Genomic DNA, 144,179 nt, shown 5'->3' on the forward strand with positions numbered 1-144,179 from the left:
CAAACCCAACCAGTTTATTTTAAAACTGTAATACTCTAATTCAAGTCAAAATAAAGACTTGGAAATCCCAAATTCATAAATAAGGAGCAGTGCATTTTGGTAGTACAATCCTAACTTTTGTATGACCCAAGGACAGCAAGAAAATGTTTCTTTTTATTTATATATTTTTTCCTTTTGTGACAATTTGGTGTTTCTGAACGCTAGGGGCTCCCGGATTCTCTGGTTTGAGAGTAACTTTTCCTTTTAGGACTTTTTTTTTTTTTTTTTTTTTGAAGGGGGTGGGGGAAAATGTGGCCTTAATTATCCTACGTTTTAGGCAGCTTAGGAAGGGGCTGTGCTTTCGGAGTCCCATCAGAGCCAAGTAAGGAGGGCCCTCTCTCTCTCTCCCTCCCTCTCTCTCTCTCCCTCCCTCTTTTTTAAAGGAGCTCGTGAAATAAAAGTGCAGAAAACAAACCGAGCGATCACAGCAGCAGCCGCAGCGACAGCAGCAGCAGCAGGAGGAGGAGGAGGAGGAGGAGGAGAAAGAGGAGGAGGAGGAGGCAAAGTTGGAGTGGGGCAGGCGCTGCGGAGTTGCAGGGCTCCGCGCAGCTCCCATTCATTAAGTAGCCAGCTGCGGAGGAAGGTGGCCGGGCGCCCGCGCTGCCCACTCGCTACCTCGCGCGCGCACACACACACACACACACACACACACACACACGCCAGACCCGCGCTCTCCAAGCAGCGCCGCTCTGCTAAAGTTCCTGCTCGGGATTTGGCTCTCTTCCCCTTGGACTTTCGAACGACTTGGGAGTTGAGAGAGGAAAGCAGAGGCGCCCAGGGGGAGCAGAAAACACCACCGTGTGCAGCTGGAAACAGGCAGCCGGGCTGCACTCTTTGCCGCCGCTCCCCGAACCCGGCCGATCCGCCACTCTCCGGAGCAGCCCGGCCAGAAAGGCGACCAGGGCGTCTGAGTGTGTGGCTGAAGTCGTGGGGTGTCTTCGCGGGGCTGGAGGCTCGCGCCGCAGCCAGCGCCATGCAAAACTACAAGTACGACAAGGCGATCGTCCCGGAGAGCAAGAACGGCGGCAGCCCGGCGCTCAACAACAGCCCGAGGAAGAGCGGCAGCAAGCGGGTGCTGCTCATCTGCCTCGACCTCTTCTGCCTCTTCATGGGTGAGCTCAGCCCCGGTGCCCCTCGGCCCTCGGCGCGCGTCCTAGTCCCGCCCGCGGCCGCGTCCCAGGGCCGCGCCGCGCTGTCAGCAGTGGGGCCCCGCAGCCCTCCTGGGCGCCGGGGCAGCTCTGGCCCACGGTCCCGCCCTCCGCGATCCCACCAACCTCCCGGCCTGTGGATTAGTGTGTTTGGGCATGCTGTGCGCTCCCGGGCCACGGTAAACCGGCCCCTTAGGAGCTCCTTCTGGAGCCCGGGCACAACCCCACCGGAGGGGTGGGCTCCATCTCTAGCAGAGGGGAAGGTGGTTGAACCATGATCCAGAGCCAGCATATACTTGTCGCCCTTCATCCAAGTCAAATGGATCTCTGGGCGAGCCGGGCTCCTGCCTGGAGCCGTGCTGCCTGGCCCCGGCTGTATGTAAACATCCAGCCCTTCCGCCGCCGCTGCCTCGCCAGGCCAGATTTGCAAGCTCAACTTTTCACTTGCTGTTCTCTTGAATGCCCCAGGGTTGGGACAGTGCTCTCCCCGGGCTTGTTGCTGGGTTCCATTCAGTAAGCACCTCTTGTGTGCCTACTGTGTGCCAGGTGGCAGGCAGTTTCGCTGGCATCCGTGTTAACTAACCCTTTCTCTGACTTGGTGCAATAGGGGCCAGGAACCCCATTTGGGACCACAGTTTAATTGCACTCCCGGAAAGTAGAAGAGATGCTCCATTTTTGTTGGGAGTCCTTGGAAGCTACCGCTTAAAGGGCGGTGGGAGTTAAAGGAATTGGGAGTGGGAGGGGTTGGAGGATTTATGGACTCTGCTGGGGGAGGGAAAAGCTCTTGACGCGAATCTATAGGAGTTCCAAGGTTGAAGTCAGCGTAGGATTCTTTATTTTTTTTTTTTTTAAGCGAATTATAGTGTAATGGAAAGTGCATAGGACTTGTCATCAGAACACTGCCACTCTGCCACTTGCTGGGTGTGCCACCTAACTGCCCCTTTGGCCTCAGTTTCCTCCTCAGTTGGATGAGTGAGTTGAAGTAGATGCTCTCCCAGGCCCCTTCTTGCATTAAGAACTCGGATTTGGTCCAGGAGCTGTTCTGCCAGCTCTGCTAACTGAAGAAACATCTGTGTTCCCAGTTCAGTTCCCTTAAAATAGAACTCCTGCATGGAGACTTAAGTCCCCTTTGAAATGGATTTGTCCAGGCAGATGGTGCAGACCAGAGACTTCTTAGGCAGGAGTTCTACTCCCTTGTGTTCAGGACTCTCCTGTAGCAGTGTAGGGAGTATACAGTGTCCTCTAATCCTTGGCTTGGCTGCCTGTATCAAATCTGAGAACCAAAGAAAGATGGGATTCTTTTAAAAATAAGAATAGCCCTCTTCAGATAGGGGAGACCTTAGAAAGTAAAACTGTGCTCTGCAGGCAGGGAGAAAGGTCATCACAGTTCAGATGGCATATCTCATTTCCAGCTCTCTTAGTATCAATTCAACATTAGAATGCTATGTAAAGGAATTGTCACTGGGGGGCCTACCTTCCTGGTGGCAGTTGTCTTATTATCATGCACAGTGGGACAGATTAGTACTTACCATCTTGTAACCAAGCTATTGAATTTTTAAAAGACCTTCCCAGGTCCTGGGGGAGTGCACTGGCCCTAAACAGGTTGAAGCTGTTCCCTGTAAACTTGCCTGGGGCTTCCCAGTGTTCACTCTGGCTCTCGCTGGTGGTAGGGTAAAATCTAGGCTGCTTGTGCAGGGTCCCCCTCCTGCCTCCCACTTGGTGATAAGGAAAGCCCAGCTAGAACATGCCTGACAGCCTTCCTACAGTTTAATTGTTCTCCTCCCTTCCGCTCTTCCGATTTCAGAAGGCTATCCCAAGACATGGCATATTCTTGTTAAAGGAAAAAGAAAAAAGTATGAAGGATTTTGGGAAAAGACATACCCTCCAGCTATAGTTTAGCCGGGGGAACATAGAGGTATTCTGTTGTTAAGCATTCAAGGTGCAGGTAAAGGGTGTGTAGGTGTTTTAGTTCTTCATTGGCTACAACGCTCCCCACCCGTGTGCCCAAGCTAATATTGTAGACCTGTTTGTTGTGTTTATTCACAGTTGGCCTTATGTTTGAATAGATGATTTCGTTTACTTAAAAAATGCAGCCAGATGTCAGGACCTTGGGTTTTATTATAAAAGACACATATCTACCTTTTCAAGGTCTATGTGTCTTATCATTAAAATCATGGCAATAAAGTCATTATTGTTTTTCCACCTAAGTAGAAACCAAATTACATTTTTCACTAATTCAATGTCTTCGTAATACCTTTAATAGAAAAACTGTAAGATAAACAAATATCTCGAGATACTTATGCAAGAGAAATCTATTTGGTTTCCAAAGAAAAATGAATAACACAACATGTGATTTTAATATTCCACATACTACAGTCCTAAAAAAATTGTTTCTACTTAGTTGCCTTTCTGCCTAAGACTGTCAATATGATTTAATTTTTATGTAGTTTACTGATCATATGGTCTGGATTACAGGGCACTAATATATTAAGAAGAGAGACAGTTTTCTGTTTATTCTCCCATAGGATTATATACCAAGCTTCATCTCCTAGTATCTGGAAAAAATAAAAGCTGATGTGCTATGTAAATGTTATGTAAGTGAAAATATGCAAGTAATTTAACTTGTTTCACATACCTTTTGGAATACTAAATTCTGGGTGATAAAACAAAAATCGCCCTCTTATTTGAAGGCTGAAAGAAAGAATTTGGTGTTAGAAAACCCAATGGGAGTTTACTTGCTATTTAACAGCTATCTTTGCCAATTGAGTACTTTTAAATATAATTATGAATCTTTGCATGGTGGCTTTTCTGAAATTCATTTTTTTTGTTGTTGTTGTTGTTGTTGTTATTTGTTTGTTTGTGTGTGTGTGGGGGTGTGTGTTGGTTCTTGTGTATAAGGTTCCATGAGAGTGGCAAAGAAGATTCCCAGGCAAAAAAATGGAGACCACCTACTTTTTTTCTAGGCTCTATCATTAGTCTCTTTTCAAAATATAGATTAATTTATATACTCTTAAGTGTGACTCCTATGACAACATTATCTCCATTTTATAGAACAGAAAACCAAGTCTCAAGGATGGGGAAGACAGATTCACACTGAGGTTCATTTCTAATTCTCAGCTTAGCACAAGTGGAGTCTTTTCCTCATCTGGACCCCGAAGCTCAGATTGCAGGAAGTCCTGTCTGTTTGTCCACATTTCTTGGTTTCCTATTTGCACCACAACAGATGGATAAAAGAGGTTGATTCTCCTGAACACTGGATACAGAATTTAGGTGGACAGCAACCATGATATTTAATTTGGTTGGAATGTTTTTTGGACACTTTTTAAATTTGCAATGAAATGGTTGAGATAAACATTCAGAGCTGGTTCCATATGTGGGATATATAGAGTCATCATGAATAATATTAGATTACTTAATAACGAGAGAGGGGCAGTGTATAGAGGAGTGAATAGATGACTTGGAATCAGGAGTTAGGTTCCAGGCTGGCCAGCGGCCAGGAGCTAGTTGTGTGATTATGGACAAGTTGGTTTTCTGTGGGTTTCAAATTTTTCTATCAGCTAAATGGCTAGTTGAGTGGGATTATGTCTAATGTCTCAGGCCCCCATGAAGCATGCTAATAGAAAGGAAGGATGCAGCGTCTGAAGTCTACCTTATATATATATGCATGCTCTTCAAGGACATTAGCTCTGGGAACCATCACAACAAGGAGGCGTCCAGGGGCCTGGGTTCCAGTCTTGTCCTGACATTACATTGCTATGTGATTTTGGGAAAATTCATTTGAACTTTCTGGGCTTTGATTTCCTGATTATTGTAGTGAAGGGTGGAGCCTGGATCATCTGTCAGTGTTCCAACCCTTTAACAACTTCACCAATCTATGTTAATAGATATGTAGGAACTCAGTCATTGTTTCTTAGGGATCATTTATCATTAATCAAACTGTTATGTGTTTGCCTAAAGAATTAATGTTGGAAATTACCCTATATTGGTGTTAATTCCAGAGGGAAGGTTAAGTATTGCTTTTATGAGTTAATCCAGTCTGCTGAGGAACTGGCTAGATTTTTCTTTGGTCCAATGAGTTCTTTCACCTGCCCCCTGAAATTTATAATAATCACAAGCAAGCAAGTAAGCAAGCACAAGAGGCCTTTCCCCTTTTCTTTTCTCAGTTATCACATTTACTCAGTATGTGTTTTTAATAACACAGTAGGTTTTGATAACTTAATCTACCATTGAATCACAGAACATAGAAACAGATTTTCATTAATCAACTGTTGAGCTGCCTACCCAAATACTTTGCAGGGATTGCAATAAATATGAAGGGAACTTGCACTTAGTTTGTAAGTTCTGCTGGATTTCCTAAGGATGGTGGGAAAAACCTCCATTTTCTTATTGTCCAAAAATTGCTAGTCTCCCCCACCTTTCCTCTTATCTGTTTCCTTTTTCTTTCTTTACATTTTCTTATCTTTGAAGATACACCATCCACCTTCTGTGGGAGACTGCAACAACTCTGCTAGATCCAGAGTTGGTGGCCTTTTTCCACTTTTAGCCCTTTTGAGTGTCAATTTTGGATTCTTTCTTGACCCCTTCCTGTGAGGTTGTTTGGGCTGGCAGGCCCAGTTGGTCACAGCATGATGCTAATGAGACTGTAGTCAAAGGCTTCTTCCCTGTGCAGGCAGTTATATTTATGGAGAGACCGACCTTGTGTGTGGCAGCTCAACTGGATACACATTATTTGAGGAGTAATCGTTAATTTTTTTTTTGGGGCGGGGGGAGGAGATGCTATCTATTATGTCAAGATTTCATAAACTTACCTGATAATAGAACCATATGGTATGAAATACAGATTCTTAGACTCCTTCTCAGGAAATCCCAATTCAGTAAGCTTTGAGCCAGGACTGAGGATTCTATTCTGTATTTTATAAAATCTTTGGCTGATTCTTATCAGTCCAATTTTAGAATCACTACATTGTGTAATAGCTGATGTCTTAAGGGCAACTGAATTATGTAGTGGTTTATTTTTTATTTTTATTTTTTTTTGTCCCTGCACTGAATGTTCTAGCACTTTTTGCATTGTTAGGTTGTCTGTACTTTTTTTTTTTTTTTTTTGGCCAATGCAACTGTCTTTTTCAGTAAGGAAAAATCAAACTTGCTAGAATGATTTCCAAAGGAAATAATCCCTCTGCTGCAGTGCTGGAAGTTTCCTTTGATTTTCAGTGTGAGGACTTGGTGGTGTCTCTGAAGTCTGACAGGCTAGATTCCTTATTTTCTGGTTCTAAACTGAGTTCTGTGTAGTCAAAGTTGCCAGCCAAGTGACTACTTTGGGAAAACGAGATATTAACTCTGATTTTATATGTATGTATGTACGTATGGATGGATAGATAGATAGATAGATATAAATAGATATTGAAGTTTGTGCCTGAGCCAAGAGTGAAGCGGGAATAAACAGAGTCTTTAAGAGATCAAAGTTAGTTTGGCACAGTGTTGTAGGAACAACCCAGGCTTCGGACTTAACCCAGTTCTGGGTTCAAATCCTGCAGTGAATCTATGTAAGGACACATAGAGATCAATCAAGGATCGTGCTGGGCAGTGAAGAAGACAGACTTATGGATAACCGTCAAATAGTTTAAAATGTGATGGATAAGCCTTTCTGTGGACCTAAGAAAGGTGTGACTTGGGCAAAAATTGTTGAGCTTCTCAGGCTTGTCTCCCCATTTATAAACTAGCAAACCTGGAAACACCCTTGTGTTGTGTAGCCAGGGAAGGCCAGGCGATGAGTCTGAAAGCACTCTGAAAATTGGAGGGCACTTGGTCGTAATTCACAGTCATAGTATTTTCAGTTCCTTCCCAGTTTCCTTACTGCTCAACGATTATATGAAATCCTCTTTCATTTTTTGGCAGCAAAGTTTCCTGAAATATATCAAGGGGAAAAATAACATCAGAGGAGAATCCTAAGAAAACCAGGCAGAGTGGACACAAGTGTTTTCCATTAACTGGAGAAACGCAGCAGCAGGTTCCTGACCTGTCTGGGAAGGTCGGAGTGCAGGAACCCAGTCATCTTCGGTGGCTCCTTCTTCCGCTTTGAAAGGGGACGGCCAGATCAGGTCATCCTGTGGGAAGGCACAGACGGAGGCAAACAACACCTTAGGCAAGGGTGGGGAGAATTGGGGCCATCTCTTGTCTGTCATGTGACTGCCCAGGTGGAAGACCTAAACTATAAAGAATGGTAGTAATTGGAAATGACCTAAATGCTCCTTATCCAGGACATTCTTACTCATTAAGGAAGGGTACTGATATGCTCCATGTATTTATTATTCAAGCCAATCATGTGGCTTATTTGTTTTTGTGTGTGGTACGAGGGATTCCACTGAGGGTCTCAGGCACGTTGGGCAAGCCCTCTACCACTGAGCTACACCCTCAGCCCTTTGAATATTTTATTTTGAGATAGGGTCTCACTAAATTGCCCAGGTTGGCCTCAAACTTGGGATCTTCCTGCCTCAGCCTTCCAAGTAGGTGGGATTACAGATGTTCACCACTGTGCCTGGCCAGATGAGGAAACTGCAGCTCAGAGAAGTTAAAATAACTTATGCAAGTGTACTCAGCTTGTAAATAGTCACTGAGTTTTCCACAGCTCTTGTTTACCTTGTTGTCCACTCTTCAGTGTAAATAGTGCAATGAAAACTTACTCTTTTCTATTCCATTCCTTTTCATATATTTCAATTTTATTGAGTCCATGTACATACACTGTGGTCTACAGGGCCCAATGCAGGACATAGACTTAACACAAATACTTGCGAAATGGTTTAAAATGTGTGAATAAACCTTTTTGTAGACATAAGAAAGAAAATACGATTAGAACAGTTCTTTATTGCCTAGATTTATGGAATCTTTAGAATTTCAGTATCAACAATACAAAGTTTTCTTTCTTTTTTTACAATCTCAGTCAAAAAACAGACCATTTTGGGGGTGGTGGTACTGGGGATTGAACTTAGGGGCACTTGGCCTCTGAGCCACATCCCCAGCCCTATTTTGAATTTTATTTAGAGACAGGGTCTCAGTGAGCTGCATAGCACCTCACTTTTGCTGAGGCTGTCTTTGAACTCATGATCCTCCTTGTCTCAGCCTCCTGAGCTGCTGGCATACAACACCAAGCCTGGCAAAAAAAAAAAAAAAAAGAAAAGAAAAACAAACAAACAATAAACAGACCTTTTTGAGTGAGTGGAGGAGGCTGGGAGGTATGAGAGGAAAGGCACAGGCTTTGGAGACATAAGTGCTTACTCATGCTACCTAATCCCACTGAGGGCTCAGTTTTCTCATTTGTAAAATGGGATAATACGCACAGGTGTGTGCAGTTTTGAGAACTTCCCTGGTATGGTGCAGACATAACACCCAGCAGGTGGTGGTTGCTGCCATCATTGATTGCATCCTGGCCAAGGCCCTTGGTGCCCAGATGGGGACCTGAGGCCTAGAGAGAGCAGACCTAGAACCAGGGTCTTCCCTTGCCATTTGGCTTTTCTGGTGTTTACTTGGCAGTTTGGAATCAAATATCACTCACGTGGTACAGCTCTCCTGAGAGCGTCCTCTTTCCTTTCCTTTGGTGGTGTCAATGAGCAGAGGAACAAGACGAACAGGTTTCACTTTTAATCCAAATCAGTGGATTTTAGCTGTGAGACCAGGGATGCATGGGGAAATAGGAAGGACTAGGCAGTCTTTGATATGTTCCTTCAAATGGGTTCTTGTTCTAGAAAGTGCTTATTACTTAAGGTCACTGCAAACTGATTTCAGTTTGAATAGGCGCCACCTTTTTTAAATATATCTATCCTAGGAGAGAAGAAAGAAAACCTTTGTTTTCAAAGGTTTTGCTTTTTTAAAGCCTCTCAACTACTCTTGAGGTAGAAATTATTCTGGTCTGCTGAGAACAAAACCGAATCCCACTTTAAATAATTTCTTAAGGTCATGCATTACTTGGTGGTTCTTACACTCCAAAGAAGGCTAGCCAGGTTCTTGAACATCCTTGTGGAATTATTTCTTCCCGCAGGTCCAGGTTAAACTACAAATTATGTTCTGCTTTAAAATCTCCAAATTTAAACCCAAACCAAATGGAACAACACATGTAGGACTCAGTTGGAAACCTTTAAAAGGAACTTGCTGATTCCTCTGTGCTTTAAAAGTATACATTGCAATCAGGGTATCGGTGGTTACGTGTGTTTTTGAGGTTTGTCACAAATTAACAAAATTATATGCCTAGAGAGTTTTGCAGAGAAATGCAAATCAAATGTAAGCGCCTTGTCATAATAAACAGCATGCTTTGGTTCCTGTTTATGTATCCTTAAAGCACATGATTACATTGACGCGAAGGAAGCTATCCTCATTGATGTTTTCTTTGTATCTGGCCCCCAAATTAGTTTGTGGCATCAGTATAATTTCTAGAGAGTATATTTAATGAAGTCTATGTTTGTATCTGTCTTTCAAGTGTGAGTCTTGTCTTCCTCAGATGTTTCTGGAATACCTACTGTGTGCTGCAGCCCCAGGTTTGCTCTGGAGGAATTCCTAGGCTGGTGGATGGGAGACAGACTTTTGCTGGTGACCTGTGCTCTAAGGGATGACTGGGGAGCCTGCAGGGGGTGGTTAGCCACACAGGGAAGAGTGATGGAGGGACAGGCATGGAGCTGGATCTTGCAAGATAAATAACAGCTCCAGACCCAGGAAAAGGGAGGGTGTTGGAGGCTAGAGCTGAACCTGGGTCCTGGGGATGGAGAGGAGAAGGAGTGTGGGAAAGGCGTCATAGGTCATTCCTGATCTCCTGGTTGGAAGCCCAGGGTCTGTGATGACGCCATTCCTTCCCAAACACTTTAAATGTGGTATTTATGGAAGACTTAGGAAACTCATGTGATAAGATTAATAGATGCTTCTTTATGTGCATAGCCTGATTACAAAGATGAAGTTTAAGTTATCTCTTTTAAAAATGTTTTAATTTAAGTTTTGAAATTCCTCAAATGCCTCCTAAAATAAGTGGACTGGAAACCTTGGTTTAGAGAAAGGGTTGTTCTTGGGTCGTAACAGTATTTTTTTTTTCAACAGCTTTATTGAGATGTAATTCACCTACCATACCATACATCCCTTTAAAGTGTGCGATTCACTGGTTTTGGGTATATTCACAAGATTGGAAAAGTATCACCACAACCAATTTTTAGAATGTTTTTATTACTTCAAAAAGAAGCTGTGCCCTTTGGTACTCACTCTCCTTTCCCATCAACCTCCCCCATCCCAAGACAAGCCACTAATTGACCTTCGTTCTCTACAGATTTGCCTCTGCTGGACATTTCCTATAAATGGAATCATTACATAATGTGTCTTCTGTGACTAGTTTCTTTCACTTAGTACAATATTTTCAAGGTTCGTTCATGTTGTCGGATGTATCAGTACTTCATTTCTTTTTATTGCCAAATAATATTTCACTGTATGGATATACCACATTTAGTTTATACATTTAATACTCAATGAGTCTTTGGGTTATTTGGGGGCTATTATAAAGAGTGCTGCTGTAAACATCCACATAGATATGTTTTCAATTCTCTTAGGTCTGTATATTTCAGATTGGAATGGCTGGATCATATGATAACTGTTTGAGGAGCCTGTAAACTGTTCTCTATGGTGGCTGCACCATTTTAGAAATATCTTGAGATTAAAGTATGTAAGAAAAAATACAGAAGTTTTACTGAAGATCTTTGGAATTAACATATTCATGAAACCACTATGGTGTTACTTTGTTCTTAGAGGTATTTTGCACAAAGAAACAAAATTTTTAATCAGTTTAGTAGTGTCACTGCTTTTAAAAGGAGTGCACAGAGAACAATAAACTAAGAAACATATGCTGGGTGGTCAGTTAGACCCGTGGAGTCACACTGCCACAGAGGGAGGCATGACACAGAAATGAAAAAAGAAAAAGGATCTTCACTGTACCTTAAAAACTGCAAATATATATATAGACACACACACACACACACAATACATATATATAAAAATGTAAATGTTAATACATATACCTCTCCCCCCCCCTCTCTCTCTCTCTATATATATATATACATAAATATATAACCTGTGTTACTTATTCCTAGGATATACTTTAAAATAATTTTTAAGTCCATGCAATAGAAATCTTTCTATTTAGTTCCTGCTAAGATTCATGATTCATCCTTTTCTCTCTCCCAGGATGCATGGCTGTATGTATAATTATCACCTCAGGAGTTAAAATTATTATGTATCTTTTAGACTTCTGTGCTGAATGTCAGGACATTCTAAAGGGTGTAAGACAAGCACACATATTTAGAAATTAGTTTGATCACCAAGCTAAATTGCACTAAAAATCAAGCCTAAGTGTGTACCAAATTAAATGACAAGCACTAAGAGAGAGTGAAGAAAGAGCACTTACTTTTATTATTAGATGTTTTACATAATATCACGCTTAATTTTTCCAATAGCAGAATAAGCCAAATGCTAATAATGGTTTTGCAGCTCAGAGAGGATGAATGATCTGGCCAAGTTCACATAGCTTATATGTTTGGGGCGGGGATTTGGGTTGAAGCCTGCCCATGTAATGACTATTGCTTATGTTTATTGAATGCTACCTCTCATCAGGTTAAGCACTGTGCATACATTCTCTTATTTAATCCTTTAAGAAGCCAATGAAGTGCTGATCACTATTATCTCCACTTTACAGAGTTAAGGTTCAGAGAGGTTAAAAATAACAAAGGTTGTGCAGCAAGTGATTGAGAGCTGGGGTCCCCAGTCTGTCTTGTGAGGTCATTCTTAACCACCAGGCTCCTGCATGTGTTATCAGAGTGTTTCTGAGGCCTAGACATTTCCCTCCTTCCCCATGCTGGTTTTCACAGCGACAGCAAGTGAAGAGTTGTCCCAACTGAGTTAGACTTGCCATTCCCACCTGGGTTCTCTGGACCTAAATAGGTCTATTAGGGTAATCCTGGAGCATCCTCTGCTATTTTCAGTACTTCAAAAATATCTAATGGGCTGGGCTGTAGCTCAGTGGTAGAGGCTTGCCTAGCTAGCATGTGTGAGACACTGGGTTTGATCCTCAGCACCACATAAAAATAAATAAATGTATTATGTCCATCTACAACTAAAAAAATTTTAAAAAACATATCTAATGTTACTTTTACTAGTGATTTTCTTGCCAAGATTAACTCATCTGCCAAAGCATGGGTATTCTGCATTTGTGACTGCATGACATTAGTCATCATCAGATTCTATTGATCTTGCTCACTATTTTTGCTAATCAGGAGATGCGCTTGGCACTTTCTCTCTGTCTTTTTTTGTGTGTGGGGGGGGGTGGGGTGGGAGGTGCTGGGGATTGATCCCAGGGCTTTGTGCATGCAAGGCAAGCACTCTACCAACTGAGCTATATCCCCAGCCCACGCACTTGCCACCTTCTATGCTTTGATTACTAAAAGTGGAGAAGTAATACGGGGTGCAGCGACGCTTGTCTGTAATCTCAGTGGCTCGGGAGGCCGTGGCAGGAGGATCACAAGTTCAAAGCCAGCTTCAGCAGAAGTGAGGTGCTAAGCAACTCAGTGAGACCCCCATCTCTAAATAAAATATTAAAAAAGGGCTGGGGAGGGTGTGCTGGGGATGTGGCTCAGTGGCTAAGTGTCCCTGGGTTCAATCCCTGGTACCAAAAACAAAAACAGAAACAAACCTCAAAACAAGCAAACAAAAAATAGAGGGCTTTCAATCCTAAGGGAAAATAAATTGTCTTGGTTTTAGTTTTAATTTTTCCAAGACCATGAGGAACATTTAATTATGATTTTTGCCTTAACTTGTTTACAGCTGTGCTTGTCTCAGCTGTGAAATCCAAGAATTTATTATTAATTATCCCTTCCATTGAACAATTGTACCAAATGGAAATGTGTGCATTTGAGAATTTGAATTTCAAGTTTCTTTCTTGTCTCAAATAATTTTTCTCATTGTAGATCTTCCTAACCCTAAAAAGCAAACAAAACTGCAAACCCACCACACCCAGAATTAGCACTCTGCAGGCAACTGGGAAAACTGAGAAAAGGCTGGGAAATGAACATTTTTGAACACTTACACTATAGTCAGGCACATTCACGAATCCCATTGAATCTTAGAACCCTGAGGGGGTGGTACCCCTCTAACTGATGTCACAGATGAGGCCATCACCTTTCAGAGAGTTTGGGTGACTGGCAGAAACTGAGGAGCTCCTGGATATGAAACTGAGGAGCTTCTGAATATGAATCAGCCAACACTGGTGCTCTTTCCTCCAAAATGAAGATTACCATTTGAATTTTCACTGATTACCGTTTTTTTTTTTTTTTTTTTTTTTTTTTAACCAAGGATTAAACTCAGGGGCACATAATCACTGAGACAAATCCCCAGCTCTTTTTTGTGTTTTGATAGGCTCTCACTGAGTTGCTTAGCACCTTGCTTTTCCTGAGGCTGGCTTTGAACTCATGATCCTCCTGCCTCAGCCTCCTGAGCTGCTGGGATTACAGGCATGCGCCTGCGCACCCAGCGAATAACCATTTTTAATAATGAGCATATAAAGCAAGCAAGTGAGCTAGAATGTTTTAAAAAGAAATGATCAAGTATTGTAGAGTATTTAAGTTTGATTTGGGGTTTAAAGCCTTTTGACTGTATCAGTATTTCCTGTTTTTCTGTAAATTCTTAGGGGACAGAGGTTAGACTCAAGATCTTTAGGCTGGAAGGGGAGGGCGTGAACTTTGCAGGATACTTCCTACATGCCTGGCAGTGAGCTGAGCATTTCATGCATTATTAACTTACTTGAATTTCACAACAACCCTATGAAAGAGGAGGTTGGAGTTCATTTCAGTTTTCTCAGAAGCTGGTCAGCAATGCCTGTCTCAGTTCTTACAGGTGGGTGGTGACCCATTGCATTAATAATTCAACTAGTTAATCTCCAGCAGAGATCATTTACTATGCTTCCAGGGAAAGTGCTTCTCTAGAATCTGCCGTGAGCAGGTCATTGGACCCTATATCTTCTTTTATTGCAAGTATCTTGGCTTCAATTTTGTACAGCCTTTGAGGAAAAGTACAGAAGCCATGATAGAAGGACACTTTGCCAGTGTCATTCAGGAACGGAATGGCTTTCCTGCAGAGGGATAGCAATTTCAGATTGTATTGTTGATTTTTATCAGTCTTCTCCAAAGGAGTTAAAAAGCCAGGGGGAATGAAATGGCCTGAGCAAGGACCCTGAACTTTGGAAAAGGCTCCATGCATTTCCCAGGCTATTGTAGGGCTCCTATTCAACTGAGATTTCAATGGTGGTGTGATTAGCATGAGACCATGTGTATAAAGTAGGTCTTTTTCCCTTTTCCTAAAAGAAGTTTTGTGGCATTTCTTTTTCTGACAGAGTTGGCATGAAGCTTTGACAAACACAGACTCATGGAAAAGTTAAATAGGACTTAGAGCAAGCCCATTTTGTACAGACCCTTCATGCTTAGAATGCAGAGCAGCGAAGCCACTAGCAGGAGGTGTCTTGGGCCATAGGAATTTTAGCAAGGCTGTTCCTGCACCCAGGCCCCTGGATGAATAGAAAATACCCACAAGGCCACCAGGAAAGTGGATTCCAGGCTGTTGACCATTCCTGTTGTCAGACAACCACAGAGAACATTCCTGAGAGTTGGCTGTCTATCTTCTCTTTCTCTCTCTCTATTTTATTGAGCTAAATACAAAGTGCTGAGGAAGATATAAAGAAATATTCAATACGTGGATCCTGCCCTCAAGGAGCAAGTGAGAAGATGGGCACTTGAACATTTGTTGGAAAAAAACAAAGTCAGATGTCTTGAGCTGATAATTAAATGAGATTATGAAAACATAGAGTCTAAGAGGTAGCTCATTGCTGATCTGGGTTCTGGTCCCAGTTTTTCCTGTGTAAGCTGGGTGACCTTGGGCAAGGATGCCACTTCACGCATTATAAAATCAGAATAATTAGTTCCCTGCCTACCTCACAGAGCTGTTGAGACCCAGTGGTGTGGTATCCCATATGCAGGGGAAAATACTTTGTAACTGTAAACTCTTATTTGCATAATTGAATAGCAGTGTGCTCTCTTCATTCTCCCCAGAAGCTTGCTGTCACTCATGCAGATCTGAGAATTTTCTTTGCAGATTCTTTTTCTAGGGTGATAATCTCTCCCTCTCCCATGTATCCTTTGTGCAATTAGTATACAGGAGTCACTTCTCAAAACTGCAGCTCTGAGCATATAGGCACTTCTTCAGAATAGGACTTTTATGAGCCCTGGTTGACTATGCAACACGTTGTCAGTATATTCAAGAACCTTCAGAATACGGCTCCAGTCAGCACTCTATTTTCCATCTCTTTTTCTCCTATCCCCTTCCTTCCCATCTGTCTTCCCTCAAACCACACCTTTGCCCCAGACATCTCCAGGGCAGCTCTTCTAGATGGTTCCCTGCCATGTTCTTTACCTTTGCTTGGTCTGTGCTGTGCTGCTCAATTCTTGTCGGCCACTCCGGGTGCTACCGGAGCCTCTCTGAAGCCTTTCCTGGTTTCCTCTGTGAGGAATCAGCTCTTCTTTGGGTTCCACGCCATTTTGTGTTGACCTTTCTAATGTCAAAATTTTCAATGTGTTTTATAGTTTTGTACAGTTCTATTTTGCTAGATTTTGTGTTCCTAGTATATTGTAGGTGTTCCAAAAATTTTTTTTGTTGAAAAAATTAGTAAAAAGTCTTTTAGAAATACAGACAAAAAGCAAAAATAATATTAATAATAATTTTTTTGTTGCCTATAATCCCATAATCTTGAGATAGCCACTGGTAGAATATCTCTTCTTTCTATCCATAGCTGAGTAGTAATAACTAGGCATAGTTATGGAGCTAAAAACTAGGTATAGCATTAAGTCAGTGTGATGAAAATGGGAAAAAAAAACTTTACTTGCTAGAGTTTGTGATGTCCCCTAATAAAGTATTAATAAACTTGAGAGAATTGGGAATATGCAACTAACTTAAAGGCAGCTAATTATTTTAAATTCAATTTTGCATTCATCTGGTGTTTTGAACTTGGTCAACAAATTGAATTCATGCTAACATAGATGGCTTCTATTAATTTTTTTTTTAAACTACCTCCCAGGTTGAGGCAGTATTTAGGAGTGATAGTTCTCATCTGAGTCTTACCTCATAGAGGATTCCGAAGGGAGAGAGAGAGAGAGAGAGAGAGAGAGAGAGAGAGAGAGAGAGAGAGAGAGAACTGTGCAAGAAAACTTCCAGTGGAGGGTAGATATCCAAGCTGAGAGGCAAGAAATCTTGTTTTATGTCCTAACTGTTGCTAATTGCTGGGCCACCCTGGCCAAGTAACATTCCCTCTCTGTGACTATTGAATCAGCTGTGAAATGTGACAGTTAAATCTTCCAGAGTGAATAATTCTCTAGTTCTCTTGCCCAAATAGGGGGGCGGTGTGTGTGCTTCCTCCCATAATCCTGTTCCTTAAAATAATGTGAGGGTCACAATAGGAGAGAGGAGGAAGGGGGATAATTTTCTCCTTAACTTTCCTCTGTTGGACTTTATTGTCATGCCTGTCCTTACTTCTGTCACTTTGAAAGGGTTTATTGCTTTTCGGCCATTAGAAAGCCCTTTAAAAATGATCCTGTAGTATAAACCTTTGTTATATTTGCCTTTTTTACTTATTTGGGTCAGCCTTGCTTCCTGAGAGGACTGAGACTAAAATACTCCAGTATCTGACTCAGAAAAGAACTCAGACCGCAGAGCATCTCCTGTGTTCCCAGTGCTTCATGCATTTTATCTGATCCCTGCCGTACCTTGGTGGAATGGGCATATTCCTCTACAGATGACAAAACCGGAGACATGGCAGATTATTAGGAATGACCTTGGGGCTGTATGTATTTCAAAGCTTAGGTTTCATTATTACTTAATCAATACCCACCCCCCATGCAGGGTACAGCTCCACTAAATCATCTTTTCTTCGTTAATATCAAACCCTGCTTTATACTTCTGAGAGGGCATGTTCATTCCTTGCAGGCAGTTCTAATTGTTCCCCCCCAAAAAGGTTATGGTGACCGAAGATCAGCCTTCTATACTTTTAACCCAGTCTCTTGGTAGGGTATCAATTGGTAAAGTAATTATTAGCCTCAATAATATTATCATATCAGTCCATTTATCATTAAAAGGGCCTGAATTAGTGGCAGTGATGAGCCACTTCAATAAACATGCACTGAGAACCCCGAGTCTTCCGGAGCAGATGCTGGACCACTGCAGGTGTAGCAAGACAATGAGCACTCTGTGCAGAAGCAGCATGGGGGGGGGGGGCTGTTGGAGAAAGGCTTCTGAAGGCAGCAGTGGCAGTTAGGCACCGTCGTCAAGGAAGGGGCTGTAGTGAAGGATCCGTTTCAGCAGAGTGATCTTCCTGCCTCTGAACTGCCCCATACCAGTGACCAGTCTTTAGAACAATCTTAGAATGCAGGAGGTGGAGGGCCCAACCATCCAGAATCCTCCCCTCTCCACCTTATTTAACAGACAAGGAAACTAGGCTCAGAGATATTAATTGTCTTAGCAACTGGGTAGAATCCAGAGGAAATACACTCTTACCTTGTACAGGTTCGATTTCAATTCAAGAAAAACATAGCATCCCTTTACACTATGGAGATGGTCATTCTGTAAATCAGATGTAGTCCACAAAAACCTCTTACATCCTAATAAAACATCATAAAGCACAGTAGTATATTGTTGTCAAAAATATTCCAAAAATATTTTAGAAGGGAATCACTCTCGTGCACCATCCTTTCACACCCCTCAATCCCAGGCACATCTATTTTAAGAGTTTTGTGGTTCTGAGTGGGCTCATTTGGAGTAACGGGCATCCTCCTTGACATCCACCTTCGTCCACACTAGGCTCATTACTTCCTGGAGATAGCACATCTGGCCTTTGTTCACATTCTCTCCCCTTCTTCCCCGTGGGAAGACCACCTGTTCTTAAAGTTCCTTTCTGTTCACCCTGCCTCTCACTGTTTCAGTGCAGAGTCCTTTCACCTACTGATCTCAAGCCATTACAACTCTAGTGCTAGTTAGTGACCTTAAACAAGTCACTTGCACTCTGTTGACCTAAGTTTTTTTTCCTAAATAAGGGGCAGTTGAGTAACGTGGTCTTTGATATCTGCAGAGGTTGTTAGGGAGTCACAGCAGCATACTTGGGGGCACTGCCTGTTTCTTGGAGGTCTTGATGTGTTGAATTGCCGAACGCTGTCACTGGGCACTGCCCAGAATAGAGGACAAGGTTGACCATAATCCACTCACACAGTGTTAACCACACTCACAGAGTTCTAAACGATGTGCCCCAATGGAAAGATGGGTCTTAGAAAGTCAGTTCAGTTCTGGGTTCCTTTGATAGCTTATCACTTGAGGCAAATGCTGTGACCTCTCTCAACTTGAGTTTCCTCATCTGTAAAGTGGGGGCAGCAATTCCTATTTTACAGGTTGTCTGGAGATCGGGAGGTGCCTGGCAGACAGCAGGCTCTTTGACATTATTACACCCTGACCCCTAAGTGTTTGGAAACTGTTATCTGTCATAGATAATTGGCAAGCTTCGGGACAAATGAGTGCCTAAGAGAGCTGCTACCTGGATTTACGGCGTGTGTGTGGTATACAAAGTTTGGATTAGACACGGTTTATCTGATCTTTGAAAAGTGACTCTGGAGTCCTTCCAGAGAATCATGCGGTGGCTGCCCAGATGTCGCTACCTTTCCAGCTGCATTTTGCTGAAGGTGTTTTCCAATTGGGAGGGGAACATGTTGGAAATTTGTCTTTAATGCATTCCAGCGTTCTGAGGCAGAACCTGCCTGGGAGATTGAGCAGAGCATATTAACCAATATCATTTAAAGTTGATTAAAACTATCATCTTAATTAAATACAAGAGAACAAGAAGTTCTCAGTCTTCTGGTAGCAATTAAAGACTAAAGAGTCAATTCGAAGTTGTTTTTGCAACTCTTAAAATAATACTCCCTCCCCTCCCTCCCATGAAAAGAGTTTCTTAGCCATAGACGTGCCCTCACATTGAGGCTTGTGAAAGCTGTTAAGGACCACAGACCTGCTGGCAAAGACCTTGCTGCCAAGGCATCTGAATGCTCAAAAGCTAGGGGTTCAAGCTCAGGATACGCTGGTTGGGAAAGAGAACTCAAACAAAGGGCCTTTTGAGGCAGGAAACTGGGCTTTGGCTTCAACACAGAGCAATGTGGGATTGGAAAAGTGCCCTGGGACTTGCTGAGGAGAAGAGGGACTGCGAGATCGATGGAGGAAGTATAAAGTTTCCCCATAGAGTGAAGGGTTATATTTCAAAACCTTCGAAGGTTGGTTTCAGAAGGAGTTATCTCTCGCCTGTCAGCCTAATCAGCATGCCTGTAAAACGTGGGTTTGACAATGTAGGTCTTCCAGCAGAAAAGGGGACTGATCCATGAAGACACAGAGACATGACCTTTCTAATAAGGACGTCTGACCTGAAGAGCAGTGGTTTTGATACAAAGCCCAAAGCAGCTCCCGTAATCCCTGCATTCATCCGCCCACTTTAGCTGCAACGTGTATTGATTGCGTGCTCTCTGCTAGTTTGACGCTGCTGTGGGATTAAAAAGATACAGTTCCTACTCAAGGAGCTCAAAAATCTAGGTGACCAGAAGGTGGGGACTGGAAGGGCAGGAGATGGCCCTGTGGGATGAGCTCTTCACTCTGCAGTCACAAACACACGACCCTCTTCCCTCCACCTCCCTAACTGGTTATTAGAAGTCAAACTTCTAATCCTGGTATTCTAAACAGCAGCAAATTGACCATCTAGAGGAGGCCAGCAGGGAGACAAGGGCTAGCTACAGGGGAAAAGACTCCATTGCACAACTTTTTTTTTTTTTTTTTTTTTTTTTTTTTTTTATTGGCACTGCTGGGGATCAAACCCAGGGCTTGGTGCATGCGACACAAGCACTCTACCAACTGAGCTATATCCCCAGCCCTCCATTACACAACTCAAGGGGGAGAAAATAAATCCTGGTGGATTCTACTTTTCATTTTTAAAATATATTTTAATATAAAAAATTCTATATTTTTATATGTCTAAATTTCACTTCTCAAGCAAAGACTTCCTGCCAACTGCTTGGTAAGATGGGGATGGGGGAACAACAATAGGGATGGCAAGGAGAAGAGTGACTTTGGCAGAACCATTAACAGCATGTGAGAGGGCACAGGTCAACTCAGCATTGTCCCTAAAGAAGAGCAGTGAAGTCGGGTCACACATTTGAAAATTGATCCCTCTGAACAGATGGGGCTCAGGAGATATGAGGCAGGGAGGGACATCTTATCATAAATTAGTGATGTTACACGTTTGTTCTGTGCCTCAAGAATATTTCCTCCAATGAATGCACCTGCATTTCAGGTTCCTGGGCCTTCTGGCTTAACAAGTCTGAGGTTGTCGTGAGAGGTAGGGATGGCTTTTCTCTTAGCTAGGACTCATAAAATGCAGATAGCATTTTTAATGACTGTATCTAATCAGAGAAGACAATGTTGATTGGTTTATTGAACAATATTTGGAAGAAAAGTTTCTAATGTGTTCATATAGATTTAACATAACTTCTTTTGTGGTGCTAAGGGCTTCATCCATCCTAGGCAACTTCTGTATCACTGAGCTACATCCCCAGACCCCACACAGTTGAATTAGAATATTTGTATGATTAAAATTTGGAGAAAATGTTATGTTTGGATATTTGCAGAGACATAGATAATAAGTATGGGTCTATGTAGAACAGTGTAATCTGAAGCAGGGAACTCATTTTTTTACTATATTTGTAGTGCCGAAAATGAGGCCTAGCACATATAAATTTTTCAATGAAAACTGAACCAAATTTAGATATTCAAGTCATTTTGATGCTAGTATATATACATAGTGTGTATGTGTACATATGTGTACGTATGTTTATGTGTACATATATGTGTGTGTACGTGTATATATATGTGTGTGTGTATATATATATGCATATGTATATGACTTTTTTTTCTAAAAGGTAAATTCATTTTCTGTTAATTGGTGCTTTAAACTTAAATTACCCAAGATCTGGAAAAGATGGGGAAAAATCACATAGATCACATTTGATCTACTGCTTATTGCAAACACTATTGCTATTTTATTGTATTCCTTTTTATTATTTTTATTTTATTTCCTTTCAATTATTTAGGTATATATGATTTTCTAGTTGCTAGTAGTCTTCATAATTAAAATTATTTTTACTTGATTAAAAAACTCCTTTTTCCCTTTCTTTGGGACTAGGGATTGAACTTAGGGGCACTTAACCACTAAGCCACATCCTCAGCCCTTTTCATTTTGACAGAAGGTATGCTAAGTTGCTTAGGGCCTTGCTAAATTGCTGAGGCTGGCTTTGAACTTGTGATCCTCCTGCCTCAGCCCCCTGAGTTGCCGGGATTACTGGCGTGTGCCACCACACCTGGTATCTAAACAACTCTTTAACATCATTTAGAATTAAGCATCACCCTTAGTGACACATAGGATCCACCCCCCCCCCCATTTTATTTTACTTCCCTCGCTGTATTCTCCCAAATCAAGTCTTTAAGTGTATACTCTTGCTTCTTATATTAGTTTGCTAGGGCAGCTACAATAAAACAGCATGGCTTAACAGAAATCTGTATCTCCCAGTTCTAGAGGATTAGAAGTTCTAAATCAAGGGGATGTAAGGAGATTCCTTCTGGGGTTTGTGAGGGAAACCTGTGTTGCAGGCTTCTCACCTTGACTTGTAGATGGCTGCCTTCATGCCTACATGGTGTTCTCCCTGTGCCCTTTATATATGCCCTGTGTTCAGTTCCTGATGACATCATACCTGTTCATGAGGACGCCAATCACTTTGGGTTAGGGTCTACCCTAATGACATCGTTTTAACTCTGTAAAGACCGTATCTCAAAATAAGTTCATACTCTGAAGTACTGAGAGTTAGGACTTGGACATATGAATCTGGTGAGGGGACAACACAATTCAACCCATTAACCCCCACCCCCTGCCATTTATATGTGAGGCAATTGAAGCCCAAGCTAAGTTGCTTGAGACTGGAATTTAGGCCGATGATGAAATGCTACATTTTCATCTCATCCTGTTTCCTGCTCATCATTGAAAACACTATGAGCAGGGGAGAGAGAGAGGTCTCCCTTGACCTGAGTTTGCTTAGCGTGAAACAATGTTTGGTGGTTATTAGGTGCTAAATTTAAATGAGTTTGACCAGTTGAGACTTACATTTTGATGTTATTTAAAAAACACATCTTATCTAACTAAACTTCATTGCCATAAAGCTTCTTTTAAGCCAGTTGGACCAATTGTTCCATTTGTATTTGGAAGTTCCAGGGCACACAGTGACCTATAGGCTAATTGGCATCCCAGTAACTCTCTGGATATACAGCCATATTCTGTAGGTAGTCAGTGTTAGATATTGAGCATTAATCTCTTCCTCCTCCTCCTCCTCCTCCTCCTCCTCCTCCTCCTCCTCCTCCTTCTTCTTCTTCTCTCTCTCTCTCTCTCTCTCTCTCTCTCTCTGGCAAATTGCTTATTGTAGCTTTGAGTTTCCTTCTCCTGCTAAGTGACAATAGCTCATTAGCCTTCTCCATTATGGAGGAGTTGGAATGGTGTTATTCTTCATTTTAGCTCTAGCCAGAATTGAAGCCTGGGAGTAACACCTTCCAAGCTGTGCCATGCGAGATCACTGGTGTCCCCTTCCCACTGAATACCCTCAGGCGAATCACCACTCCTCTTTGCTTACATGAATAAAAAAAATGAAGGGTTCGAACTATGATTGCTCCATGTCCCCCATGGAGTCTATGCTCCATTCATTGTAAATGCTTAACAGATACTTATTGGGGAAAAAAAAATGAATGAAGAGAGAGTGAACCAATGCTATGGGACAGAGATGGAAACTGGTGATATGAAGTGGACCAGGGAAGTTCCAGAGGACATTCCATTCAAACCCAGCATGAAGTGCTAAGAAAAGCCCCAGTTATTTCCCTTTGGCTGGAAATAATCCAACATTAAAGAGGCTTTTTCTTTTTAAGTTCCATGTATACTATTGCTTTTGTCTGCTTTAAAGGTTCTGTGTCGCTCTCCCTGGGGGACATCTTTCTTCTTTCTAGTGTATTTTATGTGGAAGACCATGAGCAATAACAGTAGTGCCCATGAACTGCGAGCGCTCTACATATGGCATTGCAACGTTAAGCTTCACAGTTACCCCTCAACATTAGTTGTATTAGCTTTGTTTTCCCTGCAGCCTGGAGACATAAGAAACTTGCTCAATGACACAGGACTAAAGAGAGGCAGATCCAGGCGTCAAGCGTGAATCCCCTTCACCCCCAAACCTGTGCTAGTTCTCATCTCTCTCTGTTCAGTCACTCCCTCAAGACCCACAAAATAGTCAAAGGCTGTGGACTTTCATAAAACATATTCAGTAACTATCTGTGAAATAAAATAATGGATCTCTTTATGGGGCAAGATAACACTTGTGTCTCCTTATCTCCTCATGCCATCCCAGATTCATAAAAGCAACAGTAACCAAGTGTTTTCTGTGGGCCAGGGATTGTTCATAGCCTCTCCACATACTCTTTCTTATTCCTCCCATGTTGGGGTGAGAGGCTGGGTGACTTTTTAGGGTACAGACTAGGACCTAGGTGTGTCTGCAGGGCCCACACACTTGCAGGTACATCATGCTGCGGTTTCTTTTTTCTGCCCCGTTAGCCCCTCAGTTCTACCCTAGACCTAGGTACCCTCTGGCATTGTGCTGTTAGGGTTACCTGGGGAGTGTGCCTAGGGAGATTGCACAGTCAGTTTAGACGGGTGTCTGAAACCCTGAAGGAGTCAGCCCCAGATGCTCCTGGAGAGCAGACATTATTTGAGTTGTGCTGTTCAGGACCTAGTGTGGCGTCACGGCTGGGAGAGGCCCGAACACATCTCATTCAGGGTGGATGGCGCTGTGTCTAGGAATGTAGAAGGCTGCTTGCTCCTCAGTTAGCAGGAACCAGCTGGCTGCTGCAGCCCATCTCTCACAGGACCACCAGAGTGAACTTACTCAACATGACCTGGCTGGGCCACTCCCTTCCCCAGGCATATCCACATTTTGAGTGTCTTCTGTGTACCCAGCACTTTTGAGAGGATAAATATTAAACATTGGCCCTTCCGGCTAGGGAATCGGTCTTGTTTGAAAGCTGCACACACAAAACAGAATTTTAGAACTGATTATAGAGGTTGCCGAGCGTGGCTTTTCTTACAGAATGTTCTGGATAATCCAAGTTCTTCTGGGTTGGTCATCTCCCTGGTGAACTTTGATGGAGGCCTCAGGGGAGATGTTTGTGCTGAACTTGCTCTGGTGTGTGGCCAACTAGTCCAGCCTCCCCTCCTTACTGGACAAGGAGCCTCAGTGAAAAAAAAAGGGACTTTCTTAAATCACCAAAGGGTCCAGTGTTGGGCTCTCAAGCCCCAGCCAGGGCTTTTCCTGCGGTGCAGAGGGCTTTCCAGTGTTTCTCCCCACCCTCGATTTGACTGAAGAGCTGATAGTCCTAAGGCACGTATTTGCTCTCACATCTTGAATTCATGTGATTCCCAGACTTTCCCTCCTGAGACAGGTCTCTGATGTCTGGCATTCGAAGTCATCCGATTTTCTTTCTTCAAGTTGTTCTGACAGAGATGTTGGAAAACTATATTCATGATGAGGCAGAAGAGAAAGAGTGAGGGGAAACGCCGACTCAGGACCTCATGTTCCTTGTGGGCTTTTCCTTGGATGGGGAACTCTTTGAAGGCGGGAACACCCTGCTTTGCTCATCTTAGTATTTCCCCTCCCCGGCACACATCAGGTGCTCAGTAAACATTTGATATTCATTGTGGCTTAAAATTTTGTTGATTTTGTTGTATACCTATGTAATTTCATGATATGCATATTACATATCCGTGTTTTAAATAGGCTTTTCATTCAGAAGTGAAGTTTTTACGTTTTAGAGTAGGGATTCCCAAATCACCTTGAGATAGAATCACTGAAGATTTTACTAAAACCCAGAATTCTTGGGTTGGGGATGTACCTCTTCTTGCCCAGCATGCTCAAAGTCAAGGGTTTGATCTCCAGCACTGCAAAAGAAGAAGAAAAATAATTTCTGGGCCCTCCCTGGAAATTCTAATGGAGGGAACCTGAAAATCAAGGTCCAGAGGAGAAACTCGTTCAATTCGAAATTTTACCCTTTAAGGCTGACATGAAAATAAGCACTAGCCTTCAGGTCTGGAATCTGAACACAAGCAAACAAAATACAGTCTGTATAGAAATATAGCAAAGATCTATCCAGAACAACTGGCCAGTATACCTTGTGTCAGATTGCAAAGGGTGATGGAGAGAAATGATTCGCAAGCCTAATTAGACCTGCTCCCCAGTTCTCAAACCTGCAGCTCTAAGCCTCCTGCTAATTGGCAGTCCCTTAATAGATTAGGACTTGGCATCAGGTTTGCATGTTATTATAAACCACACACAGAAAAACCCAGTGGCTGAGGAACTCCTGCCAAACCCAGGCCTGGGTTTTTGTGAGGCTTTTGAAGTGCACTGGTCTTTCAGTGTTTTGTATAGCCAGTGTACTGAAAGGCATCAAACCATTCCTTTGGATGGGATTTGTGAAGGGCAAGTTTGTTGAATAATTAATTCCCCCAGACCCATTCTGTCATCTTGATGGACAAGCTGCAGCCCACATATGCAGCCTCACTCTCAGCAGTCCCTGGAGTATGACAGAGAGATTATTTCTCACGGATATTGTCCTATTCCTAGGAATCACCCCCTGCCCCTTTGTGCTTTCGGGGAGAGAAGGAAGCAACAGGAGCACGCACCTGCTGTGTGTGTGGCAGGCTGTTGGACACACTGCGTCAGGGAATCTTCAGGCAGCCTTACAAGACTGCAGGATCTGTTTTGTGGATGAGGAAACTGAGGTCCAGAGAATTCACTAGTCGAGAGTCGCACTGCCATGGCTTGGGCAGAGGTGGGAGGGACATGTCTGCTAATTCCACACTGCCACAAAACCAAATCAAACCCAGGAAACCATCCTTGATTTTTTTTCTTGGAGCTCAGTGGAGGAATACAGGCTGTGACACCACTTTGGCAGATTCCCACCTTGCGCTATTTGCATCTGGGATAAGCTGTGTGCCATGCATTCCCGTTTCCTCACCTTGTTAGATAGCAGAGCCCCTATTTCCAAGGTGGGGCTGTCCAGGACTGAGTAGAATATCACGCAGAGGGATAGAGAGGAGTTTGGGGATGTTGATTTGCAAGTGATCGCAAGGCCTTTTGGTTCCCAAAGGCACATCAACTCTTCCTCAGCCTTCGAGCGGTCTCTTCCCTGTTGTCCTTCCAGTTAGGTTCCACTTGGGAATCCTTCCATTTTGTTTCAAGTCCACTTCCAACACAAAGGGAGCTGTAGTGGAGGCTGAGATTTCCATGAAAACCTGCATTTCTCAGGCAAACATACCAGGCAGCTCTCATGGCAATGCCATGGTGAAGGGGAATAATGTTATTTGGCATTTTGCCCTTTAAAAAAGTGTATGTACGGGGGTGGGGTGGAGGAGGAGGATGGGCAGAGGGAACAGTGGGAGCTTTGTAATTGGCTGCAATAGAGGGGTCAGGTGGGCAGGGTCACCAGGGGAAGGAGGGATAGTGAAGGCTTCAACGTCCCCCCGCCCCAGGGCCTCGCTATCCTCTCCCCACCCCTCTGCCTGATTCACATAGTTTGAGAGGTGGTAAAGGGGAGTTAGGGAGATTTTATGTTTTTGATTTGGAAGAAGGGCTCTAGATATTCTGTCCCTCTGGGGGAAGATGGTCTCTTGCTGCCTTGCCAGGATTAAGGGCCTGGCTTCCAGAACCATTGAAGAATGTCCTAGGAACTACCTTTTCTCTCAACAGCTGAAAAATGACCACAGTCCAGTGGCTTCCTGGGGAGCTCTGGCAAGAGAACCTAGCTTTGGAACAATGGGGTTCCTATAGCAAGCCCCCTAGGAGTTATGGACTGCACCAGCTCTCCCTGGTGCATCCTAATGCCTACATTTTGTTGTCCCCATCGTGGTGGGGGAGGGGCCACGTGTCAGAGCAGCTAAGAGTAGCCCCAGAGCATCTGGATTTCCATCTGCAGGAAGAGGGCTGCCCGTTGCTGAGAAGCACCCCTCCCCGTTCCAGTCAGAGCCTCTTAATGGTAGAAAATGTGGAGGTGCCCACTTCTGTGGAAGATCAACTGGGCCCTGCCGCCGCCCCGCACTGCTGCTCTGGGACCTTGCCTCTGCCCCTGTTTGGGCTCTTGTGAAATCAAGCTCCTCCTAATCACCTGAGAAGGATTATTGGGAGAGATAAAGGGACACCAACCACTCCCAAGCACCTGGAACAGTGTCACAGTTGTAGCAGGGGCTCCCTCTGATCCCCCTACCCATTTCTTTTCTGATGCCTCCTACTTTGACAGAGCCCAGTGCTGCAGATTTATTTAAATTTTATCTGGAAGTCTGAAGACGTGGGGTGTTTTCTGGAGCTGTTCTTTAGGAATGAACATCTTTGAACTCTGGAGGTCTCTGCTTGGCATCTGTGTTCGCAAATGGAAAAGAAAACTGTGTTCTGTTACCTCAGCTGGGTCAGGGTGGGTGGTGAAGTCCTCCTGCTTCATAGAAATGCCCTGGGAACTCCACACCTTGAATTAAGATGAAAAACCCCTAAAATAGAAAAGCCCATGAGACACCTGGTGAGACTGGGTACCCCTTTCATTTTACACATGAAGAAAAGGAACCTGAGAGAGCAGAAGTGAAAACACAGTCCTCTTATCACACGGGTGGTTCTCAGGAGAATGAAGACTAAGAGACACAGTTATTTTTTTTATTTTTTATCAATTATTGTTGATGACTATTTATTTATTTTTCAGTCCTGGGGATTGAACCCAAGGATGCCCTCCCACTGAGCCACATCCCTAGCCCTATTTTATTTTGAGATAGTGTCTCACTAAATTGCTCAGGCTGGCCTTAAACTTGGAATCCTCCTGCCTCAGCCTCCTGAATAGATAAGATAACAGGCGTGTACCAGGATGCCTGGTGCCTACTTCTTAAGATCACATTGGCAACAAAAACTTCCCTCCTACTTTCAGACTTACTGTGTAATCTTTTGGATGTCAAGATATTTCTTCTACTCAACCCAAAACTGGTGTTGGGTGATTTTTTTACCCTCTAGAATATGGATTGAGCTGACTCCTTGCTCAGACCCCTAAAGACCCCCTATACTCAGAGGTTGAAAGGCTGACTAATTTTCCAGACCAGACACAACTAAGAATGACTGCAGCACATCAACTTGGCTTCAACTTATTTCACTTTACTGTAATCCTGGTGGTGATTAAAATAGAAACTTAAGAAAGAAAATTCTTCTGGATTTAAGAACATTTTAAACTGCTTTTTTTTTTTTTTTTTTTAAAGTACTGTGCATCTTTTTAGATGTTTCAGATGTTTATGTTTTAGGAACTAGATGAGCTCCCTCAAATTACTACCCCCCCACTCCCCGCTTCAGGGAGAAAAGTTGGGTGGGGGTGATGAGAATGAAATAGCAGTTTGTTAACTTCTTGTGAATAACACCTTTCTGATTCTGAATTTTTCTTTCTTCACTTTATATAGCTTTGAAGCTGAGTGTGGTGGCATTTTTTTATGCTTCCAGCTACTCTGGAGGCTGAACGGGGAGGATCCCAAGTTCAAGGCCAGTCTGGGTGACTTAGGAAGACTGTGTCTCAAAATAAAATAAAAAAGACTGGGGTGTAACTCACTTGCCTAGCATGTACAAGGCCCTGGGTTCAATTCCCAGTACCTCAAAAAAAAAAAAAAAAAAAAAAAAGGATGTGTGGGTGCACCCTGAGTACATCGTTGGTATATCTAATGACAGCAAGAGATTTTTAAAATATATTTATTGGGCTGCTGGTCATTTTCTGATGGGTGTCCTCAAGCTGCCATTTGAGTAATGCCACTGTAGAAGTTCCTCTCTCCTTGCTTATGGGTCTCCGTCCCCAGAGTATGCATTTTTAGAGAGCAGGGCTGAATCTTATTAATGTCTGTACCCCCAATTTTCTCAGTGAGGAGTTTTTCTCCTTCAAAGCAACTCTTTTGCTCTCCCCTCCTTTCTTGCTCACCCAGTGCCATTTGGAAAACTCAGTGAGGCACGGATCAAGACTTAGCTGTCTGGGAAAGAAGTTTGAGTTGTACTTTAATCAGGTGTCTTGTAATGCCATGCACTCCCTGGATACTTCTAAAATGAAAATTTAACCTTTCAGGACAGCACATAGAGAGGAAATCAACTGCAAATTAAAAAGTAATTAGTGAGCATTTAGGCAGAAGGTCAAAGGGATTATTTTGGACTTCAAACTTTTCAGCTTTCAGGCTGTATTCAGTTACAAAATTACATCCCCGAATTATTTGTGCAGGTGGCTGCTGTCAGATTTGAAGAAGGTTTACTGTATTTCACAAAAGGAACATTGACAGGGCTGGGAATGGGAGTGTGCTCCTGGGTGAGGGTTGTCTTCTCCGCAGCACCTTGGAATGGCTCCAGTCTTGCTCAATGCAAGTGGCAGTCCCTGTCCAGGTTAGTCCAGCCACCTTACTGAGGAAACCAGTTAAGCCAGTTGATTGACATCTCGTAAACAGACGGATAGTAGATTTTCAGGACTGGGAGGGAAGCGATCTAACCTTTGTTAAATACCTACCATAAAGTATTTCACCTCATGGTTCTTCGGAGTGGGTATTGGCATTCTTTTTACAGTTGAGGCTCAGAGAGGTTAAGCAACTTGCCGAAGATCACAGAGATTACAAGTGGCAAAACTGGTTTGCAAAAGCAGGTCTAAATTACTTTCTCAACATCTGTGATCTTCCTCTTACTTGGAGCTTTCTTCAGGGTGGTGAGTCCTAAGAGAGTCTTAGCAAATGGGTTTGGGGTGTGCAGGAATGGATCCCTCAGCCCTCGGGGCAGCTGAGTCAGACTCTTCAGTTCGACTCTTAGAGGTTACGAAGCCTTTTTTATGGTGTGAAAGGGACTTGGAAGCTGAAGATGAAGAGTTTCAAAGGTCATCCAATCTGAAACCTGAACCTGGTTAGGTTCCTCACCACTAATCCCTGATTAGTGTGTAGTGTGTTGTTTGCAGGGGTTGAACATTTGAGATGTGAGCGATATCAGATTAAAATTCAGAACAGGAAAGAAAGGATCCACAGATCACAGAATGTATTTTACGGGGAGCCACATTTTCTGAATTTTCAGTTGTTTCCTAAACATTTATTCAACACGTTGGTTGAGCACCTACTAAGTGCTAGAAATTATTCTCTGTGCTGAGGATCCAGATGTGAATAACATGAGTTCTTTTCTGAAGAGAACTTTCAGAGATTTATAGAAAAGGATCACTTACAGTGCTTGGGCGGTGGGTCTCTGTCTTCCCATCTAGTAAATGGAGTAATGACCTCTAAGATCTTTTGTGCTTCCAAAATTTTATCATCATTTTCCTGTTATATATATGCCTAAGTATTTTGAGTAAGATTTGTAATGCTAACAGACATCTGATGGGCTTTCATCCCTTCTCACCTGGCTTTTATTCTCTAGGATTAATGATCTTCTCTTTGGAGGCTGGTTTTTTATTATTTTAGATAACTAGTGCCTTTAAAATAGAGCTCTGTGCTAACACCACTTAGTGTTACATAGAGAGCTATAAGTTGGGTTTGCTCATGTTTTCTGAAGCAGAGCCATGCAATGTATAAAGATGCACAGTGCTTTCCTGGCTAGTAAAGTAGGTGTTCCTGCTGGCCCCATCACCAGGCGCATGGAGTGCACGTTCTAAGGGTTTTATAGTCCTATGAGACTTAACTTTAGATCCTTGTTCATTTTACTAACTGTAGGACCCTTGGCAATTCATTTGGCCTCAGTTTCCCCATATATAAAATGTAAAACTTTAACTGCCTCCCACTGGTGACTAGGCATAATCCTTGGATTTAGAATTGAAAACATAGTTAAGAGGCTCAGTCTTGAGTTACCATCAAGACATAAACACATTGCACATTCATGCCTGTGCACACACTCACACGTCTAATGTGACCATTATTCACTATGGAAGATATTGTTGCATCAAGAGTTACAGTTATTTGTGCCGGGTGTGGTGCCGCAAGCCTGTAATCCCAGTGGCTCCTGAGGCTAAGGCAGGAGGATCATGAGTTCAAAGCCAGCCTCAGCAAAAGTGAGATACTAAGCAACTCAGCCAGACTGTGTCTTTAAATAAAATACAAAATAGGGCTGGGGATATGGCTCAGTGGTTGAGTGTCCCTAAGTTCAATCCCCAGTACCCACCCCACCAAAAGAGATAATTATTTGTATGGTTCATCAAAATACTCCTGTATTTTCTAGTTCAGGGATCAAAAAGTCAAATGTCTATAGAGCCAGGCCCTTAAATGACCAAAGTGGCAGGGTGGGAGAAAATTGACAGTATAGGCTCCATGTGAAAGGCCAGCAAAACACAATCTTAGTGTCAGGGAGACTCTGGGGACTGGTGGCCTTTTCGGGGCATGTGCTTCAGTTGAAAGAAGGTGGCCCCGGTTACCACTGCCCACATCACTACAGTCATTAGAGCTGGTTAAGAAGCCTGGATATAGGGGCTGGGGTTGTGGCTCAGTGGAAGCGCGCTTGCCTAGCATGTGTGAGACACTGGGTTGGATTCTCAGCACCACATATAAATAAATAAAATAAAGGTCCATCAACAACTAAAAAATATTAAAAAAAAAAAAAAGAAGCTGGATAGTCTGTGAGGCTGCTGCTATTAAGTGTTAACTATTAATTAAAAATGTTTAGACCTTGGGTGGGCCAAGCAGAACATCTCTGTAGGCCAGATTTGGCTGTGGGCTGCCTGTTTGTGACCTTGGCCTTGAGCTTGAGTGCGTAGTTGATGGGCACCTTGGAGTGGCCTGACACCTTGGTCTGCCTACTCGCATGGTTTTGTTTCTTCCAATAAGACATCAGCGCTTCATTTTTGGCACCGCATCTGGCTCCAGTCTGGCCTTTGGACTGTCTTGACCTCCGGCCTTTGCAGGTGTCTGATGTCCTGCCAGTCCATGGGCTGTTTGTTCTCCTGTCATGTGACCGGGTGGCTTTGCATACACCTGGGCCGCATGGCTTGGGTGGGAGGCACATGCTGACGGAGGCATATATACCTGTTGGAGAAAAAAAAAAAAATGTTGTTTCTTCACTTCTATTATGGCCTCTCTTAAAGCCTCATCATTTTTTGACAATACATGGCCTGATTCCCGTTAGGATGCTGCTTCCCTGCCTCAGAGGGCGGATCCTGCTAACCACTGTCAAGGGCCCATCTGTTTACCCAATCCTGAGAAGTCCCTAGAATTACAGGATTTTATGATCATGTTTTCCCCTTGGGATCAGATTGCACTTGGGAAGTAACCAGTGGCTCTATGGCTGCTTGAATGAACTTTGGACAAAACTCTGCTCACCTCCTGCCCCAGCTTAAACCTCTCAGTGGTTTTGTCATGTCTAGGAGCAAAAACTTAACACATTTACTAACATTTACTGGCTATTTTATAAACTATCTCAGTCTTCACGATCAGCTGTGTATCCTGAGAACTATTATAGAAAGTCTTGTTGGGTGATAATAAAAATGAAGTTCAGAGCGGTAAAGCAACCTGCCCAAAGTCATACAGCAAACATGACAGGGGAGAGAAATGGGGTATGAAATCCCATTTGCCTGATTCCAAAGTTCATGTTTAAACCAGGAAAAAAATGAGCAACTAACCCTGCCGGAGTGGGTCACGTGGCTAAGTGGATCCTCTATCAAAGAGATACTTAAGGTCTTGAAAGATAAGTAGGAGTTTACCAGCGGTACTTTAATATAAATGTTGGGAACAGTGCAGAGTTGTTAGGAAGACTGAATGTGATTGTTTGTGTGGGAGCTAGGACATGCTGGGCACACATGTGATTCTTGCAGTGTCCTGGCTCTGGGTAGCCATGCTATGAACAAATACCCTTGGTTCCTAAGGGAGGCCAAGGCAGTGAGAGCAAGTGGGCCTGTAGAACTCCATCTCAACATCCGAGGAGGAAGTGTATTATTTGTTCAAGGTTAAATGCACTTGGAAGAGCTCTGTAGTTGACTTTTTAGGTTGGTAAAGCCTGCACAGGCATTGCTCGTGTGTAGTCAGCAAGAAAGGCTAACTGTTTGTCCCCATCTCTGAATGAACTTTAGAGTCAGATGGTTCTATTACATATCCTACCTGTTCCTCTTTTCAGCAGAGTGAACACAGAAATTGCAACTTCTCTGACTCTTTGTTCTTGGATGTGTTCTAGCAATTAAGTTAGAAGATTGTATTGAGAGTTAAATCAGCTAATATAGCCAAAGGTCCTAGCACATAGTAGGTGCTCAATGAATGCAAATTCATGCCCAGCCTTGAAAGAGAAGAAGGAAATCTCAAGAAAAGACTCAGCTTTACTAGAGTGGAGGTGTTACCAATCCTGTTGCCCTGGTAGTTGCATCTTACTAGAAATAAAATATTTTATTTGTGACATCTTTAATGGAAACAAAGAGTTCTGGGGCTCTCTCAATGAGAGGCATGGAGTAGGTCAGTTGCTGATCAGTTCATTCTATTTCCAGGTATATGTGATGATCCTTTTAAAACTCTTAACTGGAAAGGTCCAAACAGCCAAAGCTAGAGGTTTCAAGAAAACTGATATTATTTTAAAGCATAAAATGTTTTCATTGTAATCACTTTCAAATAATAATAAAAAAAGTTCTTCACAACCATGAGAAGACTAAAGGCAAGTTTCTCTTTGTCACGGAACCTGAGGCTTCCTAAAGGTGGGAGACGCAAAAGCATTGTGGGGTCTTGGTCCTCCCTGTCCCCAGCACCTAATGCAGCGTCCTCCTTTTGTAGATTGTCCACGCTTGCTCACCGAATTGAACTAAAGGGGTCAGGAAACCTAAGCACTAGGTTAGCCTGGATCTGCTGGCAGTTCCTTCCTTGGTACCATGTCACTGCTGTTGGTTTTGACAGTCTTCTTTTTGTGAGAAAGGGCCTGGACTTTCTAGCATTGAAGAATGAGCATTTGTCAAGGAAAATCTCTAGCCCCAGAATATTCCTGTTCACACCAGCCAGCAGCAAGTGTTTTTCATGGCAGCCTGTTTCAAAGGTGAAGAAATGCCTTCATAGGAAACTTCATCTTGGCTCCTCTGGATTGTGTCCAGTCTAAAAATCTGGACAAATATTGTAAACCAAAGAAAGTTTGCACTCTTCTAAGACCAGTAGCAATTAATTACTTTAAATAGAAGCGCTGTCACTTACAAGCAACATAAATATTTGTATTTTGAACCTCTAAGTAGTAGCTGGGTTGACCATTCTGACCTTAAGTGATTAAAAAAAAAAAAAAAGGCAATGGGTCATATTTGAACAAGGAATACATTTATAAAGAAAGAGGAAGGTCAGGTCAGGGAGGAAGAAAACATGCACCAAAAGAGAGGCAGACCTGGGTTCAAATCCCAGTGACCCACTTACTCATTTGGGAACTTTGGAGAAATTTATAAAGTTGCTGCCTTCAGTATTCTGTTGGGCACAAATGAAAACAACAGCCTACAACTTCTTGTAGCTATTATAGACATTAAATAAATCAATTCCTAACTAGACTCTGAAGCCCTTGAAAGTAGAACTCTGGTGTCTTCTGTCTGTATTTCTGATTTTGACCTAAATTGGTGCTATTTGCTTGCTCTGCATTTTAGTTGACCTGCTTGATCTTTCTGATCCTCGGTTTTTCCATTTGTTAAATGGGTGGAACCGCACCTTCTCATTACTCTGCGCTGTAGGTAAAACATGTAAAGTTCCAGTCACGGAGTCCGACTAGCTGCCTAATTTGAGCAATTATGCTGTACCAGATGCCTGCACATGTACTCTGTATCCTGTATTATTTTGTGGGTAGGTACGTAGGCTTTCTGCAGATGTTAGTTTAATTATTACTCTTGCAGATCCTAGACTTTGCTCATTTTAAGGTACCTACAGATTGGTTTAAGTGGAAAATTGGAGAACTCTCAGAAAAGGCACTTGAAAGACTGGGTACACAGGAAGGATGGGAAGCCCCCTCTCCGTCGCTCTCTGACTTGGGTCGTGCAAAGACTGGAATCATTTCTCTTCATTCTCTCCCATTCTCCCCTCTCTTTTCGACCTCACCAAGGGCTTTCTAAACAGCACCTCGAGAGAAGGAGACTGTGTTTAATTTTGTGCAAATGTGAAACTGTGGCTGCAGGGAGTAGGGCTCGGGGCTGGGTCACTCTGGTAACACTTCCCACATGACTTTATCAATGGGTGGGCCACGAAAACTTAGCCTGTGTTTTCTTACACCCCACCCCCCAAACCACCCAACCTGCCCAAGTGTTAGTTTTTCAAAGCCAGAGAAGTTTCAAAGGCCTGAACCCAACACAGGGGCCTTTCTTCCTGCTTTGATTTTCTGCCCATTAAGTGTTTGTCAGTGAGTTCGTATTTCGCCTCCTCTGCAGCCTACACATCCCAAGAAGCCCCTGGAGGTATAGGAAGTTAATTGATCTTGATTAAAAGAAGAAGAAAATGCTTGAGTCTGGTTTTAGGATCACCATATTATTATTATCTCTCTCTCTCTCTCTCTCTCTCTCTCTCTCTCTCTTTCTGGTCCTGCTCTGCAAAAAGCTCGTAATGCACAGTTTATTATCAATAAATCTAAAGTCCAGGATATTGGCTTCAGAGTTTTGATTGGATTAGATGTGTGTGTGTCTAATCAGCATGTGTGTGGTGCACGGCAGTGAACGTCAGCACGTGTTGTTGCCTTGATGGTTCCAAAACATTTTCTTTTTATTTTTTTCCTTCACAAGCCAAGAGAGTTAACTGAGCTTCAGTTAATTTATGAACACTCAGGTGCCTCCTGCTCTCTGGTTTAAGTGACTCACTTTAGAAAGTATTCGACATTTAGAGTTGGATCATTTGAACCTCATCCAGCTCCATCGCTTGCTCTGGAAAGTCACTTTAATCTCTTTTTGAACCTTAGGGTAGCTTAATGTATTAGTTTTTATGACAGTTTCTCCTATTATCCTTTGGGCCACTGGAAGGTTGGGACTTGGCATCTTTTCATCTTGGTAGCTCAGCCAGTGCCTAGGACATAGGCATAGCCAGGTTTGTCCAACTGCAGTGGTTTATGTGGGGACCCTCAACACCGTGTAGGCAGAGAATAGTTGTCAAGTAAGTGCTGGCTGTTGGGAGTCTTGGTGCTCTTCTTCCCCGTCTTTCCTTTGTTTTCTACTTGTATTTCTCCTCCACCCCTGGAGCAGAGTCTAAACTTGTATTCTTATAAAAGCCATCCGTTTTGTGGTTGCCAGTATTGGAATCCTTAAACTGCATGGATTCTTTTGAGCATTCTTAGTCCATAGCTCCCAGAAATCTCTCTGATTCACGTCGGGGTAAACTCAAGCCTCCTGTCCCTTGTGGGACACTTTGCTGATCCTGGTAGACTGGACTTAGTGCTCTTGCTGCAGTCTACACAGAGGTCTGTCCTCATACTGGAGAGATTTGAGTGCACTTATTCTGTGATTTTGTCACACCACCACCACTTCTCCAGAGCATCCCCAGTCCAGCACTGGAGATTTTCTTTAGGCAAAATGGCAAACGACTGTAGTAGTGATGGATAATAAAGATGGTACCTGTGTCGGAAATGGAGACTCTGCTTTGGAAAAGGACAACTTGTTTTTCTGTGTCCTCAAAGCAAAGCATGGGCTTGTGTCTCTTGAGGACTGCCCAGTTGGGGACTGTTTATGCACGGCCTGTCAACTGAAGGCAATCTGAGGTTACCCGCTTTCCTGGAGAGGAGTCAAGATTTGACTGGCATCACTCCCCCCACCCCTGGTATTACTGCAAGTTTGGAGGGGAGGCCGAAAAAGCCTTTGGGTTTTCTAAATGCTATCTCCAGGCCTTTCAAGCAAATAAGCAGAATATGTTCAGATCCAGCTTCTTCTCCGTTTGTGGTCATCATCCACATAATCAGAACCGGAACCTCTCCCCAGCCATAGGCAAAGAAAGAAAAGGATTTGGATTGTTCCAAAGAGAAGGCAAAGGAACTGAGAGGACAGACTTTTTTTTTTTTTTTTTTTTTTTCTAGCCATCTCTGCGGGACTTTTTTCTCTTCTCCTTTTTAACATTTATTGACTGTCTTTGTTAGGTTTCAGACTCAGTATTGACATGACCCAGTGTCATTGCCTTGAATTTCTTCCAACTAAAATTTCCTGATTGGTTTTGATGATGTCTTCCAGCCTGGACTGTAAGCTCCCTGAGGCCAGGGTCTGGGTCATGTTTGTATTCCATAACTTAATACACACAGTTAAGGGTCAATGAAAATGTGTTGAGTAAGTAGATCCATGAATAAATGAACACATCAGTTTATCATCTCAATAGTCCTAAAGTTGGATTTCATTCTTCCCATGGAGCACGTGGGAAGGGGAGACTTGAAGGTGGGAAATCACTTGCTCAAGTAATAGGGAACAGAACTGAGACCATTAACTGAGTTCTGTCAACTCCAAAGCTCCTTACACGTGTTTTATTGTCCTTAGAAACATATGTTTTACAGGCCTATCATGTGAACGCTATTAAAAATAGAAGCTGGAGGCCTAGAGCATAACACAAGGGTAAGAAACTCAGAGTCTATTCCCTCCCTGAGTTTATTAGCAACGCTTTGGCTCCCAGGCACCATGGAGGCTGCAGCCGGCTCGGCCTCGAAGCTAAACTTTTTTTTATCATGATGTGTGGAACTTTAAAAGTGGACTATTAATATCATACGGCTGGCTTCTCAGCTACTTTTCAAAGCCAGTTGGGTCACATTTCAAAATGTTTGGGCTGTGGATTGAAGATGGGGTTTGGGCCCATATGTTATCTCTCCCCAGGCCCCCTGGACCCAAAATGGTCCGCTGACTCCTGTCACTTCTGAGCCAGAGCATTCCTCCTTTGCCGCCCCCCTCCTCTGCTCTGCGGCACAGAGTTCCAAGAGCTAATGGTTATTGCCTTTCAGGGCCCCTCTGTGTTTACTTTGAGAAGGTCAGGCACAATACTGTGGTGTGTCGCTGTTCTTTCTTTTCAAAGCACCAGTATGAATTTGATAAAGTAAATTGTTGTTCTAGCAGGAAGCAGTTAGGGGTCACAAAATAAATAGCCGTAGAATTCAAATAAATCCAAAGAATAAAACCAAATAAATCCATGTGCGTATGCATGGTGATACATAAATACACTTTTAAGAAAGTGAGCATTTTTATCACTGCCGGTCTGGACCAAAGTAATTGAAAAATTGTGGAGTTCATGATACTTTTTTTTTTGGAGGCGGTCTGGGGCTTTAGCAACGTGACATGAATTTAGTTCTTTTAAGTAACTTCTTATCTCGAGATTTTTTTTTTCAGCTAATGAATTTCACATTTGGATGAAACCAATTTGCAAAGTTAAATTAGGGATTTAGGCATTTAGTAAGGTGGACTGAGGAACCCTAAATGAGCTAACCATTCTGAGTCTCTGTTCTTTTCACCTGGAGATGGGAGAGACTAGTGCTTAAATGGTGCTTTAAAATGACCTTTCAGGGTTATTGAAAGAGTCAATGTGAAAACACTTATAAAGTGTCTAACACACTATTGGTGATCAGTCAATGATGGTTGTTATCACCAAGATAGTTTTTGTGGTCTTTTTAGTCCTGAGGTTCAGTAAAACCCCTAGTCCTCTTACTTTGTGAGGTGGCGTTAGAACCTGGTGTTGAACTTGGGCAGTAGGAGAGCAAGAAATAGTTCAGTGTAGAGAACAGCAAGAACCAAGACGGTCACTGGGTGTTCTTCTCTGAGGGGTGTGTGTGTGTGTGTGTGTGTGAAGTGGGTGGAAGAGGAGAGGAAAGGAGGGGAGAGGAAACTACGAAGCTGGAGAGGAGGTTCAGGTCATGGGCAACTCCTGAGGTCAGGCTTAGGGAATTTATCTCACCCTGGGCAATGAGGAGCCCTTGAAGATACTCATAGTCAGAGTCCTTCAGGAAGAAAACTAGTGGATATGTAGGAGACATTAGGAGCCAGGAAACCAATTTGGAGACTGCAGTAGTGACCTCAGAGTTATTATGGGCATGTACCTTTTGCTTCAGGGTTTTGAGGGACTTTTCTGGGCTGATATTAGAATCCATTGGCCATGACCTTGGAGAGAATGGCATCTGAGCTGGCCACTGATTATCAGCAGCAGCTGCAAGAGCCACCTGATTTTCCAGTGCCCTTGGGCTCCTCTCCAGGACTGCAGACGATGAGGCTGAGCTAGACTCTGCTGTCTTGTCAATGACTCTGAGCATTGAAAGAAAAGACTTGAAAATAGCATTCATTGCGCAGTTACCCTGTACCCGACACTGTGCTAGAGCTTTTATGTGTGTGATCTCATTTAATCATTGCCACAACTCATTTAATAACTGTGAGGAAACTGAGGCTCATGGAGACGGAGTGAGGGCTAGAGGTTGCACCCACCACAAGGAAGTGGTGGATTTGAGATTCACATCTAGGTGATCTGATTGCAAGGCAATTAGCCTTAGGGTGAGCTGCCCAAGGGGAAGTGGGTAAGAGCAAAGAAATTATGCCTTTGGAGGCATAGTGGGCATCACAAGGTTTGACTGTATTAGTAATTATTGATCCTTAGGCTGGGAATATAGTTCAGTTGGTAGAGTGCTTGCCTCGCATACACAAGGCCCTGGGTTCGATCCCCAGCATTACAAAAAAAAAAAAAAGTAATCATTGATCCTTAATAATTAATGCTGGTCATTATCACCAAGACAATTTTGTGGACTTTTTAGTCCAGAGGTTCAGTAAAACTCCTAGTCCTCTTATTTTATGAGGACCACTAATTAATCCTTAATAATTAATTGACCTTTAACTGTTAGCAGGGTGTTGTGGAGCAGGGTTGTGGAAGAACCTGCCCTGGTTCTTCCAATACCCTCCTCTGAGTTTGGGGGGTAAGAAGAGAGGATGATCCCTATCATGGAATCTTCTTATAGCCCATGGATTGCTACAAATGAAAGGAATTAACATTGCTATCAGTGTCATTTGGAGAGGTTTCTGCTGTCCTTGTTCCTCTTTGCTACCTTGCACTGATTCTTTTTTCCCCCCTTTCCTGTTCTTGTTTTTCCCTGTATGTGCATGGTTGCAGCGGGCCTGCCCTTCATCATCATCGAGACAAGCACCATCCAGCCTTACCACCGAGGGTTTTATTGCAGTGATGAGAGCATCAAGTACCCACTGAAAACCGGAGAGACGATAAATGACGCCGTGCTCTGTGCGGTGGGGATTGTCATTGCCATCCTTGCGGTAAGTGCCGGGTCTCCACCATGTCCACCTTGTCTTGACACTTTCCTGTGTTATGGTATTATAGGACGTCTGCGCCAACAGAGATGTGTATACCAAGCCAAGGGAGACTTCCTCCAAGTACAAGTCAACAAAACCAATAGAGAATTCTCTCAAGTAGAATTTTACTGAATGCTATTTATTGCCTGCCATTGATATTATTACTAAAAGCCCACATTTACTGTGCAATATACACTATGCACCCTTTTAAAATATTTTTCTTCACACATTATCCTCAACAATCCAGTGGAGTCTAAATATTATTCTTATTTTTCTTCTGCAAATTAAGAAACTAAGGTCCACTGAGTAAGACTAATTTGCTCAAGATCACTTGGTTAATAAGTTGTAGAGTTGAGATTTGAACCTAGTTATCTCTTACACAGATCTGAGCTCTGGGCCACTGTGCGGAAAGTACCTTGCCAGCTCTCTTGGATGTTTTCTGTGTTCTTTCCATGCTTTTTCTGCACTTAGCTTCAGTGACTATGCCACTGGTGTGCTCTGGCATAGTGTTTAGTTTTCCTGCCAGTGGCTGTGGCACCAATGTAATAGGATTTGGAGCCCAGACAAATAGCTTCTAAACCTGGTCCCCCGATAACAAGTCATAGACCTCTAAAACCAGCAATGACCATCTTGCATCATGGTGCTGCAATAAGGTATAAAAGGGATTATGAAAATTGAAACACTTTACAAACTCTTAATTGCTGAGCAGTTACTCGCGTGCAGGTGTAAAGTCCAGGCTTACAGGTACAGGGCCTCCAATAAAGGGTGCAGTCCTCATTGAGGACGTTACAGAAATGAGCCGTGGACTTTGACAAGATGCAGAGTTATTTTGAGCCATGGTGACCGCACGAGAATAGGGGTATGGCCCACACGGGCCCTACTTGGAAGGTCACCACCCTGTTTTAGTGTGTCCATTTAAGGCAGAAAAGGAGGAGGGTAATTGAAATCCAGTCTTGTGATTTGCAAGTCCTACATTGTCACAGCTTCCAGAATTTCCTAAGCTTGTTTTCTGCCCTTGAGCCCTGGCCATGTGGGTGAAAGGGATAAGTGACACATCCATTAGGTTTATAAATCCCTTTTGCAGATCTTTCGAATCACGTTACTGTTGAGCATAGTGTGGTAACTCAACTTTGGCCTGTATTAGAAAGCTAAGCATGAAGAGAGATAATATTTAGAACACTAAATGTGAAGTAAAGGCTCTTGTCCTCATTATGGAGATGGAAAATCCAAAGCTTAGAGGGATTCTATGGCTTAAAGTCTGTAGTCAGAAAAAAATCTGGTTCAAGCCTACGCTTGGCTTATTTCAAAGCCTCTTTCCATCATGAAGACTTACATTCAAGATGGCTGCCCAGCCCTAATGAGCTGCTCCAGGGGATAGGCGGTTGGCTTATCTTGCCTACTCTAGATCAGATATACGCTGCTGATATTGCAGGAGCCACATTGCATGAAGTTTTTCTTCGGACTTGCCCACTCTGGGGGTTGGCTGTAAACTTTGAGACCCCTCTTTGTTTTTTAATAACATCGTAAACCAGGCGCACAATCAACAGTTTGAATTTGGGGAGGGAGAAGGGGCCTAGTAGAATTCTTTCCAACCTTTAAAAAGAAAAACAGTCCATTTGGCAACTGTAGTAGTTTCTCAAAGGTGGACTAAAGATCTTTGTTGTGTTCAAAAGCTGAAAAACCGAAAGGTTTAATTTTACCATTTGTTCCAAATTGGTGGCTATGGAGTTGGGCTCTTTAGGAAGAATGGCTGTTTCCGAAAAAGGTGTTTGTGGTGGAAGGCAAATAATTGCACAGTATCTTGGGATCAGTTTGAACAGGTGCTTTTGACAGCTGGAGGATCAGTTAATTGAATGCTTCAAAGGAGCACATTAGACTCCAGGAGTGTCCTGAGGTAAGAGCAGCACCAGGATGGCTCTGTCACATGTCTTCCTATCTCTACCTGGTCATGTTCCCACCTTGCCTAGTGGTCTGCTTCCAGGCCCAGCACAGTGGAGAGGTAAATTAGGAGGGTTTCCTAATCCGAATTAGGTGACTCATTGGTGCCCCTCACCCTCAGTTTTCTCATCTGTGAAGTGGGAGTGGTGTTGGTAGTGGGGAGGGGGGGACTGGGTTGCTGAAAGAATTAATGCAATAATGCCTGGAGACACACAGGTAGCCACTGCTACCTGGAATGTGTGTGGGGAGGTGTGGTTCTGGGTTCTCACCTGGCCCCAGCATGGGCAAAGGAAATGTTAAAGGAGCTCCTTTGAGGGCCATGTCTCTCTTCCCATCTTAATCCCCAAGCAAAGGTCCCAAAGCAGCTTCTCGCCTGGGGCTTGCCAAGACCAGTCTCCACCTCCTCCAGCGACGCCAGTAGGTCTAAGGAAAAAAAAAAAAAATCAGCTTTTCAGAGCTCAGTTGTGCCTGTCCTCTTCCCTCGTGTCATGTTGATGTTTTAATTAAAATGCTGTCTGAATTCTCGGGTTTCCTTGAAGCAGACCTGTGCTCTAGACCTTGGTTTTAGGACAAGCAGAGGCATTGCTTCCTTATTCTATGTGAGGTCAGCACGATGGTTTGATGGTTTTCCTCACCTTGGGGAGACACCAGGCAAGACAATGCCACACTAATTGCTTTCCTTTGTTGAGTCCTGCTGTGTGCCCTGGACTATGTCCATGCATTTCACCCTGGAAGAGACCCCCCCGAAAGCCAGGTATTGTTATGTTTAGCGTGGGGCAAAGGACATACAATCCAGGTCTGATCTGAGCTCTTGTCCTGTGGGACATGTGTCAAGTTCATGAATCTTATCGAGCCTCTGTAGACTTATCTGTTAAATGGAGAGAGTATGTCTACGGACTAAGGTTTTGAGAATAAAATGAGCTCCTGTCTATAAAGTGACTCAGTGCCTGGCATATACAGTCTACTCAGTAAATATTAATTATCTTTATCGTAAATGAGTAAACAGAGTCAAAAAGTGAAGCGACTTAGCCACAGCAATATATCTGAGAAGAAGAGGCAGAAAAGGTCCCAATTAGAACCCAGGTCATTTGAGTCTCCCTCCTTTGCAGTAGGACTTTTGCCTCCTGATCTAGCTGCTGTTGCATGTCAGCTGGAGGCGTGGGTGGAACGTTGCCCCCTGGTGATGTCAACTAGCCTGCTTTCCTGCCCTACCTACCAGGGGTACTCCAGGAGAAAAATGCATGCAGAGGCCTCAGAGGCCAAGTGCAGAATTTGCTTTGGTCTGCTCAACTCTGGAAAAGCTATACAACTTAACAACAGCGACACCACATTTCCCACTTTTCCATCCTGGCCATAAGAGCCTGGCTGGCTTCATCCAGAACCGGCTTCTGATCAGAGGACATGAGTGGCCCTCATAGTGGGGGCAGGTTGCGGGGCTGGGAATCTCATCATCTTGCTACCCGCTGTCCTGGGCCTTCTGCTGCCGAATGTCAGGTCTGTTTGAAGCAGCAGGAGAAGACTTGCCTGATTTGGAGGTCGTGGATCCAGGGTGGACAGCCCCCACAACAAAGGAGACCAGGGTGGTGCAGAGATGCAAATCATCAGAAGTTATAGGGAAAGCAGACACCTTTCTGTGGCAGGACTTATGGAAAAATCCGGTCATTTTGACCTCTTTTTCAGATGTATCTCAGATTCTGGAATTATAGCATAATAGGAATTCCTTCCAAATCCACAAAGCAATGGTTCCTATCCCTGCTTTGCAAAAGCTTAATGACTCTAGCAGCAGCGAGATTAGAAGCAAGCAGTAAAATCCAACCTCCTATCTAGCCTCCCTTCACTTGTGCCTTGTACTGTGTTATGAAGATTATTCTAAGCAAAGATTTTAATATGGCAAAAATGCTCAGTATTCTTTTTAAATAAACACGGGCTCAGTACTTGCTTTGGTCAGACCCCAGAAGGGATTTATATAGATTCTTAATACCTAGGAATTGATGCATGGGTGAGTCATGGATGAATACCCTTCTCCTTCTAGCCATAAAAATGCTACTTTCCCTCCCAGACCCCTCGGCCCCTTGAAACTGACTTCTGTAATTATTTTCCTAACTAAAGAAAAAATCTCAGGCTTTGGCATCATCCGACTGAGACTCAAGTCCAGACTTCTGTGCTTACTAATTCTTTTACTTATCTTGCAGCCTCAGGGCAACCATTGACCCACCACTACCACTCCCTCATCTTGGAGCTACATTTTTTCCTTTTCTCTAAATTCGTGGCAGAGTTCATTTTGGTCCATCAAACAGATGATATTATATATGTGAGATCAGTGAGACCCATCCTTTCTTTTTGGAATATAGCCATTTGCAAAGTGCACACTCTCTTATTTGCACCTGGAAGTCATTCTGAGAGGTGGATTGTTAGAGCTGAGACATCTGGGGCTCTAGGGTATTCAGTGACTCTCCCATAACTGGCAAGGCCAGACCAGGAATCCTCTGATTCATAAGCCAATGCTTTTTAAACACTGGTGCCACTGCTGCCCTCTAAGCCAGCTCTTGACTAGGCATCTCTGGCATGCTAGATACTGGGAACACAGTGGTGAGGCTTAGTCCAGTAAACTGCATGTTGTCTTGTGGCCCTAAACCCCATCACAGCAGGCAAGTAGCACCTGTAATAGGGTGTCTTATGATGCATTCCTGCCCAGGTCTTGTCTCCCCAGCTATATGACAGTTCCTAGGAGACAGAGGCCAGTCTTTTCCTCTGGCACACGGTAGGAGCTAAATAAAAACCAAGTAGACATCTTGAGGAAGCATTCTGCTGCCTCCTCCCAGGCTTCTGAAGATTGTGGAGAACCCTGGGCCCACCTCTATTCTTGCAGTGTCTGTGCTGAATTGTCTTATCTGTTTACTGGTCTATTTCCTGCCCATCCTGTTAGCTGCACAGGGTAGGGATTGATCTGATTTGATTTTTATTGCTAGTGCAAGGCAAAGGCCATGGTACTCAATATCATGTTTGTGAAAATCACCAAAGAGGCCTAAAATTATGGGCAGAAAAACAAAAGCATTTGGATGTCAGAGGCTCTGTGGAGCAGGGGCAGGTATCCTGTTTGCTTCCTGAAAAATCTTCAAGGGTTCCATGAGGTGCATGGGAATACACTCTGTGCCACATGCAAATTTCTTGAAGAAGAGCTTAATACCTCCAGGACTTGTTTATTCAGGATCAGGCTTCGGTTTGCCCACATCTGGACTTCATTAGTCCCCCACCCCCATCTCCCTTTATCTGCAACAACTCTGCCAAGAAAACAAGGCTCCCCAACATTGCCTCCTCATTAAAGGCTGGTCGATTTTCAACTCTGCAGAAAGTGAAGTTGTGCTGGCCCAGCAGTGTGTTAGTGGGAGACCCAGTCCCCTGGTTTACAATCCACTACATCTGTGCAATTGCCAAGACCACCAACAGAGAGAGGCCACATGAATCCTTCAACTATGTTGTCCCCTGATCAGATGGCTATGAGTTCTTCTGAGACCTTCTCCCTGGGGGATGCTGGGAGGGACATCTATTTGGGATTTAACAAACACAGGCATTGAGGTTGTATTGTCTGGGATCTCGTGTGTTCCTTTTCCTGCCACCCGCACTCACTCCTATCCCTGGGAAGAGGTGACACTGGCAGCGATTCTTAGTTATGTACAGCTTTTAGGGGTTCATGACTTTTGGGAAAATGTGTCTAATACCAAGATGACAATAGTCTCTATTTCAATTGATAATACTCATGAGGCTGGGAAATATGTTGTGTGAGTCAGTGTGTGTTGGGGAAAGGGGTAGACCATCCGATTGATGGACCAAAAACTAGTTTACCTTATCGTAAATCCTCTTCAACAGCTATGCAAGGTAGGTATTATTTATTTCATTTTATAAATGAGAGAGGACACTGGATCTTGAAAAAGCAAAGAGGATTACTCTGCTTAGAGAAAGAGGGACCAGGAATCAAAACTCAGGTCTGTCCTGCTTTGAAGTCCATGCGTTTTGATGGACAGTTATTGAAGACCCATGCTGTGCAGAGTGCTCATTATTTAGTTAGCTGTAAAGCTTTTTGTTCCTGGGTGGGGAGGGTTAAATGTATGGAGGAAGACAAATCATGCACAATACTGGCAGATGACCACTAGAGATGGACAGTGTGGTGCGATCTGTGATTTGTACAGAAAGTGAATCTGTGGTGAACAGCTCCCTCCTAAACAAGAGGATATAAAATATACAGATATTGTCCTTGGAGCTTAGGGTCCAAAGGGGATGCAAGGCAAGACTAAACAAGAGGAGCTGCACTATTAGACCTTCAAGGAGAGGAAAGAATTGGTCAGCAAATAAAGACAGGGGGTCACCGGGAGGGAGAGTTTCAGAACGTTGAAACTTCTTTCCTTTGGGCTTGAGAAACAAGCTGAGAAAAAAAAAAAAATGATTCTCCTTGCAAGGTCCTTCATCCTCACATGGTGTCACGTGAGAATACAGTGCTGTTGGGAGTTCAGAGGAAGAATGCTTAAGGCTGTTTTCATCTGCAGAGGCCCGCATCAGTCATTGTTGAGTGAGAACTTGCCTCACTCAGTTATCACAGCAACCCTTCTGCTCCTGATACTGGTATCAACCCCATCTTATGGATAAACAACTGGAGGCTTGAGAGCTCAATCGTCCAAGAGTCATAACTGGAAAAACCAGAACCCTACCCCAGCAGAGTGCTCCAGTACCCTGGTTGGACTTGAACTCTGCTTTGAAGAAGGGGTGGCATTTTCTACAGAGATCCTGATATTCCAGGCAGATGCTCCACCAGTGGGAGAGACTTGGCAGCAATAGTGCTTGCAGGAAAACTGTCAAGCAGACCTGGAAGTGCACAGTATAAGGGAACTGACAAAGTCCAGGCAAGGAAAAAAAGATGGAAGTAAGATTGTGGAAGTCTTTGAATGCTGAGGATTTTTTTTACTCCACTTAATTGCTAGATGATGATTAGAGTATTATTTCAAGCTATTGGGCTCGGTTTTCTAATGATTGTAAGAATGAGACCTGAGCCACGAAGGTAGGAATGTGGGGTAGGCTGGAGCTAGAGAGACAGAGAGGGAGAAGGAGGCATCTTTTGGAGGTCACCTTCACAGAAGGAATAATTGAAGGTATTTCAAGAGGCTGAGATCGAAGCAGAAAGCCAGGGGCACAACTTCAGGGAAGAGTCACATTTATGGGGTGGAAGCCAGATGTGGAAACTCAAGAAGAAGGAGAAATTTCTAAATTGTTATTTAGAAATAACAATAACAACAACAAAAAGAGCAATATTAAGGAAACTGAGCAAATTCAATGTGAAAAAAGGAGTGCAAAGTTGTGAGCAGGCAATGTCGCAGAAAGAACAGCCAGGAGACTCTCACACAGACTGCAGAGCTGGTCACCCAGGAGCCTATGGCTCTGAGTCCCTGACTTTTTGGAAAATAATAATGCTCCATGCTTCAGACTGTTTTCTTCATAAGACTTGTGTGATCAAGTCAGCCGTTGCTGATTCCAGACATAAATATTTTCTGAAGATTCTGTCTGGCCTCTTTGCTGCCCAGGTTCTAGATGGTGGAGTCTTGTCATTATCTACAGAGCCTAGAAACTCCTCTGATGGCCTTGGCCAAATCTATGTCCTCGTTACCTTTCCCATACCGCGAGGCACTGATCTCCTGCCAAGAGGCTGAAGATGACCAACTGACAGAGGAATCAAAGATGAAATTTCTCATCGATTTCCAGTTACGGATGAGACCGTACTGCATTGCCCTCGGATGAGCAATCAGCTTCAGAGAAAATGTAGCTATGCTTCTGTCTCCAGGCTTAGGAGCAGGACCTTGAGACTGAGAAAGAAACTGAGATGATTCTTCATCATCAACGATTTGTCAAACAACTCTCCTATGAGTGGAAAGAACTTCATCCGCCTACGTAACTGAGATGTGAAAAATAACTCAGCCCTCTGTGGTCAGCAAGGTCTTAGGTGTGCAAGGTCATCTATGTCTGTCTGTCTCTGGAGACTCTGCTGCCTGCCAGGGCATCCAGGAGACAGCCAGCTTGGCACAAGTAGTTAGAACCTTTTCTTTTCTTTTTTCTTTTTTTTTTTTTTTTTCCCCTAGTACTGGGGATTTAACCCAGGGGGGATTAACCCAGGGTGGCTCTACCCCTGAGCTGCATCCCTGACCCATTTTATCTTTTATTTTGAGACAGAGTCTTGTCAAGTTGCTTAGGGCCTCCTGTGATCTTCCTGCCTCAGCCTCCAGAGTCATTGGGATTACAGGTCTGGGCCACCATGCCCTGCCATGCCTTGTTTTAGATTGGGGGTGACACACTGGCCTCTCTGTTTTCACTTATAAAGTGTCAGTAATAATATAGTAGTTCATAGGGTTTTGTGAGAAGCAAACAGAGTAGATATAAAAGTGCTTTGTATTAAAGCAGATTAGAATATAGGGAAGCTTGTCCCTCAAACTCAGCAAGGGAAGAAGATGAGTTCTCAGTCTTTAAAAGAGAAATTGTTGGGACACTGCAAAGACGTTACCTTTCTTGGGGTAATGTCTAAATAGAGTAGAAAGTCAAAAATAAAACAAGATGGTAGAGTGGGTTATCCTTTCTGCTTTGGCTTTCTTTCTTTCTGTTTAGTTCCCCTGAAATAGACATTCTAGATGAAATGGTCAAAATCTCGCATCATCTGCCGGATGTGGTGGCGCATGCCTGTGATACCAGTGGCTTGGGAGGCTGAGGCAGGAGGATCGTGAGTTCAAAGCCAGCCTCAGTAGTGAGGCCCTAAGCAACTCAGTGATACCCTGTCTTTAAATAAAATATTATAAAAAAGGGCTGGGGATGCAGCTCAGTGATTAAGTGCCCCTAGGTTCAATCCCCACTACCAAAAAACAAAAACAAACAAAAAACCCAAAACAGTATTATAACATCCATAAACACTTTTTGCTTCTACCCTGGAGGGGCAAAAATTCCAAACTCTTCAGGTTGGAATGCTCTCTTTCAAGGAACTCTTGGAAGTATCTTGGAAGAGATATTCCCTAGGAAGTATGTGTTAGGTTTTTTGGTTGTTTTGTTTTTCTTGTCTCCAGTGGAAGGAGGAAAAACACACACACACACACACAGTTTTGGGAGGTGTTAGATGCAAGGCAGTTGGCATATCACCTTATTGAAGATGCAGTCCTGCTAGGCAGATATTGTTAATCTTATTTTATAGGTAGGGTCTGTCTCCTAAACCCAGAGAGGTGAAAAGTCACTTGGCCTAAAGTAACAGATGGGACTCAGATTTTTCTTTCCCAAATCGGTGCTTCTCTCACCACCCCATGTTCTGTCCTTTCCAAAAAAAAATCGCTCCTAAGTTTCTTCAAATTTCCTTTCCAGAACAGTTGAGTATTTGTAAATATGTGGGCAGCTGAACTCTCTTTCACCAGAAGAGACAGGAAGAGCAGCTCCCCACTCCAGGAGACAGGGTCCCCACCAACTGCAGCTGCTGGCAGGCAAGGACGGGTCCCGTTCTGTCCCCTCCTAGCTGAACTGCTGTGCTTCCCCACTTTATGAGTTTCCAGCCTCTGTGCCAAGGGCTTTAACAGGCAGGTAGGGAGAAGCCCCGCTCGCCTGGCAGCCTGCCACCACCCCCAGATCTGTGGCTGGCTGTTCCTGAAAGGCCTCCACATTGAAGGCATTTTTCTCTGCAGTGAAATTTACATATCAGAGCCTTGCTGACTGAGGCAGAAATGAGGGCCCTGGGGGGTGGGGACAGAGCCTTTGGAGGGGGCAGAGGAGGGAAGAGTTCATTTTATTACCCAGGAATAAAAACATTGTGAGTAATGAATAAAGTCCGAAAGCTATAAATCTGGGACTCCCGCGTTCAGTGTGTAACGTGTCGGAGAACAATTTAAGCCTTCGCCTCTCCCGTAGGCTAGGTGCGGTGTTTGGGCTGCCTTTCACAGCCCGAATTTCATTAAATGGGCTTTTAAAGGTTAGGATTACAAGAAGCCAAGTCCGGCTGGTTCATAATGATGATTTATGGCTGTGTTGCCGACTCCCCGACCCTTCTGTACGAGGGGATAGAGAAAATACATAATTTGTTGCTCATTAACTCCAAAATCTGTCAGGGCTGCCCCAGAAGCCATGTGGTCCTGGAGTCATGTGTCTGCTAAATGGCTTCAGCCTGGCCCTGTCCTCAAACGCAATTGCTGTTCTTCCCGTGGAAAATGGTTTTAAAACATTAGAAATAATAAACTTCTCTTGATGGAGACTGCTGGGGGTCTTTGCATCTGAGAGAGAGAATACCTGGACTTTTCCTCTTAACTCCACCATTGACAAGCCTCACATCCTTCAGATCTACCCAGTGCTTAGAATAGATTTATCTTCTTTGCAAAGTTGCAGACCAAATGAAACTCAAGTGCAGAAGAATTCTAGTAAGAGACTGCTGTCAATGTCCTTAGGAACCCGAGGTGCCAGGAAATGCACTCCTTTTTACCTCTTTATCTCCCCAGGAGAAGAGAAAGGGTTTTAATTCACAATTTACTATTTGAAGACTGAGGCTGTGATGAGGGAAGTTGTAGAATGATGGGAGTTTAGAGCTGGGGACAGCCCTTGAATTGTCATTGATCCCTTCTCCCCGAGGTGACTGAAGCGGCAAAGTGACTCACCTGAGATTAATCATAAGTGCATGTGAGATGTCAAGGTGCCGCAGAAACCCACGTGTCCTCTCTCAGCATCAAGCTGGAAATCATGCTGGTGGCTGCTCAAGCAAGTCCCTTAGAAACAGTTTCTTCATCTGAGCCAGCAGCTTTGGTTCTGGGAACTCGGGAGCAATCCTGGGGCAGGGGTGGTGTCCGGGCTGTGGTTCTGTTTTCCTGCCTGTGCTGTTATTCATAAGCAACCTTCCTCTGCTGTGGTAGTACCTTTGCCTGATTGGGAAGCTTGTGGTGGAGGGAGGCCCGGAGAGTTGAGAATAAATGTCACTGCGGTGATGAGGGGCTAAGTCATAGAATCCAGTGCCATGATTTTGCAGATGAAGAACCTGATACCCTGAATTCACTCAAGGACTGGGGACACCACCCCTGGCCACTTGACTCCTTCAGGGTTCTTGCCTGCGTATAAGACACATGAGGATGATTTATAAATAAAGAAGAATGAGAAGGTAGGGGAACATGATTGTGGAAATCAACATCTGGAACTCGTTAGCCTGTAAGGTTACATAGGGTAAAAGTGTAAACAGGTTCAAAAGGGGGTTAGATCATGAACGGGGGAAAGAATGCTGGACAGGGAGTCAGTGCACCTGGGTCTAATCTTTAGATGTGAGTTAATTTGGACCTCAGTTTCTTCTGAACATAATGGTCCCTTTCATTTCTGACTTGCCATGCTTCTCGGATTTTAATCTTTGCAACGTGTTATCAAAGGGCCCTTGGTAATGTTCAGAGGATATTTCCAGTTTCTCAGGGAGGAGCTCTAGGACCCCTCTCCTGCTCCCCTTTCATTCGCTCCTTCAGTGACAGTCTGTGAGCACTTTGCAGGGTTAGATATTAGTTGTCCTGTCTCAGGGGATGGTGAGGCCAGGATGCTGGTTGGACTAACCTCTGCCCATGTCCCCGTCATAGAGAATCACGCTCAACATGACCTGGGAAAACAAAGTGGCGCTTACAGATACCACCGTGTATCAACGCAGCCTCTCTGTGCCAGCGTTTGCAGTGGCAGTTACTGTTCTCACTTCTGCACCTGCTGGTCCTTGGGACCAGCTGGTGTTTCCGTCCTACATGCTGCTTTCTTTCCACAGACTTTGGGGCTCTTGAAGACCTTGATCAGACCTCATGACACCTTCCCCCAGTGTAAAAACCTAACGGGAGCCTTTGCAAAGGAGTGCCCGGATATGCCAGTCTATTGCTTCCCTTGTGGTCATGAGCGGCTCTCTGCTGGCTGAAAGGGCAAGTGTGGCCCTGGGAGGAAGTGGGAAAGGATCTCTTGTGGTGAGCGATGAGTTGACCAGTGCTGTCCTCAGGCTGTGGTTGCAACCAGGAAGTGGCCACAGCTGTGCTGTGGAGTTAAGGGGAGCAGGCTGTGTGGTGTGCATCACCAATGTCAAATAGGTCCTCTGATATACAGACCTATGCACATTCACCTTACTGAGCAGAGCTGCCCCGGTGTTGCACGGAAGACCAGGCGGTTTCAGGCAAGTAGCAGACACCATGGGACGGAGGAAGGTGTGCAAATTTAGACACATTTGCTGACCTTTGCGACCTGAGGAGACAGCACAGGCTGACTCTGAGACATTCATGAGCATCAAAGGCATTATACTGAAAGTCTCTTGATTTTTAGACTGGTGTTCCTTTTGCCATACCATACTTCTGAAAAGTAAAATGAAAGCATCCCTTTCTATAACTTGGTGCATTTCCCATCCATATTATTATTAACCCATTGTTATTGTGAACCCACTGCTCTGCAAAGGTGAGAAGCATCCACTCATGGAGAAGGACTGGGGTTCAGGGAGGTCAGGTCAGTGCTATGGACACCAGGCAGGTGGCGGAGCCTGGATTCAGACTCAGGACCTGCCTGGGGGGTACTCACTGCTGTGTGCAGAGACCCCCACCACAGTATGATGTTGGCACTGGGGCTCAGGCCCTGAGCAGAGTCAGTGTTGGTGACACTTTACTCCAAATCCCAGAGACTTCCGAATCTTCAGGTCCCCTGACATTCTGGCCACCCTGAACCATGTCCTTGATTCTTCATTTACTTCTTTTTTTCTGTAGCAGAGCCCTTGTGTCTGTCTGTCTGTCTCTCTCTCTCTCTCACACACACACACACAATTTTCCTGCCTTAACCTCTCGAGTCATTGAGATTTTCTCAAATACATATTTGATTATAAATGTTTTCTTGTTACAAAGTATCATGTGACCATGTAGGATTTTATTTTTTTAGATATTTTTATTAGTTATTGATGGATCTTCATTTATTTCTTTGTTTATATGTGGTGCTGAGAATTGAACCCAGCGCCTCACAAATGCTAGGCAAGTGCTCTACCACTGAGCCCCAGCCCCAGCCCCATGTAGGACTTTAAAAAAAAAAAGTGTGATTATTCCTCTGGTGCATATTTGTGTTTATATACTTCTTACATAGAAAACTGGGCTTTTATAGATTATAACGGGTATGTAAATACTGAATATTCTCCTATGTCATTCAATACTCTTTACACTATCCGTTTTGAAGATGGGTCTTGATATACTGCCTAATCTGCTTCTTGTTTCCCTTTAGATCATCACAGGAGAATTCTACCGGATCTACTACCTGAAGGAGAAGTCTCGGTCAGCAGTTCAGAATCCCTACGTGGCAGCCCTCTATAAGCAAGTGGGCTGCTTCCTCTTTGGCTGTGCCATCAGCCAGTCCTTCACAGACATTGCCAAAGTGTCCATAGGACGTCTGCGCCCTCACTTCTTGAGTGTCTGCAATCCCGACTTCAGCCAGATCAACTGCTCCGAGGGCTACATTCAGAACTACAGATGCAGAGGCGATGACAGCAAGGTGCAGGAAGCCAGGTGAGGCGCCACCTCAGCACTTCCCGATGGCCACAGCGTGCACCCCTTCAATGCAGAGCAGTTCGCAGAGCACCCACTGAGCACCTGTAGTGCTGGGCTCTGGTTTCGATGGGTGAATAAGGGCCCAGACCCTATTCTTGCAGGATTCAAGATTGAGTCACATGATTGAGACAGATATGTAAAGAAACCATTATGATACAGCATTGCTAAGTCCATTCATTTATTCTTTCTTTTATTTATTCATGCGTGCCTGCTATGTTCCAGGCATGTGTCCAAAGCACCACCACAGATGCAAGAATGAACAAGACACAGTGCCTGCTCTCAAGGTCACAGTCTAGGGAGGGAAGACAGACAAGCGAGTATCAGGGATGTGAATATGCCCTTTCATGGCCCTTTCTTGCTCTTGCAGGAAGTCCTTCTTCTCTGGCCACGCCTCCTTCTCCATGTACACTATGCTGTATCTGGTGGTAAGTACCTACCCTCTGATTAGCACCGAGTCCAGTCCTGGCTTGAATCCCTCAGAATCATTAGGGACAGACTTCGCTGTGAAGTCCTGGAAAGAGAGGTTTGCTAGGAAAGTTAGGTTTTATTCTGGGCTTGGCCACTGCCTGAGCAGAAGTCATTTTATTTTCCAGGCTTCTTCCATTTTTTTTCACATAAAAAATAGCATCTGCCATCTTTCTTGGTAAGGATTGCGAATCCATTTTGAAATTATAAAGCGATGAAGACACTCATATGCTTTCATGGTACAAGCCCTGCTTTCTGGAAATCCATTAACTCATTTGATCCTTAGAAAATAACCTTATGTTATAAATAATATTCTCTCTGTGGTGGGAAAAGATGACTAAGTCAGGCTCAGAGAATCCACCAAAATTTGCATAAACACCAGAACAGCTGCTCAAATCCAAGCCTTGTGATCCAGCTCCTCCCAATATTCCCTATATCAGTTCTCCATTCTCCTTAAAGATCATCATCAACATCTGACCACAGAGAGTGGTTTTGAGTTTTACTCAAAGCATCATTGAGGACACCTGGCCTCCTCACAGCACTGTCAAGTACAGAATCCTTATCCCTATTTCTTGAATCCAGAGATGAAGGTCCTGAGAGACCAAGGAGCACATTTGAGATTCTTCAGCCAGGGGTGGAGCCATGGTTTGAATTCACAAGCTGCCCTTGCCCTGGCTACGTCTGCCCTGATTTCCTGGGATGCCTGGGCGGTACAGGAGGAGCACCCTCCTCTCCGCAGCTGCCTGACAGCAGGCTGTTTGTTTTTCTTTGTCAGTTAAGTTTGGTTTTCTTTGCCTTTCCTCTCCCCTCAATGAGATCTGTGTGCCAGGGCACTTCCTGCTTCCAGCTGCCTTGGTGGAGTTCAGGGCGAGAAGGTGTTGAGAAGTCAGACAGAGCGCTCGGAAGAGCATTAGCTGTTTGGAAAAATATCGTTTTGATTTCAACTTATTTAAAAAGCATAATTAGGAATTGGAAAAACACAACAGAGAGATTGTCTCGTTCTCTTTGGCTTCCCCCTGTGACCCCCCACTCCTTTCCAAGCCTGGAAGCCCTGGCTTTCAGGTACCTAGGATACAGAGCTTAAAGGTGGCCCCAACCTGTGAAAACATTACCCCTGGATCTTTTATTCATGAACAGCACTTCCTTCCATTCTTTTTGTTTGTTGGTTTGTTTTTGTTTTGCCTTTAGAAAAGATAATTTAGCAAAGTATTTATGTTCCTGCTGCATGTGTATATTTTACCCAGAGCTGGAAGCAATTTTACAAATGTAATTTCAGTGTTTTGTAAAAGTGCTTAGAAGAGTTGGGTATGGGTTCATTTTTTTTCTTTTTAATGTTCCTTCATTTTATTCCAAGAGAAAAACATTGGATTATTTTGAAGCCAACACTGGGCAGGATGTCCTTTACAGCTGCCCCAAAGGTGAAGATGATGTTTTGGGGGAGCCTATTTTGGGGGCTCCCGTCACCAGGGACTGTATCTAGCTTATATGGTAACATGCTGTCAGGAGTCTGATGTGTTTTGATTTTCCTTTTTCTGGAAACAAAGAAACCCAAATCTAAGAAGTAACAAAATTCTGCAGCCAGTAAGAGACAGAAAAGCTACCTGAAGTTTAGTCTTGAAATGACTCCACATTGTTGTCTATTCTTTCCATTATGTTGTGCTACAAAAACCAAAACCAAACACAGACAAATCTCATCAGGATAAGCTTGGGGAAGATAACCTCTTGATCCTAACTCCAGTTTCAACTGAAGGAGACTTGCTTTTCTACACAACTGCTTTAATGGTTGAGACGTCCCTACCCTCTCCACCAGGCCCATGTACCCCACTCCACCATCACCCCTTTACCAGCTGAGGTTATGGCAAAGAGTCTCTGTATAAATCATGAGCGAGGAGTGATTTTCTGTCTTCTTCTTTCCCCTCTTCCTCTTTCTCTTCTTCCCCTTCCCCTTCTCCTTTTCTTTCTTCTCCTTTTTTATTCTTTTCTTTTCTGTATTGGGGATTGAACCCAGAGGCACTCTACCACTGAGCTCCATCCCCAGCCCATTTTATTTTTTATTTTGAGAAAGGGTCTCCCTAAGTTGCTGAGGCTGGTCTCTCTAACCTGTGATCCTTATACCTCAGCCTCCAAAATTGTTGGGATTACATGCATATGCCACCATGCCCAGCTATAAGGAGTGACTTGAAGATTTATTTGCATCTCTCTGAGGGAGGAAAAAATTCTGACACCTTCCTATTGTTTGAAGGTAACAAGGAAGAAAGGAAAGAAGGGAGGGAAGGAAGAAAGGAAGGAAGGAAGGAAGGAAGGAAGGAAGGAAAGGAAGAGAGAGGGAAAATGAGATGAGACCCTGATCCCCCATCTCCTAAGCCTTTTATCACTCCTCCCACGTCGTCATGCCACAGTGCACACTCTTAGCAACTCTTGGGAACATGTACCCATTCAACATTTACAACCCTCAGACACCCACATGTACACGTCCTTACATACAACTCGTTTTTACCTGTAAAGTCACCTTGGCCTGAAACAACCTCTGAAGCAAAAGGCTAAAGATGAGAGTGGTACTGTTTGCCAGGGTGATGTGACACAGAAACCTCATCCCTTATAATAACCAATTTGCAAAGTTTTGTAAAGAAAGTTCCAAGGCACTGTAGCTGCCTGTCAGAGGAGGCGGGAGATCCAGTTAGAGAAGCCCTTCCACCCTCCCTGATGCTTTTATGTTGTGTTTCAGGAAGTGCAGGAGTTGGGCAAATGGACCCTGGCCTCCTCCAGTAAGCCCTATGCTTTTGCTAATGTGACCTTGAAGGGTTGGGAGACCACTTCTGAACATACAGAGAGAATCCAACAGGCATTACTATAGAACCAGGAACCAGAAGTGGGGGATTAGCTTAGAGACTTGGTGTACTCATCTATCAAGTGGAGATTGTCCTGTCTGTTCCACGGCGTTCTTGCCACTTTTCCTACCTGGACTTCACTTTCCTCATCTGTCAAATGAAAGAGTGGGATTGGATGGTGTCTACATATCTCATCTCAACATCTCTGTGGTTCTATTAGAAAGAGTTTTTTTTTTTTTTTGGTCTGTGTGTAGTGCTAGGACTTGAACCCAGGGCCTTGTGCATGTAAGGCAAGCACTCTATCAACTGTGTCCACTTTGCAAGAGTTTTGAAATGCTCTCTGTGTTAAAAAGAAGATGGGAAGCTCTCAGGGACAAACACCTACATTGCATACAGTTTGAAGACAGCAGGAGACGAGAAACACTAGCCGGCCCCACTCCTGCAGCTGCCATCTATGGCCTCCCTGGCTTTGAAGGGCACTCCATATTAGGTTTTGATTTGCAAAATGGGTAGCTTGGAAAAACCATGCCCCAAACACCAAATTATATCTGGGCACAGAAGCTTAAGGATGAGGTTAAGGTTTGTTAGATATTAACGTAAATTCGAATATGAAAAACCCCACAGCATCTATAAGCATAAATTTTGCTTCCTGCCTCTGAGCCTTGGCCTGTACCCCAGGGGACCACATCTGGATTGGTCCTGCACCTCTATGTTTAGGGGTTGAGGATGACTTGGCTGTCTGGATAAACTAGAGGGCAAATCCCAAATCATGTAGCACACCTGGTGTCTCCTCTTGTACCAGGTGCTCTGCTACCTTCTGGGGGTACTGAGATGAATCAGACCCAGGCCCTGCCCTGAAGGAACCCACCTATGCATCGAACATTCATGATTTGTCAAGTGTTTAGTGAGTGACTATCATGCACCAAGCACCATGATAGGAGTGGGGAGATGGAGATTAGTAAGGAGCAGTCAGCCCTTGGAGAGTTCAGACTGGAGGCGTAGGTAGACAATAGCAGTCTGATGCATTGTGCAGAAGGGGCAAGGGGATGTGTACTTTATCATGGGAACTGTGGCATCCATGCTAACCTGGAACAGCAGGTGGCACAAGCCAAGGAAGGCTTCTGGTAGGGTTGGTCCCATGAAGACAGGAGACATTAGAAGAACTTCTTGTGTGCAGGTGAAAGGAGGATAGTGATTTGGAGGATTGGCTTTGATGGCTGGAAGGACACAGGGAGTGGTAAGGCCCACTTGAGAGTTGATCACCAGCCTTTCCCCAGCTGCTGTGTTTCTCCTTCTAAGTCTGTCCCTTACCCCTTGCCTTTCCCAGGTCACTTTTTCAGAGAACTTTACCCGACCACACTGTTTAAAGTGACAGCCCATCCTCCTTTGTAGCCTTATTTTACCTCTCAGTGTCTAACCAGGTGACCTGTTATATATTCATTTGCTTGTTTGTCTCCCTCAACTAAACTCTACTAAGTTCTACCAGGGAGAACATTTTTTTGTCTTTTGAGTCACTATCGCATCCCACTCCCCAAAGCAATGCCGACACTCAGTTAAGTACGAGGTGAACATCACATGAAGGGATGAGTGAATCCAGGCCGTCTGGTGCTCAGAGGCTGCGCTCCTTTCCATTCCAATCAGAATTTTCTTTTGCCTCCTCATCACTGACCGATAGACCACAAAGGGCCGATGTGGTGTGGGGAAGACCCTTTCTGCCACTGCTGAACACTTGACCCATTGGATTTTCTGTGCTGCCCCATGAGAACTATTGATGTGTCAGAGGATTTGTTGGGTACCAAGGAGACAGGGAAGGGGCTGTCCTCTGCCAGGCATGTTCTCTAGCCTGTGGTTGTTAGTCATTGAGGTTTTGTTCAATATGTTTGGAATCCCAGAGCATGGGATCTGGTGTGCCCATGAGATGTACCCACACATACTGGGGAGTGTCTGTTGAAATCCTTTGCAGGAACAAGATTGTTGTTTCCAAGGGAAATAAACCACTGTATCAGATGTTTTTCCTCCCTAACTCATCCATCCCTCCACTCCTCCACTCCTTTACCTCTTCATCCATCTATTCATCCATCTATTCACCCATCCATCCATCTATCCATCCATCTGTTTCTGAGCATTTGTTCTATGTCAGACCCTGAGTGAGTACCTGGGAACACAGAAAATGTTCATAATTTGGTGCAAAGTCATAAAAGTAAATAGTTGCAGAATAGTTGGAGAACTTTTCTGATTCTGGATGGGAGGGGATGGAGCATGAGGTAATGCTATCACCTCTGCTGGGAGCTGGTCTACATCAGTTCACAGACGCCACCTTTGATTAAGACCAGAGCAGGGTCTTCTACTCTCAGAGAAGTTCTATGCTTGTGTTTCAGCCATGGAAGTTCATAAAGTGTGTGACATGCGAATTAGAGGAACCTGAGTTCTAAATGTCCCTGAAGGTTGTCCTTTAGGCTAGGACAGCTGCATCGTCCCCTCAAATGGCTTCTTTTCTCCAAAGATCGAAGAGACTAGTACAAAAGATCAAGACTTTGGGTGTAAAGCAGTAATTTCCTTAAGGAGACCAGGTAGTTCTTACTTAGATCATGGACTCATTTACTTTCCAAGTAAATCATGGTTCTCTTTAGCCTTGATTTCTTCATTTGTGAAATGGGCACATTGATGCCCACTTAAAAAGAGATTGTTGTGGGCTGGGGATGTGGCTCAAGTGGTAGAGTGCTCACCTGGCATGTGTGAGGCACTGGGTTCGATCCTCAACACCACATAAAAATAAAATAAAGACATTATGTCCACCTAAAACTAAAAAATTAATATTAGAAAAAGAGAGATTGTTGTGATAGTTGAAGGAATTATACTTTGAAACATCTAGAGCACTGCTCAGTAAACTGGTCATTTTCTTTCCTTCTCCTGACAATGACTGAAGACAAGATTTGATTAGCTTTAAAAGGAGGAGAAAAGTCACCTAAAAATTCTTCTTTGGTCCTCAATGCAGATAAATAACTTTACAGAGAGAAATGCTAGTTCTCCATCACGTGAGTGAGTCACTAAGCTCATGAATCACAGCCAAATGGGAACCATCAAGGAGACTGGAGAAAGGAGAAAGTATCTTACTATGGGAGTTGGAGATCTGGATAGGCTTCCAGGAAGAGGAGAGGCAGGGACATAGGAAGGACAAAAGCCTCCTTTTCACTCTTAGCCCAACTGTCCCTAGAGCAATGGAAATGAAGTGAGAGGACAGTAGAGACCTGTTTCACCAGTATGCAAATCATGTCATGAAACACAAATGATTTAGCAAGAATGAGAGTGTGACTCACACACACACACACACACACACACACACACACACACACATCTGACCCGGCGGGTTCAAACCAGAGGAGTGGGCAGGAATTCAGTGTAAGGAGGTTTTGCTGGAATTCTGCAGGACTCCAATTTTGAAGCTGGGACCAGGAAAGAGAAGGGAGAGCTCCATTTTATGGGGTGATCTCTGTATTGCAAGGACTTTTCACCTGTGATTCTCGTCACATCCACAGTTCTTTAGCAAATGGAAACAGAATCTTGGTACACGAAAAGGACTTTAAGATTGTATATAGACTTATATATTCATGTGTGTATACATATACATACATGCACATACGTGCACTTTAAATTTTTTTTTTTTAGTTGTAGATGGATATAATACCTTTATTTTATGGGTTTATTATGTGGTGCCAGGGATCAAACCCAGTGCCACACACATGCTAGGCAAGAGCACTACCACTGAGTCACAACCCCGCCCCACATACGTGCATTTTTGTGAGAACTTATTTCATTCAATCTGTGTCTTTCAGAGTTTTGAATATAACAGATGCTTGCAGCATTAAAAAAATAAAAAACATCTTATGAGCTGGAGATATAGTTCAGTTGGTAGGGTGCTTGCCTTGCATGCACAAGGCCCTGGGTTCAATCATCAACCCCACAAAAAAAAAAAAAAAATCTTATGTGATATGTGAGAAAATAGATGACTAGTCAGGGACATTCAGCACCTATGTAGCAGAGTAGAGGTTCCACCCTCGTGGTTCTGATTGCAAATCTAACCCTGGCTCCCAGCAATGTCCAGGAAACGATTCTGCCTGCTGATGCTGCAGCATGGCCCTGGGGTCTTCCTCCACAGAGATGGGGATGAGAACACAGGACAATCTGTCGGCTGCGGACTGTGGGACGTCCCGTGATTTAGGCTTTCTGGTTTAGTCCAGCTCTGCTCATCCTTTTCCTAACCAACCTTTGTGGGCTGCATGACTCTGCTGAAACCCCTGCAGGCATTCTGATTCTGATTCTGGGGACATCTTGCTGTCTCCTGGCATCCTGTGGTCAGCAGGGTTGACTTCCTCTCTTGAATAAAATGTACCTGCCCCTTTGCACTGGAAATGGATGGAACCTCCAGTTATTTTTTGTTGTTGTTGTTGTTCCCAGGTCCAGAATGTATTCAGCCATCCTCATGAGGCCCAAACTTCTGGCCTGGAGTGACTTGTGTATGAACCTGCAAAATTCCACCCAGTCAGCTCTGAGATTACTGAGAGATACAGGGAGTTGCTGAATACAACTCAAAGCCTGATCAACCTCAAAGCCAGCTGCCCCTAGCTTAGATCTCAAATCAGATGACTCCACTGGGTGGAGGGCTATTGCACAATCTCCCTCAGTGGTTTACTTGCTTTGGTGAAATCGCCACAGTCATTGAGTACATCTCATTTATCAAGGCATAGGCAACTAGATTTCTCAAGAATGTCTTGTGTGCCTGTCCTCTGCCCGCCAGGCTCCTTTCTGTGTTATATCCTTTGATCCTGAGAGGGAAATGTGGTCCATCCTACTTTATAGATGAGACTGAGGTGCACAGAGATCAATGACCATGCCCTTGAAATGTGCAGAGTGGCATGGACTCAGAGCTCTATCTCCCCCAAAATGCACTTGACAGTTGCACTGTCTCCCCGAAAGCCCCAGCTGTGGACCCCAAGACCAGTCCTGCTCCTGAGTGTGGTCATCACTGTTGGATCTGGGGGAGCAGCTACATCTCTGTCACTAGAATGACGGCTTCCTTCAGGAATTTTCTCCTCATGGCGCCTCCTCTTGCTCATTCATAAGCACACTTCTGGGAGCTATTCTGAGGCCTGCCCTCCCCTCCATCCTCAAGTTCCTCTCGTGCATGAATTTTCTTTAATGCGCTCCAGCCTGAAGTCTCTGAGTCAGTGGCAGGGGAGATGTGGGCCTTGTCCGGTTGGGAAACCCACCCTTCCTCTGCCCCACCCTGGATTCCAAGGCCTGAGACCTGAAGTCCGTGCAGCTAGCGAGGGGAAGGGTGGAGAATTTCGAACAAGTCTTTTTCGGAAGACCTGCAGCTTTGTTCAGTGTGGGAAATAGAAATATCTTGGGGCTACTTTAAGAAAAGTGTTTGAAGGACAAAGTTGTCCTATGTATTGAGTGGCATGTTGTGCTGTCCTCGGTCTGCCTTAGCAGTCAATCCATCCACAGCCTTTGTGATAGCAGCTACTACACTTTTACGGGGTGGGGGTAGGGGTGGGTGGTGGGTGGGGGGAAGCTAAGGCTCACTGAGGGTCTTCTGATTAAGACCCACTGCCCAGGACAGCTGGACCAGGACCAGACCACAGTGGGCACATGGTACGCAGGCTTTTCCTTCTTCCCTGAACTTGCTGTTATTCTGAAGACTTTTTTGCTAAGCAGGAGCTGGACCAACGTCATTCCAACCCTACTCCTGGAAGAGAAGGGATCTTTTGATCCATGATGGCACAGTCTGCTGAAGGTCCTTTCAAAAGAAAGGAGGGAGTGGCCCTGTGGACTGTAGCTTTAGATTCACTGTGATTTTGGCATTGCCTATATATTGAGCCAGCCCTGCCTAGGGCCCTTAAAAGCATCCAAATTATTATTATTTTTTTTCATGGTATTGGGTGCCTTGCTCAAAGCCGTATGTTTCTCGCCATTGCATACGGTAATATTTTCTGTGATCCAGTAGGTGGGTGTTCCGTAAAAATAGTGACTTAAAGCCAAATAAGTCTTCTTTTTTTTTTCCCTGCAGGGCTTCTCAGAGCCTTTAGAAATCTCATAAGCATTATCAGTGACAGAAAGAAGGATGTAGTATAGAGTAAAGAGCATTTGCCAGTTTCTTTTTATTTTATTTTTTCAATAGTCCTTTTGTATTCCATACAAAGTGGGGAATATGGGTCTTCTGAATAAAGACCAGGTTCTTTAGTTTGACATCCAAGGTCCTTTGAGAACTGACCCTTTCTTGTCTCTGTGGCCTTATTCCCTTTCATGGACCATGTATCCTCTTTTCTGAGGTGCTGAATGACTTGAGGTTCCTGGGGACATACGTGGATGGCAGAGCTCAGCCATCCCTCTGTGTGGAATCCATTCCCTCACCACTGCTCCCTTAATCCCCAGCAAAAGCGCCTGTTCATCTTTAGGGTTCAAGTTGCTCCTTCCCCTTAAGTCATGGACCCTGTTCCCCCAGCTTCCTTCATGGGTCCTACAAAACGCGTTAGTACACTTTTTTGCATCCCCTAACTAGGCCTAGCCAGGCAGGAATTTTAACTTCTTGTTTCTGTACATTTTTTCACCTGTCACAGAACCTGGCTGACACTTTTGATCTCAATCTCTTCTGGCTATAGGTACAGGTTTTATCTTTAAGGATTATTTTCAGCATAAGTTTTTCTATTCTTTCCCCCTAAATTTTTCTATGATGTCCACGGGAATCTACTTGAATTTTACGTACGAACTATTGAATTTGTAACAGGATGATTTTATTGCTTCTTTTAGATTTTTAATTACATCTGAGAGAACCACTGATCTTTATCACTGGTTTAGTGGCCAATGACATCAGTACAGTCTCTTATGTTTTTCATTCATTACTCTTAGATTTTCCAATACTCCACTTACATAATTTCAAAATGGTTATGAAGCTGCCTGCTGTTTTCCGTGCCTGGCTTTTTTGGAAATAGTTTTCCAGGTCATTGAGGGTTGAGTCCTAGACGCTATTCCTGTAGCCAAGAGTGACTGAGCCCTTCCACTCTTCTGGTTCCTCAGAACTGGCTGCTTCTTGCTTCTTCCTGACCCCAAAAGGAAGGGCAGAGCCCCCCTTTGACACTGCCCAGCAGCCCCTCCCTCTGCGCTTCCCCTCTCCCCTGGCCTCTCCCAGGGCTTTGATTTGTAGTCGGAAGTTCCCCTTGTCCCTTTGCCGCTTCCCCCCCTCATTTCCCAAGTTCCCACAGGAACCTGGGAAGTAGGTTGTGCCCAGAGGTTAGAACGGAAACTGCAGCCAGATAACTCTGAGGGGACAATACCCAGTTGACGTCATTTCAACTTCTTTCCTTCAGCCAGAGGTGTTTTTAGTTTTTGTTTTTTTTTTTTTTTCTTTTCCATTTTTCTTCAGGTTACTCTTCCATCCCACCCAGTCCTGTGTCCGTCAGTCTCTTCTTGAAAGTTCTCTGGCATTGTCTGGCTGGTTTATGTGTTTCCTTCTATGCTAATTCCAAATCCATAGCTCCTAGTGGTGACTTAGAAACTTGTCCTTGGATAGAGGGCTTTGTTTTGAAGCAGAAGCATCCCTCTATCATGACCACTTCCCCTATCACTATTGTATTTCCACGACCTTAGGGGTTGGGAGAGGCAGGGAGTGTAGGGATTGTCCATTGCTATCTCCAAGGAAATGCACAAATGGATTAAGTGGGTTGTTATCAGTTGTAAAATAAAGTCTTTACTGACCCATTACTGGTCTTAGTCTCAGTCAAGAAGACGTTAAAAGGAAACAGACGTGCCAAGCATAATGTGAAATTCATTTGTGTGTATTATCTTTCTCAGCTTTCCCTAGTTTATCTCTATTTTTCTTATTTTTTTGTTGTTCTTGTAGAACTAAGGCTTGGCATTTAAATAACTGGCTCGAGGTTGTGTCCACATTGAATGCTCCATCCACAACCTACCGCCCCAAGTCTGGGGAGTTCCATTTAGCAGGAACACAGTGTGATTGGAGTTGGTGTCACAGGGCCTGCAAACAGGAGTCACTCAGTGTCTGCTCGCTTTGTCTCCTCTCTCCAGCTATACTTGCAGGCCCGCTTCACCTGGAGAGGTGCCCGCCTGCTTCGACCTCTCCTGCAGTTCACCTTGATCATGATGGCCTTCTACACGGGACTGTCCAGAGTATCCGACCATAAGCATCATCCTTCTGATGTCCTGGCAGGATTTGCTCAAGGAGCCCTGGTGGCCTGCTGCATAGTAAGTAGCCTCTTGGCCTCAGCAAGCAAGCAGAGGCCTTTGCTTGTTAAATGTTTCCAGCTCAGTGACCAAAGCCAGAGAGCCCTTATTCCTGTTCTCTTGGTATCTGAAGAGCCACCTCCTCCCCAGAACCCCATTGCTAAGTGCAAATAATTCTTGCTTCCTTCCAGCCTGTGAGTTTTGATCCGGCAGGATCTGTAAATCCTCTTCTCCATAAACACAGAAGGTGTGAGTTCATAGAATGTGGCAACTGGAAGAGACCTTGGGTATTGCCCCATTTACTCGCTTTATGTTATGAGGACATTTAGACCAGAAATTTGCCAAGGTCACATGTCACCTGAGTTAGCAGAGTTGAAGTCTCCTGACTCACAGAGTACTCACGTGCTGCTTCGGTGGATGGTTACTCTTCAGTTGAACTCTGCTTTTTGGAAAATGCCTACTATTTCCACTGTGACCCTTGAGGCCCTCACTCTGGCTGCAGCAAAGGAGGTTTGCTGAAGCTAAGTCCTTCCCGGGCCAAAGGGCTCTCTGCACATTAAGTCAGAGTTCCCTAGAGACTGCACTTGGGAAGGGCCACATGCTGATTTGCCCCAAATGGTTGGGCTACCCCTTGCATACATTTCATCCCGACTTGCAGATTGACTGGGATAAAGGCATTCCACCCCTCTGAGCTCCATGGGGTGTCTCTGGTTTTCCTGCCCACTGCTAGGTTTGAGGGGCTTATTCAGGAAATAGGGCTGAGCACCTGCTCTGACATTGTGATTTCCTGGGTCCTCTTCAGAGGAGCTGCCCTCAGTCCAGCAGGAGACCCTGAGCACTATAAAGGCTTAAAGATGTTTAAGCAGCACCCATGACATAGGCTGAGTTGTTGTTAGTATTGTCCTTGCTCATTCACAGATAGGATTATGAACAATAGAGAGATCCAGAGCTTCTCTCCCTGTTCCTGGCTTCTAAGCCTGGCTGCAGGCCTGCGTCTCTCTGCAGTCACCCTCTCCTTCTCTGTAATAGCGTTTGTCACTCTGTTGCGATGTTAATGTGTCTCCCTTCAGACAGGCAGGGACGGGGACGGTATGTAACATAAATGTTGGTCTCTCTGTCTTCCCGAAGCCTCTCAGGGCTCCTAGCTCCAGAAGTCAATGTGTACTTAATAAGCAAAAAGCTCCAATCAGTGAGTTGACTTGGCCTTTCTTGAGATCACTATAGGGAATAGTCTCCTGAAGGCAGAGGGATGAATAAAGGCTGGGCCCTTGCTCCAAAGGAAATCCCATTCTGGCCACATGCACAGCCAAGTCAAGCACAGGAGCTACAGTACCACGTGGGACTATGGTGGACACAGGGGCAGGATGCTCCGGCAGGTGGGCGACAGTCTGAGGCAGTGTGGGCAAGAGGCGGGAGGACGGTCAGGTGCTCAGAGTGGACACCACCACAAAAGTAGCATCGGAACCACTGGACAGCCTTGGCATGGCCTCCTGCCTAAGAGGCTGGCTAAGATGGCAGTCTTCACTGCTTTCTGTTTCCTTTCTTTTCTCTTTTTTTAAGTGAAGAGCAAAAGGGAGAAAGATTGGGAAACAGACTGTTAATGAGAGCAGCTGTCACCGTCCAGCTTGTCCTCTGGTGCCTGGCCCTTTAATGTGAAATGACAGTGGGGGATGGGTGTTTGCACTGGAGGGTAACCCTGTGCTGCCTGTGCCCTCTGAGCTTTGCTCTCAGCAGGAGCACAGCCCCCCAGGGGCCTGCTGCTGTGTTTCCTTCTTGGTGGCGCCACTGCCCTAATTGGAGCCTCCTGCACCCCCAATTAAAAAAATTAAAAGGTGTGGGGATTGTTCGGGGCCTTCACTCTCTTTTATACTCTAGAGCACTGGCCAGGAGCAATTAGACACTGTTTGGAGGACCCAGGCTTATTTTCAATAAGGAAATGAGGGTCTGACTCTCATCCTGTTTGACTCTTGCTGTCTGTGGGATGGCATAGGAATTTGGTCCCCGCATTAAGAAAGCACCTTCTGTTTGCTGGCACCTTTCTAGAATTTTACCATCGTGTCTCCTTTTAGCCAAGTGGGACCATTTCACAGAGGAGGTAACTCAAGCTCAAGAGTCATGACTTCAGTCATCCAAGGTCAAAGAGCTGGTAGACAGCTGCTCCCAGGATTAGAACAGACTCACAGCCAGGCCTTCTGCACTTGGCACTTGGCAAGGAGGGCAGGCCACCCAAGCTGGAGACCAGCGGAGGTAACCTGAGGCAGAAGCTGCATTGACAGCTGCTTAAAGAGTGCCATTTAAGTGTGTCAAAGGGTCCTTCCCCAGGGCTAATCTAGCCACCACTTTGAGTTTGAGAGCCTGTTTTGCCATATTCAGATAGTTTGGAAAGAGGTGATTAATATTTTTCCATCTTCTGCCCATTTAGCTATGAAAACATAAGGGCAGGGACTCAATCTTACTTGTTATTTTCCTACAAATTCCTAATACAACCAGATGCACAGTAGGATACTTGGTTACCGTTGGCTTGGAATCACAGCACGGAGTGGTCCGTTTCATTTAAGTTATCCAAGAGGCCAGGGTGAGGAAGGGCCTCACCGTTTGGCTCCTGAGCATAGGAGTGTGGGAAGCTCTGCTGAGAGAGAGGCAGTGTGTCCTTAGCCTCTGAAAGCTATCAGGGCTTTGTTTTCCTGGTTGTGATCACAAAAAAGACAGGATCAAGGGCCAGCCCTGGACTGAGCCAGGGATGGTGGTCCAGGAGGAGGTATGGGGACCATGAGGCCCTCTGTTGAGGACACCGTGCGTCCTGGAGGGAGAACAGTGAGGAGGAGGAAGGCGTCTGCCTCACAGGTGCAGCTGCTTTACCAGCCTCCTCCCTAGCTGTGCAACGTGGCTCTCACGTGGCTCTCACATTCTCGGCAGGAGTGTCTGGCCTCTGCTCTCCTTGTGCGGTGTAGCAGAACTCCACCCAAGAACCAGAGCTGGCGTTCCAGTGAGTTCCACAAGAAGCCCAGTATGCTTCTTACCCATGAGCATGGCTCTGTTGAGTGGTTCTTTTTTTTTTTTTTTGTAGGGGGGCTGGGGTACCAGGCATTGAACTCAGGGGCACTCAACCACTGAGCCACATCCCCAGCCCTATTTTGTATTTTATTTAGAGACAGGGTCTCATTGAATTGCTTAGCACCCCACTTTTGCTGAGGCTGGCTTTGAACCAACAATCCTCCTGCCTCAGCCTCCCAAGCTGCTGGGATTACAGGTATGAGCCAGGGTATGGAGTAGTTCTTGAAACACAGAGACATCCCCTGAGGTTAGGCAGTACAGAGTGGTAGAAATGCCGTGGTGCAGGGGATGACACGCTCAGAATCCATTCCCCCCTCTACCCAGATAAACCTCCTGAGCCAGGCCTCTGTGGGCCTCCGATTCCCCTAACAGAGATGTGACGTGTTGACATTTATTGAAAGCTTACCACTAGGTAAGCGCTTCACCCGGATCTTCAGTCCCCCAAAATCCTATATCGAAGAGCGTCCTTGTCTTCACTCGAGATGAGACACAAGAGTCCAAAGGGATTAGTCCAACAGAGAGGAGGCAGAGAAGCTACAGTGGACTCGTGACAGAGTGAGACAGGGCCAGGGCTGCCCAACCCCAGCTTCCAGGGCCTCACCTCCATGTTCCCCCACCTGCCCCTCCAGGTGAGCCAGACTTCACCCTCCCCAACACGCTGAGCTCTTAGCTTGGAGAGCTGGCTACCTTTGATGGAGCACAGCTCCAGTTCCACTTCATGTCTGGTGAAACCTTCTACCTTTGTATTTTATGGCTGCTGTCCTGTAACAAAACACCACAAGTTTAGGGGCTGAAAACAACACAGATTTGTTTTCTAACCATTCTGGAAGTGTCAAAAGGGAGATGGGTTGTGCTGGGCTGAAGCCGTGCTGGGAGGGCTGTGTCCCACCCGGATCCCTCAGGTAGAGTCCATTCCTCCTGCCTTTCGAAGCTCTCTGGCGCTGCCTGCATTCCTTGGCTCTTGGCCCCTTTCTTCATTGTCAAAGCCGGAAGCATGGAATCTTCTGGTCTTTCTCACACTTTCTGGCCTCCACTTTATTGTTGTACCTTCTGTGACTCTGAGCCTTCTGCCTCCCCTCTCCTAAGGACTGTGTGATTTACATTAATAACCAGGATCATTACCATTTTAAGATCCTTGACTTAATCTCATCTGCAAAGTCTGTTTTGTCATGTAAGGTACCATCAGCACATGTCCTTTTTTAATTTTTTTTTCTTTCTTTTGTGGTGCTGGGGATTAAACCCAGGGCCTTATACATGCAAGGGAAGCACTCTACCAACTGAGCTATATCCCCAGCGTAGTACGTGTTCTTGAGAGAAAGATGTGGACATCTTTGAGGGGCCCTTGTTCAGCTCACCATACCTTCCCCAGTACCTGGAGACAGAACTGTCTACCTTTCTTCTGTTGCTCCCACAGCCCACAGTAACTTCTTCCCACCATGGTTTTTGACCTGTTCTGTCAATTACCTGCTCATATCCTGATTCCCCCAACAAGACTGTGGGTGCCTTAATAGCAGAATCTATGCTTAACCTGGTTATGGGTTCTCGGTGCCTACTATGGTGCCTGGCATGCAATAAGTTCTTGGTAAGCGTTGAGTAAATTGTGAATGATGAATTGGCATGTGGCCTCAGGCAAGACACTTCCCTTCAGTCTGATTTCCTCATCTGTGAATTGAAGTTGGAAGCCCTGCTGCTCCGTGACCTTTTGGCACTGAGGTCTTATGACGCGGCTCTTTGTGTAACTGAGCTGGACTTAGTTTCTCAGGTGAAATTGTCTTCCTGCAAAGCCTGTGAAGGTGCCCTGTACTGGGGGATTATGACCTGCCCTTAAGCCCCCAGTGGTGCAGTGCATTAACCTGGAATATTAAAGTCAGCCAAGCACTTTAATCCAAGTGTGTTGGGGATAGTTTTGTCACAGTAAGCAGACTTGTCTAGACAAAAAAATCACATGCCAAATGGGGATGGGTCATCCCCTACAGAACTGCTCACTAGTTGAATGCTTCCCAGAAAGGGAACATAGTAGAACTTGATACGGATCGAAAATCTTCAGTGTGGTGGTTCAACCCCAGGCACAGGCCCTTAGGACCAGGCAGGCCTGCACAGCTCCACAGATGTGGACAGAGGTGCACAGGACCAGGGCAGAAGGTCACAACCCAGACACACCCAGACGTTCCCAGACACACAGACATCCATTCTCTCTTGCCAGAACTCTGAACCACAGGCACACAGACACAAACTCAGGCACAGGCTGACCCTCACAGCCCTCCTCCCACCTACACACCCTCAAAGTCACTCCTAGCAAAGATGCAGACTCCACAGCTGGGCTCACCCAGGGACTCAGATGAAGGGACCGACATCAGTTCATTTCCTGTCCAGTGATAACTTGTATGTCTGGTCACCTCCTCGCTGACCCTGTAACAGATGGCAAATGCAGGGCCCTGGGAGGGGTCAGGGGAGGGCCAGGCCGCCATTGCTGTGGGTTCAGCAGAGGAAGCAGCTGCTCCAGAGTTTCATAAACACAGGGCAGTCTTTCCTGGCTTTCCTCTTCCCAGGGTGTGGACCAGCCAGCAATTGCTCTTTTGTGTGCTGCTATCTTCCTCCAGGATGTAGGGAAGGGAGAGGGCATTCTTTGTCTCCGCCCTAGTGCACTGACCTTGGGAAGAGAGACCAGCAAGAGAGCTGGTGGAAGAAGAGTTCAGCGATGGCGACCTTGGAGAGGAAACCCGTGAGGAGAGGGCCACACCTGGCCCAGCACACAGGCGGGGTTGGAACCAGATTCTGGTAGCTCAAGCCCATCCCAGCCAGCTATAGCAGCCATTCCAAGCAAACTTGGTCTGTGCTGCAGTTTGTAAGGTGACTTCCTCCTCTCTCAGGAGATTCCCATCTGCTCCCTTTGGGTGTATTCCATGTCTGGGTGCAGGGGAATGGTTGAAATGGCCTCCCAAATCTTATGGCCTTGCCAAAGCCTAGCTCTTTGCCAGTGGTTCCTGAGGCTGACCTTGCCACCACAGAGCCCCTGCTCAGGCAGGTGGAAACATGGATGATGTGGGATGTGGTGGAGAGAAGGGAGCAAAGACAGGCATTAACTTTGACCCCAGGCAATGATAACAGTGTGGTTCCAGTCCCCTGCAGTTTGCAAAGTACTTCTCAAGTCTCCTTTCACTTTGCCCTGCTGAGGTGGGGTGTGTGACCTTGTTCTGACTCTGAAGGGGAAGCCGCCTTCCTGCCACTTGCCAGTTGGCCCTCTTGGCCAGGTCATTTCACTTTCAGCTGCCTTTTCCTACTCAAAGAGGGGGTTTATTGTATTTACGAGATTTTTAGATTGAGGATTCAATGCCAATGAGATGCATTACGTCGGGCACACACAACATGCTGAGTGGATGGGCATTATGTGGTACATGCTGCACTTTGTCTTAGGCATTCAGAGCTAAAACGAGTTGGTCCTTCAAGAACTTATAGCCCAATATGTGTTTCTAAGACTTGACTCTCATCCAAATAAGAAATACATTGTACATCATAACCCAACAGAGGCATCCAAACACAAAATAAGGCTTACCACTTAATGTTCTCAGACACACAGACATCCATTTAACTTTTAGTATTTTCCATTTAACTTTTAAAAATGCAGATGGTGACCACCCAGTAACTTACTGAGGGCTTGAGACCAATCTGATTGGAACAAACATGTGGAAAAGCAAGTGCAATGGAAGGGCACAGCTGTTGGCATGGGGTCCATTACTGAGGACAGAAGAGTGGGGATCACTAATTCTCCTTGAGGGTGTGGGAGGTCTAGAACTCCTAAGAGAAGTAATTCTTGAAAGATGAGTGGACATTTGTTGTGACATACAGAAGGTCAGCCAGGGAACTGTATGCAGAAAGAATAGCATAAAGACATGGGGATGGATAGAAAGAATGTGTTGTTTCTCGGCTCAGAGGTGCAAACCATTGGAACTTGTAGGATAAAAAGGAGAGACGAGTTCAGTGAATAATAGCCCCCTTCTCCCTTTTAGCTTCTATATTGGAGGATTTCTGAGGATGGTGGCCCTTTCCTTTATCCATTCTCTGTCATCTCTGGGTGCCACATTCCTGAGCACCATCTCCTGCTGAAACTACACCCCATTGCAGGGCCACCAGCCCTCAAGGTCCTCCTCACCAGACGTTCTCCTTTGTGCTAGCCTAGGAGAACCTTCCTGCAGGCTCCTCAACAGGGCACTTCTTCAGAATGGCCCGCGACACTCTCCTCTCCTTCTCCAAACCCTCTTTCTTCTTTTAGAGAAGGTTAACTTCTTTTGTGTTCCTCAGTAGCAGTGATGATTCTTAATGATGATAACTGAGATAGTCCTTCACAGATAGGAAGTGTTTTCCCATGTATTATTCATTTAAGCTTTACAGTAAATATAGGAAGTTAGTTTTCTTTTTAATAATATTTGCACACAAATCCAGGGCAGGAAGATCACCTGAAATCATCAAACCGTTTCATTTTGTATCAGTTCAAGATGACACAAGAGTGTGACTTGGTCCCAGGTCCACAGCAATAGCTGTTTGGGGACTGGATCCTGCTGCTGGACTCCTGGGGTGACACTCTTTCTGCCCTATTGTGTTTCTTCTCAGATGCATCAGGAAATCACTCACCACAGACACTGGCAAATGTATCGTGTCAACAGCTGCTGAAAGCCCTTTATTGAGGACAAAAAAATAATAATTGTAATTGAGTAATGCCATCTCCAAAAGACAAGGCTGCCAAAGATAACTTTTGTCTAGACAGCACTTACTATATAGTAGGGCAGGAGGGTGAGTTGATTCCCAAGGCTTTCTCCTCCCAGGAAATTTCTCCTTTCCTTAATCTGGAGAGTGTTGAGTATGGTGGACCAGAAAGCCAAAAGGAAATTTCAGGGCCAAGACACACTGAAGTGCATGCAAAATCAGCAGCAGCAAACAGGGTCTCTGTTGCACACGGCGGTGGGATCAGCCTTCATTGAGGGCTGCTCTTCCTGAACTGTGAGCACAGAGATGACTCAACACAACCCATGCCCTTGAGTAGCTGACAGTCTAGAAGGGGAAACATGACATAGCATTGAAGGATCATGCATCCCGGCCTGTGGCCTAATGCTGAAACGGAAGGTCATTAAAAGTTCAGAAGGGGAGCCAAAGAGGGAAGAGAAGGCAGCTCAGGGAGGCATCCTGGTGTCCAGGGTGCAGATAAAAGAGCCTCTCTCAGAATATTAAAGCCCAGTGACACACAGCCACGCAATGGTACATCTATCATTTGAGCCCATCCATTCATCTCCGTAGACCGCCCCCCCCCACTGAAGTTCTCTCGTCTGTAGACTGCACAACAAATACCTGTGGTGTTATTGAAATGCAGATTCCAGGCCACTCTCCAAATTGGTCTGTCTTGTGCCTGGAAATCTGCTTTTTCAAGAAGAACCCAGGTGATTCTGAAACAGATAATTTGAGTGCTGCACTCAAACCCAAAATACCAGAATAGACAACTCTTGTCTTCTTCTGCTTCTACGATTCTAAAATCCTTTGGCTTTTATAGTTATCTGCCCTGTGCTGGTATCTAAACTCAGTGAGAGCTTATAAAGGGTCTCCATGGCCAAGAGCATGATTCCTGTCTTCAGGTTCACTTACACACAGTCAGGAGTTGAAACACTCTTGGACTCCAGGAACTTTTAAAAAGACAATTTAGTTGTCATACTCTGCCCGTCACAAAATGGCCCTCAAAATGTGCTGATCCAACCGTCCATGGCCTTGGAGGTAGAGACCTGGCCACCACCCAGACTTCCTGCTTCTGGTGGACTTGGTTCTTGGTGAGCTCCAGCCAGGCGGGGCTGGCATCTCCGCAGCAGGTGAACGCTGGCAAAAAGACTCCAGAGCATCTTTTCCAGTGTGACTCATTTCCAAAAATAGCCCCAGAAATTGTAAGTCTTTAAAAGCAGATCCTATCTGCCTTGTGGAAAACTCCAGGTCAGCACATGGTCCCTGTAGCTGTCTTGAGTCAGCATCCACTTTCCCAAGTTCATTCACATTCTTAATGGCTCCTCTTTTCCCCTCTCCTTTCTAGTTTTTCTAGTTCTTTCTCTTCTTCCTTCTTTTTCCACATAAAAGCAAGATACAAAGAAGTGAGTTTGCGTAGACAGGCACTGAACCCACAAGCCAGGGGTAGTGACTTCTGTGTGTCATGGTGCCATACCTGTGATCCACATTACATCCCATAATCCTGATGGTAACCCCCAAGAGATAGGCATTGTATCCCTCACATTGGTATTTGGCTGAAAATGGCAAACCTTGGGTTTGCAAACAAATCCATCCCACCTTAAAGAACAAAGCTTCTCAGCAGCGCTCTGTGGCTGGATGGGAGTGGGAGAGAGGGGCGGTGGTGCTAGAGCCTTAACAGCCATTCATAAGGAGCTGCTCCCTGCACATTTCTTATCTCCTCATCTTGTGGTGTGGATGGGGCTCCTACAGCCTAGAGCTGCTTTGTTTGTGTGTAGTCTTGCTCTTGAAGGAAGAGCCACATTGTCCAGAGTGTTTGGGTAAATCAAATCGCCTTCCGCCCTGAGATCTGATCACAGAATAGCTTGACATTCTGACTCAGCAGGAGGTCAGAATCACTTCCCCAAGACCATATCAAAAGGAGCCAATGTGGAAGAGAGCTGTCATTTTCCCCCTTGCCCTTATTACCCCAATTTTAAGAGTTTTCAGTGGGAACCAATGTGGGAAAAAAAAAAAAATTCAGTAGTAGAAAAACAGAACTAGCAAGAAAGTTATGGCTAAAGTCACACCCACCCACACAGACACATCGCATCTATCAGCTACGGGCCTATCCTCGGTATTTCAAAGTCACCCTCTTCCTCTTTGTCTTCATAGTGCCGTCCCAGGACTCATCTTCTCCTAGACTCTGTAGTCCCCATCTTGGGGCTCCCTGTACCTTCTCTGACTCCTTTGAGTTATTAGCACGACCTTGTTGCAAGACTTTCCAGTGCTTCACCCTTGACAATGATGTCTAGAAAGGAGGGGGTCTGAAGTGCTGGACGTGTCCAAAGAGGCCTCTCAAGTTCAGGCCCTCTGCTCTCCAGCTTCACTGATGGCTCTGTCCCGGCCACACTGAGCATCAGGAAGTCCTGAACTTTCTGTTCTCCCCGCCTCCTGCACCCCAGTGCACCGCTGCTCCCTCTGCCTGTAACAATCTCCAGGACATTCCCTACCTGGGCAACCCCTCCTTATCCTCCAGAGTTAAGCCCCAGTAGCTGTCCCCTGGGGAAACCTTCTAAGGGTCCCTCCCCACCCCTTCAGTCTGGGCTTCTTTTCCACTCTGGCCTCTTTCTGTCACATTCCTCCAAACACAGTCTTGTGGAGGCCGTCTTCCTACGTTACTCTCCCTCATTGGCTTGGACTTACCTTGAGGACCAAGAACTGTGTTTTGGGAATATTCAATTTTATATTCTTGGGGCTTAAAACACAGCAGGGGTTTAATAAATGGTTAATAATTGCCCTGATTCCTTTTTCAGGAAAAAGTAATTTATAAAATTCAAAAAATCAGAGAAATGAAATTAAAAGCAAATGTCCTGAGCACTGTAGCTTAGACCGCCTCTTGGTATCTAGCGCCCAGTTTTCTTGTTTGCTGAGACAGTGCTTATTTTTGTGGTATATTCTTTTGTACAGTGAGATGACCTGTGGAGCTAGGCTGTGGACTGGGAGAGGGTTTGTTCTGTGGACCTAAGAAAGGTTCACTAATCTGTGTAGAGCCTTTCCAGCCTCGGCCTCCAGGTAGAGATCACCCAGGAAGTGGAACTGTTCCAAGCCAAGAAGTTTACCACTTTTACGAGAGCTTTTTATGTTCTGTTGTTTAAGCATTAGGAAGATGAAGCCCTGTTTGAGTCTTGATAGGATCACGTTTAATGATCCCCCCTCAAAAAGTGTTTGTGTGTAACCTCAAGCCATACTGAAAGCAAGGAGGTGGGATTCTGCCTGACCTCACTCAACCAACCCTTCATCTTGCTGCCTGGCTGTGTGCATGTGGCATCCGAGTATGTGCTTCCCCTGAAGTCTGTTGGTCTTGTATGTACTGGTAGAACCCAAGGCCAGAGCACTTGCTTTTCTCGAAGTAGGGTGAACTTTAAAAATTCAACAATAAACATTTATTGACCACCCGGTAGGTGCAAAACCCAACTTAGGTGCTGTGGGTGATCCAGGGTGATAAGGACTGGGTCTCCTCTAGAGCCTCCCATCCAGGAAAAACAGCCAGCTAGCAAAGCTTTGGAGACATGAGGGAGCATCACTTAGTCTAGGCTCAGTAATTACTGTGGCATCCACAGCATTAGAGAAAGAAATGCCTTGTTATTGGCACAGTTTTAGGTCTTCTTGAGTTCACTGTGACCTTTAACCTTCATATTATTTCCATCTTGCAGTTAGGCAACACAAACTCTAACATGCAATGAATATGAATCCCAAAATATTAGATTGGGAGATAAATCAGTAGATTGAGAGGTCAGTGGTTCAGGTGTTTGTTGGGGATGAGGAAGTTGTTCTCTGCCTGATTTGCCCTCACAGATGGAATCTAGGAGAAAGATCTCTAAGAAACTAGGACTGGGAGAGCCTGCTGAGATAGTGGAGGTAAGAGCCAGTGATGGAGAGATGGATCGAGACCTCTACCTTAGAGACAAAGCAAAGGGAGATTGATTTCAGGTAGAGAAGTGGATACAGAAATCTGCACCTGCCTGATGATAGCATCATTTTAGTACAGTAGGAAAGGAGGGCAAGGGGGAGAGAAGGGGCTGGGGTAGGGAGGAGTTGAAAGTTTCATCATTGAACACATTGAACTTTGATCGCATCTGTTCAGTTTTTCTTATACTGGGAGCACTTGAAAACCACCTCCCCAGCTGCTCCTAATGGATCCCCTTGCTGGGAAGCCCGGAGCCCCCTAGCAGCTGGCACACAGGGCGTTTCCTTCCTTCCTCTCAAGTTTGACTGTGGCTGGGAGGCAGACCTTTCTGTCCCAACCTTTTCTCTGTTCAAACTGCCTTAGAAAAGACAGGGAGAAAAGGCTTAGATTTTTTTTCCCCCTTTGCAAAAGGGTACTTTCAATGGCACTCAAGCTAAAAATGTATTAAAGGTGACATTTCTTGGCTAAGATCCCCTTTTCTTATAGTAGCCAACAAAATGAAATGTTTATAATATGTAACAGGCTCAAAATCAGAAGATACAAAAGAGTTTTGTGGGTCTCCAAATTTATTTATCTTCTGGCCACTCCGTTCCCCTCTCCCGAGGTAGCCAGCATTACTAGTTTCTTTATGACACTTCGTTGATTGCTGTGTTACTAGAGAAGTGACATTTTGGAAATCAGTTCAACAAATAATCCAAGGCCTTACCATGACCAGGCCCTGGCTATTAGAGTCTTAGTTTGGGTGAAGTCTTCATTTTTTTTTTTTTTTTTTGGCTAGTAAGGTGGCCAGAATGAAAAGGCAGTACCTTAATTGTTAGTGAGCACATTACCATCTGCAGGTATTGCAAAACATTTCAGTTCTGAAAGCGTGGGATGTAGAATTTGAGGGGGCAGTGCTAGGGATTGAACTCAGGGCCTGTGCATGCTTGGTAAGCACTGTCCCATTGAACTGCATCTTTGCCAGGAACTTTGAAAGTATTTTATTCCCCACTTCCATTCAGCTATGTATTTTCTATTAAATTACACAATTGACAGCTGCCACTTATAATTACTTAATACAAACCCCTGCTGCTAAATGGCTCAAGTGGAAATCTGTGTATTTACTTTGCTTATCTAATACAAAGCACAGGTTTTTGTTATTCCAGTAGCTCATCAAGTTCTTGACTCTTGCATCATAGCTCCTTGACACAGCAGCTACATCTGAGCCATCCTTATATGCTTGCCAAAGGGTTTTCAGCCCTCAATGATTCTAGGAAGACTCCTAGGTCACATGCCCGGAGGAGGAAGAATGCTGGGTATGAGGATAGGAGATTTTTTTTATTGACCTTTTTCCTCTAAGTTAGTTGCTGACTCCCTCTGCAAAAAGACCTGGCTTCTTGTCCCCTATGAAATGATTGCTATCGTGGGGTTTTTAGGAAAAAGTGGTCACTGCTGCTTCCTTACTTCAGCTCCTGTTGACAGGAATTCATATTGGCCAATCTGACTCGGTTACACCCTGAATTCCTTTGTAAGGAAAGGGAAAGTAGCGTGGATTACTGACTGATTATGACTTGCTTCCCTTGCTTAAGAACTTCTCTTTCATTGCTCATTTGCCCTGAGAAATGAACAGGACTGAGTCCATAAAACTGGATTCTACTCTTGCACGACCTGGGCCATGTCACTGTCCTCCAGACCTTAGTTTCCCCATTCAAACAATAAGAGTTGGACTATATGATCTCTATGGTCCTTCCGGATTTAGAGAGCTATGGTTTAGGGCTCTCTTTTCCTAACGTCTGTGTACCTCCCATCTTCCTTCCACTTGCCTCTGCCTGTCCCCAGTTCCCAGGTGGCAATTACTAATTCGGATCTCTGATTTGTGCTCCTAGGTATTCTTCGTGTCAGACCTCTTCAAGACTAAGACGACACTCTCCCTGCCTTCGCCTGCCATCAGGAAGGAGATCCTTTCACCTGTGGACATTATTGACAGGAACAATCACCACAACATGGTGTAGGTGCTGCCCGCCTCCTGAGCTGGTTTTTTTTTTTTTTTTTTTTTTGTACAATGACTGCTGACAGCAAGTTCTTGCTGCTCTCCAATCTCATCAGACAGTAGAATGTAGGGAAAAACTTTTTTGCCCAACTGATTTTTGAAAAGGAAAAAAAAAAAAAAAAAGTCTTACCTTGTGGCCTTCCAAAATAGGTAGCGTTCACCTATGTGGAATCAACAGCAAACTAACACCAAGTGCCGGAGTCCTGGATGTGCAGTTGGTTTAAGTGTTCATGTTCTAGTGAGCACGGGCCTGTCCCACCACAAACACTAAAATGATTTGAGTCTTCTGGTCACCTTCTGTGACCTGAGAATCCCAGGCCTGTGAGAAAAGTGCAAACTCAACGTTGTAGCACATCACACCAGAATTAGCACTGAATCCACAACCTAGCCTTGGGGGACTCCCCTCTTGTATCCCCCTTCTCATCCACTCTCTTCTCTGCTATGACTTTGGTTCAGGAAATTTTGTTTTGTTTTCTTAAATCTAAGGAATGAGTATGTTTGCTCAAAGTGGTCAAGATCCCAAATCCAAATCCCTAGTCCTTAGGATTTTCTATCACAGCTCCCGACCCCTGCACAGTCCACAGGCCCACAACCATGGTCCCTCACTTTAGAGATGAGAAGACTCTTTGTGGGATGAGTGAGCTTCACAAATAGCACAATTTCAGAAGAAATGGAGGGTCCAGGCCTCCATTTGTCTTCTTTTGACTCATCGTCCTGTGATGTTGGGATGTCGATCACAGGATGCTGATGTTGTACACGTCAATCATCGGGCACTTGCACACTCTTAGAAACGGTTAGACTTCGGTTACTGCCATCTCCCTTGAAATCTGGGGTTTCCTGTGAGTGTCCAGAGATGAGCAAGGGCATGGTCGGCCTCTGGCTGATGCAAAACAGCCTTCTGGACAGGAGACAGGGGAGGAAAAGGGCAGAATGAAAGATGAACCAACCTTTCAGCTACTCCAATTCGGAGGGAGCCAGAGTAGCAGCCGGTCTCCTGCCTGAAAGGCTACCCTTCAAGATAACGGAGCGGAGAGGGTTTCCGTGGGAGTTGCTCTTGCTAAGCTGTGTAAAGCACTGTTGTCTTGGGGTTGACCCCTAGGGCAGTTCTCGGTAGGTTCTGCTGGGCAGAACACATGGGTTAAATCTCCGTAGAGTTTTCCTCATTCTCTATCCATAAGTGTCCTTCCAAGCAAGGTCGTACTCTGGGTGGTAGATGGGGACCCCTTCTACTGGACCTTTGAGGAAAGGAGGAAGAAAGAAATGCTTCTTGATCTTGGATGCAAACCTTTCAAAGGGCTACATGTAACCATATGGATCAACCACATGCACATCCTTGTTACAGAATCCGTCCTTTCATTTCAACGTATAGCAAGCTATGATTTTTATATATAAATATTATATAAATAATGTATAAAACATTAAAAGTTAACTATGTAAAATATTATTTCTGAAGCAATTTTAGCTATATCCACTATGATTATAAACTGTGTCTCGACCTGTGTTATTTACTTTAGCTGCTTAAAAAAGCAATGAGTTAATTTTTTTTTTAATCTCAACTAAAATATCAATAGTTCTGTGGTAGCCATTGTTTTACAATGAGAGAAATAACTGCAACTAGAGAAAAAATGTATAAAAACATTAAATTGTCAGTATTTTTGTAAGGTTCCATTTTGTAAAGAGAATAATATTCAAAGACTTTTGTAGCATACAAAGTGAAAACTTGTATCTGCGAAACTATACTTGTATTAAATGTGCTTTTTAAATAAAAGCTCATAACACAACTAATTAAGGAATTGGAAGCTGGAATGTTGGAGGGATGTTTGTGTTGGGTGTGTGGGTAGGAGGAGGGGGAGGCAGGCCAGCCTCTGATTGGCCTCCCTCCGGGCACCGCCTTCTGATTCTGTCAGTGGGCAACATGGCAACCAGCGGAGAGATACCAGTGGCTAAGCTGCTCTTTCATCTCCGAAAGCCTGTTTGCAGAGTGAGGCTCTGGCTCTGCTCTCATCTCAGGGGCTTCTAAAGAGCTTTTGTATTCTAAGAGGGGTTTTCCTCAGGGAAGTGGGAGCTGTGAGGCTCCCCCAAGGCAGATAAGGAGCCAGTGCTCAGATAAGGTGGGCTTGGGGAGCTGACTAGGGGAGTCCTTCACAGGGTCCACAGCAAAGGAAGAAGACACACTGCTGAAAACACTGTCTCCTTGACTGTGACCCTCTTCTTGTACTTTCCAACCAGGAAGAAAAGGGGAAGCTAGAAATTCACATGTTCTGTGTGCCTGTGCGCCAGGTAGTTCTGCCTCTTTGTTCCTTTTTACCCAGGACAGTTATTATTTTGAGAAGTAAGGAAAGCCCAGGAATGCAAAGGTGAAACCACTTGTCTAAGATCCTTCAGAGTAATTGCAGGACAGGTCTTATATCAGTTTCCTATGGGCATTGTAACAAATTACTGCAAACAGTGGTTCAAAGCAACACAAAGTGTTAATTTCCCAGTTCTGCAGGGTCTGGGGGAGAAGTTCATTCCCCATCTACAATCCCTTGCCTGTGGCCCTCTTCCTTCTCATTGTGCTATCTCAGGTTCTTCTCTGCCACAGCTTCCACACTTAGTGACCTTAGTGATTATGTGGGACCACTCAGATAAATTTTAGGATAATGCACCTATGTTAAATCCAAATGATTAGCACATTTAATTCCATATGGCTAAACCTTAATTCCCCTTAGCCATGTAAAAACAGTCACAAACAGTCACAGTTTCCAGGGATTTGCCCGTGGACATCTTTACAGTTCACCTTCTGGCTTCCAAAGCAAAATAGATTTACTTTATCTACGAGTTCTTTCTCTCTCTCTCTCTCTCCTTCTTGAGGTAAGTGAAGTGCTCTACCACTAAGCTACATCCCCATTCCTAAATGTAGTTCAGTGACAGAGCACTTTTGTAGCATGCAAAAATCCCCGGGTTCAATCCAGCACTGCAAAATAAATAAATAAAATACATAAATAAACACATTTGTTAAATCTCATCTAAAACTAACTTAACAATCCCAGATCTCATTATCTAAATCAGGTAAGGATAAGCCTCTATGTTCATACCAACTCCATTTGGTTCCAAGGCCTGGAAATGAACTCCTGTGGCTTACGGCTTGCTTTTTTGCCGGCAAGACCAGCCTGCTTGCTCTTGGTTATTAGACAAAGTAGGCCCATTCATGCCCTGGTGTCAGCTCAGCAACTTTTTTGTGAGTTGTGATGTACCTTTGGGCCCCAGGTGCAACTAGGGAGAACCTAAGCCACACTTCAAATTTTTACTTCAATTCTGAGGATCAAAGATCTAGAGAGAGAAAATAACTCCTGCTGATGGGGGCAGAAGAGGGGAGAGAAACTGGGAGGGGAGAACTGGGTGATTCCAGCACCAAAGCCTCCTGACATGAGTCCCTCAGTCAGACCATTGTGCCTCTCTACAAGTAGTTGACAAAGTACCCATAAGAGACATAGCCCCAATTCATGTAGACTTATAGGGAGATGGAACTGCAGCTCAGAATAGCCATTGCCACCAGGACGAGCCACCCAGCAGTGCAGAAGGATATACGGACTTTGGGACTCAGGTCCACATCACAGTCTTGGCTCTCCCCGTTACTGGCTATGAGATGTGTCTGAACCTGAATCTTGGATCGTTACTTTATAAGGATGGGATTTCTAATACCTGTTCTATACCTCTGTCATCATGGCATTCTCTGAATCTAGACCCTTGATTTTCAAAACCTGGTTCACAAACTAACAATATCTGCATCCCCAGAGAGTGTGGTACAAGTACAGAAGTGGAAGCCCCTGTCCCACCTAAAACTATACCACCTGAACCTTCCTATGAACAAGATCCCAGGTTGTTCATGTGCACAGGAAGGTTTGAGAAGTACTCCCACTCTATACTTCATAAACCTTCAGCTTCTGATCTGGTTCACCGCCCCAAGCCACATTCCTGCTAGGCTTGGCTCAGTGTATGCTGGGCAAACATCAGTGACCTCTTAGCTTTAAGGACCGAAATCCTATGACTATCAAGCTTATAACATTCTAACCTGGCACAGTGATGCACCCCTATAATCCTAGCTACTTGGGAGGTTGAGTAAGGAGGATCACAAATTAAAAGTCAGCCTGAGTAATTAGAAACACCCTGACTCAAAATTAAAAAGAGTTAGGGGAATAGCTCAGTGGAAGAGTGACATTGGGTTTAATGGCCCCTACTGGCGGGGGGTGGGGGGGAACCCACAATGGTCTATAAGGTTCTCAGAGACAAAATTTTATCTTACCTTCTCTGCCAAGTCTTGCATCCCTGTTTGGTATAGTTCCTGGTATTTATTGAGCCAATTAACCAGCCCCAGATCAAAAAGTCACATGACTCTTGGTAACCAACCAATTAAACAGGCTGCAGGGATATGGAGAAGTGCAAACCTTTTCCTCTTTCTTTAGGAGTTAGTAAGGACATGTATTCTTTTCTGAGATAGAGATAAAAAGCTTCACCAGTCCCAAGTCTGCGTGACTTCTCCCAGTTAGAACGGATTCACATATCCATTAGCTTATTCCAAAATATTTCCAAAGGAGTAATTTATGGACAAATGACTGACATAGCCATTTTACATGGTTTGTTTCATTTAAATCTCCACAAACAACTATTAAAGTGATATGATTAGCTCCCTGTTACTGAAAGGGAAACCAAGACTCAATTAAGAATCTTAGTTCACACATCTAATTTGGGATAGACTTGGGATTCAGATCCAAACAATTTCGGTTATTCATTGAATAATATTGACTCTAGTTACTTCCTATGTCCCAGGTCCTGGTAAACACACCAGGTAGAGTAGTAAATAAAACAGGTGACCTTCCAGCTTCAAGGAGCTGTGTCTAGAGGGGAATGCAAGAGACTGTGTGACAAATGTAGGGATTCAAATAAGCATTATAAAGGAAAAATGCTAGAAGCTACGGGAACTCATCCTACAGAGGACTCATCCTACAGAAAGCCACACAGGGCCAAAGCCTGTTTACTTCACTCCTCTGCCCCAGCAAAATGAATGAAATGCAGGTGCAGGGAAGAAACAAAGGAGTAAATAAATAACTAGGGCAGTGGGGTAGGGAGGGAGTCCTTGGTGAATGCTGAGGCCGCAGGAACAGAATGAGTCAGAAAGACTGTTCTCTATGGTGGACTTTCTTCCTAACCCGTATAAGCCCCACCTAACTCTGGGGAAAAAAAAAAAAAAAAAAAAAAGCTAGTTTCTTACACAAGCCCGTCTAATGATGCGTATGCAGAATTTTCAAAACACTTAGATCCATGCAGTCACGTGTGAGTTGTCGTGCTCCTTCTAAAAGAAAGCAGTGAGCAAAAGACCCCAGAATAGGAGATGAGTGGCAGGAATCAGGGACACCTCAGTCATTTTCTTTTTTATTTCAAAATGGTGTAAATGACAAGAAAAAGAACAGTGACCTATTTTCAAGACTTCATGACAGAGGTATAGAAATGAAAGGTAAACATATAAAAGCATGCTCAGCTTTTGAATCATGGAAAATTGCAAATGGAAATCATAATGACTTATCATCGTATACCTAGCGCATTCTTGTCTAAATTAAAACAACAAAACAATACCAAGAGTGATTATAGTTGTGAAACAATTGGAACTCTCATTTAGAGCTGGTGGCCATGTAAATTGGTACAAGCACTTTGTAAAGCTTTGCCAATATCTACTAAAGCAATAATATCATACCCCATTGTTCAGTCACGCTACCACTAAAATTTATACCCAACGGAAGGCTGCATGTGGGCTCAGCCGAAGATGTGTATAAGAATGCTTATGGTAGCTCCATCTAAAACTGGAAATGACTCAAATCCCCATCAACAACCGAGCAGACAATTAAATAGTAGAATTAAATACTCACACCGGAATACTACTTAGCAATGAAAATGAACAATTGAATGATATACAAAAATTTGAGTGACTAAAACCAGGTAAAAAAGAGAATTCATATTTTGTAAATTCATTTTTATAAAGTTCAACACAGGCAAAATTAATCTATATAGAATTCACTAATCTAGTGATAGAACTAATCATTAATCTAGTGATAGAACTCAGATTTGTGATAACTTTTGGGGGTACAGAGAGACTGGGAGAAGATGATCTGGGTGGTGGTCATTATGTGAAAATTTGTTAGGCTGTATTCATGATGAATGCTCTTGTCTATTTGTCAAACTTCAATTGAAAAGGAGAAAAGAAGGAAGCTTGTAAAAAAATTGTTTATGTAGCACAAGAAAAAGGAGACCGACAGTCGATTGGCAACTTTACCTCACCCAAGAGCTTTCCAGCTCATCCTTTCCCTTTTCTCCCTGGCCTCCCACTTATGCCAGCCTCATTAACTCTTTCTCAGTCTATTGCCATCGCCTCTTCACCAGGTCTCCTTGCCTCCCTCCAGTTGCTTCAAAGACATCCTCCACGCAGAGGCCAGAGGGATCTTCCTAAAGAACAAAGCTGTGCTACTCCCCTGCTTATGGAATAAAGTCCTTAGCATAGTATTTATTCTTATTTTTAAACTTTAATTCATTTTGAAAATATAATTTAGAGAATGAGACCCATATACCTATAGTTGACATAACAGATTAGCAATTTGCCTCATTTTTTCCAGATCAAAAGTGGTTATCATTAAGAAATAAGCTAAGGTATCAATTAAACCTAGTCACTCCATTCTACACATTCTGTTCCCTGGTCACAGGTACCCTGGATTTTGATGTATGTCACTTTATGTATGCAAATGAGCAATACATAGAGGAGTTTTAAGTATATGCGTATGTAATTATTACAAAAGTAATGCGTATTTTTATCTGTAAGCTTCCAGTGCTGTGCTTTTGTAATTTATACACCATGGTACACAGATCTAGAATGTTTATTTTAACTCTGTGACATCATAGTATATAGAAAAATCATATTTTCATATTGATGACCACTTATTGTTTCTAGTTTTTCACTACAATTAACAGTGAAGCAACGATTGCTGTGTTTTTTTTTTTTCCTTCTTGAACAGTAAGTAGGAATTAGTGTTGCTACACAGAGAAATGAAATCCTTGGAGAGTGGAGTTCATCTGTCTCAACTTTTGTGGAATTAGATAGTCACACAAAATAGCTATATCAAATTGATACTCCCACTAATAGCATAGGAGTTTGCTGATTGATTTCCAACCTCAACAATTGGTATTATCAGTCTTTTAACTTTCCACACTCTGATAAGTATGAACAAGTTAAATCCCTTTGGGTTTTAATTTTCATTTTGATACCAAGTAGTTTAACTTATGTGGTTTTAATTTTTTATTGTAAGCTTGTTTACAGCAGGGCTGGTGTTTTTGGTGGGGATTCCATGTGTCCTGATCTCTAGAAAGCAGTTTTATGTTTGCTCCTGACAAGAGGAAGACCCCAGGGTTTCATTAGACCCCTGGGCTAGGCAAATCTAATCATGGCATTCTCTTTTTAAGATTTCAGAAAATAGTTCAAATTTCTTAGGTTGATATATCAGACTGCATGATTGTCCTTTGCCCACGTCTCCCACTTCAACTTCAGTCTGAATCTATTACCTTGGTTTTATGCTCCTCTTGCATTTCTGATGGTCCATATGTTAATGGGGGAGAAAGTAGTTATATTTTATTCAGTGAGGGGAGCTGTTATATTTATCAGTATTTCTAACTGTGTGTGTTTTGTTTCTTTTGTTTTTTCTGGAGACGATTTGTTCTGCAATAGCTAATTTTGCCATGTTGTTAGCTTTGAGGTTTCAAAGTAGGTCGCTTTCATGAAATTGGACTTGTCTATTTCTCTGCCTCTATTTCTTTCCAGATGCCTATCCTTTTCCCTTGTCTCATAAAATCAAGCCATGGGGAACAATTTACAACTTCCCCAAACTCATACCGCTTTCATGTTGCACTGTAGTTTCTTCTTCTTGGTTACCTTCAAGGATCAGATCTGCTTCCGCCTTCTCTGGAGAACTGAACCCTGAGACCAGGTAGGATGGCCCTGCAGTCCTTCCAGGGCCTTCGTATCCTGTGACTCACTCTGCGTATGTCTGTCTCACTCATCTGCTGCTTGAGGGCGATGACAATGTCTTATCCTTTATTTTTTTCCCCTTAGGATGGAGCATCATGGCCCTCACAGAGTGGGTCCCTGATAAACACTAATAGAAGATCAAAGAGTCCTTCCTTTAGTTGATATGTGAAAATGTGTGTGTGTTTAATTATATGTGCAAACATGTATATGTATCTTTGAATACATGCTTGTATCTACAATTGGATATGCCCGCAAGTTTGTGTGCATGTGTGTGTGTCCAAGTACAGGCAAGGACGTGCTCTTCACTCTTCTCCTGAGTGGGTGACACAAACCATTAGGTGGCATTTGTGGAGATGCTGCAATGTTTGCGGTGAAATTGGAGAGGAGGAATAAAGGATAATTGCCACTTTGGTGACCAAACTATGGAATATGTGGTCCAAGCAGCCACTCAGTCAGAAACTCTTGCTATGGAAGGTGCCTGTTATGAAGGGCAGAATCCATGTATCTACCACCACACTGCTTTGGGGTTCAAATCGTTGGGCAAAGAGAGTGGAGTGAGATTTGGCATCAAGGGGACAGCCTAGGTGGACAATGGTTCTTGTTGCTCTGATCACTTCAAGTTCAAGGGAAACCTGAGTGCCAAGTTCTCACTTTTCCTTTTTCACCCTGGGAGGCCAGCTCTTGCCGCACACAGAGGCCCCGTCCTGTCTGTATCTGTGTTCCCTTTCCTCTCGCTCTCTGGCATGTATGGGTAATCAGAGACTTTCTACGGGCCCACTCACTCAGCCTCTTTCTCTTTCTGCTGGTTTTATGGGATGCTGTCTGGGGTCCACCTTTATTGGCAGAGGAGTTCCATGGCCATGACGTCACCTGTGCTCTGTTGGAAGACCCCAGCATGAATCGAGACATCAGAGGAAATGAGCGGTGATCCCCCAAGGAGACAAGCTCATGAAGTCACCATCAGTGACAGCAAAGGAAATGAAGGAAAACTCAGGTCAGAGTTATGAGTGATGTTTATTCATTCATTCATCATTCATTCAACGAACATAGGCTGAGCCTGACTTTGTGGGTTAGACAAGGTTTCTGCCCTCCAGAAATTATGGTTGAATGAGGGAGACTAATACATGGGCAAACAGAAAAACAAAGGTAAGCCCAGGATGCTCTAGAAAATTCAGAGACTGAGGAGTCTAAATGATAGGAAGATCAGGGGGAAGTGAATCACACTGAGAGAGAACGGGGGCTTAGAGTTAGAGGAACTTGACCTTTTTCTAGATATACCTGACAGTAGGGTGTATTTTCACATATTACACATACATGGTATGCAACCCATTACAACTTTGATCCCATTCTTGTGGTTGAACAGTTGCACTGTGGTTGAGGAGTTACACTGGTCATTTTTTTGCATATGAACATAGGAAAGTTATGTCCGATTCATTCCACTCTTTCTTATTCCCATCACACCCCTTCATTCCCCTTTGTCTAATCCAAAGAACTTCTATACTTCCCCTCCCTCCCCTCCCTTGTTATGGGTTAGCATCCACACATCAGAGAGAACATTTGGCCTTTGGTTTTTCAGGACTGGATTATTTCATTGAGTGTGAAACTCTTCAGTTCCATCCATTTATCAGTAAATGCCATAATTTCATTTTTATTTGTGGCTGAGTGATATTCTATTCCAATTCCATTTATTGATTATTTTTGTTTGTTTGTTTTGGTGTTTTTTGAGTTCTTTGTATATCCTGGAGATTAATGCTGTGTCTGAGATGCAGGTGGTAAAGATTTTTCTCCCATTCTGTAGGCTCTCTGTTCATGTTCTTGATTTTCTTTGCCGGGAAGAAACTTTTTAGTTTGATGCCATACCATTTATTGATTTTTGTTATCACTTGTTGTGCTTTAGGAATCTCCCTCAGAAGTCTTCCTGAGCTGATGTGTTGGAGAATTGGGCCTACTTTTTCTTCCAATAGTCTCAGGGTCTCTGGTCTAATGCCAAGGTTCTTGATCCACTTTGAGTTGAGTCTTGTGCAGGGTGAGACATAGGGGTTCAATTTCAATCTACTACATATGGATTTCTGGTATTCCACACCATTTGTTGAAGAGGCTACCTTTTTTTTCCCTCAATGTACATTTATGGCACCTTTGTCTGTTCTGAGATAACTATATTTATGTGGATCTGAAGTCTACTCTGTCACTGGACTATGTAAATCACTGACTAATGGAGCATTTGCTTCTTCTGCTGGATATCAGGCACAACGTATCCATGCAGATATTCTTGATTAAATGAAGTGACTTTTTTGTGGAGTCTGACTCATGGCAAGCACTGACATGGAAGAGATTTAATTATGTGTTTCATATAACTGATGCTTGATGATAAATTTTAAAGCAACAAGTAGGAATTGGCTAGCTGAAGAAAAGTGTGAGGGTCTAGGCAAAGAACTCAATCACATCCTACACTCTGACACATTCCTTGAGCTTTCCATCATTTGATGTGGTTGAGGGAAGGGCTCAGGTGCCGAGGCAGTGGGAGCTGATGTTAGAGCTGTAAATAGAGGCCAAATCCTGCAGCATACCTAGCTAGGAGCTCTGAAGTACTTTCTAAAATCCATCTTTAGAAATTTAAAACAAAATAACATGATTTGATTTGAATTTTAAAAAGTTACTTTCAGGCAAGTTGGCAAAAGTATCCAGAACTTCATGTAGCTTGGGTTAATAATTTTACTTCTAGCAATTTATAAGGGGATAATCAGAAATGAAGATAAAAATTATGTACAAAATGTACTTTGAAGACTGTTTTATAATAATGGAGTGGGAAACAAATGTTAAGTAATTGAAAAATGATTAGGCAAATTATGATATATTCAATTGATGTAATGTTTTTAAGTGAAAAGATTCAAAAATATTTAAAGGTGTAAAAAAACATTCATAATAAAATTTCAACTAAGAAATTCAAAGCTTAAATACAATTATTCAATTTGGGTTTAAAAGAGAAATAAAAAGAAATGTGTATGTGTACACCTGAACTATTGGGAAGAATTATACCTCCAAAAACCCAAATGTATAATTGGGATTATTGGTGATTTCTGTTTTCTTTTTTAAGGTCTTTTTCCCCCCATAGTTTCAGAAGGAATAAATAACTTTTTTTTTTTGTACCAGAGATTGAATTCTGGGGTATTGAATTCTGGGGTACTTAACCACTGAGCCACATCCCCAGCCCTTTTTTGTATTTTACTTAGAGACTTGTTTATTTAGAGACTGAGTTGCTTAGTGCCTCACTAAGTTGCTGAGGCCGGCTTTGAATTTTTGATCCTCTTGCCTCAGATTCTGGAGCCCCTGGGATTACGGGCATAGAGAACAAATAATTTTTATAATTAAAAATATTTTTTAAATGATCTCTGTGGAAGGTACAGTATGGAATATATTGAAGAGGTTTCTATATAGAAAAGATTGAGAAGGTTAAGTGATGATTGTAACCATTCAAGGAAGAAGTGATGAAATTTTCAACCAGGGCATGGTAGAGAGGGCATGGTGAAGTCAGTATGGATTTCAGAAGAACTAGAATTAAGAAGATTTTTTTTTTCCACCTCCTGAACGTGGGTTAAAACAAATAGAAGAAATCAAGCATGATGCTTGCATTTCTGATCTGGGAAATCCAGAGCTGTATACTGATCTCAGAGACCAGAAACACAGAGAAAGGGCACTTTGGAGAAGAAAGGGCTGGAGTTCTGTTTTGGATATGTTGAACTTGATGTGTTTGCGGGGGAGGTAGCCAAGTCTAGTGAATAGATAAATAAGCCTGAAGTCCATTCAACAAATACATAGCATCAACTATGTGGCAGAAAAGGTCTGGTCTTTAGACACAGCAATTTACAAAACAGGGTGGAGCTTGCATACTGGGTGAGGGGCTACAACCTCCATCTTAGCATAGACATCTGGGCTGGAGATGTGTTTACAACACATCTCAACAACCTGGAGATGGAGAGTGAAGAAACCAACCACAAGCAGTGGGTGAACCAGATAATTTAGGGAGTGTAGGATAGGAAGAATGGCTTTATTTTGGTTTAGTCAGGTTATTTCTTCCTATAGTTCAGAGAATTCAATTGCTTTGATAAATGTCTGCAAACCCCTTGAATGTGATAGTTACTTTTTGATGGTATTCAAGACCTTTTGCTGAGGTCTTCCTTGATCCTCTAGTATAAAGTAGTGTTGGGATATTAGGATATGTATATTTTTGGTTTCCATCCATGGTTCCTGACTCACAACCTTCTACCCAAGGCTGGCCACAGAAACTCGAGTTGCTTTTTACCCAAGGGAGTAGATAGACACTCGTATCTTCCCTCACCTCTCTGCCTTGGAGCTGTCATAAAGAAATTCTCTGCCCTACCCTGATATGATAGTAGGTCATGTCCCTGGATGGGTCTTGCTTCATGCCCACGAGGAAGGACCTAGAAGAATGCTGAGGCAGACAGACCTTGCTGGGCTTCCCCACCAGGTCTCTTAGTATTAGATCATGTCCTTTTTTGTCCAGTCACATTTTGACATGATTGTCCCCGCTTCATTCATGCTATGCAATGAATTCTCCATGCAAACCCAAAAGGACAGGGCAAAGAGCTTCCAGAGAGTCCGCCACTGGAGGTTCCTGAAGGGTGGCATGCCCAGAGAGGACAGGAAGTACTTCCCTGGGTTCTATGAGCTGCTTGAACAAATTGATCAAACCAGAGGAGAGGGTGCAGGTACCTCCATTTATAACTGATCCATCTGAAGGTTTGGAGGCCCAGACTTGTGACTGGTTCCAAAATGAGGCAATCGTGGGAACTGAACCTCCAACCTGTGGGGTCACAAGAGAATTGAATTAGAGGACAGACATCTGGTGTCCACTGAAGAATTGCTTGCTTGCTTGCTTGCTTGCTGGTGAGGAGCAAGAGTCCACACTTTTTGAGGTCACAGATGTCGTGTGTGTGTTGATAGTGTGTGAGAGCAGAGGAAAGCATGGTTTGTTTTTTTCTACAGAGTACAAACCCTGGTCCCCATGCTAATCATTGTCTGACGTGTCTGGTATTGTTTGTTTCTTTGTTGTTTCCCCTACCTGCCAATTGGTACGTATCATCAGAGTATGGACCCAAATTGTCTTGTTCTTTGTTATGGCCCCATCTCCCACGACAGAGCCAGGCACAGAGCAGGAAAGCAATGATTATTTTAAATTATTTAAATAATTCTGAACAAATGAAGGAAGGATTTTCCAGCGTCAGGGGCAAATATTAAAAAAAAAAAAAAAAGAACAATGACTGAGCATTTCTATGAGCTAAGCATCTTGTTAAAGTGCTGGGGATACAGAATTAAATTTTTTTTTTTTTTGAAAGAGGCTTACAATCTCAGGAGATATGCAGACATTGCAGCTAATAAAGGTGAAGCAGAGGTTTGAGTTAGTTCAAGGAAGGACCTGAAAGCACGTTATAGTCACAGAGGATGGAATTAGTGAGTCTCAGGCTCCAGATTGCACTCCTGGCACTGAAATGTCAACTTGTTATTTTCTGACCAGAGACTTGATTAACAAATGAAAGGTAGGTCAGGAGAATAGGCCACTTTTAAATCTATGAGAGGCTATGAAAGTTATGTCTTTATGGTTTCATATGTTTGTAAATACAGTTTTACAAACACTGTAGGTACTCAGTACATATTTGTAGAAAAATACAGTCCCATTTTAGTGAGAAATAAAGTTCAAAGTTGGTATATGTATACAATGGAATATTATTCCGCCTTTAAAAAGAAGGAATTCTGACTATGCTACAACATGGATGAATCGTCAAGATATACAAAGTAATACAGTCAGCCACAGAAGACAACTATTATGGGATTTCACTTATTTGAGGAATCTAGAATAGTTTAACTCATAGAAACAGAAAGAATGGTGGTTGTCAAGGGCTGAGGGAGGAGAGAATGTTGTTTTATGGGAATAGAGTTTCAGTTTTGCAAGACGAAAAAATTCTGGAGATAAGTTGCACAACAATATGAATGTATTTAATACCTGCTCAACTGTATACTCAAACATGGATAGAATGGCAAATATATGCTGTGTGTATTTTATCACAATGGATAACAATAACAATAATGATAATAAAATTCCAAGTGTGTGGCTGGTGATTCAGCTGCACCTGGATCTGTGTTAATTTTATTCTCCTGAGAGGTTAAAGCACTCAAAAAGTCTGCATTTCCAGTGAAAGAATTCCTCCTGCCTTCAGACACTGTTACAGCTGGATGATGTGAGGACCAATAGGAGAATTTCAATCATATAATCTACATTGAGCTAAAATTCTGAGGTGGGGTGAATGGAATGGAAATTTAAGTTCAGGGAATAAAAAAAGAACTATGTAAACTTTCTAGTTGCCAAAGAAGAGTCCTCCATGTATTTCTTAAGCAAACAGTAGGTATCTGAAAGATTTAGATTCAACTAGATACATTTAAAAAAGTACTTTTATTTTAAGATTTCAATATGGACAAAACTGCCATAAATTACATTCTTTGCAACTATTTAAATTTATAATGAACAGCTGTAGATGCAACTTTAAAATGTGTTAGAGTATGTCTTTTTTTTTTTTTTTTTTTTTCAAAATTCTCTTCCTCTGCAGGAGACCACCACTGGTATGGACAATTCTTTCCATGAGTTTGTCCTGAATGCGAGAGATGAGAAATGGCAAGGCAACTGAAGGATGATTCAAAGACAAAAGAGAGTTGCTTTTGGTTTGGTTTGGGTGTCCTTTTGTCTCATTTTTATTTTTAAAGATGTGCTGGGGACAATGACCCTAGATGGGAGAAGTGGTGGCGCCAATGGAAACCGGAAGGATGCTGGAGGCGAGAACCGGGTGGGCAAGCAGAGCCGGCAGAGGCTGGGCCCATGCAGGGCCAGGGGCGCAGGCCTGAGCACATTCATGGGTGGCAGGGCAGACACCACCCCGCATAGGGGCGGGCAAGGATATGGAATGGATGGGTGGAGAAGGCTCCGGGAAGTTCCCGTCTGCTGGCGTCTATTTCCCCAATAAAATAGGAGCAAGATCAGCAGCTGTGAGTAAGGAAGGGGAAGGAGGTGATGGGGACTGAGAAGAGAAAGGGGTAAAAAATTCATTTTAAAGCAAGAAAGAATGTACCAGCAAAGTGTCGTTGGACATTAGGCAGAATTAAAGACCCACTTGGGGTTGGTGTCAAGAACTTTTTGGGTCCACTTAGCAAGTCTGAGTGTTTTCTGATGACGTTTTCCCAGGAAGGCACAGGTGAGGGTGGAGGGAAGACTTGATTTAACTAGAATGGGGCTTGGCAGGTGTGCAGGAGGGTCAAGGCAGCTGAGAGTAATAAAATCCAGGAGCAAGGACCTCAAGCGGCAGAAGCACAGAAAGGTGGGCCCGGGGCTGGGGAAGGCGTTAGGATCAGTGGATTATTCAGTCCCTGTGCAGTGGTGATTTTTCTTTTGTAAATTTCAGTAAATGCATATCCCCTGTTCCCTCCCCGCCCTCGTCCCCAAGAGCTCTTCCCAACTCTTCCTTCAATAGTCCCTGCATCGTTTTCGTGGGTGGAATCTCTTCTTTTCACCCGCGATGGTGGTTTCCCCGGCCGGTGCTGCCGGCTGGGCCAGTTCCCTGCGCCCTGCTTTCCCTGTTGGTTTTGGTCTTGGCTTTCCGGCCAGTCCTCATTGGAGGAAACGGAGCGCAAGATTGATTGGAGGCTAGCGCACACTCAGGGCCTGTCCCCCAGGATCCTGGGGAGAGGGGGACCTCGCCGGCCGCGCCTCTCTGCCTCCGCCGCAGGGCTCCTCCCACGCCCAGGGTCCCCGGCCTGCGCCCCAGCCTGGCTGCGAGGCTGAGGTGGCGTTGGCGCAGAGGGCCTCATTGTTCCCGGTCGCTTTGACATCATTTTCTGGGTTTTCATTCCAAGCCAGGACGTTTTAGAATGCAAATGCCATTTGCTTTTGTAGCAGTGCACTTGTCTGGCAGCCGTGCGTTTGTTTGGGGTGAGATCACAGCAAAAGGGTTTTGTTTGGCTTTTTTTTTTTTTTTTTTCCTTCTTTTTTTCTGGAGAGCAAAAGACACCCGGAGCAGCGCTGAGCGCAGAAACTTTCCCGGTGTCTGGCGGGACGGGCGAGGGCCCAATGGGAGCAGCCTTGGGCTTCTGGCAGGACTGAATTTGAAAGGAACCGGGTCAGAAGGGTGGCGGAACACGAACTCTTTGTGGCTGTGATTTATCCGAGGGGGAGGCCCAGCCGATCACCTCAAAGCACGCAGTCCTCCAACACTTTATTTCTTGTCTCCTTTGTGCCACAACCCAGAGATGTTTCTGGAGAGAAAGGCAACCTTCCAGGGCTTTCTTGTCATCAGATCCAAGTCTCCTGCCTGAGTGCTTGATGATTGGGCATGTCATCCTCACATCCTTATGATAAAAATATTACCGTCTCTATTTTATTTATTTATTTTTTATTCTAATTTGTTATGCATGACAGCAGATGCATTCCAATTCATATTACACATATAGAGTACAGCTCTTCATATCTCTGGTTGTATATAGAGTATAGTCACACCATTCGTGTCTTCAGACATGAACTTAGGGTAATGATGTCCATCTCATTCCACATTCTTTTTTTACTCTCATACCCCTCTCTCCTCCTCCCACCCTTTTGCCCTATCTAGAGTTCATCTAATCCTCCCATGCTCCCCCTCCCAACCTCACTATGAATCAGCCTGCTTATATCAGAGAAAACATCTGATCTTTGGTTTTTTGGGATTGGTAACTTCACTTAGCATTATATTCTCCAACTGCATCCATTTACCTGCAAATGCCATGATTTTATTCTCTTTTATTGCTGAGTAATATTACATTGTGTATAAACACCACATTTTCTTTATCCATTCATCAACTGAAGGGCACCTAGGTTGGTTCCACAGTTTAGCTATTGTGAATTGTGCTGCCATAAACATTGATGTGGCTGTGTCCCTGTAGTTTGCTGTTTTTAAGTCCTTTGGGTATTGACAGAGGAGTGGGATAGCTGAGTCAAATGGTTCCATTCCCAGCTTTCCAAGGATTCTCCATACTGCTTTCCATATTGGTTGCACCAATGTGCAGTCCCACCAGCAATGTATGAGTGTGTCTTTTTCCCCACATCCCCACCAACACTTATTGTTGTTTGTGTTCTTAATAGCTGCCATTCTGACTGGAGTGAGATAAAATCTTAGTTTTGATTTGCATTTCTCTAATTGCTAGAAATGTTGAACATTTTTTCATATATTTGTTGGTTTACTGTATATCATCTTCTGAGAGGTGTCTGTTCAATTCCTTGGCCCATTTATTGATTGGGCTATTTGGGTTTTTTGGAGTTTAACTTTTTTGAGTTCTTTATATTCCCTAGAGATTAGTGCTTTATCTGATGTGTATGTGGTAAAAATTTGCTCCCAAGCTGTAGGCTCTCTATTCACTTCACTGGTTGTTTCTTTTGCAGAGAAGAAGCTTTTTAGTTTGAATCCGTCCCATTTATTGATTCTTGATTTTAATTCTTGTGCTATAGGAGTCTTATTAAGGAAATTGGGGCCTAATCTGATATGATGGTGATTTACTTTTTCTTCTAATAGGCCTAGCAGATGGAGGTTTGGCATTTCCAAGGAACTGAACAGATACCTCTCAGAAGATGATATACAAAATGTTCAACATCTCTAGTGATTAGAGAAATGCAAATCAAAACTACCGTCCCTATTTTTAGATGAGGCAATCAAGACTTGACTTAACGTCACCCAGATAGTAGGTAGCCAAGTTCTGTTAGGACACAGATAACTATCTCCCAAGCCCATCACCTAGGTCATGCCCTCCCCGGGTGCGTAGCATGGTGGGTAGAGAGACAGGAAGGGAAACTAACGATGTATCAAAATGGAAGTTAGATTGAACCTTGGTCTACAGGATGAGGCAGAGGCCAGCATTTCTGACCCAGGGAGCAGCAAATTCTAAAGGGCAGGGAGTTCTGGTACCCACAGAAGGTAAGTGCTAGAGGGCCCTTAGGGAGTTCCCACCCCTTCATTTTACTGAAGAAATAAGTGGGAACCCAGGGAAGGTAGCTAATTATGTAAGATCACAAAACAAGAGAGTGACAAAATGAATTGGAACCCAAGTGCCCTTGCCCTTTAATCTGTGGCCTGTCCTTAATAACTTAGTAGTCATCTTTAAAATTTAAGAGAGTTCACACTTGTTTAGCGCTTAATCATGGGCCAAGTACCTCATATACTTTTGCCTCTTTTAGTCTTTGTAACAATCCCATGAGGTGATGAGAAAATGGAGACACAGAGAAGGAACTTTTCCAAGGTCATGCTGTCTTGACTCCAGAGCCAGTGCTCTTTCCTGCTCGGGCTGTAGTGCTGAGAGACAGGAGGCCCAGAGAGGACAGTTAAGGACTTAAGGTCACAAAGCAAGGGAGTGGCATAAAAGCAAAGCAAAGCAAAAACCCATTTGATGTAGAAATTTGTAAATTATTAAGATGAGGAAACCGAGTCTCAGAGATATATAGTGACTTGCCCAAGGCCACCAACTGCAAAAGTGGTGGGGCTGGCATTGGAGACCATGCCTGGTTCTCTCCATTCTGTCTAGCCCTTGTCTTGGATGGATAAGTAATCAAAACTCTTTTCTCTCTATGCTCCAGCCCCCATTTTCTACTGGAGATTGAACCTGGTGGCTTGAACATGGTAGGCAAATGCTCTACCACTGAGCTCTACCACTGAGCATGTTTTGCTTTTTATTTGGTGCTGAGAGCCATAGCTGAGTCGGAATGACACATGGCATTTCTGCCAGAACAGAGTGGTTGAGAGGTGATGCCAGCAAGCCATTGAGATGATAATGGTTATGTTAAGCTGTGTATTCAGTTGCATATTAGACCCCTGCTGTCCACCTCGGCCTGCTGCTTTGGAGTTCTCGAGGGGATTCCTGGAGAGTTCCCATTGGTTGGGGAAGTGCCGGAGGAGGGATTCTCTGGAGGAGGGATTTCTGGTTGGTGTGTGGTGTGGGGGGAGGGGGAGGGGGAGGGGGAGAGGGGACGGCCAAGTGCGTGGCGTTCACTGGGAGTGCGGAGAATAAAGGAGTTCCTGTTTTGAATCTACAAGGCTGTATGGCGGCTCAGTTATTTTGTGCCCAGCCAGACTGCAGCAATTTAGCGACAGGGTCTCACTAAATTGACCAGGCTGACCTCAGACTTGTGTTCCTCCTGTTCAACCCACTAAGTCTCTGGGATTATAGGCATGTACACCACACATGACTACAACTTTTTCTTGATAGTCTTTCAAATATTTCAAAGACAGCTCTGCCTTGGGACTGTTGGCCCCTGCAGGCAGAGTTGCTCTAGTCTCGGTCAGAGCTCCTCTCTCAATGAGGAATTTCCTATACACGTGCCCTGCCCTGTGAGTGCAGGGCTGGCATCAGGACCTGGGTCTCCCTGCTGCCCACGGGTGACTTTCTACCCTTCCCCTTAACTTTCTCCTGTGTGACATTGGTCATAAGGGGATCAGGATCACATGATCCCAAAAGACCAAAATATGAGTTACTTTTGGCTCTGGGGCCTTTTAGAGAAACTACTTGGTAAAGCAACTGTAGGTTTGCAAGGGTAAGAATCGAAGGGGCAAAGCCAGGTCAGTACAGCCAGCATTAGAGGTGAGGTGAGGGGCCTGCCTGCATTTAGTTCTCACCTCTTGTATCTGGGTGAAGAGTGTGACAAGCAGACAGAATTATGAAATGGGGGGTGGAAAAACAAGTGTCCCCAAATATTTCTGTATGCCAGTGACCCACCCTGACCTGGTGAATAAGATGCATGGGAGAGCTCAAAATTAATGAAGGTCATCTGGTTTGTCTCCATGGCTAACTAAGGTGTTTTCGAGAGTGTGGCTTCCAGAAGGAACATTTAGAAGGAAGGTTTCCTCTGTAGAAAGAAGCTCTAAACTCGATTCCAGGAGGGTTCTCAAGCCAGCTCTGTCACCTCTGTAGGCCTCAGTTATCTGTCATTCATTCCCTCTGCTATTCAGTAAACATTTCTTGAACTCTTTCTGTGGGCCTGGCATGGTACTGATGGAGGAGGCACTTTTTAACAAGGTAACCTTTGCTGTTGAAGAACTCACAGCTTTGAGGGGGCAAGAGTCAAGCACAGAGATTTTGAGTAGACCCTACTCAGGGGTATAAACAAAGGACCCTGGAGGAATTATGTCTATAGGACTACAGTTAGCACTTAGGGAGCCTTGTGAAATTTTAGAAAGGCACCTCTTTTTCTGGACAACAGCAGCTTCATGACAGAACGCCCAGCCTGGCAAACTGAGCACAGATTTCCACCCACCCTGGATTTTTTCCCTAAGGCCAATTGCTCTTGCCTGATGAACAGTCTACATCCCTGAATGTCAAGATTGCGACAGAAAGGGTTGAAAGAAGGACAAGGTGGAGGGATCCATTTTATTTTTTTATTTATTTATTTTTTTTAAATATTTATTTTATTTTAGTTACCGGTGGACACAACATCTTTGTTTGTATGTGGTGCTGAGGATCGAACCCCGGCCGCATGCATGCCAGGCGAGCGCGCTATCGCTTGAGCCACATCCCCAGCCCCAGGGATCCATTTTAGGCAGAAGAAAGAATATGGACAAAACCCAGAGGCTTGGGAAGGAGCTCCCCCCACTCGGGCACCTGCCCCTGGTTCAATGTGACTAGAAGGTAGAGTGACATAGAAGCAAATGAAACTGACAAAATCCCTTGCCTTTGAGGACATCCCTGGAGCCTGATAGGCCTCCAGTATCAAGTCAATCTACCAGAGGGCACATTGATTTCTGTCCCACCTTCCAATATTGAATGAGCTCCTAGATGAGATGTGCACAAAAGCCCTTTGAGAACAGGGTTCGTTCTGATATCACTTTTAATCCTAATCCAGGTGAACAACTATAGTGCCCATGATTTGGGGGCCTGTTTCTGTAACCAGGCACCTCCCTGACCCTTCTTTGTTGGAGACAGAGATTTCAATAGTAATACTTTAGGAACTGTTGGGGTCAGCTGAGAAGGCTGGGTGGCCTGTGACTTTCTGGGGCCTGATCAAGAATTTTCTACCTCATGCTCAGCTGTGGTACCTGCCGCAGTCAAAAGCTCTTTCTTTTCTGGGTGAAACGGGAATGGATACAAGAAAAAGACTCTCAAAGTCATGAATAAAGAGGAAACTCTGCCTATGGGGTAAACACTCCTGGGCTCAGGAAGGCCTTCTCAGGTGGTGCCTAGGTTAGAAGCCTACAGAGGCTGGGCCTTAGGCTTGGGGGAACTTGCTCCTTGTCACTGTGTGACTTCAGGCAAGCCACTTCCCTTTTGTGGCCGTGAGTTCCTTCCTCTGTTAGCCAGGAGGTTGGGCCTATTCACACTTGAACAGCAGAACCCTTTGAACTTCTCTATGAAACAAGTCCACAAACAGGGGATGCTATTTTGAGGCAACAGAGGGGTCCTGGGGTTCTGCTTATTCTGCTTCTATCTTGTCTTCTCAGAACTTCTGACCCTACTGTATATTACTCCAGAGGGACAGAGGAATTTAATTTGAACTGGTCAGATTCACTTTTTTTTTCCTTTCTTTTTTTCTTATAGGCCAGCTCTTCTAGCTCCCAGCTCAGGGCAGAGGCAAGGGCAATTTAAGAGTTCTGTGATCATTTTCATTTTGTGTTTACATTGACGGGATCATCCATCCCTTCTCCCATTCAGTGTGAACAATCTGAATGATCTAGATGACCCCTCCCTCCCACCTTCTACGTATAGGTATAGGTATGAGGTTTCCGTGGCCCCGTTTGAATCTGTATTTCTGACTGTGGCAGCACCATGAGAGTGTCTAGACTGTTACCCTTGACATTTCCATGTGGTGTGTTTCCCAACTTAGAATATCTGTGATTGTTTTTTTTTTTTTTTTCTTAAAAGGATGTATTGTTAGAAGACAATGGCATAAATGAAATAGGAATCTCAAATATGAAGTCCAGGTAAGTGGGCCAGGGCCAAATGATGGCTCCCAGTTGTCAAGACCTCGGTTCCTTTCATGGTGTCCACTCTGTAGTCCTCAATACTTGCCTTGGATCTTGTGATCTAAGATGGCAGTTGCATATCATCCTTCAGGAAGGGAAAAATGGAAGAGCCCATATTTCCTTTTGGGGACAGAAGTTGTATACAGCATTTTTTTTTTCATATCTCATAATTTGGTCATATGGCCACACTTGGCTTCAAGGCGGGGGGGGGGGAGGGTGTCAAAAAATCTCTAGCAGGAAAATCTTGTGATCTACTAAAAATTCTAATGGAACAGAAACAGGAGGCAAGTAGATATCTCCAGCGCAGAGGTGTACTCATTTCTCAAACTTGAGAGACACTTTTTCCTACAGTGCTTTCCAGATATGAAATTCTGGGATCTGAGTAGAATCCAAGGCTGGATGGGAGCACAGGAGTTTAGTTTTTCCAGTCTGTATCACAGGATGAAGAGATGATAGACCCATGATTTTGCAGCTAACGCAACCGGGGTCCCAGAGAGTTTAGGTGACTTTCCCAGGGTTAACAATGGGAGAAACTATTCCTATGTCAGTGGTCATGGAAGGTTGGGATTCACTGGGCGCCCGGAAGGGCTCTTACCTCTGCTTTGTATTTCTGTACTCCCACGATGTGCTGGTTACTGCTCATGAGACTGTACCTTGCCCTACACCATTGTTTTGGAGAGTAAAGCAGCTCTTCTCTGGTGATCAGGGTATCCTGAAAGGAGCAAGAACTGTGGAATCCTGCTTCTGCTTCTTATTTTGGTATGGGCGCATACAAGGCGTTTCCTCCCCTGCGTATTTCCCCTCTGTTTAAAAAGAGGATAATATCCACCTCACAGCTATCTCCTTTCTCCTCCATCTCTGCTTTCCCCTCCTCTCCATCTTTCCCCATTTCCGGGCCTGCTCTCCAGTCTTCTCTCCTCTTTTCATTCATGGGATGACATCAATGAAAGACCTGAGATGGGACCTAGAACACAGAAGGGTAAGCCAAAGGTAGTTTCCTTCCCTTCTTCCTTCCCCTCCCTTCTTTTCTTTTCAGTCTCATATGATACTGCATATTTTCCCACCAAGCTTAATAATCACAGGACCTAGAAAACTAGATAAATTTAGTGGTTATATTAGATTCTCTTCTAAAAAATTGGGTGCCCAGAAATAGCATGCCTGGACTGGTGAACTTCTGCTTCCTTTTAACATTTTTGCTTGATTTTAATCAGACAAGAACTACAATACTTACTGGGTTTCCCCCTCTGACTATCTCATTGCTGGCCCCTGACCCAGTGATTCCCCCTTCCTCTGCATGACCTCAGAACTCTTTAAAATATTTATATAAATTTCATGCTTGCCATGGGTGTTTTTCCTCTTGTCTTCCACCACAGGATTCTATGGGTTCCTTGAGGACAGGGCATGGACATCTGCATAGCAGGCAGCCGAGCCCAGGATCTGGCCAAGAGGAAGTGCTCCGAAATCTCTGCTGAACACAGACAAGCATCTGTTACCACAGAGGTGTAGATCAGAGGAGGATGCAATGGAGAGACCATCTATCTAGTCCCACCTTGACACTTTAAAGATGAAAAGACTGAAGCGCAATTGGAGATCAACTTCCTTGAGCTCCGATCTTTTGCTAGGCTTCTTTGCCTTTGTCACAGTGCCTAAGAATACAGGAAGAAAGGACTAGGGCCAGGGAGGAAGGAAGGAGAGACTCATATTCATTAAGCACCAGCTTTAAGTCTGTGCTATCTCACTTTATCTTGGTAACACCCGAGGGAGGTCCGTGTTCTCCTCCCATCCCGTGAGATGAGGCTCAGAAAGGTGAAGTCATTCGTCCAGGTGCACACAGCTCATAGGAAGAGGAACTAGAAACTGAAGCAAGGTCCCTGAAGGCAAGGCCAAGATCTTCATTTTCAACCATGAGTCAGTCACGGAATGGTCAAGTGTGAGAATGTGTAGAAAACTAGAGCAATCTATGGGACTCTTTTAAGCAACAGTAATAACAGTTATATGGCCTCAAGAAAGTCCCCCAGTGTCTCTGAGCCTCAGTTTCCTCATCAGTAATGAAGGATGGACTTTGGGTGTTGAGGTCTCTCCAAGCTTTCCAGGGCTGGGACACGGCCTGACTCTCCCCGAATTCCTGGGCCGTCCTGCGAGCCATTTAAAAATGATAGATGCTTCCAGGAGGAGCGATGTCTCTTTAACTAGAATCGTCAAGGTCAGGCCAAGAAAACTTATTTGGGGGTTTTGATGGGATTTCACTTAATTGATTGGGGTGAAAAGTTCAGCGCTAAGTTGGAGGATTGGCTTTTCAGCTCTAAGTTGGAAGAGACAGGAGCCCTGACATGATTTGAGGTTGTGAGATGACGGCTCAGGCCTTAGGCAGCAGAGCCCAGTCACTCTCAGCTCCCTGGGGGAGGAGGGAGCTGCTGGGCAAGAGTAAATATGCCGTCTTGGTCACCAAGAAACCATGTCAAATTTCTGGGGTTTTCCTATGTTTTACTCTGCCTGCTGCCAGGAGGGTTTTCACAGTGGTGTGTGTGTGTGTGTGTGTGTGTGTGTGTGTGTGTGTGTGTGTGTTTCTCTCTTTTTCTAAATATGTTTTATTATTCCATATTTAAAAACATGTAAGCAACAAGAAAAAAATTTTTTTTTTTTTTTTTTTTGGTACCAGGAATCGAACCCGGGGGTACTGAACCACTGAGCCACATTCCCAGTCCTACTGATGTTTTTAAAATTTTTATTTATTTATCTATTTATTTGTTTATTTATTTTTGAGACAGGGTCTTACTAAGTTGCTCAAGGCCTACACTAAGTTGCCGAGGCTGGCTTTGAACTTGTGATACTCCTACTTCAGCTTTCTGAGTTGCTGGGATTACAGGCGTGTGACATTGAAATTTTTAACCACCTTTTCTTCAGAGCCTAGCTAACAGTTGTTTTGATCATTTCTGATGTCTGTGTTTTCTTTCTTGTCCTTATTCATTTAACTAAGATTCAGAAGTAGTAGCAAAGGTTACAATTGGGAGAACTTAAGCTACCTGTGGATACCAGACACATTCGAATTATTGAGCATCTGGGAACTTCCAGGCACTACCCTGGACTGCAGGGGTTCAGCAGTGAATAGCAGTGTCTGTTTCCGTGGGAATAACACTGGTGTGGAGCGCAGACAACAAGCCAGGAAGCAAATCGTTAATATATTTCCAGGTGATCTTATTGCATCTTCAAAACAACCTTAACCCAACAGGTACTATAAGCCCATTTTTACAAATATGCAGAAATACAGAGGCACAGATGAAGTGATCTGCACGAAGTGAGATGAGAAATATGATTTAAACTCAGCCTGCAGACCTTGAGGCTTTTTTTTTTTTTTTTTTTTTTTTTGCATTTCATCTTTACTGAGCCTGTGGTCATGAAAGGTCCAGTTCTGATGCCACCCAATGAAGCCAATAACTCCAAAGCAGGGTGACAGGAGAAGAAAGAGTTTGGCAATAGGTTAGCAGGTGGAAGATGTAGGGCTGTCACCAAATTCCATCTTGCCAGGGGTTTTCAGGTGCAAAAGTATAACCAAGTGTTTCAGAGGGTCTAATTTTAGTCACAGCCAGGTGGGCCCCAATTCTTGCAGTAATTGAGTCTTTTGACGTGGTTTCGGTGTTGTCTATAGGTCACCGGGAGTCTCAGGAGTTTCTGGTTCCTGTAAACCTGAAGAAAGATCACTGATTAGGAAGGAGGTTGTGTGACTGGTACTGTTCTTTGATGTTTTCCTTATTCTTCTTTTCAGGCAAGGCTGACTTTTCTGGTTAATTATTTGGGGAGTGAGGCAAAACAGAAACAGTGAAAAACAGGCTTGCTCATGCCAGGAGCTAGTTAACCCAATCATCGGCTTCAGGCCCAGGGGCAGGCGAACGGTGAAGGTCTGAAGCTTAAACTCTGGGGTTTTTGCTTGCGTGAACTGCTCACTTCTAAATCACTTCATGCCTAAATTTTAATCTTTTCCTAATGAAGATCCACCGTATTTTTTGTAAACCTGGAATCTCATAAAACCTGGATTGGTTCTCACTGGGCTTTGGATTCAGAGACATTCCATTTCTTTTGAAGCCAGTGGAAGAGACAGACATGGAAACAAGTAATCTTAACGTACAGACTTCGGAGTTACAATGGAGGGTTTATGGCTTAATTATGTCCCTTACCTTTGGCCCAAATCACAAGCTGAAATCCTAACACTTAACATGACTATATTTGGAGGTAAGGTTTTGGGGGGGGGGCTAATGAAAGACAAATGGGGTTTAAAGGATGGGCTGTAATCCAATAGGGTTGGTATCCTTAAAGGAAAGGAAGAAGCACTAGAGATGCAGTTCTGGAGAAGGAAGACCAGACGAGGACACAGGAAGAAGGCATCCATCTACAGGCCTGGAAGAGAGCCCTCACCAGAAACCGAATCTGCTGACCCCAGTATCATGGACTTTCAGTCTCCAGAACTGTGAGAAAGATACATTTCTAAATAACTCAGACTGTGGTAACTTGTTCAGGCAGCCCCAGTGGAGTAATGCAAGAGGAAAAGTAGTCAAAGATTCACAAGGAAAAGTACCTGAAATTCGTATATTTCAAAGAAATATCAGAAGAAGGCTTCTTACGGCCCTAGATCTGTACTCCCAGTAAATTGAGTGCTCTGCTGTTGGAAGACAGAGGCCTGGGGGAAGATCTAAACTCTGGTCTCATTAACAACATCATGCTTCTTAGGAGGAGGCTGGTTTTGCTTCCTTCTCCTCCTTCTCTTCCTCCTTCTCCTCCCTCCTCCTCCTCCCTCCTCCTCCCTCCTCCTCCTCCTACTCTTTTGTAAACCTAAAACTTGGGCCTGGGAGGTTGAAGTGCGTTGAAGAGAGTCATGGTCAAACTTGGTATCGATTTGGCTTGCAGCGAAGAGCACTTCTGACCTGACCCAAGTCTTGGCCCTGAGCTGACTCTTGCTGTGTATCTTTGGGTGAATCATTTACTCTCTCTGGGCCTTGGTCCCAATTTCTCAAAGACATACCACTTGGGTTAAAATGGTCTTTTTCTGTGCAATGATATTTAACCAACTGGTATAAAAAAGGTGTAGAAATTAAAAATTTGGAGAAGATCTCATTTCCAAGGACAGTGTCTGATTCAGTCCTAAAATGACAAGTTTTAACTCCAAATCAAGGTTTAGCACTGAGACTCTGTGGACACTCATGGGAGGTGGAGGTGCTGGTCCTGACCCCCATTCCTGGCATGCTTCTTCCTCCCTTCTATCTGCCCCGTGTGATTCTGTTGACTTCCAAATTCAAAACGAATGCCATTTTGTTGGTAGCCTGTTCTTCCCTGTGTTCATACCTCCATGGTTCTATATACTTAATACATCCCAAAGGAATGTTTCTTATCTCTCCATAGTTGACTTGATAAAAGTGGGAGCCATGTCTTATTGGTCTCAATACTTCTAATATCTGGCCCAGGTGCTTAGCTAATGGCCAGGACATGAATGAACCCAATGGAAAGTACTGGGATGGATAAAAATTCAGGTCCTAGAGAATATAGATTCAAACAGAAAAGGCCTAGAAAGCCCTATCCCAAGAGGTGTGAATGAGAGGAGGATTTTTCTCTCATCTGGTTTGCTCTTGGCTTTATAGGTCATCACCCTCATTAAGGACAGCTCCCCGAAGCTGCCGGCAGGAAATGCTTCACTATCAGGCCCGATGGCCCATATTGAAGACATAATCCTTTGGCCCATGACTCACCAATGGATTCCAGAAGGCACAGTGTGGGTGGCCTTCCTCTATCAATCAATGGTTGGGCGTCTCAGCTTGTGATTGGAGCTCCTTCTTGCCACCCAAGCTTATAGGTCTTTCAGATGCAGCCTGTATGGAGACCTCTGGCCATCAGGCCTGCTCCATTTCTAACCACCCACCAGGAGACGCAGGAAGCATCCATAAAAAACTAGCTTTTATGACCACTGACACCCCCTTGAGCATGGTCACTCTGATCATTCAGCATTTATGAGACACCCTTCATGCAGTGGGGCGAGGGAAAGGCGATTTGGCAGCCTCAACACAAACGAATATTTCTATATTACCCCCGCCCCGCAAGGTACTGTCTCCCTCAGAGATTATTCATTCTTAGTTACTTTGGGGAGCTCACATAGGCCAGGGCAAAAAAATCCCACTATGTGTCCCAAATAATATGAACCCCAGTCATTTCCAAGGGAACTTCACTTAACCAAAACCCAACACAGGTGAACTTTCAACTAACCACGTTTTGAGTTTGGCGCTTGTGTCCATTTGTTTTCTGAGTGATGTTGATGGGCATGTTCATTCTTTGTCACTGGGTAAAATATTTAGACTTCTGACTTTATGTCAGACCCTGTGTCTGGGCTTGATATTACCAGGATAAATAAGGTAACCTGTGTCCCTGAGAACTCCAGTTTGGGAGAAGATAGTTATGGAAACAGAAATATGTTATAGGTGGTATGTGAGAGTCATGTTCATTGAAGGGTAGAGGCCCTAGAGGAAGGAGCGGTCAACTCACTCCACTGGGCAGGGCAGGCTAGGAAGGCTTTGCAGGAGGAAAGTTCCAGAAGGTGTTTGAGGGATGGTGACAATTTGAGGGGGTGTGAGTGTGGATCTTATAAGCAGAGGGAATGGCTGAGTAAAGGTATAGAGCCTGACGTGGCACGGCCTATTCAGGGAATCTGAGCCACGCAGAACAGGCATGTCCGTACCTATGGCATGCAGGTGGCAGGGGCTGCCTGAGGAAGGGCCTGGCCTGTTGTTGAGGAAGGGTGGTGGCCATGCCTGCTTCCTCGGGAAGCATGAGTTACTCTCCTTAGGGTGTACCTCCCTGTGGTCTGGGTGACACTCTGTGAAGAGCTCCCACCTCTGGACACTCCACCTGTCCTTTTCAAGGGACTGTCCTCTGTTCACCCTTCCATGACAGTGTTCTTCAGGTCCCCTCCACTTTTCCCATGCTAGACCCCCTCTCTGAGGATTTTTTCCACTGTGGTGATTTCTCAAATGATATCTCATCCAGATGAGCTCTGACCGGACCTGGGACCAGATAGTCACATGGACCCAATGCTTCATGAATGTCACTATCTGATAGGCAGCCATCTGCTCCCGAAGCCTTTGTTGATGCTGTTTCCTATGCTTAGGAAAGACATCCATAGCCAGCCACTTACTGTATCTTCAAAACTGGAGTCATCCTAGACTCCTCACTTTCCTTCTAAGTCACATCTCGTCCAACAAGCATTCATTCATCCATCCATTCATCCATTATATGTTTATTCAGTTCTTTCTTTCTTTCCCTCCACCCTCCCTCAACCCACCCCAGCCCAGCCCACTGGCACCAGTGCCTTCTCGATGCTCCCACAGCCCTCTCTCCTTGTACTGGGTATCCAGAGTGACAGTCACCTGTCCATGAGTCCTTCTGTCATTTGACTATGAGCTCCCCAAGAGCCAGGGCCCTGTTTTATCCATCTCTACGTCACCCAAAGCTTCCTTGGGGAGGTGCTGCCAGGACTGAGCCCACAACACTGCATAGGAGTCTGGCCGAGGAGATGGTGGGGGAAGAGTTGGGACTTATCCCAAGGAGAGGGTGTGCAGCAGGCAGAGCTGTGGACTGAAGGCCAGGTTAGGAGTGCGGAAGACATGCTGATGGGCAGACTCAGTGTGCAGGTGGAGGGTGGCTGCAGTAAGAAGGCCGAGAGGCGAGGTGACCTGCCCCAGCCAGGTGCTCCAGGCACAGAGACAGTGATACCTGGAGACATTTCTCAGGTCCTCAGCTGCCTTTGCTCACATTTGCATATGGGCATACAGACATGGATGAAGCTCCCAAGTGTTTTCCAGCTGAGCGCGAAGCAGATATCAGGGCTATTTGTTGAGAACAGAAAGCGAAGCAGGCTTAGGAGGATGAGCACGGGCCTTCAGTTTCAGACCAGTTTTGACATAACCTGTTCCAAAATGCTTTGTGAACCTAAAACGATAAAAGGGTTTTTTGTTTGTTAGTTTCTCTCACAGGGGATGGGGCTGTTGCTCCTGGATCCAACCTTTACCTATCTGGATTAAATCCATGCCCTTGAAGTGGACCCAAGGTCCTAGGACAGAAAAGTGGACTATTTAGCAACGTGGACGGTGGGTGGGGAGTCACAGCAAACACTGGACTCTTTTACCTTCGCTGACCTTCTGACTGTGGCGGGACTTCTGCTCTCTGGCACCTCCTGTGAAGAAGGCTGGGATGTTTGAGATACTCAACAAATCCCCATCCACACCAGGAAGGGGGAGGGGACTTCTGGAAGGGCCTCTGCCTCATTCCCCTCCCCCTCCACGTGCTTCTCATTAAAGGGCTGATGGAGGGGGCGCTGGGGTGGGCTCCATCTATCATCACTCTGTCCTCCTCCAACTCAACCTTCCAGAAAGCTTAGGGTTTTAAAGGGAAAGGAGCTTTGAAAAAGAAAGTGCAATTCAAGGGAAAACTGGATTTTAGAGCTTGTATAGGTGCTGGTTCTCTTTCTTTTTGTTTGTTATTCCGTGTGAAAGGGTAGGTGTTTTCTGTTGCTGTTGGGCAGAGCAGCATCTCTGGCCTTCCTGCAGCAAGTGAAATGGGGGCTGGTCTGGGGATGAGACTGGGCACTACAGAGTCATCACCCCGAACCACCTCGTCTGCTGCTGTGGTTTTAGTTTTTACGGTTGTCAGGTGCGTACATTACTGGCTCTGTGGCAATGCATCTTTTCTCTTGGTAGATTTGGTTCACAGCCAGCAGGGCTGACCACTCAGCAGTTTGGACAGGCACCATCCTGTTTACCGAGGCCGCATGGCCACTGGCTTACTCAGCAGATCCTTGAAGCCCACGTCTTGTAGGACGCCTTCTAACCTGGTCGTATTTTTTTCCTGTGTACTTCAACAATAGGCTGCTTTCTACCCTCTGATAAGGAGTCTATCATTCATAACTGAAATCAGGGATGGGTTGGTGGAGGTTCCGGAATGTTCTGGAACACTTCCTTTCGGGTCACATAACCATTGAGACATAATTTCTGACTAATCAACTCTTGTGATAGAGCATGGGCAAGGTAACAGGACAGAAATAGCAAAGGAAACCAAGATTAATGTGGAAACGTCTTGAGATATCAGCCTAGGAAATTGTGAAGGAGCCAGAGAGGCTCCTTGGAGAATGAGCGGGAGGTCAGGAAAGATAAGCTCATGGTGGAGTGAAAGGGGCTCTGGTGTTGATTGCGTGACATGAGCCCAGCCTGTGTCACTTACTAGCTGTGGGATTAGCAGTGGTACGCAGGTCAACCTACCACTGTGAATCTCAGTTTCCCCGATTCAAAGGTGGGATAATGTGACCCACATCCTTGAGAACCTGAGAGAGGATGTGTGAGGGTTTAATGCAGAACCTGGCATTTGAGAGCTCAATGCACGATAGCATAACAATAACAATAACAGCTCACAGAGGTTGCGTGCTCACTGAGGCTTTATTTTAAGTGATTTAATTCATGAAGTCAGTATGATCCGAAAACTCACTTTGCAGTTGAGGAAAACAGGTTTGGAGGGTTTTGGCAAATTCCCAAGTTACGTACCTCCTAAGTAGTAGATCTGAGATTCAGACTTAGGCAATAATCTTTTAGTTTCAATTCATACTATGTAATTGGAGGCGTAATTATAATTGTCATTGGTTTTCTTCAGCTGTACAGTAATAAAAATTGGGAGCTTTTTCAACCAAGAAAAAATTGAAAGGTAGGAAAAAAAATTCCCAGGTGCTATGTGATAAAATCCTTAAACACTGAGTTTACTTAATTAACCTTCATGTTTGGCCTGGAAAAGATGTATTTGCATTTCAGAAATAAGGAAATCAAGATGCAAAAATATTGCACAGCTTGTTGGGTTCAAAGTTCAACCTCTCTCTATCATCCTGTTGCCTCCAGGAAACCCACTCAATGTCACCATGTAGGGGCCGCATGACATGCCAGAGCCCCGTCCACAGGGATGACTAAAACCCTGGGGGTGCTTATACCGACTTGCGTCAGAGCTGCCAGGGAAGGAGGCCCGTGAATAAGTTCAAAAGACACTGGGTCCAAAAGGAGTCACCGATCAGACTCCCAGAGGAAGTGAAGAGGGCAATAGGAAAAGTACTGCTGGGGCCTGATGGTCCATGAAGTGCAGAGGAAACATCAGAGAACAAGGAAAATGGATAGGAGAGCCTATATTTAAAACTGGCTCAAGGTAAGGAAGGAAGTGATGGGCTTAACTTTAGAAAGCCTCAGACTCTGAGGCTCCTGAGGTATGAGACATGGAAACTTGGGTGAGGATTATGTGTCATTTATATAGCATCCATCCGCCGGCTTCCAGTGGAGAAGTGGGGGCCGATTCACTTGAAGGCATCCCCAGCAGGACTGAGAAAGGATGAGCCTTGAAGTCAGATAGATCTAGGGTTGAGCGGAATTGGATCAGGTGACTTATTTCAGCGCTGTGAGCCTCGATTCCCTTCTCTATAAAATGGGGCGATCGTGTCTGCCTGACAGAGTTCTTATTAAGAATTAAATGAGAAGAGATTGCAAGGACCTGGTAAACTGCAAGGCCCGGGTTGACACGAGGACACGTCCATTGAATGAAACTTCATGGGGAAATGAAATGCTTACAAAAATTTTTGTTTACGAAGCAAGTCTTCTGTGAACTGTGATGAAAATGTTGTCTGTTCACTCTAATTTCTTGAGATCAGGAAAGAGGTTCTCCTATCGCCTGCGATTGGTCTTTTACTGAATCAGTGCTGATCACACTCTGAAGACAGGCGGAAGGTTTGACAGCTGTGAGATTCTGTTCGTCTACTTGAGCCCTGTCGTAGAATATCACTGCTAATTCCATAATGCTCTCCGAAGTTTACACTTTAACACTGATCTCTCTTTTTTCTTCCAAACTAAGAGAGCTCTACTTTTTTCTGGTTCTCAAATTTGTAAGTTGGTTGACAATGATTTTATTAATTCACTGTGATATGAATTTCTGAGACATAATCATTTTTACATATACATGGTTCTAGATTTTGTTCTTCGTTCATATAAGTACCTGTTGCATTCTTTAGGTAAATTAAAAATACATTATGAGTTATTTCGAGGCAGAAGGAATCACATAAGACATATCTAAGTATTCATTATCCAGTGTAAGAGAGGACATCCCACTGAAATGCCCTGTGTGTCTCGTTCCAATTGCGTCCCCCAACCCTCCTCACCCAGCAGGCTGGTGTCTCTGTTGCTCTTTCAACAACCCTTATGGCAATTGAGATTCTTTCACTAGCAAGTGATCGACAACCCCAGACCTTCCCCCACCGAAGAATGCATTTGTTCATACAATTTCAGTGTCCTGGAGTAGAACTGCAAGTATGTCATCAGGAGTCTCTCCCTCCTTCAGGTCCCTTTCCTCCATTTTGGATTTTGTTCTCAGTTTCTACAGAGGGGCAAGATGGTGGCCAACAGCCTGTATCCCCTGGTGTTGTGGTTTAGATGTGAGGTATCCTCCCAAATCTCATGTATGAGATGAGAGGACAATGCAGGAAAGCTTAGAGGAGAAATGACTGGGCCACAAGAACATTTATCCAATCAGTGGATCAATCCCGTGATGGGATTAACTGAGAGAGGCCTGAGGGCAGGTAGTGGCTGGAGGAGGTGGATCACTGGGGGCGTGCCTTTGGGGTATATATTTTGTATCTGGCAAATGGGGTCTGTCTCTGCTTGCTGATCATCATGTGACTGCTTCCCTTGGCCATACTCTTCCATCACACTTGAGCCTGAAGGAATGGAGCCAGCTGTTCACGGACTGAGGCCCCTGAAATAGACTTTTCCTCCTCTAAAATTGTTCTTGTTGTGTCTTTTAGTCATAGCAGTGAAAAAGCACACTAAAACACTTGAATTCACATTCAGCAGGAAAAAGCCGCACATCTTTCTGGTAGCTCCAACCCAAGATCTGGGTTTGCTTTGATTAGACGAACCACACTGTCATGCCAATCCTGAACACATTTAACTTCTGCCGTGGTTTTGACATCTGGAGTCTATCAAACTTTTCTGACGCTCATTTGCTTCTTCCTGTATTAGATAACAAACCCCAGGAGTTGACTACCTTTTCTGTAATGTTTTCCCTGGGGGCAGGTGGGACACAGATAATGTCCTTTAACATTTACCAAGTGCTCTGGGGTGCCAGGTAGGTACCTTACCTCAGTCAGTCTTAACAACATGGGTGCGAGGTAGGTATGGGGCCCATTTTAGACAAGAGGAAAACAGAGGCTTAGAGGAGAGAAATACCTGTTGAGTTTCTACAACTTGTGTCTGTGGAGGGGGTGCAGCAGGGATCTAGCCCCCAGTTTACCTCATGGAAAGGAAAAAAAGCACCATCTTCTAGTCTAGTGGCAACACAGCCAGTCACATGGTCTCTCTTGCAAAACCCATGTGTTTACCTCACAGGGCTGTTGTCAATGTGACACAAAAACAATGTCAACCGAAGCATTCACAGACAGCAGTTCATTGATATGTCCTAATGTACCTCCTTCAAGGCCCAGGAGAGAGGAAGAGGACAGACTTGGTAGTTGGCCCAGTCATTCTGAGGCAAGCAGATTAAGTAAGAAGTGATAAGTTATTCAAATACATCGTTTAAAGACATCTACAATTATTCAGTATTTTTGTTTGTTTTTGATACTTGGGATTGAACTCAGGGGTGCTTTATCATGACATCCACAGGCCTTCTTATTTTTTATTTCGAGACAGGGTTTTACTAAGTTGCTAGAGCTGGTTTTAAGCTTGTGAGCCTCCTGCCTCAGCCTCCTGAGCTGTGGGATTACAGGTGTGAGCCACTGCACCTGGCAATTTTCAGGATTTTAAGAATATAAAACACTTTGAAAAAAGTATTTATTCGGGGCAAACAACATGGTGGGGGCCCCTGTAAAGTGTAGTAGAAAGAAGTAGAATTTAAGAATGAACAGGTCTGGCTTCCAGTCTGCATCTGGCCATTGCTGGACCTGCTGTATGACTTGGAGCAAGGTCCAGTCTCCGCCTCAGCCTCCGTTTCTCCAGTGGAGTGTGGCTCAGCCTCCTTTCAGACTTGGTTTCTCTGTTGACTCAATGAGGATTTTGGATAGAGACATTTCCTACCCTAAAGTTTTTTTTTTTTTTTTTTTTTTTTTTTTTTTTTTTTTAACCTATAGAATTAATACAGGGTGAGAATAATTAGGAAGTGATGGTAACCCCACACTAAGCAGGTGTCATCCCTGAGGGTCACAGGAAAAGAAAAAATTTCCTCCATTGGCTTCAGCACAGCCTCTGTGGGCTGAGCAGGAGCTGAGGAATGGGACCCTAGGGGCTTTCCTGCCTCTGGAATTAATGTTGGCTTTGGTTATTCCCCAGCCAAAAGCTTTAGGACTCCTACAAGGAGTTGCTTGAAGTCCGTGGCCAAGATCCAGCTGGGATGTGAGGAATACAGGTCATTAGCAAGAGACTTGCATGTCCTGAGACTGGCTTCCTGGAGGGGAGTCTCACCCCAGCACTGAGGGCACAGTCAGAGAGAAACTCAGCCTCTTTACAGCCAGTGGCAGGGTTTGAGGGGGGAGCAAGCAGAGTTGTGGCATCAGGAGCGGGGACCAGCGCTGGCCTGAGGGTCCCAGGGTCCAGCCCAGGCTCTGTGGCTGACCTGGTCAATCATTCCCTCCTCCTGGGCCATATTTCCCTCATTTTCAGAATGAGGCAGAACTGGACGTGCGTCGGGACTTTCCTGCTCAGACAGAGAGCTTTGGAGGGGGAGCGCTGCAGGTGTTGGAGCCACTCTGCCTGGGTTCTGAGCCAGTCCTGCTGCTCACGGTCTTTGTTTCCTTTGGTGATTTATTTTATTCTCTCCTCTGTGAAATGGGGATGCTAGTGATTCTCACTGCATGGGGTTTTGAGACAAATAAAAAGCAATGCACTTGCAATAGTGCCTGGATGCAGTACATGCCCTACCAGCTTCACCCGCCATGGTGGCTATGTTGTGACAGCACACCGCGAAGGCTTGAGCATTCCACAGCAGACAATGTCCTCGGTGCTGGAGGGTGGGAGGGCAGACCTGAGGATCCTAGGCCTGCTAGCTCCAGCAGTGCCTGGGAGTTCCTATGGTAACAGGAAGATGGCGTCATGTCCAAATCTGCTAAGGACCCCACAGGAGACGCCTCTGGCAGAGGAACCTCTTTAGGGCCAAAGTTTTAGATATCAGAGTCTGGTAGCAGGGACTGGAGGGAGTGTAAAAGGAAGGAGGGATCCGGGCGTGGTGGTGCACACCTGTAATCCCAGTGGCTCAGGAAGATGAGAGAGGAGGATCGCAAGTTCAAAGCCAGCCTCAGCCACAGTGAGGTGCTCAGCAACTCAGTGAGACCCTGTCTCTAAATAAAGTACAAAATAGGGCTGGGGATGTGGCTCAGTGGTCAAGGGCCCCTGAGTTCAATCCCTGGTACCAAAAAAAAAAAAAAAAAAAAAAAAGAAAGAAAAGAAAAAAAAAAAGAAGGAAAAAAAAGGAGGGAAAGAGTCTGTGAGCTATCTGTACACAGAGTCATGTCAGAGCCAGGCAGACATGAAGGCCTGGGTGCTACAGTTTGAATATGGCTGGTGTGTGGCCTCTAAGGGTTCATGTGTTAAAAGCTAGGTCTTCCGGGTGGTGACATTGGAGCCTAATGCAAGGTAATTAGGTCATTTGGGGCATCACCCTCAGAAAAAATTAAGGTAGTTCTTGTAGGACCTTGCTTAGTTCTCGAGATGTGGTTGCTATAAAAAGAGCAAGCCTGGCTTTTTCCCAGCTTCTGGATTCCTATTTCTTCATGCAATATCTTCCTCTTGCATATATTCTCATTACGAAGCCGTTACTAAGATGCAACATGGTCAGGGTGGCTTTGCCAAAGCCAGTGCCATGCTATTTGAAACTACAACTTTCAAAACTTTGAGCTAAATAACCCTCTTTCCTTTGAAAATTACCTAGCCCTCAGGTATTTTGTCATAGCAATGGAAAATGAAGTGATATATGGCTTCCTTGCTGTAGGACCATTGGACAAATCTCTGAATACATCTGATCTTTGCATTGCTCATGGGTATGATGAGAACATAGTGCCCAGACCATAGGTCTGTGGACAGTCTGAATGAAATAATGCAGTGAGGGCACCGGGCACAGTGTGAGCCACCATGAGGATGCTCAACAGGTGTGAGCTGAATCTGAATTGGAGGAAAGCAGAATATGGCCTGAGACAGCCCTGGGGCCAACCCAAGGGTGGGGATGTTGTTTTTGGAAGTTGTGTGTGTGTGTGTGTGTGTGTGTGTGTGTGTGTGTGTGAATGCATGCATGCGTGTTTAAGGTTGTACTTCAGTGGAGGTGCAGGGTATGAAGAGGAAAGAGTTTTATTTATTTATTTTTTCTTTTTCCCCAGTGCTGATGATGGAACTCAGGGCCTCGTGCATGCTAGCGAAATGCTGTCCCCCTGAGCTCCACCCCAAGACCCTGTGACTTCTTGAGTGCTGGGAAGACCTTGCTAGTGACCCTGGTCTCTTTATCCCAAGTGCCACCACCATGGCTTTGGGACCACATCCTCCTACCCAGATGCCGGCATCAGCCCCTTAACTGGCCTCTGCCTCCGTCTCCCATTCGTTCATTCTCCTCCACCTTGTGGTCAGAAGCGTCCTTCTAAAATGGGGACGTGGCTGTGTCACTCCAGTGGCTCCCCACCACCCTCAGGACGGAGCTGAGCAAAGCTGTCTTCTGACTGCCCTGAGAGCCTGCCATCCTCCCTTCTCACCCTGCTGTGCCCCCCGAGACCCTGACCCAGGTCCAGCGAGACCCAGCCAGATGGGGGAAGGCAGGGGAAGGTGACTGGAGCCCGTGTCCCAGCCCACGTCCCAGCCTTCTTGCCAGGTCACCCAGAGAGACTGCTTCCCTCTAGCGAAGGCCACAGTTCCCACCACAAGCATCGACCCCCTCAACCCCCCACTGCCCTGCAGGATGGTAATGGTCACTTTGTCAGTTTTTGACACAAAGCGTGTACTTAATAAATAGAGAATGAATGGCTTCTATTGTCCAGGGCTCCATTGTACAACACTGTACTTTCCCATGCCACCAACAGCAGCCTCGGGAGGGAGAGGGTAGAAATTCTATCCGGGCTTTATGGAGGAGGACTCCGAAACATGGAGGGACTTACCCAGAGCCACAGAGAGGGACCGGGGCACTAGACCCCGCTGGGCTCCTCTCCCTGGGGTGGGCAGCCCCTCAGCTGTCTGTGGGACTCAGCCCTGGTCCCCTCTCTTGCTGTGGGGTCCAGGAGGCTGCAGAATGTAGAATCCAGGGCCCTCCACGGTCTCTGCTTTGGTCACTTTCCCTGAAAATCTCTGAGTCACCTTTGGGATTTTCCAGACTGTAGGCTCCTGGAGGGTTAAAAAAAAAAAAGAAGTCCCATGTGTCGCAAGTTCTGAAACCAGTTGCTTGTACAAGTCCTGTTGGCCCAGACGCCTGTCTGAGCAACGTGGGAGCCAGAGAGACAACTCCAGGAAGTGAGACTCTGCTGCTCAATAAGTGGCATTGATCATTTACATAAGGTTCCTAATAGCTGTGAAGAGCAGTCCCGGGCGCTTCTGGGTGTGCTCATGTGCCCTAGTGACACTCAGCTCCAGTGACACTCAGCTGGCTGTGTTTCCTCTGCTGCATCTGTGCCCATTGTTGGGGTGGTGGGGAGTCTTATCCAGCTGAGAAGCCCAGAACCCAGCTCAGAAGCTGATACACCAAAGAAGTCCCGGGTTGTAAATGCCTTGACCAAAGTGACACTCCTGGCTCTGGTTCCTCCAGGAGTCCTCTTGGTTGAAAAAAGAGGATCCAAAGTTTTCAAGTCAAACATACCTAGGTTCATATTTCCAATCTGCCGGCTATCTGCTATGTGGTTTCCTGTAAATTACTTGACCTCTCTGAGCCTCAGGGGGCTGCCCTGGTGAAACAAGTAGAGTAACAGTAAATATTTTATCCAGTTATTATGAGGATTGCCACAGTGAAGACAAAGGGACCAGCATACTGCTGCAAAGATAAAGCTGTTTTCACTATTGTTATTGTTCTTATTCTCCCTCAATCATTTTTTCTTATAATTATATAAAAACATATTATTTTAAAATAAATTTATTTATTTATTTACTTACTTTTTGGTGCTGGGGATTGAACCCAGGAGTGTTTAATCACTGAGCTACATCCTCAGTCTTTCTTATTTTTTATTTTTAAACAAAGTCTGGCCAAGTTGCTGAGGCTGGCCTCAAACTTGTGATCCTCCTGCCTCAGCCTTCTGAGTCGCTGGAATTACAGGTGTGTGACCGGCTGGTATGTCGTATTATTGCGTATAGGCTGGCATATGGCCGAACAGCAACAGATTAGTTTCTCTTCTTTCGGGGGGTCAGTCTAGTAACCTCTACTGTAACGGGCAGGTGATTTTTTCGAGGAAGCTCAGACCTACAGATATGGAGGCGCCTGGAAAAGGATGAAGCCGTGTCCCTGGCCGGGCGATGACCTGGGAGTTACACTTCCTACAGGAGGTGGGCAGAAAGCTTACCCCTGCTCCCAGGCAAACCCAGGATCACCTCCACCCTCGATGCCCTGCTGGGGAGGGCTGGCCAGGCCCACCTGCGAGGGACCTGTCAAGGATCTGTTGAGGCTTCTTGCCTCCCGCCTCCCCACCGCACTCCCGGGCCCAGGGGCCCTCGTGGCTCTCTCTTAGTGAATGGCCTTAACTCTCTTGGTGCCCATTATGTTCCTACTGCAGTCAGCTCAGAGGCCAGCCGCGTCTTGTGTGCTTACAATCCGACATGGAGTTCATGGCATTGGGGTTCTGGGGGCCTCTGTTGGGTCATGTCTATAAATCTGGGAGACACTTGAGACTTTTTCATAATACAGAAGGGGAAATTGAGGTCCAGAGAGACGGTGATTTACCCCCACATGACACATTGGCTAGTGGCAGACCTTGGGGTTCAGTGCCAGAGGCAGCGTGCGTGTGTGTGTGTGTGTGTGTGTGTGTGGGACACAAGCCCACGAGGGCCACAGCTGAGATTGGCTCCTGCGTGTGTAGGGCAAGCATTCCGAGCCCCTGACCTTGGTTTTCTTACCTGGCCAGTGGGCACAATGACACCTTCTCACGGGGGCGCTGGAAGGAATAAAGACGACGGAGAGGAACCCGGGTGGTGTTGGGTACAAAGCAGTCCCTCCTGCCTCCCAGTTCTCCCCGCAATGAAGAGGGACTTTGGGATCAGGCCGCACTGGGGTTCAAACCCTGGGAGAAGCTGAGGAAAGTGCTGGCTGCCTCTCTGTTTTGTCACTTATACAGTGACAGGGATGACCACGCTGGGTCTTCGAGGAGTTCAGAGGCATTAGATGTGACCTACAGGTCCTCCTGGGTGACGCCGCCTCCTCCTTCACCCTGCTCCAGGACCCCGACCAGCATCACCAGGCAGGGCCTGCACCCCGGGCTCCAGTGACAGGGGACATGTGACTGTGGGTCTCTGACTTCTCCTCTGGGAGCCCAGCAGTGCCACCCACTTGGGCTACAGTCAGCAGAGATGATGCGCTGGGGACAGGAATATCTTCCCAGCCCTCAGGCCACTTCAGGATGGGTATACCTTGGGGCCACTAAACCCAAAGAAGGTCACCGCAGCAGCTTGCCATGAGGGTGCTGGAGACCTCGACAGTACCCGTGATGCAGTGGTCCCTAGGCGCTCCCTGACCAGGGATGAACGGTCCACTATCCCTAAGACACTTAGTTTTCAAACCATCTCACATTTAATCAGTAACCATGCTCCTTTCCAAAAGCGATTCCAGGAAAAACATTAGTTTAATTTTTGCAAGAAACAACGCTTTCAGAAAACTTGTGCACACAGCCCAGCCTCCAGGGACAAATGCGTGGCTCTGTTTGGAGTCAGAGGCAGCACCCAGCCCAGGACCCCGTGGTTGAGCCCATGCACATCTGTCTGGTGTCTTCAGCTGTCCTGAAGAACAGTGGGGGATTGTTCAGGGACAGAGGCCGCATGTGGGCTGTGGTGTCAGCAGCTCTGCATTCAAACTCCACTGTGCCTTGCTTCAGCGGTGTGTCCCCCAGTAGTGGCAGGACTCCTTAGAGACTTGTGTTCTCTACTGTAAAACAGGAATTATTATGTCGATCTGGAGGGCATGGTGAGGTCTGAATCAAGCAAACCAGTGGATTGAGTTGAGCCATATGGAATTGTGTTTAGAAGATCAAAGTGGTGGAGCCTTGGAAATATCCTATGTGTTCCTAGACATTAGGTACCTGGAACATTTGCTTTGTCTCCGACCTGCTTTGCATTTACACAGAGAACCTCGAAACTTAGTAAGAATAGGAAAGGGGTGGGGCACTGAGGAGTTGCATGGATCTGATTCAGAAGACCTGCGGGGAGCCTGGAGACCTGCACCTCACCAACTCCAGGTGATTTTGATGAGCAGATGCCTAGTGTTTGGTTGCTCCAGCCTTTGAACCAAGAAACACATGGAGAGGGGGCAGTACATAAAACATAGATGGCAATCCCCCCTCCCAACTCCTGTCTGGTTTTCTTTCAGGGCAGATGATGGCAGGATTAGCTTGGGGTGTATGTGCGTGGGTGGGAGCAGAGGAAGAGACAGACAGTGCTAGAACTTGAGAATCCCTCCTGATTGCATAAAAACCCTCCTCCTAAGGGGGAGGCAATGCGGGATGAATTCTTAAAAAAAAAAAAAATCATGTTATGTGCCTATGTAAATACGCCAGTGGGAATTTCACCTTGTGGATAAGTAAAAATAAGAACCAACTCCAGGTGATTTTGGATTTATCCAAAGATAAACAGATGACTGAAAGGAAGTCTAGCAGAGCAGAGAAAGGAAAATGGGGAAATCAAGAGAGGAAGGGAGGGGAAAGGGAGGAATTGGGAACTGAAATTGAATTTCATGCATGTACGATTTCATCAGCTTACTCTGTATAACTATAATGCTCTAATAAAAAATTTTAAGAAAGAAACCCAAACTAAAAACAAAAACAAATGAAACCAAACCAACCAACCAAACAAAAACTCATCCTAATATGTGGGGCCTGTCTTCCTTGTTGACTCCCCTGTCTTTGCCCCATTTTGAGGAAGGTGTTGGGCCAGCATATGTTAAAATCTCAGTAACTGCCTCTGGTATTCCCGTATTTGGGACACAGATTTAGTTATTTCAAAATGTGCTTAAATTTGGAGCAAGAGGAACTGGCAGGTGGAGAAATGTAATATCTGGTTTGGAAGCATGTTGCAAGCTCCCCTGACCCCATCTGTGCACATCTCAGGTGAGACAGTACCTCCCAACACTATGCAAACTGAATTGGGGCAGAGGAGGATCTTGAGCTCAAGATCCTTGGGGCTAAACCTTTGCCCTCCTGGGAGCCTGTAACTAATCTTACCTGGTCTCCTTGTTGCTGCTCTGATAGGCCAAATGCTGGTCATCAGTGTGAACCTCGCTGACTTCCCTCAACTGCTTGTTCTTATTGCAATTCATACTGGACACACACTGCTGCCCGGCAAAGCATTCCTAGTAATTTTTCTATTCACTCAATAAATATAAAACCGTAACACTGAGGATCCAGGGATGAGCGAATTAGGCATAATTCTTGCCCTTGGGAATTTTACAGCCTTCAGGTTTCCAATATGTATAATTATAAGAGCTCTGAGGGAAACACTTTTGCAGAATGCATAATGGGGAAGCCTGCTCTAGTTGAGGCTAGGTAGAAGTTTCCTGTTCCTTACATTAGGATGGTGTTTTTTTTTTTTTTCCCCATTACCAAAAACAAAGTACCAGAGGTAAGTTAACTTTATAGTTAAAAAAAAAAAAAGGTTCACTCTGCTCACAGTTCAAAGCCTAAAATTGGGTAGCAAGGAACCATTGGTGGGGCCTCTGGTGAGTGCCTAACAGTGATGGCATCACAACAGCTGGAGCATGTGTGACAGGGAGTAACCCCATCATAAGGCAGGAAACCCAAAGAGAGACTGGGGTGCTACGTTCTATTCTGAGAGCACTCCCCCAGTGACCTAGAGGCCTCTCACTAGGCCCTGTCTCATAACGGTCACACTATTCCCGTGCCAAGGACCAAGCCTTCAACATACGTGGCTTTGGGTAGCATGCTCAGACCATACCCCAAACACAACAAAAGGGGACCTGGTGATGACTTCAGGCTCAAAAAAACTTGCCAAGGTTCATTGGAACCAAACTAGCTCCAGGCACCATGCTGGTCTCCATAGCTGAGTTACAGATCCAGAAGAAAGGACGAGGACGTCAGAATCAGTACCCACACTCGAGCAGAACTGATGTGGGCAAAAGCCCTGTTCCTCACCGTGTTTGGTGGGGGGGTCCTCATCCTTCCTGTGGGCAGGCAGCCGTGGGATCCCCACTTGACAAGCAGGAAGTGAGCTCAGAGACTCTGCCTGAGTCGCTTGATCTTGAGTTCTGGTCCCACATCTGCAGAGACAAGAAGGTCTGGCTCCTCAAAGAGCTCGTTGTGAGGATTCACTGAAGTAACACACAGAAGGGCAGAGCCGTGTTTTGTCTTCTCGTGTCTGAGGAATATTCCCTCGTTTCTTCCAGGAAATTGGCTTTCTACAACTTGGATGCTGGGCAGCATGGGCAGACCTGAGCCAGGTGTGGGACTCCTCGTCGGGAGCCCCAGCTCCCACTGTACCATGAGCTCCTCTCAGGATGGACTGTGGAAAATTCTAGAAGACCTTAACTTTGTGCTTTGATACGGGGGGGGGATACGGGGCATCCATGGTGCTCTTTGGGAAGGGAGTCGTGTGACACAGGATCTCTTAGGCGATATATGACCAGGAAAAACATGGGGGCTGAGGAAGGGATGAGAATTAGAGGCTGAGAGTCCATTTGGGTGATTCTGTAGGTTCACTCTTAGAGGAATCCTCAACCCCTGGACCAGGGCAGGCAGGGAGTGTCTGGGAAGGGCAGAAGGGGGAGTGCTCATTTCTCCCCCGAAGCACTGGAGGGCAGCCTGTGGAATCTGAGGCTGATTCTGACTTAGTGCGCGTGGCTCACCAGCTGAGCCCACAATGCCACCTCGTTGGCTGGCCATTACCCTCTTCTGCCCTTCGAGGAGGGCGACGGCCTCAGATACCAAGTTGAAGTTGCTGCCACTCAAAGTCAAGATGGCCCTGCCTCTGCCCTCAGAAATACTCCTAGTTGCTTCTCATGCTAGGTGCTCTCCAGAGATCATCTCTAGTTCCCTCTGCAGCCTGAAGAATGGATAATATTATTTGTATTTTACAGGTAAGGAACCTGAAGCTCTGAGCCGTTGAACTGTTGGACCACATACCAAGGGAGCTCTGTTGACCACATGAAAGAAGCAGAAAGTGACCCAGCAGACTCTGAGTGTGAGAACTCTTGCTTCCTTCCCACCCGCCCACCTTTTTTTAATATACACACTCCCCTTTTCCAGAGGAGGACACCAAGGCTCCGAAAACCGAAGTGAATTTGCCCAATATCACACAGCGAGTGTGACAGAATTTAAGAGAGTGTTCACTGTGCCTTGGGCGTGGGCCAGGGGCCTAACGTACACTAGGCCTCATGTCCCATGGCAGATCCCAGGGTGGGTTTACCTGGTTTTGGAACTTTCAGCCTCCCAGTTCTGCTTTTAGGAGACCAGATCCAAAATTATCAGTGGAGGAAAGGTAACAAAGATACCTCATCAGGATTTATGAGGTGAAGCTGCTACGAGCCACCCCACCCCCGTGAATTCCATCTGTGTCCATTTTTAGTGATCAATGGAAGCCTGCTCAGTGAGGACCAGGAATCGTTGGCCTCGTATAATTGGCATTTAAGTGAAGGGCTTCAGTCAGTAGCCTCAACTGATGTAGAGATAAAACCCCTCAAGACAACGGGATGATAGAGGTCAGATGGATAAGTGCAGTCTGCCGCTCTGGAATCTTTCTTTCCCAAGGAAATTGATAGAAGACGTGTCAGGCTGAGCTTACCACATTCCAGCCCAGAGGGTCAGCGTCCAAAACCAGTGAGTGTCCCATACCCAGAGGTGAGGGGGTTGGGGAAGGGTCTCCCGACATCCTGGGTGCTGGAGACGAGGCACTATTGGCCCTGTAAATACCTCAGACATTCCTGGGAGATGAAAGGTACTTCCACAGGCAGCTCCCTAAGTCCCTCCAAATGGCCAGAGTGCACTGGCCATCCCGGCTGGCGCCCACCTAAACACCATAAAATGTAGTGACGGCTCTGGAGGGCAGAGGAGGCTGGATAGCAGCCCTTTTATCAGAAGTTCAGCGCATTTTCTACACGTTGCCCCAGAGTCATCTCATCATCGAGTTGGAGCAACAGACGTAAAACGAATGGACATGGTGGAGAGTTTTGCAGTTATGTGCTGGCGTGTCTATAATCTTTCCTCTCCCTTCCAACGGCCCCGTGAAGGGTGCACTGTTATAATTCCTATTTTACAGAGTAGGCCACTGAGGCCCAGAAAGATAAACCACTTGTCCTTGTACCTCGGCTGCTAAACAATGGAGCAAGGTGTTTTGTCCAGGACTTCTAACTGTGTCTTGCCTTTACATATAATGGAACTTAGACATCAACTGTCCCCCCTCTGTCTGCCTCCATCACACATTGGACAGGTTGAATATGGCACCTCTGTTTGAACATCCAATGCAGCCAGGGTCAGACGGCTACAATCTAGTGTTAAAAATAATGGTGACCGTTTCTGGAGCCCATCCTATAGACCAACCCATATGCCAAAAGCACATTGCCTCTGATCCTTAGATCAACCTTATGTGGGTTGAATTGATAGGAAATGAGTTTTAGAGAGCATAAGTGACCGGCCCAAAATCACACAACCAGTGTGACTGGAGCAGGGAAAGGAACTCAAGTCGGCCTCAGTCAGACCCTCTGTGCCTACCCACGGCCTCACGCTTTCTCTTCTTACTGAATGGAAATCTCTACCTTCTGTACAGATGCCATAATTCTGCCCTCTGTGCCGCTTGTTTTCACAAGTTTGCTGGCTGGCAGATGCTGGGAGGTCTCTTTGCCTTATAAACCTTCTCTCCTAAAGGGACAGAATTTCTGGTCCCTCCACATCTTCATGCAGGACACGCTCCCATTATCTCCCTGCTCACATGAGGCTTGGGTGGGTAGGAAGAGCAAGGAGCTGGAGGCCTGAAGACACAGGCTCTGCTTCAGTGCTGGGTCTCCAGCTGTACTTCATTTCCTGGCTTCTGAGGGTCTCATCTACTATATGTGACGACTCCTTAATCCTCAGGGTTTATTTACGAACAATGAAACTCACCATTCTGTATACACGATATGCATCAATAAAAAATTAGGTTATAGGGAAAAAAAAAAGAAGCACCTAGCATAGAAAATTAAGGATGGGATATTTCTCTAATAAAAGGTGCATAAGATAGATGTCCAAAGTAGCACTATTAATGACAGCCCAACAAATAAAAGAAAAGCTATCCACAATAAAAGGAGAAAAAAGAACCAACCTAAACCTCTACAATGGGAGCACAGCTAAGTTAACAGGGGTACCTCAATTTAATGAAATATTATTCAGGTCTCTAAGATTTTCTTGAAAAAAATTCCTACGATATAATGACAATTAAAAAAACAAAGATAAAGCCAGCCTCAGCATCTTAGCAAGGCCCTAAGCAAGACCCTTTCTCTAAATAAAATCTAAAAAAGGGCTGGGGATGTGGCTCAGTGGTTAAGTGCCCCTGTGTCCAATCCCTAGTGCAAAACAAACAAACAACAAAGAAAACTTTATGTCTAGCATGATTCTCCACTTTGTAAGGAATAAGACTGGAGTAAAACATGCTGACACTAATAACAATTATCTTAAATGATAGGTTTATGTATTGTGTTTGTGGGTGTGCACAAACTTCTTTGCAGTTTAAACTTCTTTGCATTTTAAACTTCTTTGCATTTTTCTATTTTCTGAAATTTCTTCAATGAGCATGAATCATTTTGAAATCAATGAAAAATATGGGGCTCAAAAATGGCACAAAGAGCTCCATTTTTTTCCCCCAGTGCCAAAGTGCCATTTCAGCGTCTCTCCTCTGCTCACTCATCTCTTTTGGCGTCACTATCTTGATTTGACTGGATTCAAAGAGGAAGCAAATACAATAGACTGAAAGCCAGTCTTTAGGAACTGCCTGGGCCCACGCTGCAAATAGGATATGCTGATATCATCTTTTAAAAAAACAAAAACCTAATAACCTCTTTAACATCTCACTGAGCAAGCAGCCCCAGTAAGAAAGTCACCTCAAAGGGAATATTCCGGATTTGTCACCTGCTCCAGGAGGGTTCACTGTCTGGCCATTCCAGGGAAGGGCGGGTGGTCAGAGGAATGAATCTGGGTGATCTGGGGACAGATGGGCTGACCCAGCACCTTTCTTTAAGTGACCCCTTCTGTGCCTGATAATTTCATAATCGACTGCCTCTAGGAACAAGACTGGTTCCCACTTTCTGGGGAGGGTAGCAGGGGAAAGGTGAGCTAAGAGTGTTTTCTGGAATTGCTTCCACTCACATGCTTCGAAGCAGCAGACGGAAGCTGAGTTTCTGTGAAGCAAAAGGTTCTGAAAATGGCAGGCCCTTGGCCTCCTTCCTGTCCTGTTCCTGGCAAGGCAAATGCTGGGGACTTGCTTTAGAACTCTGTGAGAAGGGGAGGAACACAGATCATCGGAGGCGCACACCCTTTGTTCTTACTAAGGAGAAGGCACCAACATCTTATCAGTGTCATCAGGCAGCATTAGAAGCCAGGGCACCTCACGGATGGCCCAGCTGTTGGCCGTCCATTATAGCCCACAGGAAAGAGCCGGCTGTCACCCATCTCTAAGCGACTCTCTGCAGTCTCCATGCCAGTGATACTTACCTACTACTCCAGGATCTGTGGTATTCCAGGCACTGCAGAAATTTGGAAATGACTCCATGTGTTACAGGCTAAATCGGGCTAAATTTAGGGTGAAGTTCTAGCTGTAGTCTTACCTGAAATGATTGTGGTTGAAAGAAGGATCTTTAAAGAGGTAATTAGGTTGAAATGAGGATCCAAGGGTGAATTCTAATCCAAAATGACCAGTATCCTTTGAAGAAGAGGAGATGGGACACAGGGAAGAGTATCTGAAGACAAAGGGAGAGGATAGTCATCTGCAAGCCCAGGAGAGAAGCCTCAGAAGAAGCCCAGCCTGCTGACACCTGGCTCTCCATCTTCCAGCCTCCAGTGTTTTGAGAAAATACACGTCTGCTGTTTAAGCCAGCCAGGGAGTGGCACTTTGCTAGGCAGTCCTAGCAAACTCATATGTGGTTCTAACCTTACTCCTGCATGTAGGGAGCACTACCCCAAGTCACAAATGAGGAAGTTCTCATTGACTCCAAAACCTGGGCTTGAACTTTGCTCTTAGAAGAAATGGGACTATTTGCGAGAAAGTGCTTTGCAAACTATGAATCCTTGCTGAATGAACACAACACCTCAAGGCGTTGTTTACTTTGCTGGGGAAAATAGCAGTTCTTTAACAGGAGATTCTAGCTTCTCAATTCTAGCTGGTCCTCCAGAGAGACATTTCCTGAGGGTTGCTTTGTTCTTTGATCCTAGGGGCCTGTCTTAAGGGTGGAAAAGGGTCTTTCCAATCCACTGAACAGTGGCTGACCAGCCATTGAGAGGCAGCAATATGGAACCAGGGCTGTTTATCTCCACTTGCCAGGGGCAATGGGTGACCCTGGGCAGAGCACAAAGTCTCTCTGGACTTTGAGTTTGAACTTCCCACCTTCTGGATTGCTTTGTTAACTTCCCCCCCACCCCCCCAGCATTGGGGATTGAACCCCAGGGCACTCTAACAGTGAGCTATATCCCCAGCCCCATTTTATTATTTATTTATTTGTATTATTTATTTATTCTTTAGTATCAGGATTGAACCCAGGGGCACTTTATCACTGAACTACATCCCCAGTGGGCCCCGCTACCTTTTTATTTCAAGACAAGGCCTCACTAAATGACTGAGGCTAGTCTGGAACTTGTGATCCTCCCGCCTCATCCTCCCGTGTAGCTGGGATAGCAGGTGTGCACCACCTAGCCTGGCTGCAACCCATTCCAATCAATGTTACCAATTGTAACATTTTAGTTTTCCTATCCTTTGTTTTTTGCCTATGCAGTGGTGATTCATTCCTTAGATTTGGCTCAGCTGTCACTTCCTCTGGGCAGCCTTCTTAGCCTGGACCAGTTTCACCTGTTGTTGGCTGGGTTAACTCCATAAGGATACATTCCTTCCAGAGCCTCAAACATTGCCTGGTACATTGCCTCTCAACAATTATTGCTGCATAAGTTAGCATGCCCCTTTCTTGTGGTGCCCTATGATTTTCTTTGATAGCATTCATCATCATTTTTAATTATGGCATTAAAATTAAGTTGGTTAACATCTATATCCCTGTCCTTGGCCCCAAGTCTGTAACTCCACAAAGACAAGAACTTTGCTTTGCTCATCATTCCATTCTCAGCACTTAATAGTGCCTGCAAATAGCAGGTGCTTTAAAAATATTAGTTGAGTAAAATTAAACGAAGAATGCAGAGAAACCAGAGAAGTTTTGATTCATCCTAAAGTCATGGTACCCAAGCAAATGTCCAGGCCTTAGGAGAGCTCACTCTACACCATTCATTACTTCATTCATTCAGCAAATGTTCACCTGTCAGACTTCTCTTGAGTGAGGCAATGCATTTTTAAAATTGTGAAGAAATGTCCTTGGCCTTCACATGATCACAGTCTGGTGGGGATGGCGATAACTCAGTGTGCTCAGTGGTAATTAGGGGCAGGAGCCCTACTCTTTGTGGTGCACAGCAGGGTGCAATCAATCCTGGCCTCAAGGGACCAGGGAGGACAGGGAGGGAATTGGGGAGTAACACTGCTGAAATCTGGGTAGGTGTACGTGAGGGGAAAGGAGGAAAAGGTAGGTGAGTCAAGGCTGGAGAGTGGATGGACGTGCTCCCTGGGGGGAGGGCTCTGGAGCTCTGTTGTGGGGGAGGGCAGAGGAGCTGGGAGGTGAGGCTGGGACGGTGGGGTGGGCCTCCGAGGGCCTGCAGGCTCTCTCCAGACCTTTGTGACAGGAGGGGGAGAGCAGATTGTCATTCTTATCAAGATGGGGCTCAGCTTTTGTCCCCAGCCTGGGGCCCAGCTTCTTTGATCCCCAGCAAGGCCATTGTTTCCCCAGCACTGGCCTCTTTGCTCCATGGGGGAAAATGTGGTCTTTGTTCTCCTGAGACTTTTTATCCCAGTCTTTCCCTGGTGGGGACAAGCTGGGAGGGGCTCCGTGGAGGATGCAGGCCCTGGCAGCTGAGGGACAAGGGCAGCCCCTGTCTCCTTTCCTCTGCCTTGTGTGGGTTGCACAAAGCTCAGAATGCTCTTGCACTGAGCAAACCAGGCTGTGTTGGGGGTGGAGAGGGAACTATGGGAAAACCGTTTCAGCTTCTTTATTTTGGAAAAATTGCCTTTGTTAATATTTCCAGCCTGCTGATAATATAAATCAAATGCAGCAGGGCCTGGATTAGCTCAGTCACTTACTGTCTGTGTCACCTTGGGGAAGACAGCCACTTCTCAGAGTCTTGCTCCAGGTGTCATAGCCCACAAAAGATGCCTTCTATGCAAAATACAGAAAGTGATATTTACTTTACACTATTGCTGGAGGTTCATTCATTCATCATTCATAATTCAATAATTACCCGTTAAGCACCTAATCTGTGTCAGGCACTGTAATATGTGCTAAAGTAACACTGGAGAATGAGATAGATTTCATTGTACTCTCCCATGAGGTTTACCAGGAACAAAGGACTTTAAATGCATACTTGGGGCTGGGGATGTAGCTCAGTGGCAGAGTCCTTTCCTAGCATGCACAAGGTCCTGGTTTAATCCCCAGCAACAAAAGCAAAGTAAAACAACAACCACAACAAACTTGTTTACATCAGTAGCAAAACACTTATCTAGCATATGCAAGGCCCTGGGTACATCCCCCAGTACTGAGAAACAAACTTGCATACATAAGAATTGCAAAAAGAAGTGCAGACTGCATACCGGAGAACTTCATGGAGTCTAAGGCAAAGGTGGAAGGTGTCCCCAGAAAGGCAGTACTCACACCGAGTTTTAACAGACAAGACTAATAGGAGCTAATCAGTGGGAGATGGTCTGCAAATATTAGTTCCTGCCCCTCTGCTTTGGACCACATCTCTCATTGAACTTGCTGGGTTTGAGTGGGATTAAGAAGTTCCTCTCCTTTCTCCAGGGAACTTAGCTGAAAAGCTGTGGATGCTGGGAACCACTTCCAGAGGCCTGGAAATTGATGAAGACACATATAAGGGATGGAACATGGGGCCAGAATATGTGCCTTTTTTTTTTTTTTTTTGTGCATTTTAATGAGAAGTTCTGGGGTGTGCTATCTGGAGCTGAACTCTTGGCCCAGCTCACCAAGCTGGAGAAGGGGGGTTACCCTCACAGACTTCAGGGCTTTGTAAGGGGGAAAACAAATGGGCTTGTAACCTGATCAAGGCAACAAGGAGAGGGGGTGGGCTGCCAGAATTGTGAGGATGAAGAATAGCTTCTCAGTGTCCTGTGGAGGAGGAGGCCTCTTCCCTCCAGTGAGGGATGTGCAGAGCAGAGCTGGCTCTCAAAATATCTGCAAACCCAGACAGGTGGGCAGCATTCTGGGCATCCTTGGACTACTTTGCACACCCATATCTAGCACCTTCTATGGACCAGAGACATTTGAAGAAATATCAGAGTTAGTCCTTGCAGCATCCTTCTGGTGTGTGTGTGTGTGTGTGTGTGTGTGTGTGTGTGTGTGTGTGTTTCTCACCTGCAAAATCCTTCAGCCTCATTTTGCAGGTGAGAAAGCTAAGGCTCAGAGAAGTGAAATGACTTGCCTGAGGCCACACAGCCTGTAAATGGTGAAAGTCTGATTCCTATCCATACTCTCCTGCTGTATCATGCTGGCCGATCATTTTTGGACAATATTTCCCTCTGGATTTTCTACACATAATATAAGAAGAATCCCTTTTATGTATTATGTTTTACAAAGCACTCTTGCAAATGCCATTTCATGGGGCCTTTGAAGTGCCTGCCCAGTGAGGTAAGGAGTTATTATCCTTGGGCTAGAAATGAGGAAATGGAAGCTCCGCAAGGCGGTGGGTCTCTTAACTCCACACAGAAGCAAACCAGAGAGCCAGGGGACTTGGTGCACTTTTCACCATTGTCCTGAGACCCAGATGGGCTCCTCAGGTATCTGCTGATCTCTGGATCATCTCCTGATCCTTAAAAGTAAAAACCCAAGCAGGAAGACTTTGTTTTTCTAACAAGCACAGAAACTCTGTTCCTAACTGTTCTTAAAGCCCGCAGCCAACATCTCCTTTCCTGAGGCCCTTCCTTTGGAGAAGCGATGGTTGGCCATGTGTATTTTTCACTGGGGCTCCCACAAAGAATGTTGCATATAATCTGAAACATGTGTGTTTATTTGCTGGGGTACCCCCACCAGGTGCCCTTCCCTGCACAGCTGGGATGCCCTTTGTAGGAGCCATCTCAGGGGCTGGAGCTGTGCACATCCAGAGAGGTACCTGCCCAACCCATCACCTCCCGCAGGCAGAGCTGGTACTGAATTCCCTCTGCTTAGTCTCGAGTCTCATTGGAGGCCTGGTCCTACCATGTTTCCATTCTTGGCCTCAATGAGGTATCCCATCTTCACACTCAGGTGTGCCTGAGGTCAAGCCTGAAACATCCACAGCATGTGCTCCTGGTGGATCCCTGCCGTCCGTCAAAGGAGGAGCAATGGGAGAACCACCCTGCATGCTGCCTCTGCACAGTAGGGGCACCATAATGTTTCTTGGAGGAAAGAATAAGTTCGCCGTAATGGGGGACCTGCTCGTTAGATGTGCTTCAGGAGGATTCTGCAGCTAAAGGAAACATATTTCTATTTGTCCTTTCTGTTCTTAGGAGGTAGTCAGGTGTGGTGGTCCTTGAACTTGAATATGTCAGTGTCACCTGAAGGGGCTTGTCCAAATATAGATTGCTGACCTCACCCCCAGAATTTCTGTTCCTGTGGGCCAGGAGTGGGGCTGGAGAATTTGCATTATTACCAAATTCTTGGTTGATGTGATGGTTGGTACTGGTTCAGGGCCATGCTGTGGGACTACTGGTCCCCAAGGAGGAAGGATCAAGTGAGGGTGAGAGCTTCTGGGAAATGAGACTCTGAGACTGCTCTTGAGGAGTGACGGACGGCCCACACTCACCGCAGGGGCAGGCTCAACTGCCTCACCTGGCAGGCAGGGCGCTTCCGGGTCGGATGGACCGTTGGGCTTTTCTTGTCAGCCCCATGGCCTCCACTGCCTCTGGACACCATACCCCGCCATACTGAGCTTCTCCTCCTTCCTCTAGTCCTTCTCCTTCCTTGTCTTTGTATGTGCTGCATCTTCCCATTGGGCCACCCATCCCTGTCCTTTTTCCTAAACTGGAAAAACTCATTAGGATAAAGACCTAGCAATGGTGACCTCCCCTGAGAAGCCCTACTTGATACCTCCAGATGAAGGTTTGGCTTCCTTCCTGTACTTCTACAGCAATGGGGCTGTATCTCTACTCACCCGTTATCCACCTACAGTGTAGACGGTCTCTTCCTCCTCTAGTCTGACATCTTCAGAGTAGGAATTTCAGTCTCCCCTATCAGTCTATGCCAGGACATGGGGTGGTACCTAATCCATAGCAATGCTGTAGACGGAATGTATCTGTGATGACATTTGTACATCTGTTGAGCCCAGGTATGGTGAAGTGGTAAAGGATAGGATCCTCTGTGGTGGGTCATTCAAACACCTGCCTTGGGTAGACACCATGCTGGCCTTGGGCAGATAACCGAGGAGCAGGGGAGAGAGGTTCTGGCTCTCACACAGTGTATGGTCAGAGGGAGAGAAAGGCCTAAGGTAGTTAATTACAGCAATGATGCGAGCCATCATGGGGGGGTACAGGATGCAGAAGGACTCATAGCAGCAGCGCCTGATCTGAGTGGGACTGGAGGCCAGGGTCAAGGAGGTGATGTCTACACTGAGACCTGATGGATAAACTCAGGGAAGATGAGCCAGAACATGGCACATTTGGGGAACTGAAATCATCATGGCAGAGTACATAGTCCAGGTGGCCTTGGCTGGGGGCATCCAAGTGGGTCTAGATTTAGAACAGCTGGGGGGGTGGGGAAGAGGGAAGGCCCTCTGAGAGTGGAGAGACCAGGAAGTGGGAGACCAGATGGCCCTTGCTGAGTGATGTGAGAAAGTGACAGGACAGAAACAGGGGAAAGGAGAGAGCGACTCTCACGGAGCAGTCCAATCTGAAGACACTCGAGGGCATGAGATCAGTGTCCACTCGTGTGCTGGGGAGGGCTTCTTGGCACTGTGGTTGTCAGAGATGGGAGGATGTGGAAGGTGAAAGGAAGGAGGGAGAGCTGTGGGTGAAGGGGAATCTGGTGTGGGGGCGCACAGCAGCACTGAGCAAGCAGCATCCTGGGGGCCAGGGGCAATCTGTCCTCACCGGGCAGCCAGGATCACCCTCCCCAGACCCCTCTTCCAGGCCCTGCAAGCCCACACACCCAGCCCTGACCCCACAGCCCTGGCAGGCCAGGGACCACATTCCCATTTTCCAAGGGAGGAAACCAGTACAAGCAGTCAGGGGAATTACAAGAGGGAGGTCACAGGGCCAGGAGGCATGATGGTTTGTTCTTTCGGGAGGGTGACCTTTCCCCTGCTTTAAAAGCTTTCTGCCAGCTACTTTTGCAGGGGTGAACAATGCAGTCTACTCCTTGGCAGGCATTGTGGCTTCTCTCTCACCTGATTTTTTTTTTTTTTTTTTCCAGTTAGCACTTGAAAACACCATCAACACAGGAACCCACTCCTGCCCTCCTTAAGCCATTTGCCCAAGCCATCTCCTGGAAGCCAAGGGTGGGGGGGGAGCGGAAGCTCCTGGGGGGATCGCACCACCTAAGCATGTTTATGCATGACATCTCGCTTGGTTGGCCCTTGCCACCAGGAAGGCATTGCTAAATAAGGACACTGAAGCTCAGGGAGATGAAGCTTGAGTTCACATCTCTATGTTAGGTGGAGGAGCTGAAATCTGATTCCAAATCTGTTTGCAAAGGAGCAGAATAAACAATCCCAGTTGGCAGAAAAGGCTTAGAAACTAGAACTTCTACCTGAGGGCCCAGTGTTCTCTGGGAAAATATTTCCGGAACCCAATATTCCCTTTTGTGGGTTTGTACCTATTCACGTGGTGAATCCCTTCCTGCAGCTTCCCAACCTTTTCTACCCATTAACTCCTCCTCATCTTTTTGACATCCTGATGATGTCACTGGGGATCGCTGCTGGGGACAGATCCTTCCTATTTCAACCTCCCAGTTAGTTATACTTAAGAGAGATTTGGGCACAATCTCTCATAACCTGTGTTTTCCCGGGCATTTTGCAAGCTTCCAAAGGCAGGGTTCGTATGCATCTCTGAGTTCTCAGTGCCTAGCGCAGCTTGGCCAACAGAGGTGCCTTGGTAGGGTCTCGTTGAATAAATGAACAAAGGAGAGAATGATTCTTATCTTCCGATTGATTCCACCACAGTGGGCCTGGCTGTCCCACCCTCCACCTCAGCTCAGAGTCTCAAGATTGAGAGAGGGACGTGCCTTGGCCAGAGTCACAGGGGTGCCAAATGAAAGCCAGCCAAAACAACAAAACAAGCAACAACCAACCAGCGTCCTCTGTCCCCCACTGCGGTTGTCCACTGCGCACATCTCTTGTCCAGTGTGCGTCAGTCTCTAAGGAGCAGTAGTAGAGTTCCAGCTGCCTACCAAGCCCAATCCCTTCTTACTAATTTAATTAAGTTGGGGGTTGCAGTATGCCGCTTCCTTAGCAGCAAGGTGTGGCATGGTAATGAAGTTCTGACCAAGGACATAGAAAAATTTGAGGGCAAAGCTCCTTTAGGGGAGGGGCCGGGAAGAAGATGGCACTACAAGTTTTGCTTTGTTGTTTTGTTCTTTCTTCTACACATAATGTGGAATATGACACAATGATAGAGTTGCAAAAGTGAACTTGGGTCACGAGGTAACCTTGAGGGTGGATGTCTATTGAGGATAGAGAATCAGAAAGATAAACAGAGCTTGGATACCTAAAGACCCTGGAGACTTCTGGACTTACATGAGGGGAAAAAAGAAAAGAGGGGGGTAGAGAGAGAGAGAGAGAGAGAGAGAGAGAGAAATGAAAAGAGATGTCTGTGTATGTGTGTGTATGTGTGTGTGTGTGTGTATGTAGTGCTGGAATGAACCCAGGGTCTCATGCATCCTAGGCAAGTGCTTCACCCCTGAGCTGCATTCTCAGCCTAAGACATCTATCTTGTTTAAATCACCCTTATTGATTGCATTTTATTTATCAGAATTATAGAAAAGTAAAGTAAGTGGTCATGAACTCTGGACCTGGTGTGCTAGGCTATTTTTAGGGAAAAAAAAAAAAAAAAAAGCAGCCCGAGAGGCTAGCTGAGCTGTATTCTGCAGCTCAGGACTCCCAATGATGGGGTTCCTGGTTCATTCATTAGTCTGCCTACCGCCCAATTCAACCCACAGGAAGAGGGCAGCCAGGGAAACGGAGACAGGGATGGATGGGGTGGAGCAGTTGGTGTCTTGGTTGCTCACATGAAGGTCTAGAACCTTGGGCTCACCTCAGCTTGTTGCATTTTGAGGCTTGAAAGGACCTTTGAGAACCCAAAGTCTGTGTTAACACACTGGGCTTGTCCACCTGAAAGCCGTTTCTACGTTCTTTCTTATCAGAATGCTGCTTTTGTTGCTCATGGCGGAAATCCCCTCTCTCTTTCCCTGACTTGTCTGGGGACAAGGTGTGTTGCTGTTCTCCTGTCTCTGTGCCCTCACCATGACAGGAGGGGCACATCTGGACAAGTTTTCCTTATTGTTTTCTTGAGAGAGGCCCAACACAAACCCTTGCCTCCTCTTGCCCATGGACATAACTGAGCCACAGTATGAAGTGCAGAACTGTGGGAGTCATCTTCTCACCATCAAAATCACGGAGAATCTGGCCTGTAGCCATGACATCTTTGAGATGCTGTAATACCCGACCCAGCCCCCCTATGTCAGAACTATTGCCATGTGACATAATAGATATTGTTATAGGTTGCCTTTTACTTTTCTTTTTTTTTTTAATTTTTTTTTCGCGGTTGTAGATGCCTATATTTTATTTATTTTTTATGTGGTGCTGAGGATTGAACTCAGTGCCTCACACATGCTAGGCAAGCACTATGCCGCTGAGCCCCAGCCCCAGCCCCAGCCTTTTACTTTCCTTGCAGCCTTAAGTGTCCTAACTTAAGTAGAATCTAACTTCCTATTAGGTTGGGAAAATACCTTGCTCCAGGTAAACACTAGCAACCCAAGCTCCTCTTCTCCTATCTCATTCTCTGATAATGAAAATAAATCTTTTTTTTTCCTCAATAATACATGGTGTCACCTCAAGCATAAAGTGAGGTTGCACATGTATTTGGGCTAAATGGAGATCATCGGAATTGTTCTTTCCATTGTCTCGGTCTGTTTGGGCTACTGTTACAAAATACCTAAGACTGCCTACTTATAAGCAACAGAAATACACGGCTCACAGTTCTGAGCCCAGGAAGTCTAAGACAAAGGTGCTAGAAGATTTGGTGTCAGATGAAAGCCTGATCCTCATAAATGGTGTCCTCTTGCTGAGAACTCATTTGACAGAAGGAACAAACAAGCTCTCTTTGGCCTCTTTTATCAGGGCTCTCTTCCATTCATGAGATTGTGCTCTTAAAATCTAAGCAGCTCCCAGATGCCTCACCTGACAACACCAGAAGTAAGTTTCAAAGTATGGTTTTTTGGGAAACAGATGATTCAGACCATAGCACCTGTCTTTCTTGGAGTTCAAGTCCAATTGTATTATTATGAGCATAATTTCTCAGAATGACAAAAATAATCATTCCTCACATTTATAGCATTTTTTACAGTTTACAATTTTTTTTTTTTTAACTCAAAGGTGTTTCCATCATTTCATCTGATCCTCACAGCACTGTGGGGTAGATTAGGTGGGGATTATTATCTCCATTTTCAGATGAGGATCCTGGGGATCAGAGGAGTCTAGTGAACCATCTGAGGAAGAACTAGACCTTGAAATTGAAGGGTGAGTAGATTAACCATAGACCCACAGCAGAGAGTGACAATGTCGGTGCTCTTTACTGTTTACAAAACCCTTCCTTCCTTCCCTGGTCTAGGTTAAGCCCCCAGTGCCTCTGAGAGGTATGCCAGATGAGTATTTTTGTCCCCTTTTTACAGATGAAAAAATAGAGGTGTGGAGAGGTGGCTGATGTGCTTACGTTTGCAAAGCCAATGCGTCGTCTTCCCACAGTTCTGTGTCATTTTCTATAACTATTTTCAATATGAATTAACTGACCTCACGCTGGCTAGGGCAGGTAGGGCCATCCCTGCATAAGCAATGTGTTCCATGGGCAAAGAGAAGATGAGTGACCTTTGAGAAGACTGTGCTGGCCCCAAAATAAGGCTGTGGGCTCCCCAATTCCACGTCCCCTGCTTTTCCTCTTTCCCATTCCCATTTCTGCAGCCGTAGGTAACACTGGCTTACCCCACCTCTCATCACATGACCCAACAAGGAATCATATTTCTTTCTGTTTCTCCTGGAAATAGATGGGTCTTCTTATCTACTGCTGATTCCCATTGTCTGGAACGGTGTCTGGTTCAAGAAATATTTGTTGGATAGATGAATGAATCTATGAATTTCAGCCAAATACTTACTGGTTTTGGTAGTGGGTGAGAGAGGCAAGCTCAGCAGTAATAAAAACCCACTTTTTAGTTTCACTGTCCCCGCTGCTCTAGGTCCTCTTGAGCCCAGGGTGACATCCTAGGCGTGGTTCAGACCTGAGCTATGCTGGGAAGTCCCATCTCCAGCCCTACAGAGTGAAGCTTAGACTAAGCAGCGCCGTCAAAGTAGCCTCATCATAGCCGATTCAGCCACTGTCTCTGCGCATTCACTCGTTTCACTAATCCATCCGCTTATGCAACAAACAGGCCCAGCAACTGGTCATGGGGATGCTCAAGTTGCCCATGGTCTAGTCTGGCCACAAGTGTTGGGCAGATAGTAAACCCGTGAGATAAATGGCAGCTATAGGAGTCAGGACAGGGTGCCAGAGGCGTAGAGAAGAGGGACGTCTGATCCATCTGGAGGCCCAGTAATAGTGAGTGAACAAGGACAACTGTCATTCATTTGCAGCTTCCCATATGTCAAGTGCTATGCCGGGCTACTCACATCTGTTCACCAATTGGTTAATTGATTCTCCTGCAACCCCAAGGTGTTTTCATTCCTATTTTACAGATGAGCAAACTGAAGGGAAAAGACAGGGGTGTGAGTTTCCCAAGGTCACAGAGTTTATGTGATGCTCAGGGCAAAGTTCGATCCTAACGCCTATTGCTCCTCCTGCTTCCACAGCTATTGAGGTCACACTTGAGTTGCACTTTGAAAAATGAGGCAACCAGACAACATGCTGCCAGCCTGGAGATGGTGGGGTCTCAGAGTGTGAGGATGTGGTGTGGAGATGGCTGAAGGCATTCCAGACAGAAGGGACAGTATGGGCAAGGATACAGTGGCTGAAAATAGCAGGTAGTGTCTAGGGACAAAGGAGTGGAAAGTGGGTCTTCTTTAGCCACCTCTGTGGAGATATCATGGGCTCTTTCTCTTGTAACCCAGACTTTACAACTCTGAGTGAAATAAACTTCTCTTATTTATAAATTACCCAGCCTGTGGTGTTCTGTTACAGCAGCAGAAAACAGGCTGAGACACTACCCTCAAAGACAGGGGTGGGATTTGAGTGGGGTCCACCCAGTGGCTGAGCAGGTAGAACTGGCTGTGGGAGCTGCTGCTGCTGGGAGCAGGTTCCTACTTTGGTTTCTCCCCTTCCCATCTTTCTTGTTGCTTTCCACATGCATTCGCTGCTGAGCCTCCATATGTGTCTAGCTGGTGCCATGGTGCTGCATGCATGAAGACCCTGGTCCCCACCTTCAAATTATCTGCAGTCCTGGAGTTGGGACGTATTGATAGAGATCCTAGTTGATGACCACAGAAGGTGGGTCCGTTACAGAGTGCTTTCAGTTTGATATTCATTTTGTGGAACCCATGGATGCTCAGATGTGGAAAGCAAAGATAAATCCTGTAGAACCCCTGTTTCTGAGGTGCCACAGTTGGATTAGAGAAGAAGTCACATGAGATGGTGTGTGGGGCACCATCAAGGGGAAGGAGAGTCGGAGGTGCACAGACTTGACTTGACACTTGAGCCCAGCCTTTATCCCAGTCAGGGACAGTCACATGCATGTTTTGTGCACAAGCTTCTTGTGAAAACCCATTTTTTGGTGCATGATCTCAGAGTCCTCCATGAGGACCTCTATATAATTTATACAATAAGCTCCAATTTTTTTCTACTGAAGGAACTAGATGCCCAGAAAAGAGAAGTGACTTACCCAAGGTCACCCAGCTGGCAGAGCTTGGGACACACTCAAAAATTTTTGAACTGTGTTCTTTTAAAAGAGCCTGCTGCCTCTACAAATAGTAGGATGGAAAGAGTGACAAGTGCCATGTGCTTGTGCATCTACTTTTAGCTCCTTCATTGGACCAAGGCCCGGAAAGTGTCCCATCGTGTCACATCTGTTCAAGGCTGCGGGTGATCTGTGGGCTGGGGCTTAATCCAGTAGGAGGATTTGGTGACATGGGATGCCTGGCCTCTCAGTGGGAGAGCTGGTTAATCCCCCCACTCCTGTTGTCCCAGCTCCGTCCCTTTGTCACACTGATCAGAGTGGGGCTTTGAGCCCCGTTTGGGGCCTTTGAAACATGAATGGCTGCATTACTCTGGAGCTTCCCCTGTACTGCATTGGGTTCAGGGTTTCAGTGGAGACTGGGCAAAGCTGCCCTGTCCTAGGCAGCGAGGCATGCAAAAGCAGGTGGGGACTCTTTGAAACAGATGCAAAAAAAGGGGAAGGAAAGGATGTGGGCATTGACTGAGTCAGTGCATGTGCTAAATGTTTTACATACGCGTACCACCCAGAGGACCTAGTGGCCTTGCAGCAAGCTGTGAAGGTCCGTCTTGACAACATAGTCACCTCCTTTTTGTTTTTGCTGCTAGAATAATTATCTCTTTCAAAGGTGACAGCAACCTGCCCAACCCCCTAGAATCTTACGACTCCTATTTTACATACAGAAAGAAAGTGGCCCAGAGAGGTCAAGCAAGGTCATAGAGTTGTCACTGGTGCACCAGAGACTTAAAATTAGCTCTTGGACTCAGGGTGGTTCATGGGGAGACAGGGACACTTCTCAGGCCACTGAACTCTGAGGAGGAGCCTGGAGTTGGGGGGACCCAGACTAACATTTGTTGAACACAGAGTCCAGGTGGGATGGGTGGGAGGGACCAAAAGCAGCTCTTTCACCCAGCACTGGGCTCTGATAGTGGCTCACAGATATGCCTGTGGCTCCCACTTTCTCCAGTCGGGTCAGTCAGCTCCTAGCTCTGGAGAGCCAAGGCCACTCTTCTGGGAATGACTTCTCTCTCTCTCAAGAAGCTGCTTCTTTCTGAACTGTGGCTCCCATGGGTCAGGACTGCACCAAGAAATAAGTGTTTCTCACAGCCAGGGAGACGCTTCTACACAGTTTAATTTGGTCTAATTACAAGCTCCATTGATATATTTTACTGTGTACATTGTTGCTTCAGCAAAAATTATTTGGGTATAGAAAGTTTTCTATCATTTAAAAGATGGTAATTTTTTTCCCCCAGATTCTTTGTCTTCTCCCTAGGGCTGGTTCCTGCCCACATTCACACGCTTCAGGGACGAGGCACATCCCAGGGTTGCTTCCTCTTTTCCTAGATTATGCTTTGCTGGGAGAGGGAAGCCTAAATTATATGGTAGGACTCTAAAGGCTGTGAAGCCAGCGGCAGGCCAGGTCAGCAGGGGAGGAGGAGGAGCCCCCCTGGAGGGGATGACATCAGCCTTCCTGGCCAGGCTGTGTCTCTGGCTGAGGGCCCTGGCATGACGGATGCCTCCAGGGCTCTCTGTGAACACTGGCTTTGGAGTCTTCCACTCAGGACTCAAGCCCTGGGCCTACCATTTACCCCACTGTGGGACATTGAAGAATGTAACCTTGCTCTTCCCTCAAGTCCAGTGTGCTCCCCAATGGGAGCTAGGAGGATGCTAGGGAGAAGCGGGCCACTGTGCTGGGGGACGTAACTCACCCAGTCAATACACATGGTGATTGCTATTAAAGCACCAATTCTATCAAGAGTGTTGGTTTTGTGTGTGTGTGTGGTGGTGGGGTGGGGAGAGGGAGAGGCATTCCAGCAGCAATAACAATATTCATGCTAAAACAGTATGGCTGCCTAGTGAGATAGTCAATGTTCATGAACATTAAGGCTGAACAGGGAAACACCAGCACACTTAATGTTTGTCTTAGCTGCTTTTTCTTCTTCTTTTTTTTAATACTTATTTTTTGTTTGTAGTTGGACACAATATCTTTATTTTATTTATTTTTACGTGGTGCTAAGGATCGAACCCAGGACCTTGCATATGCTAGGCAAGCACTCTATCGCTGAGCCATACACAACCCTAGCCCTCCCCCTCCTCCTCCTCCTCCTCCTCCTCCTCCTCCTCCTCCTCCTCCTCCTCCTCCTCCTCCTCCTCCTCCTCTCTCTTCTTCTTCTTCTTCTTCTTCTTCTTCTTCTTCTAAAATACACTTTCTTTTGATGCTTTTTGTCTGTTTAAATGTACTGCAGGGGAAAAATGTGACCAATAACTGTTACTCCTATAAAATGCAGATAATATCCCTGCCTGACCTGCAGTGTAATAATTACATAAGAGAACATAAATAAAATCTCCTGAGATTTGGTGATATGTTAGTAGGTGCAATGCCAAAGGCATGAGCCATGAAAGAAAAAGCCGGCAATTTGGACTTTATTAAAATGAAAAACTTGTGCTCTGTGGAAACTACTATCAAGATGGATAAGCTAAGCTTGGTGGCACATGCCTGTATCCCACGTGCCTGTATCCCAGCAGCTCAGGAGGCTGAGGCAGAAGGATTGAGAGTTCAAAGCTACCTCAGCAACTTAGCAAGGCCCTGAGCAACTCAGAGAGACATGTCTCCAAATAAAATATAAAAAGGGGTTGGGAATGTGACTCAATGATTAAGCAACCCTGGGTTCAATCCCCAGTTTAAAAAAAAGATAAAAAACAAACCATGAAGTTGGAGAAGATGTTTGCAAAACCCCTATCTGATAAAGAATGTATATCCAAAACACACAAATAATATATAAAAACAACAATAAGAGAAACAATCTAATTTAAAAGGGAGCAAAAAGTTCTAAATGGACACCTCCCCAAATCAATTTTACAAAAAGGAAATAATCATATTTAAAAACGGTCAGCATAATTTGTTATTAGGAAATTGCAAATTAAAATAACAATTAAATATCATTACACACCTATTAGAATGGCCCAAATCTAAAAACCCTGACCATGTCAAATGATGACAAGAACGTGGAGCAGCAGGGACTTTCATTCCAAGCTTGTGGGATGCAGAAGAGCAGAGCCATGTTAGGAGACAGTGTGGCAGCTTTTTACAGAACTAAATATATGCTTACCGTAAGACCTAGCAGTCGTGGTCCTAGGTATTACAACAATGGAACTGAACACCAAAGTCCCAACAGAAACCTGCACATCAGCATCTACAGCAGTTTTATTTTTATCATGGCCATAAACAGAGGGGAAAAAAATCCCACAAGGTGTCTTTCACAAGTGAATGGATAGACGGATTGTCATATGTAAGCTCAGTGGAATACAGTTTCATGGTTTTATAAAAAAGGAGGTTTCAAGTCATGAAGAGGTGTGGATGAATCTGCAATGTATATTGCGAAGTACCAGCAGGCAGCATGAATGCACCATGTGGTAGGATTCCAGTTCTCTGCCATTCTAGAAAAAGGGGAAACTGCAGAGATAGCCAACAGATTAGTAATTGCTGGGGATCTGGGCGGAATTGAATAGGTAAAACACAGGGGATTTTTAGAATACTGAATCTATGTTGTATTAAACTGTCACCACAGATACTTGATAGATATATGTGGAACTTGGCAGCACAAAATGAACCTAAGGGTATTTAAACTTAAAACAATTCACTCAGAAGGTCAAGGGATTCCAGGATGGGATGCATAATGTGACAAGACAACCTAGAGATATTAGAAAGGAAATGTGTGGAGGACTGACTAAGTAACTTTGGAAACGAATGGAGTCTATAAAATTAAAGGCCAAAGACACTCTGTATAAATACTATACTGTCAAGGAGACTGCTTCATGTGGGAATATGGGTTAATATATAGTAATATATAGTATTTAGTACAATATTTAGCATTGTACTAAAATTGAACAATTAAATAAATGTCTGGCAAGAGGTAGAAGAAGTCTTCTTACTATTAGAAGAAGACTGAAAGCTGGGTGCAGGGGTACACACCTGTAATCTCAACAGCTCAAGAGGCTGAGATTTCAAGTTCAAAGCAGGATTTCAAGTTCAAAGCCAGCCTCACCAACAGCGAGGTGCTAAGCAACTCA

At 45.0% G+C, this 144,179-nt stretch overlaps 1 protein-coding gene across 1 annotated transcript; it reads left to right on the forward strand.

Annotated features, from left to right (window-relative positions):
- The first annotated feature begins 354 nt into the window (after positions 1–354).
- Positions 355–81,215, forward strand: Plpp3 (phospholipid phosphatase 3). Its single transcript, XM_076862393.2, has 6 exons — positions 355–1,151; positions 40,441–40,598; positions 53,826–54,106; positions 54,516–54,573; positions 65,527–65,703; positions 79,267–81,215. The coding sequence occupies exons 1-6, from the start codon at positions 1,013–1,015 to the stop codon at positions 79,390–79,392; spliced, it is 939 nt and encodes a 312-aa protein (XP_076718508.1). The 5' UTR covers positions 355–1,012; the 3' UTR covers positions 79,393–81,215.
- The last annotated feature ends 62,964 nt before the right edge of the window (positions 81,216–144,179 follow it).

Source organism: Callospermophilus lateralis, chromosome 7 (assembly GCF_048772815.1).
Source record: "Callospermophilus lateralis isolate mCalLat2 chromosome 7, mCalLat2.hap1, whole genome shotgun sequence".
Taxonomy (NCBI): Eukaryota; Metazoa; Chordata; class Mammalia; order Rodentia; family Sciuridae; genus Callospermophilus; species Callospermophilus lateralis.

What these genes read in the sequence shown, in the direction of transcription:
- Plpp3 (XM_076862393.2), top strand. Translation starts at nt 1,013, where the DNA reads ATGCAAAACTACAAGTACGACAAGGCGATCGTCCCGGAGAGCAAGAAC. An exon ending in ACACTATGCTGTATCTGGTG is followed by an intron (nt 54,574 to 65,526) that starts GTAAGTACCTAC and finishes TCCTCTCTCCAG; the next exon opens with CTATACTTGCAGGCCCGCTT. An exon ending in CCCTGGTGGCCTGCTGCATA is followed by an intron (nt 65,704 to 79,266) that starts GTAAGTAGCCTC and finishes TTGTGCTCCTAG; the next exon opens with GTATTCTTCGTGTCAGACCT.